General features: G+C 41.3%; 2 protein-coding genes across 2 annotated transcripts in view; one reads left to right on the top strand and one right to left on the bottom strand.

Moving 5' to 3' along the window:
* Positions 1 to 47206, top strand: part of DENND11 (DENN domain containing 11) — a 54059-nt gene extending 6853 nt beyond the window's left edge. The window contains exons 2-9 of the mRNA XM_068550129.1: positions 13945 to 14044; positions 14987 to 15145; positions 38740 to 38893; positions 43295 to 43433; positions 44338 to 44469; positions 44608 to 44758; positions 45279 to 45347; positions 47011 to 47206. Of these exons, the coding sequence (XP_068406230.1) occupies positions 13945 to 14044; positions 14987 to 15145; positions 38740 to 38893; positions 43295 to 43433; positions 44338 to 44469; positions 44608 to 44758; positions 45279 to 45347; positions 47011 to 47206 (1100 nt within the window). The remainder of the gene's footprint in view (positions 1 to 13944; positions 14045 to 14986; positions 15146 to 38739; positions 38894 to 43294; positions 43434 to 44337; positions 44470 to 44607; positions 44759 to 45278; positions 45348 to 47010) is intronic.
* Positions 47207 to 58022: 10816 nt separating this feature from the next.
* AGK (acylglycerol kinase) lies at positions 58023 to 143640 on the bottom strand. The gene is made up of 16 exons (XM_068549582.1): positions 143553 to 143640; positions 137859 to 137976; positions 112106 to 112145; positions 109403 to 109482; positions 103821 to 103896; positions 97730 to 97822; positions 96026 to 96058; positions 94598 to 94692; positions 89760 to 89829; positions 77798 to 77877; positions 74818 to 74875; positions 70260 to 70407; positions 69713 to 69807; positions 63161 to 63231; positions 61094 to 61178; positions 58023 to 59330 (listed from the first exon to the last, which is right to left on the bottom strand). The coding sequence occupies exons 2-16, from the start codon at positions 137957 to 137959 to the stop codon at positions 59193 to 59195; spliced, it is 1263 nt and encodes a 420-aa protein (XP_068405683.1). The 5' UTR covers positions 137960 to 137976; positions 143553 to 143640; the 3' UTR covers positions 58023 to 59192.
* Positions 143641 to 144179: the final 539 nt, after the last annotated feature.

Raw genomic sequence — 144179 nt, 5'->3', positions numbered from 1 at the left:
TTTGTAGGTAAGTTCATTTGTGTCATATTTTAGATTCTACATATAAGTGATATCATATGTTATGTGTCTTTCCCTTTTTGACTTAATTCACTTAGTATGATAATCTCTAGGTCCATCCATGTTGCTGCAAATGGCATTATTTCATTCTTTTTTATGACTGAGTAATATTCCACTGCATATATTGATATGTACCACATCTTTATCCATTCATCTGTCAGTGGACATTTAGGTTGCTTCCACGTCTTGGCTATTGTAAATAGTGCTGCAGTGAACATTGAGGTGCATGTATCTTTTTGAATTATGGTTTCCTCCAGATATATGCCCAGGATTGGGATTACTGGGTCATATGGTAGTTTTTTAAGGAACCTCCAGACAGTTCTCCATAGTGGTTGTACCAATTTACCTTCCCACCAACAGTTTAGGAGGGTTGCCTTTTCTCCACACCCTCTCCAGCATTTATTGTTTGTAGACTTTTTGATGTTGGCCATTCTGACCGGTGTGAGATGATACCTCATTGCAGATTTGATTTGCATTTCTCTAATGATTACGATGTTGAGCATCTTTTCATGTGCGTATTGCCATCTGTATGTCTTCTTTGGAGAAATGCCTATTAAGATCTTCTGCCCACTTTTTGATTGGGCTGTTTGCTTTTTTGATATTGAACTGCATGAGCTGTTTGTACATTTTGGAGATTAATCCCTTGTCAGTCACTTTGTTTGCAAATATTTTTTCCCATTCTGTGGGTTGTCTTTTCATTTGGTTTATGGTTTCCTTTGCTGTGAAAAAGCTTTTAAGTTTCATTAGGTCCCATTTGTTTATTTTTGTTTTTATTTTCATTAGGAGGTGGATCCAAAAAAGATATTGCTGCAGTTTATGTCAAAGAGTATTCTGCCTATGTTTTCCTCTAGTATCTGGTCTTACATTTAGGTATTTAATTCATTTTGAGTTTATTTTTGTGTATGATGTTAGAGAATGTTCCAATATCATTCTTTTACATATAGCTGTCCAGTTTTCCCAGCACCACTTATTGAAGAGACTGTCTTTTCTCCACTGTATATTCTTGCCTTCTTTGTCCTAAATTAATTGACCATAGGTGTGTGGGTTTATTTCTGGGCTTTCTATCCTGTTCCATTGATCTGTATTTCTGTTTTGTGCCAGTACCATACTGTTTTGATTGGTGTAGCTTTGTAGTATAGTTTGAAGTTAGGGTGCCTGATTCCTTCAGCTCTGTTTTTCTTTCTCAAGGTTGCTTTGGCTATTTGGGGTCTTTTATATTTCCATACAAATTGAAAATTTTTTTGTTCTAGTTCTGTGAAAAATGCCATTGGTAATTTGATCGGGATTGCATTGAATCTGTAGATTGCCTTGGTTAGTATAGGCATTTTGACAATATTGGGTCTTCCAATCCAAGAACATGGTATATTTTGCATCTGTTTGTGTCATCTTTGCTTTCCTTCATCAGCATCTCATAGTTTTCAGAGTACAGGTCCTTTGCCTCCTTAGATAGGTTTATTCCTAGGTATTTTATTTTTTTGATGCGATGGTAAGTGGGATTGTTTCCTTAATTTCTCTTTCTGATTTTTCGTTGTTAGTGTATAGAAATGCAAGAGATTTCTGTGTATTAATTTTGTATCCTGCAACCTTACCAAATTCATTGATGAGCTCTAGTAGTTTTCTGGTAGCATCTTTAGGATTTTCTATGTATAGTATCATATCATCTGCAAACAGTGGCAGTTTTACTTCTTTTCCATTTTGGATTCCTTTTATTTCTTCTTCTTCTCTGTTTGCCGTGGCTAGGATTTCCAAAACTATGTTGAATAAAAGTGGTGAGAGTGGACATCCTTATCTTGTTCCTGATCTTAGAGGAAATGCTTTCAGCTTTTCACTGTTGAGTATGATGTTAGCTGTGGGTTCGTCATATATGGCCTTTATTATGTTGAGGTAGGTTCCCTCTGTGCCTACTTTCTGCAGAGTTTTTATCATAAATGGGTGTTGAATTTTGTCAAAAGCTTTTCCTGCATCTATTGAGATGATCATATAGTTTTTATTCTTCAATTTGTTATCAGGGTGTATCCACTGATTGATTTGCAGATACTGAAAAATCCTTGCACCCCTGGGAATAATCCCACTTGATCATGGTGTATGATCCTTTTAATGTATTGTTGGATTCGGTTTGCTAGTATTTTGTTGAGGATTTTTGCGTCTATGTTCATCAGTGATGTTGGCCTGTAATTTTCTTTTTTTGTGATATCGTTATCTTCTTCTGGTACCAGGGTGATGGTGGCCCCATAGAATGATTTTAGGAGTGTTCCTTCCTCTGCAGTTTTTTTCAAGAGTTTCAGAAGGATAGGTGTTAACTCTTCTCTAAATGTTTGATAGAAGAATTCACCTGTGAAGCCATCTGGTCTTGGACTTTTGTTTGTTGGAATTTTTTTGATCACAGTTTCAATTTCAGTACTTGGTGATTGGTCTGTTCATATTTTCTATTTCTTCCTGGTTTGGTCTTGGAAGACTGTACCTTTCTAAGAATTTGTCCATTTCTTCTAGATTGTCCATTTTATTGGCATATAGTTGCTTGTAGTAGTCTCTTATGACTCTGTTTCTGTGGTGTCAGTTGTAACTTCTTTTTCATTTCTAATTTTATTGATTTGAGCCCCTACCCTTTTTTTCTTGATAAATCTGGCTAAAGGTTTATCAATTTTCTTTATCTTTTCAAAGAACCAGCTCTTAGGTTCATTGATCTTTTCTATTGTTTTCTTTGTCTCTGTTTCATTTATTTCTGCTCTGATCTTTATGATTTCTTTCCTTCTACTAACTTTGGGTTTTGCTTGTTCTTCTTTCTCTAGTTGCTTTAGGTGCAAGTTTAGGTTGTTTATTTGAAATTTTTCTTGTTTCCTGAGGTAAGATTGCATTGCTGTAAACTTCCCTCTTAGGACTGCTTTTGCTGCCTCCCATAGGTTTTCGATCTTTATGCTTTCGTTTTCATTCGTTTCTAGGTATTTTTTTAATTTCCTCTTTGATTTCTTCATTGATCCATTGGTTTGTTGTAGCACATTGTTCAGCCTCCACGTGTTTGTGTTTTTGCAATTTTTTCTTGTAGTTGATTTCTAATCTTATAGCATTGTGGTTGGAAAAGATGCTTGGTATGATTTCAGTTTTCTTTAATTTACTGAGGTTTGCTTTGTGGCCCAGCATCTGATCTGTCCTGGAGAATGTTTCGTGTGCGCTTGAGAAGAATGTGTATTCTGCTGCTTTTGGATGGAATGTCCTATACATATAAATTAAGTCCATCTGGTCTAATGTCTCATTTAAGGCCTGTGTCTCCTTATTGATTTTCTGTCTGGGTGATCTGTCCATTGATGTAAGTGGAGTGTTAAAGTCCCCCACTATTATTGTTTTACTGTCAGTTTCTCCTTGTATGGCTGTTAGCATTCGCCTTAATTTATAAGGAGCTCCTATGTTGAGTGCATATATATTTGTGATTGTTATATCTTCTTGGATTGATCCCTTGGTCATTATGTAGTGTCCTTCTTTGTTTCTTGTAACAATCTTTATTTTAAAGTCTACTTTGTCTGATAAAAGTATTGCTACTCCAGCTTTCTTTTGATTTCCATTTGCATGGAATACCTTTTTCCATCCCCTCACTTTCAGTCTGTATGTGTCCCTAGATCTGAAGTGGGTCTCTTTTAGACAGCATATATACAGGTCTTGTTTTTGTATCCACTCAGCCAATCAGTGTCTTTTGGTTGGAGCATTTAATCTATTTACATTTAAGATAATTATCAATATGTATGTTCTTATTGCTATTTTGTTAATTGTTTATTTGGCTGTGTTGGGTCTTAGTTGTGGCACGTGGGATCTTCGTTGTGGCATGTGGGATCTTCGTTGCAGCACGCGGGCTTCTCTCTAGTTGTGTGTGGGCTCAGTAGTTGCAGCGCGCAGGCTCTCTAGTTGTGGCATGCAGGGTCCAGAGTGTGCGGGTCAGTAGTTGTGGCATGTGGGCTCCAGAGTGCATGGGCTCAGTAGTCACAACACATGGGCTCTCTAGTTGTGGCGCACAGGCTCTAGAGCGCATGGGCTTAGTTGCCCCGTGGCATGTGGGATCTTAGTTCCCCGACCAGGGATTGAACCCACATCCCCTGCATTGGAAGGTGGATTCTTAACCACTGGACCACCAGGGAAGTCCTGCCATTTTGTTAATTGTTTAGGATTTGTTTTTGTAGGTCTTTTTTTTTGCTCTTCCTCTTTTGATATCTTCCCTTGTGATTTGATGACTGTCATTAGAGTTGTGTTTGGATTGATTTTTCTTTTTTGTGTGTGTATATATTGTAGATTTTTGGTTTGTGGTTACCATGAGGTTTTGATATAGCAGTCTATATATATATATATATATATATATATATATATATATATATATATATATATATATATATATATATATGTCCAAGATTGTTTTAAGTCTCTGGTCTCTTAATTTCAAATGCATTTCCAATATCCTGCATTTGTACTCACCTCTTTGCACAATTGCTGGTTTTGATACCATATTTGTGTGTGGATAATTTCTTACCTTTACTGTATGTTTGCCTTTACCCATGAGCTTTCCCATTTGTAATTTTCTTATTTCTAGTTGTGGCCTTTTCTTTGCTGCCTAGAGAAGTTCGTTGAGCATTTTTTGTAAAGCTGGTTTGGTGGTGCTGAATTCTCTAAGCTTCTGCTTGTCTGTAAAGTTTTTGATTTCTCAGTCGAATCTGAACAAGAGCCTTGCTGGGTAGAGTATACTTCGTTGTAGGTTTTTCCTTTTCACACTTTAAATATATCAGGCCACTCCTTTACGGCCTGCAGTTTCTGCTGAAAAATCAGCTGATAATCGTATGGGGGTTCCCTTTCTCTTTGTCTTTAATTTTTGTCAATTTGATTAATATGTGTCTTGGCATGTTCCTCCTTGGGCTTATCCTGTATGGGACTCTCTGCACTTCCTGGACTTGAGTGTTTCCTTTCCTATGTTAGGGAAGTTTTCAGCTATTATCTCTTCAAATATTTTCTCAGACCCTTTCTTTCTTCTTCTGGGACCCCTATAATGCAAATGTTGGTGTGATGAACGTCGTCCTAGAGGTCTCTTAGATTGTCCGCATTTCTTTTCATTCTTTTTTCTTTATTCTGTTCCATGGCAGTGATTTCCACCATTCTTTCTTCCAGCTCACTTATTCATTCTTCTGCCTCATTTATTTTGCTTTTGATTCTGTCTAGTGTATTTCTCATTTCAGTTATTGTATTGTTCATCTCTGTTTGTTTGTTCTTTAAATCTTCTAGCTCTTTGTTAAACATTTCTTGTATCTTGTTGGTCTGTGCCTCCATTCTTTTTCCAAGATCTTGGATCATCTTTACTATCATTACTCTGAATTCTTTTTCAGGCAGATTGCCTATCTCCACTTCACTTAGTTGTTCTTCTGGGGTTTTATCTTGTTCCTTCATCTGGAACATATTCCTCTGCCATCTCATTTTGTCTAACTTTCTGTGTTTCTGGTCTCCGTTTCTCAGGCTGCAGGTTTGTAGTTCCTCTTGCTTCTGGTGTCTACTCCCATTAGGTGAGGTTGGTTCAGGGGCTTGTGCAGGCCTCCAGGTGGAAGGCACTGGTGCCTGCCCACTGGTGGATGGAGCTGGGTCTTGTCTCTCTGGTGGGCAGGGCCATGTCAAGGGGTGTGTTTAGAAGTGGCTGTGCACTCAGGATGACTTCAGGCAACCTGTCTGCTGTTGGGTGGGGCCAGGTCTTGGTACCAAAATGGCGACTTCTGGGAGAGCTCATGCCAATGAATATTCCCTGGGGCCTCTTCCACCAGTGTCCTTGCTCCCACAGTGAGCCACAGCTGACCCCTGCATCCCCAGGAGATCCTCCACGACCCTCAGGTAGGTCTTGCCCAGGCTCCTGTGGAGTCACTGCTTTGCTCTGGGTCCCAGTGCACATGAAACCTTGTGTGCACACTCCAAGAGTGGAGTCTCTGTTTCCTCTAGTCCTCTGTAGCTCCTGCACTCAAGCCCTGCTGGCCTTCAAAGCCAAATGCTCTGGGAGCTCCTCCTCCCAATGCCAGACCCCCAGGCTGGGGAGCCTGACATGGGGCTCAGAAGTCTCACTTCTGTGGGAGAACCTCTGCGATACAATTATTTTCCAATTTGTGGGTCACCCACCTGGCGGGTATGGGTTTTGATTATATCATGAAAACACCCGTCCTACTGTCTCGTTGTGGCTTCTTCTTTGTCTTTGGATGTAGAATACTTTTTTGGTAGTTTCCAGTCTTCTTTGTTGATGGTTGTTCCGCAGTTAGTTTTGATCTTGGTGTTTTCATGAGAGGAGGTAAGCTCAAGTCCTTTTATTCTGCCATCTTGTCTCCCTCTCATATGTTGAAATTTTTTAAACCTCAGAAAAGTTGAAAGAATAGTACAGTGAAAATCTATATATCCCTGACTTAGATATATGTGTCACTCCCCATTTGTTGACATTTTGCCATATTTGCTTTATCTAAAGTCAGTTCCACAGTAATGTGAAATACGCATTCCTAAAAACCACTGTGCTAAGCAAATCATGCAGTAAAAATCACAGGGCTTATGGGGAAGATGGGGTGAGGGGCACAACACTCAAAAACTTTGTCAGTGACACATTAAAGAAAGATAGGAACATAATAAAAGTGGTAGGATGGTTGTACGTATGTTAAATAATTAAGAAATACATCAATACTCAAAATACGGCACTCTACCTTAAGAAAGACCTGCAGTTTGCATACGAAGGTGAGTGTTGGAAGGGTTGAGCTTGTGAATTATAATGAAGCAGAGGAAGAGGGCTTTGTGAAATTGGATGGAAAGTTGTAACACTAGAGGAGATAAGTGTGGCTCAGAACACACATGGTGAACCAAGGTAGCAGGCAGGTGTTTGAGTGTTGTGTGGAGATGCGTTTTGTGTAGTGCTACAGCTGGGTGCAGTTTTCTGTGTTCACATTGTGAACCTTGAGATCAAAATCACATATCAGCAAACATGAAATTCCCTATGATTGAATTGTTAACATAGCGACTGCTTTGGAACAAATACGGCCAGCATTATAGCAGAGCTGAGGATATATAAATATACTTTTTTTTTCTGAACTATTTGAAAGTAACTTTCAGACATCATGACATTGCATTTCTAAATACTTAAGTTTAAATCTCCTAAGAATAAGGCCGTTTTCCTACATAACCACAATATCATTACTACCCCTAGGATAATTAACCTAGGTTAATTAATTTATTACCTTTCTTAATTAATAAATTTTATTTTATTTTTAACAATTTTAGGTTTACAGGAAAACTGAGCAGAAAGTACAGAGTTTCCATATACCCTCTTCCCCTACCTGCCCGCCCGGCCCCCCTGTTACCTCTATCATTGACATCTTGCGTTAGCGTGGTATATTTATTGCAACTGATGAACCAATATTTATACATTATTGTTATCTGAAGTTCATTGTTTACATAAGGGCTCACTCTTCGTGTTGTACATTCTCTGGGTTTTGAAAAATGCACAATGTTAGGTATCCACCATAACAGTATCATACAGAATAGTTTTACTGCCCTAAAAATCCTCTGTGCTCTGCTTATTCATCTCTGCTTACCCCCTGATCTTTTTTTACTATCTATAGTTTTTCCTTTCCAAAATGTCACATAGTTGGGATTTTGCAGAATATAGCTTTTTTAGACTGGCTTCTTTCACTTAGCAATATGCATTTAAGTTTCCTCCAAGTCTTTTCGTGGCTTGGTGGCTTATTTCTTTTTATTGCTGAATAGTATTTTGTTATATGGATATCCCACAGTTTTGTTTATCCATTCACCTTTTTGAAGGACATCTTGGTTGCTTCCAGTTTTTGGCAATTATATTAACAAAGCTGCTATAAACATTAACGTGCAGGCTTTTGTGTGGACCTAAGTTTTCAACTCATTGGATAAATATACAAAGGAGCATGATTGCTGGATCATGTGGTAAGAATATGTTTAGTTTTGTGAGCAACTGCCAAACTGTCTTCCAAAGTGGCTGTACCATTTTGCACTCCCACCAGCAGTGGATGAGCTTTCCTGTTGCTCCACATCCTCGTCAGCATTTGGTGTTTTCAGCGTTTTGGATTTTGACCATTCTGATAGGTGTATAGTAGGATCTCGTTGTTTTAATTGGCAATTCCTTGATGATATGTGATATTGAGCATGTTTTCATATGCACGTTTACCATCTGTATGTCTTCTTTGGTGAGCTATCTGTTCAGATCTTTTGTCCATTTTTTAAATTGAGTTGTTTTCTTAATGTTGAGTTTTAAGTGTTCTTATTTTGGATATAAGCCTTTATCGGATATGGTTTTGCAAATATTTTGCCCCATCATTAGCTTGTCTTTTTATTCTCTTAATGGTGTCTTTCACAGATCAGAAGTTTTTAATTTTAATGAAGTATAACTTACTAGTTTTTTCTTCATGGATGATTCTTTTGGTGTTGTATCTAAAAACTCATTGCTAAACTCAAAGTCACCTAGATTTTCTCCTATGTTATCTCCTAGAAGTTTTACAATTTTTCATTTTACATTTAGGTATACTATTCATATTGAGTTAATTTTTGTGCAAAGTGTAAGGTCTGTGTCTAGATTCATTTTTTTCCGTATGGATATCCAGTTGTTGTAACACCACTTGTTGAAAAGACTATCTTTTTTCCCATTGTATTACCTTAGCTCCTTTGGCAAAGATCAGTTGACTATATTTGCGTGGGTCTATTTCTGTGCTCTCTAGTCTGTTCCATTGATCTATTTGTCTAATCTTGTGCCAGTACCATACTGTCTTGATTACTATAGCTTTATAGTGAGTCTTAGAATCAGGCAGTATTAGTTCTCTTCAGTATTGTATTGGCTGATTTCAGCCTTTTGCCTTTCCATGTAAACTTTAGAATTAACTTGTCAATATCCATAAATAGCTTATTGGGATTTTCATTGAGATTGCATTGAATCCATAGCTTAGCAAATGTGAAATTCCCTATGTGCACATTGTTCTTAATATATCAATTGCGTTGGCACAAATTCAGCAAGCATTGTACTAGAATTGACTAAATACAGATAAAAACTTTTTTCCTTAGCCACTTGAAAGTAAATGCAGGGCTTCCCTGGTGGTGCAGTGGTTAAGGACCCGCCTGCCAATGCAGGGGACACGGGTTCAAGCGCTGGTCCAGGAAGATCCCACATGCCAAGAAGCAACTAAGCCCATGCACCACAACTACTGAGCCTGCGCTCTAGAGCCCGCGTGCCACAACTACTGAAGCCTGTGCTCCTAGAGCCCGTGCTCTGCAACAAGAGAAGCCACCATAATGAGAAGCCCGTGCACCACAACAAAGAGTAGCCCCCGCTCACCGCAACTAGAGAAAGCCCGTGTGCAGCAACGAAGACCCAATGCAACCCAAAATAAAAAATAGTAAATAAAATAAACTAATTAAAAAAAAAAAAAGAAAGTAAATGCAGATGTGACTTCACTCCTAAATACTTGAGTATAAACCTCCTAAGAAAAAGGACATTTTTCTACATAACCACAATGTCATTACTACTAGCTTTTTAAAAACATGCATATCCTCTATAAAGCTGGGTTTTTGCTTTGTTTTTGTTTTTAGTGTCCATCCTGTCTTGTGGTAAGCACTGTGCTGTGTTGGGATGTAAAGATAAACAAGCAGAGTTCCTGCCTTTAAGAAGTCCAGTCTCCTGGGGAGACAGACATCTAAGACAATGATTGTATTAGGCTGGGATGAGGGCCATAGTAGCTTTATCTACTTTCCTTTCATTCAAGGAGTGTGTCAGCAGAAATGTTCTTCCTGTGGGATAAAGAACTGTTCCCAGAGTGGTGTTCTGGAGTCCATACTCCATTCTGTGATTCACCGGCCTGACCCTGATGGACCCTTTCTCCCCGACCTAGAGGGGCTTGCATCCATCTAGAAGAGAAGGATGTAACTAACAGGGTGTCATTCACTTCGTCTGATTCTTTCAGTTCCTCTACAATAAGGATTGGCCAGGCACAGAGGAATAAGAAAGAAGCGTTGAGAACCAGGCTGAGGAATTGGGGGCTTTATTCTTCAGATCACCTGTATTAAGTAAGAAGACGTATGTTTGGCTATGAATACCAGAGACCCAAATTAACAGTGACTTAATCAAGATAAGCGTTTAGTTTTCACTTAACAGTCAGGAGATAGCCGGTCCAGGGCTGGAATGCCAGTTCAGATCCATGGGGTCATCCAAGGACCTAGACTCAAGTTGGCTCTCGCTCCATCATCCCCTCCTTGATATGTGGGCTGATGCCCTCACCTGTATGATTCAAGACGGCTTGTCACCACATCCATATGCCAGGCAGCAGGACGGAAGAAGGGACTACATACTCCTTCCCTTTAAGGCACGTTTTGGAAAGACACACCTCACTTCTGCCTGCATGCCACTGGCCAGAATTTACTTGTGTAGCCATACCTATTTGCAAGAAGGTCCAGAGAAACATAGTCACCATTTGGAAGGCCATATGCCAGGCTAAGAACAGGAGGTCCTATTCCCTATAAGAAAGGAGGAGTGGTATGTACTAAGGGTCAACTTGCAGCCCCTAATATACTGGTATTTCTTTAAAAAAAAAAAAAAAAAAGCCTTCTATAAAATTTGGCCCTTAAGATGCTCCTTAAAAATAGGTTTATTGGCCAAATAATTTTGGAAACATTTAGCATGGTATTGATCTCGTAGAGATTCGTAATGTAGAGAAACATTAAAAGCTCTTGAGAATTTCTGCAGTAAAGGAACATGTCTGTCTTTGTTTAACCTAAACAAAGATTGTTTGGCTAAAATCCCTTTTTACAAATTTTGTTTTTTGCAGAAGCCCTAGTCACCTAAGCTTTGGGAAACACTGCTTTGGGAATTATTAAAGTTTCCTTAGTTTGCAGTGATGCAAACATTTTTACAGCTGTTCCAATCCTAGGGACGTAGTCAACAGAAATGTGTGCATATTGTGTCAGTCAAAGTCAAGGTTTAATCAAAGAAACAGAACCACTGGGAGATAAATAAAGGGATTTATTGCAGGGATTTGATCTTGTGCAATTGTGGGAGCTGGTTAGAAAGTCTGTGTAAAGTTGTTGCCTTGTGTCTGATGGTGGAGCTTGAAGTCTCTTGAGCGGACAGTTAGGAAGAAGAGAGTAAAGTTGAGAAGAAGGAGAACAAGCTGGAACTCATGAGGGTGGGTGGGAACCCAGGTCAGTGTGTCGCTGCCTCCTGTTGTAATGATGTGGTGCCCTGACCTGATGAAGCTGGTGCCCTTCATTATGGAACTAAGCACACGCCTGGGGTGGGAGTCAGAGAAGCTGACAGAGGACCCAGGGAAGGTGGATCCATCGGCAGCAGGCCTGCCAGCCACCCCCCAGGTGCGATGAGCCTGCAAGGTAAGCAGCAACGCCCACGAGTTACCTGATGCCCTCACACTGGCCTTCCGACATAAACACAATATGGCTACTGCTTCACTTCGCCTCCCCAGTCTCAAACGGAAATGGCAATGCTGAGAAATGTGAATCAGCCCAGCCGGGTCACGCATTACAAAGCTACCGCCCGTGTAGTCACCAGATGACAAGTATGGAATTGTTCACAGCAGTGCTGTTTGTGATAGCTTCAAATAAGAAGTAAGCTAAATGTGCATCAACAGTTAAACAGATAAGTAAGCTGTGTTACGTGCATAGGATGGAAATAGTAAATGAAGAAATTATTGCTACATGCATTAACATGGATGAATCTTGCAAAAAAATATTGAGCCAAAGAAGACAGACACAAAAGAATACAAACTATGATTGCATTTATATAAATTTCAAAAACAGCAAAGCTGATTTATGATGTTAGAAGTCAGGATAATAGTTAGCCTCGAGAGAGGGATAATGATTCGGACGGGGCAGAAGAGAGGCTTCTCTTTTGCTGCTCATGTCCTGCTTCTTGATCTGGGTTCTGCTCACACAGGTATGTTCATGCTGGGAAAACTCATTGTGCTGCATAGCTATGTTCTGTGCACTTTCCTAAACTTATCCTTCAGCACAAAGTTTAGGTACATTAAAGTTTTTAACAAGTCCTTGAGTAGTCATGGACGGGCTGGGTTAAGGAAAGGAACTAAGAGCAAGTTGAACCCTGCGTGGAGTGGCATGGGGGCGGGGAACAAGGCAGCAGGTACCAGAAAAGCAGGTGAGAGGACAGAGTCTGCCAGAGGGACGTCGCAGGCTGTCCCTCTCCTAGGCTGGCCATCTGTTGCCATCATGAAGGGTTAGGACCGCGTGCACAGGAGGCTCGTCAACAGAAGCACCCACGTGGCACAGATGATGATCGTGTAGATTTGGGGTGAGGGTCAGCACCTTTGTGAGCTTCCTGGGTGTCCTGATGCACAACACAGGGTGAAAGCCACTGGACCGAGGAGACCGTAGACGGGGATGCTAGCGGAAAGACAGGAATGTGGGGGAAGTCGGTGTGCGAAACCTTACCTTTCTCCCCACGTTCGCCCCTCATTCAGCGTGCAGTGTGCTTTTTCTTGTCTTTAACCCTGACAGATACAACATTGTTCTAGCCTTTCTGTTGTGTGAAATCTTAATTCCTTTTTTCATGCTTTCTGTTTTAGCCCACTGATTAGTTGTTTGAGTTTATGAGTCCTCTTTTGAAAATAAACTACTTGAAAGTGCCTTAGGCTGCTGAATATAGGATAGGCTGATCCCGTGATGTCCACCCCATTCGGAGACTGGGTTGTGTCCAGGTAGACTTGGTATGCGGTACCTCTGATGCCCCGAACATCTGAAAAGCATTGTTGTCTGGGATTAGTAATGGTATTTCTAATGCCTGGGAAATTAGGGTTTGAGGTGTTGATGAGAAGTTTGTTCTAAAGTGAAATCTTACAAGTATCTTAGTATTTTTATTTGGAAAATTTTTGAATATGCAAGAAAACAGTAGGGCATATTCTGTAGCATTCTGTCAAGCCTCTAGGAAACACTGCTCTTGTGAAATTCTCTGATGCCCTCAATCTGATGGCTGCTTGTCATTGCTACGTTCTAAAATCCCATGTTATCTTCTGTCATAGAATTTACCACACACCACCACCCCCGGCCCCCAGAACTGTAATCACTGGTCTCCTTGTTTATCTCCGTATCTGTCCCTGGAATCTAGTCTGTTTGAGGTCAGGGACTGTGTCTTATTTGACTTTGGAGCTCCAGCATCTAGCTCAGTAGAAACTCAGTAATTAGGGATAAGTGAATGAGCCCTTAAATTCTGCAGGCAAAGAACTGGTGTCTGGACCTTGGAGAAGAGCCTCATTTTGAGGAGAGAGGAGAATGAGTTAGGGAAGGAAGCAGAGCTACATTTGATCAGAGAAGGAGGAAAAGAACCAAAATAGTATTCTGTCACGAGAGTCAAGGGAAAAAGGGGAGACATTTTTGAGGAATTATCAAATGCCACAAAGACATCAATGAAAATGCGAATTAAAAAGAGTTTGGGGGTTTGTCAGAGTCATTAGTGGCCATAAAAAGGCAAGATGGAAGCAGGATCTCGAGGGGTTAAGGACAGAGTACGAGATGAGGAAATGGGGGTAGAGGGTCAAAACATGCACTTAGAAGTGAGGCTGCAAAAGGAAGGAGATTTGGAGGTGGCCAAGCAGAATGGGAGAACCAAAGCCGGCAGCCTTGCTAGGAAGAACTGTGTTCATTTGAAGGCAGAGATCGGAGGTGCCTTCAGCGCCCATCTCCTGGCCCTCGGGATGGCTCAGGGACTCTGCTGGCATGTGGGCGATGGAGGGATGAGCCACCTGAGCATCCTGGTGGTCAAGTCAGTAGTACATTTACTCCGAAGCCATGTGCACTTAGCCCTGCACTAGGCCCTTTGAATGATTTTGTCTCTTTTAAACTTGTATCCTCCCTTCCCCACAGGAAACATGGTGGAATGGTGCTTACCTCAAGATATTGACCTTGAAGGCGTTGAGTTCAAGTCTATGGCCAGTGGGTCCCATAAAATTCAGTCTGATTTCATGTAAGTACTGCTGATTGCAAGTCTTCTCTGTACCATTTCCTCTGCCTCTGTGCTTTCCCCCAGAGAATAAGGGCTCTCATCGGGGCACTTTCAGGAAGTGTGTGTAAATGCCCTGAAAATATATACTGGTTTGTGTTTTTATATCAGTTTTCTAGCAAGAAGTTCCCAAGCTTTCATTAGGTTCTCGATGAGTTTCATGATCCAAAAATGTGAAGAACTCCTGCCATAGAGGTTCTCTCCTTTCCTAAGACGTGATTGGGCCTTGCTTGAGGTTTGGCTTTAATAAAGGAATAGAGTTTCGGTTGCATTTGGGTTAACTTAAGACATGTATGTGCTAAAACTTGAAATTCGAGCTTTAAATAAGGCCAGTTTGTAGTCCTGTGTAATCAAGATTCTTGTGAGGAGCAAATTGAAAGAATGTAAGGGTGATGGAGTAGCTTTCATCTTCTCATTGGGCTGAAACCATGACAGACATAAGTGTGAGAAAGGGGAAGGAAACAAAGTGACAGCTCTGGTCAAATGTTCTATTTAAAATATCAGAGACTCAGGAAGCGAGGAGAGAATCAACACAGTTTATGCTAATAAAACAGAGGTCCCCCCATCAGGTCAGTTGTTATGCAGGAGGAGAAGGGCTGTACCATGGTCGTGGGCAACTGAGCGGCAGGCTTTGCAGAGATCAAGTCCTGGCTCCAGCGGGATGACCCTTGGCGAGTTCCACGATTTCTTTGAGCCTTGGTTGTCCCATCTGTGAGGTTGAGGGGCTTGGGCTGATAGTCCCCCTGAGATTCTAAAAAAGGTTTTTCTCAGGCTGAGTTTTCTCATGTAGAGCCCTGGACACAGTTATGTCTTTTGCTCGCGACTGCATCTCAAAGGCAAAACACGAAGTAAAATGAAATTTCTCTCTCTGATTTCGAGCCATGCTACACATTGGGTCTATTTTAGCTATTTCCGAAAGGGGCCCTTCTTTGGCCTGGCCTGCTTCGCCAACATGCCTGTGGAAAGCGAGCTGGAGCGTGGCGCCCGGATGAAATCCGTGGGCATCCTCTCTCCATCCTACACCCTGCTGTACCGGTACATGCACTTCCTGGAGAACCAAGTTCGGTATGTGGCTTACATACGGGGTGGGGTGCAGGGAGGGCAGAGGCAGCAGGGCTCTGCCAGTTGGTGTGCTGTGATGAGCCCTCAGGGGTAAAGGCTGTACATCAGAACGGCAGATGCCTCACCAAGAGCGTCCATGGCTGAGTCTCACACCTCGGGTGGTGGTCTTTGTGTTTCAGCCAGCGTCCTGCGTAAATGATTCTTCATCCTTGAATGACAGCTGGGGTAGATTTTGCTTTCAGCTTATATTAATATTGTCATCAATTTTGTTGAATTAATTTGTTGACATTGACGTGATCTTTGCTTACCTTAAACCACAGTAATTATCTCCTTGCCCCAGGCAAATAGACTCTCAACTTTTTTTTAAGCCTAATCATTTATTATTGGAGGTAATTATTATCATTGAGGGTAATAGGAAGGGAATTTTTAACAGAAGCTGCAAAACTATTAATTCATTTTTTTTTCATCATGTGAGTAACCTAATTTTATTTCAGATTTTGAAGGGAAAATCTACCCCTAAGCCCTGAAGCACTGTTAAAATTTTGGCACATTTGCCTCTCTTCTGGTATGCATGTGTGTGTACTTTATTTATTTGTTTTAAAATATTTATTTATTTATACGGTTGTGGCTTGCGGGCTCCTTAGTTGGGGCATGTGAACTCTTAGTTGCAGCACGCATGTGGGATCTAGTTCCCTGGCCTGGGGTCGAACCCGGGCCCCCTGCATTGGGAGTGTGGAGTCTTAACCACTGCGCCACCAGGGAAGTCCCATGTGTGTGTACTTTAAAATAATATATACATACTTGGCACCATATAGGACATACATACTTTTATATCATATGCGTTTAAAAGTTATTGTTATTTTAATTTTTGATATAATAGTCTATCTGGATCATCATCTTTGAAAGAATGTGAAATTGTGGGAAAAAAATGTTTATTATTGAAAAATTTATGTGAACGTACAAATGAATTTTAACAATTCTTCCAAATCTTAACACCCAGTGAGATATCCATTGTCAGTATTCAGCTAATGCCATTCTAAAATAGACATAATTTTACAAAAATAGGATTAATATTTTATGAAGATTTAATTTTATCAAATAGGCTAGTTTGAAATATATTTAATTTATTTGTATATATCAGAGAAAAAGAGTAAGTGAAACTGAAGGAATTGTCAAACTTTAATACTTTTTTCACAGTAAGATATGTTATTTCTTGGAATGTTCCTCCAGAGTTAAGAAAAAAGACTGCAAAACATGAAGATACAGTGTCATTCTTATTGAGAAATAACATATATATTACAGAGTGCACACATCTTTGTATAGGTGTCATTGGTGTTTTTAGGTTGTGTTTTAGTTGTAGACAGTCAGGTATCTTATACTTCTTCCCAGAACCCCTCCCTGACTTTACTTCTCAACTTTCATATATATGTGAGATTTTTATATATGTGAGATTTATTACATTTAGTTCTGTGATCACAATTCCCATGATTCTTAAGTCTCAGTTATATGTTTACGACCACATCTAGGGCTTAACTGTGGCTTGCTACATTCCAGAGCCCGTGATTTATTTCTTGGTTGGTTAGATTTTGCCATCAAGCATCTTTTGTTTCTTTTTTTTTCATGAAAGGATCATGGGTGCTGCCTTCTCTCAAATCTTGCATGCTTGATAGTATTGGTCTTTTACCTTTACTCTTGGCTGGGTGTAAGATCCTTAAATCTTTTCTTTCTTCCTCTCAGGATGCTATAAATATTGTGCAGCAATATTCTGATATTGGTTGTTTCAGAGAAGTCTCTTTTGTCTAGATCCCTATAGATTCTTTATCTGCGATGTTTCTGAACAGTTTTTTTCTGGGATAGTTTGTCCCTTTTTATCTATAGATATGACATTTATTTTTAATTTCAGGAACCTTTTCTTCTACAATAAAGGACTCAACTTTTCCTCTGCGTTTTCCCTTCTTCTTCAGGAACACCAGTTATGTATATGTTTTCTCCACATTGTCCTCCATATTTTTCATTTTGATGATTATTTTAATAGCTCTGTAGTGCTAGAGCTGTCCCATTAGTTTACTCGATTATTCCCTATGGTTAAGCGGTTAGCATGCTTCTAATTGTTTTAACTGCTCCTCTACATTTTGGAGCTGTGATGCATATTTTTCTGTATTTGAAATATTTCCTCAGTTTTGTGTCTCAGAAGTAACATTGAATTTTAAAAAAAAAAAACATTTTTATTGGGATCTTGACACTTGAAAAAAATTATTACTGCTTTTGAAAAATTAATTTCCCAAGGAGGCAATACATTCTCGTGGTTCAAAAGCCAAAAATTCTAAGGAGGTATTATATTAGAGTCCTGGCTAAATGGTGATAACAGAGGCCCCAGAATACACTGGCTCAAACAAGACAGAAGATTCTTCCCCATGTAATGTTCTAGAAGTAGGAGGGTGGTCAGGGTGAGCAGCCTGCCGTCCCCGCAATTCGGGGCCCACGCTGCTTCTCTTATTATTCTACCATATCCTGAGAGTGATTTTGTGTTCTAAGATGTTCTTCTCACCTGCTTGAAGCTGCTCACCACTACTATGTCTGCATTCCAGCCCATAGGGAGGAATGAAGGACCCGGAAGTTGCATACATCACTTCTCATATCCCATTGTCAAGTCCTCAATCACAAAGACACACCTGACAGCAAAGGACACTGGGAAAGGTAGTCTCTAGTTGGGTGACCTTGTGACCAGTTAAAATTCGGGGGCTCCTGTTGCAAACAGGAAGAAGAGAAGAATGGATCTGGAGGAAATTTTAGCAGCCTCTGCTTCAGTTTGTCCCCCGGCGACCTCAGTATCCGTGTGTACTCTTCTTCCCAGACACAGAGGACATTCCTCCCACCCCGAGACATCATAGAGTCTCATCTGGTTCATGTTTCTAGTCTGAAATCCAGGGTTTCTGTGTGATTTGAGGCAATCAGGACATGGTTCTCTTATCCTGGAAAGCTGTGAAAGAACCGTCACGTCCTCCATTCCCACCTCCCAAATGCAGAATAGAAGTAGAAAAGGAACCACAATACAAGCTCCCATTTGAAAAAGAAGAATGAGAAATAATATGAGCGGTCGTTAGTCCATAATAACAATGAAATTCTGCTGAGCAGGGATGGCAAAGGCCCCTTGTCCTCACAGAGTGCCGTGCTCCTGGCTACACCTGGGCCCTGCTCACTAGAATCCCCTTGTTCATTTTCCTCCACGGCTCCTGGCTTTGCCTTCTGGGGGTTCTTTATCCATTTTGTGCCATAACCACTTTTGAAGCAGGCTTTGGTGAACATTGGGGAAAGCTGCATGGCTTTGGAACATGTTTCCTGCTGGTGTGGATTTGGGACTCTAGTGATTTCTTTAAGGGTTGAGAAGTCACCGGCTTATATAGGCCAAGAATGTGACAATTCAGATGAGATCCGGCGATTTCAGGGTGCTATGGCCGTAGACAAGAATGTGACAGTACAGATCCCTCAAAAACTGAATAGGCTTCTTGGTCTGTTTGCTTCCAGTCAATCCCACGTAAAAATATCCACTGCCCAAGATCTCCTCTGGGTCTTAGTTTTTAAGTCAGTAGATGGTGGCCTAGTTACTGGTCACTGTTCTTGGCGTATCTATCTTGCCCTGGTTTTAATGGCAACTACCTTGAGACTGTAGCCTAAATCTGGGCTTTATAAATGGGCAGACTCCCGTGTCTGGGAGAGTTTCATAGAGGCTTTGAGAGAAATTCTTATCTCCTGCTTTTTTTTTCTTTTAAACATCTTTATTGGAGTATAATCGCTTCACAATGTTGTGTTAGTTTCTGCTGTATAACAAAGTGAATCAGCTATACGTATACATATATCCCCATATCTCCTCCCTCTTGCGTCTCCCTCCCACCCTCCCTATCCCACCCCTCTAGGTGGTCGCAAAGCACCGAGCTGATCTCCCTGTGCTATGCGGCTGCTTCCCACTAGCTATCTATTTTACATTTGGTAGTGTATATATGTCTATGCCACTCTCTCACTTCGTCCCAGCTTACCCTTCCCCCTCCCCGTGTCCTCAAGTCCATCCTCTACGTCTGTGTCTTTATTCCTGTCCTGCCCCTACATTCTTCAGACCTTTTTTTTTTTTTAGATTCCATATATATGTGTTAGCATACGGTATTTGTTTTTCTCTTTCTGACTTACTTCACTCTGTATGACAGACTCTAGGTCCATCCACCTCACTACAAATAACTCAATTTCGTTTCTTTTTATGGCTGAGTAATGATCCATTGTATATACGTGCCACATCTTCTTTATCCATTCATCTGTCCATGGACACTTAGGTGGCTTCCATGTGCTGGCTGTTGTAAATAGTGCTGCAATGAACATTGTGGTACATGACTCTTCTTGAATTATGGTTTTCTCAGGGTATATGCCCAGTAGTGGGATTGCTTGGTCTTTTAAGGAACCTGCATACTGTTCTCCATAGTGGCTGTATCAATTTACGTTCCCACCAACAGTGCAAGAGGGTTCCCTTTTCTCCACACCCTCTCCAGCATTTATTGTTTGTATATTTTTTTGATGATGGCCCTTCTGACTGGTGTGAGGTGATACCTCATTGTGGATTTGATTTGCATTTCTCTAATAATTAGTGACGTTGAGCATCTTTTCATGTGTTTGTTGGTAATCTGTACATCTTCTTTGGAGAAATGTCTGTTTAGGTCTTCTGACCATTTTTGGATTGGGGTGTTCTTTTTTTTTTGATATTGAGCTACATGAGCTGCTTGTATATTTTGGAGATTAATCCTTTGTCAGTTGCTTCATTTGCAAATATTTTATCCAATTCTGAGGGTTGTCTTTTTGTCTTGTTTATAGTTTCCTTTGGTGTGCAAAAGCTTTTAAGTTTCATTAGGTCCCATTTGTTTATTTTTATTTCCATTTCTCTAGGTTATCTCCTGCTTTTTGGGTACAGAGGAATTGGTTTTTTCAGTCCCGTGGGGTCCCAGATATTTCAAGTCTCAATTAATTTATATTGCAGAACTCAGAATGTACACCCTTACACTGTATATCCCACCATTTCTGCTTGCAAACTGACCATGTCTTGCTTATTTTCATCTTGCTCTTGTAGTAGTAAGATGAAAACTACTAAAAACTAAAAACATCAAGGAGCTATCAGTGCTCTGTTTCTCACTGCTTCCCTTAAAGTTACAAGTTCAGATGATACAAGGCCTGTCTTCCAAGTTATTGAAGTTCTAGAAAAGTTTTTTCTTGTTTGTTTTTTTTTTTTTTAATCATCTTCCCTTTCTAGCTACTAAGCCAATGCTACAGTGTGGTTTTTGATACTATGGTAAATCATTCCTAAATATCATTTTCTGCTTTAGCTCAAATCCAGGCTAAGTTGCTATAACAAAGAAACCCAAAATACAGTGACTCAAACAAGGTAGAAGTACAGCTTTTCTAGCATGACAATCCCAGAGGAAGGGAAGTAGTCCAGTGTGGTAGATGGCTTTGTTCCACTGGGTCATTTCTGGGACCCAAGTCTTTCTGTTTTGTATCCTGCCATCTGCTAGAGTATTGTCCTCACCCACATGGTAGAAGTTGATTCACCATTGCTAGGTCTTGCAGGAAGGGGAGACACACAGGAATCCCAGAAATTGAACACATCGCTTCTGCCCACATTTCATTGACCTGTTCTTAGTTCCTAGCCACACGTAGCAGCAAGACAGTCTAGGAAATGGGGTCCTTAACTGGGTGGCTACGTGACCAGCTAAATTTTGGAAGGTTCTGTTACTAAGGGAAGAAGAGAGTGGCAGTCTCAACCACTGGCATAAAATGAAGTCTTCACCCAGTTCCCGTATCCATCCAATCATCCCAGTAATCACTGCTGATTTCCCACGTATCTTTCCAAAGCTTGTGTATGTGTATATACAAATACAAATGTATATTCTTATTTTCCCTCTTTTCATACAAAAGGTAGCATGTTATACATGTTGTTTGCACCTTGCCTTTTTCATTCAACAATATATCTGGGAGATCTTCTCATATTAGTACATGGAGAGCTTCTTCATTGTTTCTCGCAGTTGTATTACGTGCCCTGTATAAAAGAACCATGCCTGCTTTATCAAGTCGCTTACTGATAGACATTTGGTTGTTTCCAGTCTTTTGCTGTTATGATGCTGCACTGAATACCTATGAGCAAGTATAATTTCACACATGAGTAGTATATGTGTACATTAAATTTCTAGAAATGAAATTGGTGATTCAAAGAGCATATGTATTTGTAATTTTAATAGATATTGTCAAATTGATTTACATAGAGATTGTACCATTTTACATGCCCAGCAGTAATGCAAGAGAATGCTGTTTCCTCACAGCATTGCCCACACAAAAATACAACTTGTGGATTTTTGGCATTCTGATTGCTAAAACACGGTACATGAGTATAATTTTAATTCGCATTTTTCTTAGGAGTGAGGACGAGCACCTTCATACATGTTTGAGTCATTTATATTTCCTCTTCTGTGAACTGTTCCGAGCCTTTGCTACATTATTATTATTATTTTTTAATTAATTAATTTATTTATTTTTGGCTGCATTGGGTCTTCATTGCTGCACGTGGGCTTTAGTTGCGTCAAGCGAGGGATACCCTTCGTTGCGGTGCGTGACCTTCTCATTGCGGTGGCTTCTCTTGCTGTGGAGCACGGGCTCTAGGCACGCGGACCTCAGTAGCTGTGGCACGTGGGCTCCAGAGTACAGGCTCAGTATTTGTGGCGCACAGGCTTAGCCGCTCCGCGGCATGTGGGATCCTCCCAGACCAGGGCTCGAACCCATGTCCCCTGCATTGGTAGGCAGATTCTTAACCACTGCGCCACCAGGGAAGCCCTGCTACATTATTTTTTGATCGTTGGCTTTTTCTTATTAATTTCTAGGAGTTCTTTGTGTAATATGGAGATTCGTTCTTTGTGATATTTTTTCCACCTTTCCGTTTGTCTTTTAACATTACTTTTTGTCATGCAGATGTTTTTCTTCCTTGAGTTCGATAATATTCCTATGGCTTCTAGATTTTGAGTCATAGCTAGAATGGTTTTGCAGTTTGGTGATTAAAGAGGGCTCAGGGTAACATGAGAGAAGGACTTGCATGAGAAGGTATGAGGAAAAGAAAGAAGCGTAGTGATGTAAGCCCAGGTCTAGGCAGGGGTGATACTTGACTGCAGCAATGACTTTTATATAAATTAACTAGACTTGATTTTTTTTTTTTTTTTAAAGACAATCAGATGTTTTTATTTATTTATTTATTTATGGCTGTGTTGGGTCTTCGTTTCTGTGCAAGGGCTTTCTCTAGTTGTGGCAAGCGGGGGCCACTCTTCATCGCGGTGCGTGGGCCTCTCACCATCGCGGCCTCTCCCGCTGCGGAGCACAGGCTCCAGACGTGCAGGCTCAGTAATTGTGGCTCACGGGCCCAGTTGCTTCACGGCATGTGGGATCTTCCCAGACCAGGGCTCGAACCCATGTCCCCTGCATTGGCAGGCAGATTCTCAACCACTGTGCCACCAGGGAAGCCCTAGACTTGATTTTTGAAAACACTGAATCCATGTTTTATTTTTATTTTTACTTATGATATCCTAACGTTATTTGTTAATATTTCACCTATAACTCTTGGCTTCGATATCTCCCTAGTTAGAGAGTCTTTTCTATGACTATTTCTTATTAATCTGAAGATATTGGAGAACTGCTATATAATTTTAAAGGATTAATTTTAAACCACATTTTTTACCTTGCTTAGATCATGATTCAAACAACCTACTGTAAAATAACATTTCGGGGACAGTTGGTATAATTTGAAAGTGGACTGGATATTAGTTTGGATTAAGGCACATTATTTTGTTAGGCAAGATAATGCTGTGGTGGTTATGTTATTTATTTTTTTTAAATCAATCATCAGTTTTATACACATCACTTTATACGTGTCAATCCCAATCGCCCAATTCAGCACACCACCATCCCCACCCCACCGCAGTTTTCCCCCCTTGGTGTCCATACGTTTGTTCTCTACATCTGTGTCTCAACTTCTGCCCTGCAACCCGGTTCATCAGTACCATTTTTCTAGGTTCCACATATATGCGTTAATATACGATATTTGTTTTTCTCTTTCTGACTTACTTCACTCTTTATGACAGTCTCTAGATCCATCCACGTCTCAACAAATGACTCGATTTCATTCCTTTTTATGGCTGAGTAATATTCCATTGTATATATGTACCACAACTTCTTTATCCATTCGTCTGTTGATGGGCATTTAGGTTGCTTCCATGACCTGGCTATTGTAAATAGTGCTGCAATGAACATTCGGGTGCATGTGTCTTTTTTTTTTTTCTTTTTTTTTTTAAACATCTTTATTGAAGTATAATTGCTTTACAATGGTGTGTTAGTTTCTGCTTTATAACAAAGTGAATCAGTTATACATATACATATGTTCCCATATCTCTTCCCTCTTGCATCTCCCTCCCTCCCACCCTCCCTATACCACCCCTCTAGGTGGTCACAAAGCACCGAGCTGATCTCCCTGTGCTATGCGGCTGCTTCCCACTAGCTATCTATTTTACATTTGGTAGTGTATATATGTCCATGACACTCTCTCACCCTGTCAGATCTCATCCCTCCCCCTCCCCATATCCTCAAGTCCATTCTCTACTAGGTCTGTGTCTTTATTCCCATCTTGCCACTAGGTTCTTCATGACCTTTTTTTTTTCCCTTAGATTCCATATATATGTGTTAGCATACTGTATTTGTTTTTCTCTTTCTGACTTACTTCACTCTGTATGACAGACTCTGACTCCATCCACCTCATTACAAATACCTCCATTTCATTTCTTTTTATGACTGAGTAATATTCCATTGTATATATGTGCCACATCTTCTTTATCCATTCATCCGATGATGGACACTTAGGTTGCTTCCATGTCCTGGCTATTGTAAATAGAGCTGCAATGAACATTTTGGTACATGACTCTTTTTGAATTATGGTTTTCTCAGGGTATATGCCCAGTAGTGGGATTGCTGGGTCGTATGGTAGTTCTATTTTTAGTTTTTTAAGGAACCTCCATACTGTTCTCCATAGTGGCTATATCCATTTACATTCCCACCAACAGTGCAAGAGTGTTCCCTTTTCTCCACACCCTCTCCAGCATTTATTGTTTCTAGATTTTTTGATGATGGCCATTCTGACCGGTGTGAGATGATACCTCATTGTAGTTTTGATTTGCATTTCTCTAATGATTAATGATGTTGAGCATTCTTTCATGTGTCTGTTGGCAATCTGTATATCTTCTTTGGAGAAATGTCTATTTAGGTCTTATGCCCATTTTTGGATTGGGTTGTTTGTTTTTTTGTTATTGAGCTGCATGAGCTGCTTGTAAATCTTGGAGATTAATCCTTTGTCAGTTGCTTCATTTGCAAATATTTTCTCCCATTCTGAGGGTTGTCTTTTGGTCTTGTTTATGGTTTCCTTTGCTGTGCAAAAGCTTTTAAGTTTTATTAGGTCCCATTTGTTTATTTGTGTTTTTATTTTCATTTCTCTAGGAGCTGGGTCAAAAAGGATCTTGCTGTGATTTATGTCATAGAGTGTTCTGCCTATGTTTTCCTCTAAGAGTTTGATAGTGTCTGGCCTTACACTTAGGTCTTTAATCCATTGTGAGTTTATTTTTGTGTATGGTGTTAGGGAGTGTTCTAATTTCATACTTTTACGTGTACCTGTCCAATTTTCCCAGCACCACTTATTGAAGAGGCTGTCTTTTCTCCACTGTATATGCTTGCCTCCTTTATCAAAGATAAGGTGACCGTATGTGCGTGGGTTTATCTCTGGGCTTTCTATCCTGTTCCATTGATCTCTATTTCTGTTTTTGTGCCAGTACCAAACTGTCTTGATTACTGTAGCTTTGTAATATAGTCTGAAGTCAGGGAGCCTGATTCCTCCAGCTCCATTTTTCGTTCTCAAGATTGCTTTGGCTATTCGGGGTCTTTTGTGTTTCCATACAAATTGTGAAATTTTTTGTTCTAGTTCTGTGAAAAATGCCAGTGGTAGTTTGATAGGGATTGCATTGAATCTGTAGATTGCTTTGGGTAGTAGAGTCATTTTCTCAATGTTGATTCTTCCAATCCAGGAACATGGTATATCTCTCCATCTATTTGTATCATCTTTAATTTCTTTCATCAGTGTCCTATAATTTTCTGCATACAGGTCTTTTGTCTCCTTAGGTAGGTTTATTCATAGATATTTTATTCTTTTTGTTGCAATGGTAAACGGGAGTGTTTTCTTAATTTCACTTTCAGATTTTTCATCATTAGTATATAGGAATGCAAGAGAGTTCTGTGCATTAATTTTGTATCCTGCTACTTTACCAGATTCATTGATTAGCTCTAGTAGTTTTCTGGTAGCATCTTTAGGATTCTCTGTATATAGTATCATGTCATCTGCAAACGGTGACAGCTTTACTTCTTCTTTTCTGATTTGGATTCCTTTTATTTCTTTTTCTTCTCTGATTGCTGTGGCTAACACTTCCAAAACTATGTTGAATATTAGTGGTGAGAGTGGGCAACCGTGTCTTTTTCCTGATCTTAGTGGAAATGGTTTCAGTTTTTCACCATTGAGGACAATGTTGGCTGTGGGTTTGTCATATATGGCCTTTATTATGTTGAGGAAAGTTCCCTCTATGCCTGCTTTCTGCAGGGCTTTTATCATAAATGGGTGTTGAATTTTCTCGAAAGCTTTCTCTGCATCTGTTGAGATGATCATATGGTTTTTCTCCTTCAATTTGTTAATATGATGTATCACATTGACTGATTTGCATATATTGAAGAATCCTTGCATTCCTGGAATAAACCCTGCTTGATCATGGTGTATGATCCTTTTAATGTGCTGTTGGATTCTGTTTGCTAGTATTTTGTTGAGGATTTTTGCATCTATGTTCATCAGTGATATTGGCCTGTAGTTTTCTTTCTTTGTGACATCTTTGTCTGGTTTTGGTATCAGGGTGATGGTGGCCTCGTAGAATGAGTTGGGGAGTGTTCCTCCCTCTGCAATATTTTGGAAGAGTTTGAGAAGGATAGGTGTTAGCTCTTCTCTAAATGTTTGATAGAATTCACCTGTGAAGCCATCTGGTCCTGGGCTTTTGTTTGTTGGAAGATTTTTAATCACAGTTTCAATTTCAGTGCTTGTGATTGGTCTGTTCATATTTTCTATTTCTTCCTGGTTCAGTCTCGGCAGGTTGTGCATTTCTAAGAATCTGTCCATTTCTTCCAGGTTGTCCATTTTATTGGCATAGAGTTGCTTGTAGTAATCTCTCATGATCGTTTGTATTTCTGCAGTGTCAGTGGTTACTTCTTCTTTTTCATTTCTAATTCTGTTGATTTGAGTCTTCTCCCTTTTTCTCTTCATGAGACTGGCTAATGGTTTATCAATTTTGTTTATCTTCTCAAAGAACCAGCTTTTAGTTTCATTGATTTTTGCTATTGTTTCCTTCATTTCTTTTTCATTTATTTCTGATCTGATCTTTATGATTTCTTTCCTTCTGCTAGCTTTGGGGTTTTTTTGTTCTTCTTTCTCTAATTGCTTTAGGTGCAAGGTTAGGTTGTTTATTCGAGATGTTTCCTGTTTCTTGATGTAGGCTTGTATTGCTATAAACTTCCTTCTTAGAACTGCTTTTGCTGCATCCCATAGGTTTTGGGTCGTCGTGTCTCCATTGTCATTTGTTTCTAGGTATTTTTTGATTTCCCCTTTGATTTCTTCAGTGATCACTTCGTTATTAAGTAGTGTATTGTGTAGCCTCCATGTGTTTGTATTTTTTACAGATCTTTTCCTGTAATTGATATCTAGTCTCATAGCGTTGTGGTCGGAAAAGATACTTGATACGATTTCAATTTTCTTAAATTTACCAAGGCTTGATTTGTGACGCAAGATATGATCTATCCTGGAGAATGTTCCATGAGCACTTGAGAAAAATGTGTATTCTGTTGTTTTTGGGTGGAATGTCCTATAAATATCAATTAAGTCCATCTTGTTTAATGTATCATTTAAAGCTTGTGTTTCCTTATTTATTTTCATTTTGGATGATCTGTCCATTGGTGAAAGTGGGGTGTTAAAGTCCCCTACTATGATGGTGTTACTGTCGATTTCCCCTTTTATGGCTGTTAGTATTTGCCTTATGTATGAGGTGCTCCTGTGTTGGGTGCATAAATATTTACAATTCTTATATCTTCTTCTTGGATTGATCCCTTGATCATTATGTAACGTCCTTCTTTATCTCTTATAATAGTCTTTATTTTAAAGTCTATTTTGTCTGATATGAGAATTGCTACTCCAGCTTTCTTTGATTTCCATTTGCATGGAACATCTTTTTCCATCCCCTCACTTTCAGTCTGTATGTGTCCCTAGGTCTGAGGTGGGTCTCTTGTAGACAGCATATATATGGGTCTTGTTTTTGTATCCATTCAGCCAGTCTTTGTCTTTTGGTTGGAGCATTTAATCCATTTTCATTTAAGGTAATTATCGGTATGTATGTTCCTATTCCCATTTTCTTAATTGTTTTGGGTTTGTTATTGTAGGTGTTTTCCTTCTCTTGTGTTTCTTGCCTAGAGAAGTTCCTTTAGCATTTGTTGTAAAGCTGGTTTGGTGGTGCTGAACTCTCTCAGCTTTTGCTTGTCTGTAAAGGTTTTAATTTCTCCATGAAATCTGAATGAGATCCTTGCTGGGTAGAGTAACCTTGGTTGTAGGGTTTTCTCCTTCATCACTTTAAGTATATCCTGCCACTCCCTTCTGGCTTGCAGCGTTTCTGCTGAAAGATCAGCTGTTAACCTTATGGGGATTCCCTTGTGTGTTATTTTTCCCTTGCTGCTTTTAATATGTTTTCTTTATATTTAATTTTTGATAGTTTGATTAATATGTGTCGTGGCGTGTTTCTCCTTGGATTTATCCTGTATGGGACTCTCTGTGCTTCCAGGACTTGATTAAGTATTTCCTTTCCCATATTAGGGAAGTTTTCAACTATAATCTCTTCAAATATTTTCTCAGTCCCTTTCTTTTTCTCTTCTTCTTCTGGGACCCCTATAATTCGAATGTTGGTGCGTTTAATGTTGTCCCAGAGGTCTCTGAGACTGTCCTCAGTTCTTTTCATTCTTTTTTCTTTATCCTGCTCGGCAGTAGTTATTTCCACCATTTTATCTTCCAGGTCACTTATCCTTTCTTCTGCCTCAGTTATTCTGCTATTGATCCCATCTAGAGTATTTTTAATTTCATTTATTGTGTTTTTCATCCTTGCTTGGTTCCTCTTTAGTTCTTCTACGTCCTTGTTAAATGTTTCTTGCATTTTGTCTGTTCTATTTCCAAGATTTTGTATCATCTTTACTATCATTATTCTGAATTCTTTTTCAGGTAGACTGCCTATTTCCTCTTCATTTGTTAGGTCTGGTGTGTTTTGACCCTGCTCCTTCACCTGCTGTGTGTTTTTTTGTCTTCTCATTTTGCTTATCTTACTGTGCTTGGGGTCTCCTTTTCACAGGCTGCAGGTTCGTAGTTCCCGTTGTTTTTGGTATCTGTCCCCAGTGGCTAAGGTTGGTTCAGTGGGTTGTGTAGGCTTCCTGGTGGAGGGGACTAGTGCCTGTGTTCTGGTGGATGAGGTTGGATCTTGTCTTTCTGGTGGGCACGTCCACGTCTGGTGGTGTGTTTTGGGGTGTCTGTGGCCTTATTATGATTTTAGGCAGCCTCTCTGCTAATGGATGGGTCTGTGTTCCTGTCTTGCTAGTTGTTTGGCATAGGGTGTCCAGCACTGTAGCTTGCTGGTCGTTGAGTGAAGCTGGGTCTTGATGTTGAGATGGAGATCCCTGAGAGATTTTTGCCGTTTGGTATTACGTGGAGCTGGGAGGTCTCTTGTGGACCAGTGTCCTGAAGTTGGCTCTCCCACCTCAGAGGCACAGCCCTGATGCCTGGCTGGAGCACCAAGAGCCTTTCATCCACACGGCCAAGTACGTGGGGGTTTTCTTGCCTTTTGGGAGGTCTGACGTCTTCTGCCAGCGTTCAGTGGGTGTTCTGTAGGAGCAGTTCCACGTGTGGATGTATTACTACTGTATCTGTGGGAAGGAAGGTGATCTCCGCGTCTTACTCTTCCGCCATCTTGCCTAGACCCCCCATGTGTCTTTCTGAATTACGGTTTTCTCTGGGTATATGCCCAGTAGTGGGACTGCTGGGTCATATGGTAATTCTATTTTTAGTTTTTTAAGGAACCTCCATACTGTTCTCCATAGTGGCTGTATCAATTTACATTCCCACCAACAGTGCAAGAGGGTTCCCTTTTCTCCACACCCTCTCCAGCATTTGTTGTTTGTAGATTTTCTGATGCTGCCCATTCTAACTGGTGTGAGGTGATACCTCATTGTAGTTTTGATTTGCATTTCTCTAATAATTAGTGATGTTGAGCATCTTTTCATGTGCTTCGTGGCCATCTGTATGTCTTCTTTGGAGAGATGTCTCTTTAGGTCTTCTGCCCATTTTTGGATTGGGTTGTTTGTTTTTTTAATATTGAGCTGCATGAACTCTATATATTTTGGAGATTAATCCTTTGTCCGTTGATTCATTTGCAAATATTTTCTCCCATTCTGAGGGTTGTCTTTTCGTCTTGTTTATGGTTTCCTTTGTTGTGCAAAAGCTTTGAAGTTTCATTAGGTCCCATTTGTTTATTTTTGTTTTTATTTCCATGACTCTAGGAGGTGGATCAAAAAATATCTTGCTGTGATTTATGTCAAAGAGTGTTCTTCCTATGTTTTCCTCTAAGAGTTTTATAGTGTCCAGTCTTACATTTAGGTCTCTAATCCATTTTGAGTTTATTTTTGTGTATGGTGTTAGGGAGTATTCTAATTTCATTCTTTTACATGTAGCTGTCCAGTTTTCCCAGCACCACTTATTGAAGAGACTGTCTTTTCTCCATTGTATAGCTTTGCCTCCTTTGTCATAGATTAGTTGACCATAGGTGCATGGTTTTATCTCTGGGCTTACTATCCTGTTCCATTGATCTATATTTCTGTTTTTGTGCCAGTACCATATTGTCTTGATTACTGTAGCTTTGTAGTATAGTCTGAAGTCAGGGAGTCTGATTCCTCCAGCTCCGTTTTTTTCCCTCAAGACTGCTCTGGCTATTCGGAGTCTTTTGTGTCTCCATACAAATTTTAAGATCATTTGTTCTAGTTCCATAAAAAATGCCATTGGTAATTTGATAGGGATTGCATTGAATCTGTAGATTGCTTTGGGTAGTATAGTCATTTTTGTCAATGTTGATTCTTCCAATCCAAGAACATGGTATATCTCTCCATCTGTTGGTATCATCTTTAACTCCTTTCATCAGTGTCTTATAGTTTTCTGCATACAGGTCTTTTGTCTCCCTAGGTAGGTTTATTCCTAGGTATTTTATTCTTTTTGTTGCAATGGTAAACGGGAGTGTTTCCATAATTTCTCTTTCAGAGTTTTCATCATTAGTGTATAGGAATGCAAGAGATTTCTGTGCATTAATTTTGTATCCTGCAACTTTACCAAATTCATTAATTAGCTCTAGCAGTTTTCTGGTGGCAGTTTTAGGATTCTCTATGTATAGTATCATGTCATCTGCAAACAGTGACAGTTTAACTTCTTCTTTTCCAATTTGTATTCCTTTTATTTCTTTTTCTTCTCTGATTGCCATGGCTAGGACTTCCAGAACTATGTTGAATAATAGTGGTGAGAGTGGACGTCCTTGTCTCGTTCCTGATCTTAGTGGAAATGCTTTCAGTTTTTCACTGTTGAGAATGATGTTTGCTGTGGGTTTGTCATGTATGGCTTTTATTATGTTGAGGTAGGTTCCCTCTGTGCCCACTTTCTGGAGAGTTTTTATCATAAATGGGTGTTGAATTTTGTCAAAAGCTTTTTCTGCATCTATTAAGATGATCATATGGTTTTTATTCTTCAGTTTGTTAATATGGTGTATCACATTGCTTGATTTGCGTATATTGAAGAATCCTTGCATCCCTGGCATAAATCCCACTTGATCGTGGTGTATGATCCTTTTAATGTGTTGTTGGATTCTGTTTGCTAGTATTTTGTTGAGGATTTTTGCATCTATATTCATCAGTGATGTTGGTCTGTAATTTTCTTTTTTTGTAGTGTGTTTGTCTGGTTTTGGTATCAGGGTGATGGTGGCCTCATAGAATGAGTTTGGGAGTGTTCCTTCCTCTGCAAGTTTTTGGAAGAGTTTGAGAAGGATGGGTGTTAGCTCTTCTCTAAATGTTTGATAGAATTCACCTGTGAAGCCATCTGGTCCTGGACTTTTGTTTGTTGGAAGATTTTTAATCACAGTTTCAATTTCATTACTTGTGATTGGTCTGCTCATATTTTCTGTTTCTTCCTGGTTCAGGCTTGGAAGGTTATACCTTTCTAAGAATTTGTCCGTTTCTTCCAGGTTGTCCATTTTATTGGCATAGAGTTGCTTGTCGTCGTCTCTTAGGATGCTTTGTGTTTCTGTGGTGTCTGTTGTAACTTCTCCTTTTTCATTGCTGATTTTATTGATTTGAGTCCTCTCCCTCTTTTTCTTCATGAGTCTGGCTAATGGCTTATCAATTTTGTTTATCTTCTCAAAGAACCAGCTTTTAATTTTATTGGTCTTTGCTATTGTTTTCTTTGTTTCTGTTTCATTTATTTCTGCTCTGATATTTATGATTTCTTTCCTTCTGCTAACTTTGGGTTTTGTTTTTTCTTCTTTCTCTAGTTTCTTTAGGTGTAAGGTTAGATTGTTTACTTGAGATTTTTCTTGCTTCTTTAGGTAGGCTTGTATAGCTATAAACTTCCCTCTTAGAACTGCTTTTGCTGCATCCCATAGGTTTTGGGTCGTCGTGCTTTCATTGTCATTTGTCTCTAGGTATTTTTTGATTTCCTCTTTGATTTCTTCAGTGATCTCTTGGTTATTTAGTAACGTATTGTTTAGCCTCCATGTGTTTGTGTTTTTTATGTTTTCTTCCCTGTTATTCATTTCTAATCTCATAGCGTTGTGGTCAGAAAAGATGTTTGATATGATTTCAATTTTCTTAAATTTACTGAGGCTTGACTTGTGACCCAAGATGTGATCTCTCCTGGAGAATGTTCCGTGCGCACTTGAGAAGAACGTGTAATCTGCTGTTTTTGCATGGAATGTCCTATAAATATCAATTAGATCTATCTCGTCTGTTGTGTCATTTAAAGCTTCTGTTTCCTTATTTATTTTCATTTTGGATGGTCTGTCCATTGGTGTAAGTGAGGTGTTAAAGTCCCCCCCTATTATTGTGTTACTGTCGATTTCCTCTTTTATAGCTGTTAACAGTTGCCTTATGTATTGAGGTGCTCCTATGTTGGGTGCATATATATTTATAATTGTTATATCTTCTTCTTGGATTGATCCCTTGATCATTATGTAGTGTCCTTCCTTGTCTCTTGTAACATTCTTTATTTTAAAGTCTATTTTATCTGATATGAGTATAGCTACTCCAGCTTTCTTTTGATTTCCATTTGCATGGAATATCTTTTTCCATCCCCTCACTTTCAGTCTGTATGTGTCCCTAGGTCTAAAGTGGGTCTCTTGTGGACAGCATATATATGGGTCTTGTTTTTATATCCATTCAGCAAGCCTGTGTCTTTTGGTTGGAGCATTTAATCCATTCACGTTTAAGGTAGTTATCGATATGTATGTTCCTATGACCATTTTCTTAATTGTTTTGGGTTTGTTTTTGTAGGTCCTTTTCTTCTCTTGTGTTTCCCACTTAGAGAAGTTCCTTTAGCATTTGTTGTAGAGCTGGTTTGGTGGTGATGAATTCTCTTAGCTTTCGCTTGTCTGTAAAGCTTTTGATTTCTCCATCAAATCTAAATGAGATCCTTGCCGGGTAGAGTAATCTTGGTTGTAGGTTCTTCCCTTTCATCACTTTAAGTATATCATGCCACTCCCTTCTGGCTTGTAGAGTTTCTGCTGAGAAATCAGCTGTTAACCTTATGGGAGTTCCCTTGTATGTTGTTTGTCGTTTTTCCCTTGCTGCTTTCAATAATTTTTCTCTGTCTTTAATTTTTGCCACTTTAATTACTATGTGTCTCGGCGTGTTTCTCCTTGGGTTCATCCTGTATGGGACTCTCTGCGCTTCCTGGACTTGGGTGGCTATTTCCTTTCCCATGTTAGGGAAGTTTTCGACTATAATCTCTTCAAATATTTTCTCTGGTCCTTTCTCTCTCTCTTCTCCTTCTGGGACCCCTATAATGCGAATGTTGTTGCGTTTAATGTTGTCCCAGAGGTTCTTAGGCTGTCTTCATTTCTTTTCATTCTTTTTTCTTTAGTCTGTTCCGCAGCAGTGAATTCCACCATTCTGTCTTCCAGGTCACTTATCCGTTCTTCTGCCTCAGTTATTCTGCTATTGATTCCTTCTAGTGTAGTTTTCATTTCAGTTACTGTATTGTTCATCTCTGTTTGTTTGTTCTTTAATTCTTCTAGGTCTTTGTTAATCATTTCTTGCATCTTCTCAATCTTTGCCTCCATTCTTATTCCAAGGTCCTGGATCATCTTCACTATCATTATTCTGAATTCTTTTTCTGGAAGGTTGCCTATCTCCACTTCATTTAGTTGTGTTTCTGGGGTTTTTTCTTGTTCCTTCATCTGGTATATAGCCCTCTGCCTTTTCATCTTGTCTATCTTTCTGTAAATGTGTTTTTTGTTCCACAGGCTGCAGGATTGTAGTTTTTCTTGCTTCTGCCATCTGCCCTCTGGTGGTTGAGGCTATCTAAGAGGCTTGATGGGAGGCTCTGGTGGTGGGTAGAGCTAACTGTTGCTGTGGTGGTCTGAGCTCCGTAAAACTTTAATCCACTTGACTGTTGATTGGTGGGGCTGGGTTCCCTCCCTGTTGGTTGTTTGGCCTGAGGCAACCCAACACTGGAGCCTACCTGTGCTCTTTGGTGGGGTTAATGGCAGACTCTGGGAGGGCTCACGCCAAGGAGTACTTCCCAGAACCTCCACTGCCAGTGTCCTTGTCCCCTCGGTGAAACAGAGCCAGCCCCCACCTCTGCAGGAGACCCTCCAACACTAGCAGGTAGGTCTGGTTCAGTCTCCCCCAGGGTCAGTGCTCCTTCCCCCGGGTCCCGATGCGCACAGTATTCCATGTGCGCCCTCCAAGAGTGGGGTCTCTGTTTCCCCCAGTCCTGTTGAAGTCCTGCAGTCAATTCCCACTAGGCTTCAACGTCTGATTCTCTATGAATTCCTCCTCCCGTTGCCGGACCCCCAGGTTGGGAAGCCTGACGTGGGGCTCAGAACCTTCACTCCAGTGGGTGGACTTGTGTGGTATAAGTGTTCGCCAGTCTGTGAGTCACCCACCCAGCAGTTATGGGATTTGATTTTACTCTGATTGTGCCCCTCCTACCGTCTCACTGTGGCTTCTCCTCTGTCCTTGGACGTGGGGTATCCTCCTTGGTGAAGTCCAGTGTCTTCCTTTCGATGACTGTCCAGCAGCCAGTTGTGATTCTGGTGTTCTCGCAAGAGGGAGTGAGAGCACGTCCTTCTACTCCACCATCTTGGTTAATCTCCCCAATGGTTATGTTATTTTTTAAATAGACTTTAGTAGTTAGAGATGTATACTGACATATTTATAGGTAAAATGTTATAAGGGATTTGCTTTAAAACATTTCAGGAAAAAGAGTGGTGGGTGGGTGGGCGGATAGGGTATAGATGTAACCATATTGATAAAATACTGTTGAAACTAAGTGGTGGATAATGGAGTCTATTATTCTCTTCTTTCTACTTTTTGTTTATGTTTGAAATTTTCCATATTGAAAAGTTTAAAAAGACTAAATATAAAATTAACATAGAGTTATTGCAGAAAACTGAAAAATGGACAAAGGCTAACGGGAAGAAAAAGAACATAATCCCACGAGCCAGACATATCTGCTGTTAACATTTATATCCTTCTGGTCTTTTTACCTTGTATAAATGTGTACATACACATTAATTTTAAAAAAAAAGAATGTTGAGGTCATTCAGTATCTAAATTTTCTGACTGACAGGTATGTTAACCTTTCAGTGTATCATGAATAATCATAGTCCTCATCGTCATTTTGGTGGTTCCTTAGCATCTCAGTATACAGGCGAATTACAATTTATTCAGTTGTTTCACTGTTGCTGGGCTTTTAGGCAGTTTCTTATTTTTCACCACCGTGAACATGAGTATCCTTACGGGTAAATGATTGTTCATATCCATATACAGATCTTTAGCCCTCGTTCCTAGAAGTGGAATCATTGGGTTGCAGGGTACGTACAGGGTACAATTGGATACAAATTTCAAGTGACCCTTCAGAAAGGTGGTACCATGTTGTACCTGCACCAGCAGTAAGTGGGAATACCTGTTTTTCTGTACTTGCAAGGCCAGAAGACAGACCGGTGCAGAGCAGTAATGAGTACACAGGAGTGATGAAGTGTAATTGCTGTACAGAGGCATCTCTGATACTTACATTGGGTGCATTATTGCCCGGTGTGGTGGGGAAGGGAGAGTTAGTTGCAGTGGGCATCAGCATGGACACATAGCTTATGTTGTATCAGTGAAGGGGCTGTGGGCTTACGTAGCACCGCAGTGTCTCTGGTCCTTCAGGGGAATCCTTGGTCTGGCCCAGAGCCCGTGGCTTCAGGTCAGTAGCGCATATTGTGCCGGTTACTCTCTCATTTCTACATTGTCATGTCTCTTGGGCAGTTTCCATAGATACTTGGGCTGTGTTCCTTAATCTATGTGTCTGTGTAGATAAGATCACCAGGAAGGCCTCCTCATGAATCATCTTTGAAGCCCAGCTTATCTTCCAACACTCTCAGCCTTGTTTCAGTACCTTTGGGTTTATCTCGGTGTTAACACTTTGATAATCAATCTTGTTTATTGCAAAATCTATATAGTGTTTAAAATTTGAGGCTTTCATAAAACGGTTGTTTAACATTTATCTGGGAACTACCAATTTATATTTATGTCAGTGTTCGTGTTCTGTATTCCATATGATTGCCTTGTTCTGTCCCATCAGCCAGTGGTATAGGCTGTCAGAGAACAGGATCCTGAAACTAGCTTTTTGTGTAAGAGACCCTAACTTAATAGTGAGCTTTTCTTTAGAATCTTGGTTCAAGTATAGAGTTTAGTGTAGTCAAACAGGTAAGACAGTTAATTCAGAGGCAAATCAACAAGGAACCTAGAAAATAGTAGCCAAAATATAGTATTAAAAATACAATAAAATGCTTCCCACGGTTCTTTTTAAGGAAATTAGGTCCTAATGAACACAGCTTTGAACTTAATTGTCTGTGTGTTATTTTGTAGTAATCAAGCTTTTATCCCTTTGACACATCCCTGAAGGGTGTCTGAAGTCGGCCATCAGAATCGTCAGACACAGCTTAGCCCCCATGGGTTTCCCATCTAGCGTGTGAACGTTTGTAAGAGTGAAAGAAATGATTATAAGCACACATACCCCCAGGGTCATTTGTTATTACATCACACGACTGCCTCCTTTTGCAAAGCTTAAAACAAAATGTATAGGAGCCCCCAGATTAGAGAGCTATCACCCAGAGAAGAGTTTATTTTTGTCATCTTTTTTTGGGTGTACTTGATGATTTTTTTTTCTTTTTAAAAATGTAAATTTGGGACCTCCCTGGTGGCGCAGTGATTAAGAATCCGCCTGCCAATGCAGGGGACACGGGTTCGAGCCCTGGTCTGGGAGGATCCCACGTGCCGCGGAGCAACTAAGCCCATGTGCCAGAACTACTGAGCCTGTGCTCTAGAGCCTGTGCTCCGCAACAAGAGAAGCCACCGCAATGAGAAGCCCGCGCACCGCAACGAAGAGTAGCCCCCGCTCAACGCAACTAGAGAAAGCTCATGCGCAGCAACGAAGACCCAATGCAGCCAAAAATAAATTAATTAATTTTTTTTAAAAATGTAAATTTGCCTGAAGTTCTCTTCCAGGGCTTGCCCTGAATCTTCCCCATTTACCCACTGTTTCCGAGCCCTCGCTGTGCACCTGGCTAGACTCTGCCCCATGTGCTAGGGAGGAAGGAACCTACTGTGAGGGGCTGAGATGTATGAGGCCCATTTTCTGCTTAACTCCATTTACACCTCAGAATGATATCGCGGTGTTACTAGTATCTGCGTTTTTAAGGAGGGGGAAAAAAGCAGATTTTGAAAAGTTCAGTAGCTTGACCGAGATCTCACAGGGAAGAAGTGGCAGCCGTAGCCTTGACGTCAGGAGCTGTACATCCCTCTGGAGCAGAGATGTCTGGGGAGCAGCAGCTGGGTACCGGTTGGATTGTGCGAATGTTGAATCTGAGTTTGTGTCAGTGTTTGGAGGAAGCCGGCAATGACAGGTTGCCTTTCAGTCATCGTTGCACCAGGGCCAGCCGTAATCAGCGACGCCTCCCCTTGCTCAGTAAAGCTGTATTTTGATTCTTTTTCAGTGTAAGAGAATGGAAATTATAGGGTTCTAAAGAAATTTAAATGGACTAAAAAGGTTTTAGTGCCTTTTATTTCTCCCTATATTAGTTTCCTAACGCTGCTCTAACAAAGTACCAAAAACTAGGTGACTGAGAACAACAGAAATGTATTATCTTACAGTTCTGGAGGCTAGAAGTCTAAAATCAAGGTGTCAGCAGGCTTGGTTTCTCCCCAGGGCTCTGAGAGAGAATCTGTTCATTGCCTCTCTCCTATCTTCTGCAGTCTTTGCTCTTCCTTGGCTTGTAGATGCATCACTCTGATCTCTGCCTTCATTTTCACATGGTGTTCTCATGTGTGTGTGTGCGTCTGTGTCCAAATTTCCCCTTTTTATAAAGACACCAGTGATACTGGATTATGGCCTCATTTAAAATTCAACCCATTGTGCTGTCAGTAATCATAGTGCCAATATGGTACCCACGGTCCTCCTGTGCTTGACCTGAAGACAGGATTGGATTCTCCATTGTCCAGATGCTCCAGGGCCTCGATGTTGCTTTCTTGATTTTGGGGTCATTTGACAGAACTACCCACAGCCAAGTCTCTGCCACCCGAGCAGGCTAGGGTGGGGAAAAAAAAGAGATTCTGAGCTTTTTATTACTTTATTACTTGGTGCAAAAATTATAAGCCCTTCGTGACATCCAGTAATTGTTTTCCATTATTTGAGACATTGAGGGGTACTCTCCGTCTTATTCTTTTGTATCAGCAAAGCAAGAACACGAGCATGCGTTCTAAACAAAGAGCAGCTTTCAAGCAGGGAATTTGTGGTCTTCCAAGTTACCCCTTCTCTGGGAAGCATCCTTTGCTGGAGAACAATAGACATTAGTCACAGTCTGTTAATTCCCCCTCTTTCCCAGGAGGAGGAGATTGCATCCACAGCACTGTTGGGGAGTTTCAGAGCCTATGTTAGAGTTTTCCATAAGGAGCTTCTGTAACACCAAAGGAGGCGTTCTAGGTGACCTCAAGAATGGGGTCTCTTAGTTTATCCAGGCCTTCGCCCTCCCCACCCCCACCAAAGTATTACTTCCCTTGGGGCCAGGGAGTGAGTGGCAGGTCTGTGGGAAGAGCCATTCTCACTGTGCGTGTGTGTCGTGCAGACACCAGCTGGAGACACCGGGACATTACTCTCATCTGGCAGCATTCTACGAGGACAAGAAGGGGGTGCTCCACGCCGGTCCGGGGAGAGGTGGCAGCCTGCCCCCTGTCTACTGGCTGCCTTCCATCCACCGATACATGTACCCCGAGATGAAGGTAGGTCAGCCAAACTCTCTCACAGCCCTGGACTTAGGTCTGGGGACAGCAGTTGTTGATTATTGTTTTAATGAATAAGGAAATTGTGTCTTGGGCTGATGCCCAAAGTCTGCTTTTGATAGAATAGGATTGTAACCTAAGCATTTGATTCTTTTAAAACATAAGGCAAGTTATCTTAAACTAATATGCTTTCTAATACTTCTATAATCATGGTGCAAAGCTGTATTGATAGGCCAGTTGTGGTGGACTCCAGGGGGGATGAGGTGGACCTGATTCTAGTGATTGCTTCAGGTAGTTTAAAGGCAGACATTTGAACTAAAGATGAAGAGTTTGAGCAGTTAAGATATTTCTTAGTTACAGTAGTTTTGGTTTTCCTTTATTGTGTATTTTTTTCTGAAGTACTTTGTAAATACTAGAATATGTTTATTTACCATTAACAAAACACCCAGCCAAGTGTTAGGCGTTGGGAAGGTACAAAGATCACTCCTCCTCCTCCTCCTTTTTCCCCCGTCCCCCCTCCTCCATCTTCCTCTTCCTCCTTCCCATCTCCCGTCCCCTACAGGTGGTCGCAAGATACTTCAGTGGAAATTTCAGGCTCCCTGGTAGAGAAATTATGCCATGAGTTCTAGAGAACTCTGGGAAGGCACCTTGGAAGAGGAGTTGGTCCTTGAAGTATTTGGCTGGGGGAAAGTGAGGGAAGCTAGTTCCAGACTGAGGGAAGGCATGAGCAACAGTGGGGACCATGGTCCATCACTTTGTCAGCACCTTCTGTGAGTTAGACATTCTGCTGGCTATTTATCAGTACCTGTTGCAGCACTCTTTAAAGTGGATTTTATTTTTTTTTACAGATAAACCAGTTGAGGTTTATAAAGGTTCAGTGACTTGGTTAAGGCCTTATAGCTAGTAGGAGATAGAGCCAGGATGTAAACACAGGCCTGATGCCAAGGTCAGTGCTCACTCCTTACCCCACTTCACTGCCTTTGTGAGGTCGTGGGCGTGAGAAAGCACAGGGCAAGTTCATGGGATGTGAGCAGAATAGTTTGACTGGGATTGAATTTCAACGTCAGCTGGCCAGGAGAGAAAGGATTGGAACAATAGGTTGGAATCAGATTGTAGAGACTCTTAGATACTAGACCATGGAATTTGAACCTGAATAAGTACCAGTTAGGGTCTTGTTAGGAAAACACAAACTATGTCAGATATGTCAATACAGGGAATTGGTAATACAGGAATTGGAAAACCAAAGGCTCAGAAAGGTAACAAGATAACCTAAACACTAGAAATACAGACAGTGGCTACCACCCTATATTAGTTTTATCTGTTGCTGCATCACAAATTGCCCCCAAATTAATGGTTTAAAACAGTACATATTTGTCTCTGTGAGTCAGGGATCCAGGCATGGCTTAGCTGGGTCCTCTGCTTCATGGTCTCTCATGAGATTGCAGTCAAGGTTGGGGTCTTATCTGAAGGCTTGACTGGGGAAGTATCCACTTCTGAGCTCACGTGGTGGTTGGAAGGATTGAGTTCCTTGAGGGCTGTTGGACTGAGCGCCTTGCGGACTATTTGTTGCCCCCAGTGGGTCTCTCCAACATGATGGCTTGCTTCAACAAAGCCAACAAGTGAAAAAGACTGTTAGCGAGATGCAAGTCATAATCCTTTGTACCTAACCGTGGAAGTCACAGCCCTGCAATGTTGCCGTATTCTGGTGGTTAAAAGCAAGTTACTCAAGAGGAAGAGGCGGTTGCATAAGGCCATAAACACCAATAGGTGGGGGGTGTCCCTGGGGGTTTGGAGGCTGCCTGCCACGTGCTCCCGGGGCTGGAGTAACAAAGAGGGGAAAGTGACATTATCAAAACCGCAGGAGCTGGGGGAGGGGCCCTGCACAGCTGGCGCTCAGACCGCTGGCACTGTGCACCTGCATCGTGTTAAGAAATTTTAAGTATATAGTTCGGTGGATTTTTTACAAAGTGAACACATACATAAAGAAAAATTTCAAATAAGCTTATAAAGTAGAGGTCAGATTTAAGACTGTTACAGAGGAAAAAAAAAAAAAAAAAAACCTGGGAAGTGAGAGGAAGGCAGGATTGCAGTCTCTCTGAGAGGCCCAACAGTGGCTGGTAGATGTTCCCCCAGGGAAATGGGAAAGTGGGAGAGAGACAGAAATGGGGGGACTGAGCCCCAGGAGCAGGTGAATTTCCTAGGGGGATACAGGTGAAAGGTGAGGGACGAAGCGTGAACCCCGAGGGGCCTGCCAGCAATGGTGACGGAACAGGAAGAGGAGAGCGTACCTGGCATGAAAGGGCAGAGGGAAAACAGAGGTGGGAACTGTGCAAGTCAAGGGAAGAAGCTACAAGGCCGCGAGAAGGGAAGTGGCTTGGAGCGAAAGCAGGAGAAATGTCGGTGGTGCTGTGCAGCTGGACAGGAGAAGGGTCGAGGCGCAGCCTGCGGGGCCGCCTCTCTCCAAAGGGAGGAGGGCCCCTCGCCGGGCCCAGGAGGGGCTGCTTCTCGTACCTGCAGGCCTCCGCACGCCCTCCTGCAGTCCCCCACCCCCCACCCCCCCATCACGACTCATATCAGCCTGGCCTTTACGGGCTTGTGCACCTGCCTCTGCCGCCAGCCTGTAAACTGTGCCAGGGCAGGGCCTGGCCTTCTGTTCATTGTGGGAACCAGACTGCTTAGCTCAGGGCACAAAGCGAGCACGTGGGAAATGCTTCTTGCCAGAAGGCACACGTGTCCATGAATGAATGAATAAATAAGTACAGGCAGAATTGAGGACTGATGGTTTACTCTAGGATTCCAGGGCCCAGGACACATTTGGACAAAACCCTGCCAGGCCTTCGTGCAGGAGAAGCACACGTTTAGGGTGTGAAGATAAGCAGAGTGGGCGCTGAGAAGAACCTGAGGGGCTTTGGCTCTGTTCTGTCTGGTTGGCGGGTGGAGGCCGGCGGGGGCTGAGGTGGAACAGTCAGGAGGAGGGAGGGAAGCAGAGGATGCGAGGCTTTCACGAGAGAGTGTGATTGGAGGCAGTGAGCAGCTGTGGTCTCGCGCTGCCCCTTCTCCCGGAGAGTTGGGACGTGGTGGCAAAGGAGTGGCAGAGGGCAGGCGGGGCCCCTCGGGGACAGCCCTTCCGCAGGCATGGGGTGGGGGTTGGCTGTGGTGCGGGGCGATGCCTTGGGTAGGGAAGCCCTCTCGCCGGTGGTCCAGAGGAGGCAGGCTGGTGGACCGCTGCGGCCACCCCGGGGCTCGGGTGGCGGTGCCCCAGAGGGCTGCCAGGTGTCACACCCAGCGCGCGGCCTTGGTGCCGGTGGCACCTGCCTCCAGAAGTGCTCTCACCTGCATCCCGAACGGCTAAAGAGCAGTATCACTTCTGACGCTTTAGCGTGCAAGTGACCTTCCAGAAGGCTCACAAAGCACCTGCCTTGAAGCCTCATGTCTCGTCGGCGACAGTTGTGGCTGCTGCATGTGGCTTTTCCCACGTGCCAAGGGTTCCACACGGTTTTTCTCAAATGGTCCTTCTAGCCATATGAAGGATGCGACAGCGGTCTCCCTATTTTACAGATGAGGAAAGAGAGCCCGAAATGCTGGCTGGCTTTCCCGAGGCTTCCCTGTGAGTAGAGGGCAGAGCAGGACTGGCCCCCAGCTTTCCCTGGGTCAGAGCTCGAGCTCTTGACCCCGGGATGCGCCTTGGCGGCAGGGTCCCGGGAGGCGACCCTCAGGGTTGAGGGCTCCTCGCACTGAGAGGAGGCGGGGGTGGGGTTAGGTGCAGGGGCTTGTGTCAGGGAGCCCCGTGGGGTAGCCCGTCATCTGTGCCCACACGTCACCTCGCACGGGAGCCGGGTCCCTGTACTTTTGGGGTCTCACCCGGGACTTGCCCGCACGTCACCTCGCACGGGAGCCGGGTCCCTGTACATTTGGGGTCTCACCCGGGACTTGCCCGCACGTCACCTCGCACGGGAGCCGGGTGCCTGTACATTTGGGGTCTCACCCGGGACTGTCAGCGCATCCTTTTCTTCCTTCCAGTGCTCAGTCGTGTTGGGAGCTGAACTTTCTCACTGATGTGTCCGTCACCTCGGAGAGACTCTCCGAAGTTACGTCCAGCTTTGCTTCTTCTGCACCGCTTTCCCCGGGGAAAGTAGTTTAATGATCCCTAAACTCACACTTCAGTGTATCAGGGGAGCTGTTGAATGATGGACCTCTAGTTTAAAGATAAGACTTTCAAAGTGAAAAATACCATTTTACGTGGAAGTAACCGTCCCTTATTGTATCTGTTTGGTGGTACCTTGGTTTTTTTTGTTGTCGTTGTTGGCCGGGGAAGGGGTGGTTAGCGCACACCTGTACTGAATATTTTTTGCAATATTTCTAACAGGCGATTCCCCTCCCACCCCCTTTTAATTTTTTCAGATCACACACCCAGCTGGCTGCATGTCTCAGTTTATTAAGTTCTTTGGGGAGCAGATCCTCATCCTTTGGAAATTTGCCTTACTTCGAAAGCGCATTTTGATATTTTCTCCCCCTCCAGTGGGCGTCGTATGCTATAGAGGTAACTAGAAGCCAAAGTCAGGGACTCTTCCCAAGTTCTCTGCAACAGAAACTGCCCCAGTCTTTCCAGTGTTGACCAAGGCCAGAAGGGATTGAGCCAGATCAGGGCCTCGGGGGTTTTAGGCCCGGGAGTGACACGGTTGGATTAGTATTGTAGAATGTGGACTCTGGCGGTGCGGAAGACGATCGGGTAACACGTCAGTAGTCTGGTGAGGGAGAAGGGTCTGGATTAAAGCAGAGAGGATGGATGCTTGATATGTTTAAGAGAGAAACCTGACAAAGTCTGGCGTCTGGGTGTAAGGTGCTGACGTATGTGAGGTAACGGAGGAAGAATCTAGGATGCCGAGGACGGTGAGGCCACCAGGCGGGGGACTGAGGAGGAGCAGGTGGGGGGCAGCGTGACAGAGTTACCTTGGACGTGACGAGTTGCTGCTCTGAGGCCTTCTCGAGCGGTACTCTAGGCACTGCTACAGTTGGGTCAGGACCTTGGGGGACACGCTGGGCCAGAGAGACAGACCTGGGGGTGGCACAGAGGCCGAGCTGATAGCCGGGGGTGGGGGTGCCGTCATTTGGGGAGAATGTGAGTGAGGAGGGACGTGCCAGCATGTAAGATGCGGGCCCGCGAGGTGAGCCAGTGAAGAAGGCGGAAGGCAGAGGGGGTGTAGGTGTGCAGTCAGAAGAGGGGAGGGGACCAGGAGACGCGGGGCTCGCGGTGGGTAAGAGTTCTGAGAAGGGAGAGGGTCAGCAGCGCCAAATGCTAAGCAGGACCTCGAGAGACGAAGACTGAAACGTGTCCGTTGGGTTTGAGCGCCTTGGTGGAGCTGACAGCTCTGAGAAGCCGGCCGGCAGGCTGGGAGGGAGGGGCCGCAGGGGCCCGGGCGGCCTCACCCCCGCTGTCCCCGCAGTGTACTGCTGCTGCTGCCTGGCCAACGTCTCCCTGCCGGGCATCGGGGGCACCGTTCCCGAGTCCAAGCCTTTCTTCTACGTGAACGTGGCCGACATCCAGAGCCTGGAGGTGGAGGTGTCCTACGTGGCCTGTGAGTACGGGGCCCGCCCCATCCTGCCCGCACGTCCCTGGCGGGGTCGCCCGGGGCCCCGATTTCCCGGCAGGGTCGGGCTGGTTCCCTGTAGGGCCGTCCTCCGGGGTCCTGCCGCCTGAACCCCAGCTCCCGCAGGCACCACCGAGAAGATTTTTGAGGAGAAGCGGGAGCTGTACGACGTCTACGTGGACAACCAGAATGTGAAGACGCACCACGACCACCTGCAGCCGCTGCTGAAGATCAACAGTGCTGACCGGGAGAAGTACCGGCGGCTCAACGAGCAGAGGTAGATGAGAGCCCGGGGCTGGGGTGCCGCCCTTGTCGGGACAGCCGGGGGGCTCGCGTCAAGCCCGCCTGCCGCCCCTTCCCTCTGGGCACATTTCTGCCCCTCTGCCGGGAGCCGGGGTTGAGGAAGCGCCCAGCATATAGTGATGGGCAGCAGGCATGTGTGGGGTGACTCCTTTCTGGCGGCCTCTGGAATCTGTGAAGCCCGAGGAAGCGTGTGGGTATCAGTGGCGAAATAAATGGCCTCATCACGTCATCCCTATTTTATGACAGTTAGGAAAGGTGGTCACTTGAGTGGGATTACACGGGGCAGAACCAGCCCTGAACTCCAAGCCCTGTTGATCTTTGCTGCTGCCGCTCTCCCTGCCTTTGGACGGGGGCCAGGGTGCGTGTGTCGCTCTGGATCAGCCTCCTTCCTGGGAGGCGGTGGCCCGTGCAGATGCCTGGCCGGTGACCTAGCCCGTTGCTGGGGTCCTTGTAGCTGCGCCAGAGGCTGACGGTCATCTCCCGCCCCCTGGCAGGCAGATGCTGTTGTATTCCCAGGAGGTAGAAGAAGATTATAACCCTTGTGAAGAGGACCTCTTCGTGCTGTAAGTCGGCCCAGGCGGTGGTCGTGGGCCTCCCCGTGGGTCCCTTAGCACTAACGGCTTTAGCCTGGGTCCCTCCCGTGTTACCTGCTGCAGCCCAAGGATGCCCTTTATTGCCACCAAGGGCACTTCGAGCTGGGCTCCACACAGAGTCAACCTGAGCCCCAAAATGCTGTTAGGGGGACCCAGAAAAGTTAAAGCAGCAGGGGAAGGTTATTAAGAGAAAATGGGAGTCCCCGCAGTTGTCTTCCTGTTGGGCATTTACACCCAGATGTCTGCTGCATAGGAGCTCTGTGTGTCCCTCAGGATGCAGGGACTTCTCATTCCATTGCTTCCTTTGAATAGAGCAGTTCCTTGTACTGAGTATTATGGGATAATCAGAAACTTAACTCTTGAATTGAAAGACATTTCTTTCCTTCAGAGCTGTTGGTGGTCAGGGTGGGAGCCATGGCCTTTATACCTCGTTGCATTGATCTCATTCATAAGCAGCTGTGTGAAATAGTGCTCAGTGATAAGAACAGAATTGTAATTGAACCAGAAACAATTTTCCCAGCTTCCGGCTTGGTCTTCCCTACCCCGCCTCCTGGGATGGGGGTGGGGAATAGCACTTGCAGTTAGAACTGTTTCTGGCCTTGATATTGGCTTTGATAATTCAACAAAGGTGCAGTACTTTGATTCCAATAAAGTGTACTTTCTAATGCATACATGCTGTTTAGCTGTAAAAGTATCTGGGAACTGAGCAGAGAACCAGCAGTCTCATCAAGGCTTGACAGTCTATTGAATCTGAAATTCCAGAGCGCCCAGAGCTGCTTTGGGCACTAGGCACCTTGCTCTATGCAACACAGCTGAAAAGTCTAGACAGTTAATGCCTTTTCTGACTGCAGTTCATATATTCATACAGTACTGTAAGTTTGTGACATTCAAATCATGCTCTGTGCATAATTAAAACAAAAAAAGCAATCGAAAGAACCCAGCTGCGTACAGATGGTGATGAGCTATGGCGATATCGGTGCCTCCAGGCTGACTCCCCTTCCTCCTTCACTGCCCGCTCCAGCACGGCTGGCTTCAGGTTGCCCCGTGCCCGCCCTGGTGCCTCTGAGCTCCACCTTTTCTGTGTGGGTACCTCAGGGGCTGGAGAGCCAATTCAGAGCCCTTCTCTGCCTCTAGGAAGGCTCACCTCCTGCTGCCGGCTCTAATTACCCATCCAGGGCTTTGAAGGTGAATTTCACTTTCTCACATAAAGTCTTGACCTCAGAACTGCATTATCAGTTTTTTTGGTTTTGTTTTCTGTCCTTCTCTTCCCTTTATGACTAAGCAGAAAGAGAGGAACAAAGTTTATGGGGGCCTCTCCCTACAGATGTGTTTAAACCCCTAGTGACCTCCCTCTCAACAGGAAAATAAGTTTTTGGCAGTCAGGCCGTCAGTTGCTTAGAGATTTTGCTCATACCATGGTTAACGCCAGTTCTTTGCTGACCTTAGCGGCACTTGAATAACCGTTTAACTTTTATCCTGTTTTCTTCTTTTAAAAGATATGTCTGAGTTTTGAAACCATTTAAAAGTATATCAAGCAAAGCAGTGTAGTTTTGGTTCCCCATGTGCGGCTTACTTGGTGAGCTTTCGTGTCTTTTCTGCCCTCCCTTTCCCACGTCTTGTCTTGTGAATGCAGGTTTTTCCTAGAGCAAAACAATCGGATATTTCAGACTTTGCTGGAGGTGTCCGCCAGTCAAGACAAAACTCTGACAGCTGAGCATGCCCGGGGCATGGGTCTAGACCCCCAAGGAGACCGGAGCTTTCTTATGGACCTGCTGGAGGCCTACGGCATCGATGTCATGTTGGTCATTGACAACCCCTGTTGCCCATAGGAAGGATGAGTTCACCCAGGCCCCAGATGGCCTGATTTTTAATTAAGTTGACACAAAGGAACACTGTTTATACTTCCAACAAATGTAACTTTTGCATCTCCTTCCCTCCCTCCCAAGAGGTAAGACGAGAGCACCTTGGTTTTGTAGGTCGTTGGAAGCTACCACCTTCAGAGCTGCCGCCGGTGTGGTCTTAGGAGTTATCAAAGCAGATGCTCTCATTGCCTTGTTGAGGGACTTGAGGAGATGGGGCGAAGACCGCATATCACCAGGAGCGGGCCGAGCTCTGGAAACGTGGGGCTGGGCTGCTGAGAACGTCTGTCCGGTCTTTGTCGCTTGACATATCAAGAATAAGAGAACTCTCCAGTGTGGCGTTGGATGTCCACCTGCCCGAAGCAGAAGCTAGACCAGGTGGCTTTTCAAGGTTATTTTAATCAGTTCTGGAAGTCTAGTCTTGGGATCAAATCCCTTTTCCTGTTTATTAGAGTAAATCTGTGTTTCCTCTGTTCACGTAGGTAAGAGGCTTCAAAGAGGGACAAAGGATATTTGTGTCACCAAGTATGAGCTTCTCTAAGGACAGATGACAGGGAGAGATTGCTTCTCAGTCACCTGAGAACTAAAATTGTAGAATGAAGCTTGAAACCTTTCTCTGAGTGAGTTAATGGTGGCCACTCCACGTAATAGTCCTTTTTCTCTGAATCCCCTCCTCTTGGGACGGGCTGGCAGATTCCTTCAGGCCGATGTTAACAAGAGTGTGTACCAGTTTGGAGCCCTCGTAAACAAACTTCTCTTTAGCAGAGACGACATTTGTCGAGCTAAGTAATTGGGACCAGAGGTGTACAGGTTTGTTAGCGAGCAAACGTGGCAGTCCCTCCACCCAGGAAAGTAGTTGGGAACCCTGAGTGTGAGCAATGAGCTCCTCTGCTTTGCTCTGGAACGTTCTGACCTGGGACAGCTCCTGCCAGCCCTGCCTGTTCTCTTTGGCTGGGGCGTTCAGTGGATGCCAGCTTAGGTGAGACGGCCACAGTTTGTTAGCCAGAGAAGCTAGCTCCTGGAGTAGCGTTTAGGTCTTTTGGGTCTGTTTAGGATTTTGACTTGGGATCCTGGGTTGTTGGTGACAAATAACTTCTTGCCCTTCACCATTTCTGCCTGGCTCTGTTATTGGAATAACCATCAGTATATCCATGTCTGGGACCAAGTTCCAGCCAGGCAAATGTACACAGCAGAGAGAAAAAACTTCCAAATAGATGGATCACATGTCTTATCTCAAGACTAGCTTTATAGGGCTTATTGCTTTATTTAAAAATATTTTCACTGTAGCTCCTTGACATGGAATTCAAGACTAAAGAAATTCACATGTGGAAATGCAAACAGACATTGATTAATCAAGGTAGCATCTTTTATGTAAGTATATAAATAAGTTTGGGCATTGAATTGTAAACTGTACATTTTTCTCCTCTGTGGGTTTAGCCTTCATTTCAGTAATACATATGTTTACAAAAGAAAAAAAGAATCTGTGTTTAGAAGCTGAAGCTTCACTGCCTTTTTCCTGGAAGAGTGACTGCCTCCTCTTGCCCCTGGAGAAGAAGCGGCCTTTCTAACTTGGGTCAAGTTATCGTTACTTTTATACTTTTAGTGGTATCCGAAGGTTCAAGGCTTTCTAAGTTGGGGGTGAGGTGGTCAGAAGTAGGGGTGGGCGTAAAAGGGAAGGTCAGATTCTCGTGGAGGACATAGGCAGACCCTCTTTCTGTGCAACTGGGGAATTTGTTGGGAGAATACTCTTTTTAAGCACTTCTGCCCCAGAGGCCTTCTGCGTGTGAACGCTTTTGTTTTTGTGGTATTGTAACTCCAAGCTCAGACGTGCTGACGTAAAGGTAGTAGGATGAAGATGAGATTCCTGTATTTCCCTTTGAATGGTGGGCCCAGGCTTCTGTGCTCCTTTTAGCTCCCTGCCGTCCTAGGCAGCTGTCCATCTGGCATCTCTGTGTGTCCTCCCGATGCTCACGCAGAGGTCTGGGCTGGGGGTGGTCCTGGGAGGGGTGCACCCATGAGGCAGTGCCACTCTGAGGTCATACGCACCCTGGGCTCGGCTGACCTTGAAGAGGAAACCCAAGAATCGGTTCTTCCCTGCATTGCCAGCTTCCTGGGCGGGTGGCGGGGTGGGGTGGGGGGGCAGGAGTCTGGTGCAGTGCCCTCTGCTGGGCTGGCCAGCGCGCTGTTGCCCTGTAATTACCTTCATCACTGCCTGTGGTCCCCCAAGGATGCAGGTGTGGAGCCTCTTGCTTCTGAGGTCAGAGGTCACCGTTTGAAGGCTCCCGCCTTCTCCCTGATCTCTCAGGTGAGCAGTACCCACAGCGTCACTTGCTGCCAGGTCTCGGAAAGGGGACTTCGTTGGTGAGGTACCAGGCAAGACTCCCTGCACAGGGACAGCAGAAGCTAGAAGCCACACAGACCTGCTTTTGTGTCACTGTGGAAGTATTTTCTGAGAAACCATCTGCTTTTGTTTGGAAGCTTTGGAGAATGTCCCTCTTCCCTGTCCTCCGTAGGGACAGGGCTTACTGTTATTACTGTGACCTTCTGGAGCAGTTTGGGAACCTCGGGTACGTTGACTGATGGTGGCCTTCTGTCCCTCTAGACTCTTGGACCACCTCCCTCTCTCCCCACCGCCCACCACGCCAGCTGGCTTGGTCCTGCTGGGGAACTTCAAGCCTGATCTAACGCCAAGCTGTGAGCCACGTCCTAACTTGGAAACACTGCTGACCTGAGACACGGGGGCTGCCAGGGCATCCCTGAGTCAAGTTAGAAGAAATTCTCGGTGGCGAGAGTCCTTGTGGGACCTAGAATCCAGGCTCGGGGTTTGTTGATGTCTGTAAGATACGACAGAGTTCTGGTAAAATGGATTTTTCACTTGTGCAGGCTGGGCAGATGGTACCATTCAGACTGTGGGACAATGTCCAGTTGTCCTCTGGATTAGGACTCTTCAGGAGTCAGAAATGGTAGGACTTATCTTTCACCAGACCAAAAAGTATGGGCCAAATAATAGTTTAGAATTAGCTTTGGCTTTTGCTAAGCATGAAGCACTCCTTAGGCCTGGTGTAGATCCCTTCTAATGTAAGTGCCTGTACAGTCCTCAGTGAGTTATGATTGCTGTGCATCAGCAGGCATTTGTCTCCCGTAGCCATCATTCATCCTGGCATCATGTCTTCCATTTGGCTGGAGACGGGAAGTTAAATTCATTGATATATTGATAGAAATAATTTAGCATAGGAATTTGCATTTATAACTTACCTTGTTTTGTCCCACGTGAAAATCAAGATGGGAAATTTAAGTATAGCACAGGGTGCAGATAATTCTCAATACCACGTGTGAAGATTCATTTATCAGTGTAACTACCTATGATATTTTAGCTAGAAGATAAAGATAAATGAAATCATAGCCGAATCACTGTTTTTCATTCTGGTGGTTATGAGGATGAACTTGCTATTTGTCTTGATACACTGAAAGCCCTTCAAACGCAATAAAAAGATAAGATTATTCACCTTTAAACCGAGGCCTTTGGGGAACCTTTTGTAAAGGGCAGTGATGAGTTAACCTTTTAACGGCAGTACAGCAACCCTCCAGGAAGAGGCGGGGACCTCAGGGACTGTTTGTTTTGTTTTGTTTTGTTTTAAATGAAACTGCAGAGCCCAGGGAATGAATTGAGGTGCTTTCTCCACTCCCAGGACGGATCATACTTGCAGAGGTAGAGGAGGGGGAGGGCGCTGCTGAATAAAATAAGACAGTGAACTTGCTTTGGTGTGATGACAGTTCTCAAACAGGCAAGGTTAGTACGGGGACCAGCGTGTCTCACATGGGCTTTCATCTCCCCGTTAGGTTCCTGGCTGGTGGGCTCAGACTCTGTGAAAGGGCCAGTCCTCGGGTCTTTTCCCTGCATTCCTGCGGTACTTAGTGCCCTGCCGTGAGGATCCTGCACCTGGGGCTCACTTCAGCAGGCCAGTCCGTCCCCTCTCGTTTCGGGAAAGCCCTTTTGTGATTCAGGTAGGGGAAGAGGAGTTCAGGGCTCCTTTTACTCCCAAGTCGTGGATTTTTAATATTCCATTTGTATACCAATATACCTCTGTTCCCCGGAGCTACTGGGGTGCAGAGTGCTGTGGAAAAAGGCTAACTGTGAATTTAGTTCATGTTTTTCTTATAAGAAATGGAAGTTTATTTTTATATCGATATTACTATGTGATGAATTGAGTATGCAGATGTTGGAAGGAAATTTCAAAACTATAATCCTAGAAGAAACGGGCAGTATTGCAATTTGGAAGCAGCTGAGACCCCATAAGAGTTTTGTTATTTAAATGTTTTGGTGAGTGAATGAGGACTGTCCTGTGAAATCTAACAAACAGCCTCTTGAGATGAAGTTGACAGTCCGATGGAGGAGGACACACAGTCACCAGCCTTAAGTGAGACTCTTGTATGAACCGGGGTGAATGTGATCACGCTGATTACCAGGCTCCTTAGCTGGAGGGAGCTGGGGGGCAGGGGTAGTTTTACAACTGGCACTTTGACTCATTTGTGGCGCTGGAACACAGGAGCCATTTGGTGAAACTGCACATTTAGAAAGGAAGTAAGAATTTTCCAGAGCTAGATAGAGAAATGATGATGGAGAAGTAAAGCCCTGCTTTCATCTCTTTAGCATTTATTCTAGAAGCTCAGCGTAGTGGGCTTTTAGAGGTAATAGGATCTAAATTCAGAAAATGTATTTAACTACCATAGAAGGATAGGTATGAATTACCTCTGCTGTGGAATGCCTCTTTAGACTAATGGTACATCTACTTTGCTTTCTAAGGACAGTTGGGGGGATGCAGGGGTGGGGTGTAGGGTATTATGAACTAGCCGGAGATGACCCACAAAACGAAAAATCCACACACAGGTCACTGAGCTCACTGGTTGTTAACATATACCATGGACATTGGAGTGAAAACTCCTTCCTTTGGCCAAATCAAGCAAAGATAAAAGTCTCAAAAAATTTTGAAGGCAGCATCAGGAAATGCATTTCGGTCTAGCCCTCCAAGACCAGTGAGGAGAGCTGTAGATTCTGTGCTTTTGAACAGACTAGGTAGGAGAATTCAGGGGTACGGAGTAGAGGAAAAACAGAACTAACCTCCTTTGTTTATCCCAAGCTTGTTGGCTAAATTTTATTATAGGTCTGAGAGAGAAACCTTTTCTGATAAAGAAATGGTTGTAAGCCTTGGGGAGAGTTCTGTTTTTTCCAAGTTAGGATCAGCATAGTTTCCCTGTCGCCTTAAATGTCAAACCCCTATTTTGATTAATACCCCAGTGTAAGAGTTACAGCAATAAGAGAAACGGAATCTGTTTTTGTTTCAAGTATTTACCTCATAGTATGAAATTAGTAAGACAGTTCATAGATCTCACCCTGAATATACTGCATCTGGGTATGTTGTTCTGTCTCTTCAATGGTGATCATTTTAAAGGCCTAAAGGAAGCTGGGGTTCATCCCGAAGAGTAAATGTTTCTTGAATTGATTTTGTTCTGTGGTGCAGATAACATCTGTGTATATCATATGTGTATATATCTGAACCAAGTTGTATGCAGAGAGGTTGATATATTTACAGAAAACAGTTTTTACAATTAAAATTCACATTTTAACATGAACATGTGTGCTGCAGTCCTTCACTTGGTCCAAGAAACGTGGTTTGTGGTAGGAAGGAGCAACAGCCCCGGGCACGAGCAGAATCCATGGCGCTCAACACCGACCTCACTTACGGTGATGACGGAAGAAACCAGAGCTGGTGCCTGTCCTCCTTGAGGCCATGGTCTGGATACACATTCTCCAGGTAATGAAACCAAAGTTGGAAATAACCATCCCCATTCCATCAGAAAAGCCAGGGCTTGTGCACCCTCCATCATACCAGACAACTTCTGGAGAAGGACCCCCACGGAGACCAAAGCTTTTTTGTTTCACATCTTCCTCCTACTAAAGTTTACTTTAAAGCATTATATACTGAGACACACACACACACATTTTATTTTTAACCTTCTGGGGAGTTTTACTTATTTTAAGGCAGTATAGACTCAATTCCTAACATTGTTAGCTCTGTGTTCCAAGCCAGGCTCCTACCTTCCAAGTGACGTGACCATATATTACCTATTTCCTAGGGTTGTGAGAACACAGCTAATCAGTCGCATGTGTAAAGCACTGGCACATAGTAATTACAACCATGCATACAAATCGGCCATGGGGTTAAGCAAAAGGCTTTATACTAAACTATATTTAATATAAAATATCTGCTCTGTTTTTAATAGAAATACTCTTGGTTTTTGAGTGAAATTAGTCTGACAAAAGGTTTGTACTAAACAAGAAGGGGGGACTCGGGTTCTCCTCGGACCCCTCAGCATTCCAGGTCTAGCTGGCGAGGGTCTCTCATAGCTGCGGAAACATCCTTTACGTGGACCTCATACGGAAGGACAACAGAAAGGCAGCAGTAGATGACAGGGCAACCATGTTCTCAGTAAATAGTCTGAATCAAGAAAACAAAATTTGAACTAGGACCTGTTTACATTTAAAAATGAATAAAAAATACTAATCTGAATTAAATATCCTTCCCCAATCATATGTTCCATTATTTCTATGGAAAAATTAGACTCACTAAAACACATACATGCTGGTAGCCAAGATTCTGTGCGGGTCTTTTGCACTCTATTATAGAAGCAATATATGCCAGATTCTCTTGGCTTATGCAGACTGTATTTTCTTACACCACAGCTCTCCCTCTCCCCTCCAGGGGCAGCATGGAGTGGCTGCTCCTTAGACTGCATGTTTGGACCTGCTGCTTTTTGTTTTGTTGCTTTCGCAAAAGCACAGCTTTTAACACCACTCTGAAGAACACAGAGGTAAACAGGTAAGCATTATCTTATGGGCTTTTCCGTCATGGTCTTTTCATAGCTGCTTTATAATCCTTTAAGCATTGGTCTTCACTCTCCAGGGGGCTCGTGGGTGCAGGCATGTGCGCTGTCCTAAAACTTATCTACCCGAGGGTGACCCAGCCAGTTCTTCTTCCCCTCTTCCCCCTTGTGCAATTTTCCTTCCTCTTTACAAAAAGAAAACCTTACGTCTCATCCAGCTTACTGTGGTGCACTGCTCTCTGGAATATAAAAACCTCAGGGGCACCAAAGTGATTATCATGCCTAGCTAACGAATCCTTAGCAAGGTAGGTAGTTTCTGGTTCTCTGTCTTCAACAAACTAAAGGAGGATCTCATCAAGCTGTTAAGTTGATAGGTCACTGTGATTTTTGATATGCAACTCAAAAGAACTGCATGACATTGTTATAACAGAATTTTTTCTGTCCCATCTGCTTATTTATGTATTTACATCTGTAAGGTTAAGGCTTGTCTCATCTTAGCTGTAAATAACATGTGCTTTTGGGAGGAGACAAAATGGTGGAATAGAATGACATGAGCTCACCTCTTCTTACGGAAACAGAATCACAACTAACTGTTGAACAACCGTCGACCAAAAAAAAACGCTGGAACCTACCAGAGAAGATACCCTATATCCAAAGACAAAGAAGAAGCCACAATGAGATGGTAGGAGGGGTGCAATCGTGATAAAATCAAACCCCATACTTGCCAGGTGGGCAACCCGCAAACTGGAAAATAATTATACCACAGAAGTTCTCCCACAGGAGTGAAAGTTCTGAGCCCCACGTCAGGCTCCCCAGCCTGGGGGTCTGGCAACAGGAGGAGGAGCTCCCAGAGACGCTGGCTTTGAAGGCCAGCAGGGTTTGATTGCAGGAATTCCACAGGACTGGAGGAAACAGAAACTCCACTCTTGGAAGGGCACACACACGGTCTCATGTGCACCAGGATCCAGGGAAAAAGCAGAGACCTCATAACAGACTGGGCCAGACCTACCTGCTAGTGTTGGAGGGTCTGCTGCAGAGGCGGGAGGCGGCTGTGGCTCACTGTGGGGACAAGGACACTGGCGAGTATTCACTGGCATGAGCCCTCTTGGAGGCCACCATTTTCTCACCAAGACCTCGCCCCCACCCAACAGCCAGTGCTAGGACGCCTCAGGCCAAACAACCAACAGGGTGGGAATGCAGCCCCACCCATCAACAGGTAGGCTGCTTAAAGTCCTGCTGAGAATACAGCTGCCCGGTAAACACACCCCCTGACACGGTAAACACACCCCCTGACACGGCCTTGCCCACCAGAGGGACAAGACCCAGCTCCACCCACGAGTGGCCAGGCACCAGCCCCTCCCACCAGGAAGCCTGCACAAGCCTCTTAGACAGCCTCAGCCACCAGGGGCCAGACCGCACAAGCAGGAAGAACTACAACTCTGCAGCCTGCAGAATGGAAACCGCAATCACAGAAAGTTAGGCAAAATGAGATGGCAGAGGAATATGTCCCAGATGAAGGAACAAGATAAAACCCCAGAAGAACAACTAAGAGATAGGCAATCCACCGGAAGAATTCAGAGTAATGATAGTAAAGATGACCCAAGATCTCAGAAAAGAATGGAGGCACAGATCAAGAAGGTACAAGAAATGTTTAACAAAGAGCTAAAAGATTAAAAGAACAAATAGAGATAGATAAACAATACAATAACTGAAATGAAAAATACACTAGAAGGAATAAATGGGGCAGAAGAACCAATAAGTGAACTGGAAGACAGAATGGTGGAAATCACTGCCATGGAACAGAACAAAGAGGAAAGAATGAAAAGAAATGATGAAAGTCCAGGAGACCTCTGGGACAACATTAAACACACCAACATTCACATTATAGGGATCCCAGAAGGAGCAGAGAGAGAGAGAACCTGAGGAAATATTTGAAGAAGTAATAGCTGAAAACTTCCCTTGTATGGGAAAGGAAACAGTCACCCAAGTCCAGGAAGCAAAGAGTCCCAGTCAGGATAAACCCAAGGAGGAACATGCTGAGACACATAGCAATGAAACTGACAAAAATTGAAGACAAAGAAAAAATATCAAAAGCAACAAGGGAAAAGCAACAAATAACATACAAGGGAATTCCCATAAGGTTATCAGCTGATTTCTCAGCAGAAACTCTGCAGGCCAGAAGGGAGTGGCACAATATATTTAAAGTGATGAAAGGCAAGAACCTACAACCAAGAATACTCTACCCTGCAAGGCTCTCATTCAGATTTGATGGAGAAATCAAAAGCTTTACTGACAAGCAAAAGCTAAGAGAATTCAGCACCACCAAATCAGCTTTGCAACAAATGCTGAAGGAACTTCTCTAGGCGGAAAAGAAAAGGCCACAACTAGAAACAAGAAAATTATGAATGGAAAAGCTCACCAGTAAAGGCCAACATACAGAAAAAGGAGGAAATCATCTGCACACAGATATATCAAAACCAGCAACTGTGAGAAGACAGCACAAATGCAGGATATTGGAAATGCATTTGAAATTAAAAGACCAGCAACTTATAGCAGTCTATATATAAACAACATTGTTTTATCAAAACCTCATGGTAACTGCAAACCCAAAATCTACAACAGATAACACAGAAAGGAAAAGAATCCAAACACAACACTAAAAGTTAGTCATGAAATCACAAGAGAAGAGAACAAAAGAGGAAGGAAAGCCATAAACAAAATGAAAAGACAACCCACAGAATGGGAGAAAATATCTGCAAACGATGTGACTGATAAGGGATTAATCTCCAAACAAACAGCTCATGCGACTCAATATCAAAAAAAACAACCCAATCAAAAAATGGGCAGAAGACCTAAATAGACATTTCTCCAAAGAAGACACATGAAAAGCTGCTCAACATCACTAATTATTAGAGAAATGCAAATCAAAACTACAATGAGGTATCACTTCACACCAGTCAGAATGGCCATCATCAAAAAATCTACAAACAATAAATGCTGGAGAGGGTGTGGAGAAAAGGGAACCCTCTTGCACTGTTGGTGGGAATGTAAATTGGTACAGCCACTATGGAGAACAGTATGGAGGTTCTTTAAGAAACTAAAAATAGAACTACCATACGACCCAGCAATCCCACTACTGGGCATATACCCAGAGAAAACCGTAATTCAAAAAGACACATGCACCCCAATGTTCACTGCAGTGCTGTTTACAATAGCCAAGACATGGAAGCAACCTAAATGTCCATCAACAGAGGAATGGATAAAGAAGATGTGGTACATATGTACAATGGAATGAATGAAATAATGCCATTCGCAGAAACATGGGTGGACCTGGAGATTATCATACTAAGTGATATATGTCAGACAGAGAAAGACAAATATCATATGATATCATCACTTATGCAGAATCTAAAAAAAAATGATACAAATGAACTTACTTATTTACAAAACAGAGACAGACTTGGAGAAGGAACTTATGGTTACTAGGGGGAAAGGCAGGGGGAAAGATTGGGAGTTTGGGATTGACGTGTACACACTGCTATATTTAAAATAGATAACCAACAAGGACCTGCTTGTATAGCACAGGGAGCTCTGCTCAATACTCTGTAATGACCTAATGGGAAAAGAATCTGAAAAAGAATAGATACATGTATATGTATAACTGAATCACTTCGCTATACACCTGAAACTAACACACAATTGTTAATCAACTATACTCCAATACAAAATAAAAATTAAAAACTTGAATAAACACAGAAAAACTGCTTTTTGATAAATGAACTCTAGGATAAAGAGCATTCTAATAAAATGTTGATTTTTAATTATCAAAAATTTATAATATTCATCAATTGTATTTTAATAATTTATAACATTTATTCTGTAGTGAGTTAACGCTTGAAGAACTAAAAAAAAGTTACTTCCACTTACATTTTTTGTTGGCAAGAAGATAGATAGGTCCAATGGAAAGAAAATGTCAAGCATAAAAAACATTACATTATGATAGCATTCTTTGCTGAAAGTGGTTTGGAGATACACATACAAGGATAATCGACATTTTCAATGACAGAAAACTTACTCATTTTTGTAAATGGAGGATGAGTGTTAAATTGTTATATATTTCAATTACACTGAATATGTTTAAGACAGTGATGTAACAGTTTTATTTTAAAATATCAATATTTACATGACACCAGAAAGTATATACTTTGGCAACTAACTTCCCGTGAAAAATTTTAGCTGTCAACTTAAAACTGAGGGGATACATGATTTTTCAAAACACTTTTAGGAAGTTCATAAGCAGAATAGTGTGTGGACCACTGCTTTACAAGACTGTGTCCTGTTCAGTTTGGGGGACACCTCTTGTAGTAGAACCACCTGGGGAAGGTGGACACCTTTTTAAAAATGCAGATTCCTGGGCTCCAGCCCCAGACTGAGTTACTAGATTTGGGTTGGGCCCCAAGTAAGTCAGTTTTCAGCATGCACCCCAGGTGGTTCTCATGCAAACCAACATTTAAGAAGCACTACTTCAGGGGAAAAAACTAGTATTTTACAGTATTTCAGCCATGGCTGAAGAGGGAAACACCTCAGGTATGTTTTTGATTAAGGAGAGAACTGAAAGACGCTAAGAATTGGAGCTCACAAAGTAGCAGCACCCATGGAGGAGCCCGGGGAACGGGACGGGGCGGCAGAAGGCAGGCGCTTCCCTAGACTTCCCAGGGCAGCCATAGAGCCCAACAGGAGAGGAAGAGCCACTCAGCCCAGGATCCTGCTTCCCACTCAGGGGAGCTAACAAGGTCTAGCCCTTCTCCATCCATTGGGGGGGGGGGGATTTCCTGGAACTAGCCTGAGGAAAAGCAGTATTTAGAACGGACGGACTGTCACAGCAGAGTGAAAGCATGCGCTGCTGGGAAGCTGGCTGCAAAGCTGGGAAGCACTAGCGAGGAGGGTCGGGGGTACTTGCCATGAACAGGCCCTTGGGGTCCTCTGACAGCGCTGCAGGGACGGGGAGGCCTTGGTTCCCTTTTGGTCCCAGGGTAGCCTAAAGTGCAGTGTCGGGCGCCCACCTGCAGCCCGCTCACTGGGCCGTGCTTTGCAGCAGCTGCTCCCTCTTCCGAGGGTCGCAGAAGAACCGTAGTTTCCCGGGGAGCAGTTTCACCTCCACGGGCATCGCCTCGTACTCCTCGCTGTCAATGCTGAAGGAGCCCCCTGCTCCCTGTGGAGGAGAGAATATTCGCAACAGCTCACGCCCACACTGGCTGCAGCTCGTCACCACTAGGGCACCAGAGCAGGTGGTTAGGGCAAAGATCCTCCTCTCTGAGGATCTGGTCTGACGTGCTTCTTTTTTTTTTTAATTTATTTTATTTATTCACTTTTGGCTGCGTTGGGTCTTCATTGCGGTGCGCGGGCTTCTCATTGCGGCGGCTTCTCCTGTTGCGTGGAGAGCACAGGCTCTAGGTGCGCAGCCCCCAGCAGCTGTGGCACATGGGCTCAGCAGTTGTGGTTCGCAGGCTCCAGAGCACAGGCTCAGCAGTTGTGGTGCACGGGCTTAGCCGCTCCGGCGTGTGGGATCTTCCCGGACCAGGGATCGAACCCGTGTTCCCTGCACTGGCAGGCGGACCCTCAACCACTGCGCCACCAGGGAAGCCCCTGGTCTGATGTTCTTTGAAAAGAGTATTTCAGTGCCTGTGTCAGACACGGGGCTGGTTCCGGAAATAGCCCTATTCTACCACCATGACAAAGGTTTCAGTGGCCTCTGTCTCCTCCCAGAGTATTTTGGGATTTGTGAGACAAGGTTATCATTTTCAAATGCTTACTGTAAGACAGGGTCCTGTCACATCTTTAAGGAATTCATAGAACATACGTGTATGTCCTTCTCAGCCCTAATCTTTCTCAAATGAAAAGCAAGAAACACAGCCAATTCTCTAACGAAAGCCGTTACAGCCACTTGATGATTTTCATGGTTCTTTAGGACCCGCTTAGCTTTACACCTAAGGTATAGCAACATTAATATTAGATTCTGTAAAACCCTTCTGTAACTCATGCATTTAATTCAACATTTGCTGCGTTGAAACTATGGTGCCAGCCACTGTGGGGACACCTACCTTTTTGAACACCTTAGTTTAATAGCCACAAGTCTTCAGAGGCCACCTGTAGTAGGTTTTTTTCCACTTATAGGTTATTCTACTAAGCTTGGCATTTCCCAGTACAGAAAAATTTACTGCCATCCTGAAAACTGCTTCCAGATCCTTTTTAAAAAATGTGAAGCTAGGACTTCCCTGGTGGGGCAGTGGTTAAGAATCCACCTGCCAATGCAGGGGACACGGGTTCGAGCCGTGGTCCGGGAAGATCCCACATGCCGCGGAGCAACTATGACCGTGTGCCACAGCTACTGAGCCTGCGCTCTAGAACCCACGAGCCACAACTACTGAGCCCACGTGCCACAACTACTGAAGCCCCTGCGCCTAGAGCCCATGCTCCGCAACAAGAGAAGCCACTGCAGTGAGAAGCCCGCAACAAAGAGTAGCCCCCGCTCGCCACAACTAGAGAAAGCCCACACGCAGCAACGAAGACCCAACACAGCCAAAAATAAATAAATTAATTAAATTATAAAAAAAAAAAGTGAAGCTACAATCCACTATTAACATTTGCTAACTGGAGAATTCTGTGGGTATAGTAGCTATCTGCATAATTTACATTCAGAAAAATAAAAGCTCAGGAGACCTAAGGATCACTTTACAGAACCTTGGCTTGACAACACCGGAAGTCTTCAGGAGCCCAACTCTAAACCCGTGACTCATAAGGGGCTTCTGTCATCTTTTCAGGTCTCCCTTAATGTAACCCAGAGCCTGGCACAGTGCTCAGCACGTACAAGGTACCTAAAAAAGGGTCTGTTAATAGGAAGGAGGGGGAAGAAAACAGAAAGGAAGACAGACCAGGAAAGAACCACAAGCTCTGGGACAGCTCACCCCCGCTCACCTCAGGAAGAAGCAAAGTGCAGCGGCTGGCCTGAAGACACTCGGTGCCGTCAGCGCGCACCTTGGGGTCTCTCACCTTTTTACTTCTGTTGGTACAGGAAAAAGCAAGCTTGGAAACCAGTGCTGGCAACTGCATTCGACTGCAAGAACACAGCAAGTTCTGCCTGTCTTTTGATGAGATGAAATAGATGGACTCATAATCTCTTGCACCGCGGGGTTCTGTGAATAATTATTCCCCCAGTGATTCTTGCTTAGTGTTGAGATACGTTCTAGATTGAGGTTTATTTATTGCAGAGAACTGTGCTTGAAGTTAAGACTGATTTTTCTCTGAATTGTTTTTTATTTTTAAATAGTTAGATGTATACCTAATTCTTGGGCTATTTAAAAATCTCAAATTTAAAAATTGGAATGAAATGAAATTCTTTAGAAAAAAGTACTAAACTTTTGATATTTGGTACTTCTTGTGAGTCTATTACTTGAAGGAGAAAATTTTTTATTCTAATTTAAACTAGATATTTATGTGAACAACCAATCTTAGTAGTTCTTGAATGATTCTCTACTTAGCATAGTGCATCTTTACTTGGACTACATGGCTTTAGAGTAAAACTATCAGCCTGTCCACACACGTGCACGTGCGCGTGCGAGCACACACACACACACACACACACTGTCCCCCTCCCCCTCGTGTATATACCCTTCGGCCAGTCAGGGTCAGTGGAAAAGGGGTAAAAGCTAATCTCAGAAAATTAGTCCATTCTTTATCATTAATTAACAAGAGTAATTCCTTCATCTATGAAACTTCATCCATTTTCTAAAGCAACTTTACAGTGTTCTTATCAGATACCCAGAGGAAACAGACATTACTTGATTTCCCTTCCTGTAGAGACCAAAAGGAAACCATGTTATTGCTGTTGCTGAAGATGGTGACAGCAACAATGGAGAAACATAATGACTTCGTCTAATTTAAGCAATATCACCGGGTTTTCTTCCTGTTTTGGGATGTCAGTATTATGAAGGAGATTCAAATATAGCTGGTCCCACTGGCCAGACTTTCAATTAAGACACTGTGTGGCTTCTGGACCCTTCCTAGGAGAAGAAAGACTTTTCCCTTCTTCCTTTTACTACAGTTAAGTAAGTCAAAGGCTGCAGAAGCAGCTATTCAGCAACTGAAGAATTGGTACCAAAGGCAAGAATAACACAAACTGATGAAAGACACTGTACTGCCGGTGCTGGTGCAGAGAATGAAGTAGCCATGGAGACCGGGCCGCTGCAGCAGAAATGTCTAATCCTTAGATGGGCACCAGAGGGAGCTCTGAGACAGAGCTCATAAAATCTGAGCAGATTCCCAGTTGGCATGGTAACACACAGGCTCCTCAGATGCTTTGAAGGCTGGCAGAGGGTTGAGAGCATTCTTAACCAATAAAATTCTGGCAGAGGTAGGGCTTAACAAATCAGACAGGACTTGGAAGGGTATTTTGTAGTGGAAAAGGGAAAAAAAGCCTGGAAAATGTCCAAGGTACTCAATACCTTTTCATCAGTGCCCTGGGAAGAGGGCAAGGTGGGCTGACATGAATGGTAACTGATGCTGTGAAGTGCTTCACACTGAAAAAGACTTTTCCCACACAGTCCTTTGAGGCTCAAAAACAATCCTGAGATAGAGGTGATTATATCACACCATTCTGTACACAGGGAAAAGGATTCAGAGAAGGTAAAGGATTTGTCCAAGTCATAAGGCCAGTAAGTGGCAAAATCAAGATTTGTACCTAGTAGTTCTGACCCTGAAGCCAAAATTCTGGGTATGATACCACGCTACACTGAATCCTGTCATTTCAGTCGAAAGACAAAGACGGCTCCCATACTCTGATCTTCCCGAAATGAATGGGGAAGGCCACAGTAGGAGAGGTACACTACACATGCCAACTCAAATGAAAAAAGGATGCTGTGGTTCCCAAACCAGACAAGTCCTCGGTTGGATCTCTGTCTTGGAGTGCATGGGCACTCAGATTGGTAAAGTCTGAGAATACAAACTACTTAAAGCCTCACTGCCTACAAACCCCAGTCCACTTACCCTATACTTATGAAGTCTCCTTTGCTGACCGTGTTGGGTTCCATGCAGATGTTCATAAAGTCTTCTTTGCTCTAAAAAGGTGAGGAAAACTAAAATTAATGCTCTAAATTTTGGCTAATGCAGCCTGTTGCCCTCCTTTAGCCTTAGAGGGTCGCGGTTGGAGCTGTGTATTACGGAGGGGACTTTACTTTCAATGACTTTATCCTGAATATATCCTCAGTCCTTTTTTTTCTTTTTACATTAAGACCTTTATTGAAGTGGTATTTACATACCATAAAATTCATCTCTATTGCTTGCTTGTTGTTTTACTACATACGTAAGCTAGGTAAAAACTCGGGTTTGGAGGGTTGTCAAGTTCTGTCGCTCGCTAATAATCGTAGCTGTTATAGTCTCTAGGGTCCCCTCCCTGGCAGGCCAAGCTTCCAGCCCCTCTCTCCCAGCAAGTCTCCACCCTCGCTGTACGTCATCATCACGCCACACTGGCTGGATCAGCTTCTTGGTGTGGAGAGCCCCCAGGTATCTGTGTTTTTTTTAAATGCTCTACATGCAAACTTGGTATGTGACCAGAGTCGAAGAGCAGCAATCCTTTTATGCCATGGCAATGTTTTTAAAACTTTACATTCCCAACCACAGAATATTCTGGAAGAATTGAGCTACAAGGAAGTGGCTATAAAAACAGACTTGGTTCCTGTGCCACTCCCCACCCTCCCCCCGCCTCCCCACAATTTACCACCAGTTGGTGGCTAGCAGTACAAACCTGGCCCTCTGTAAGTCAATCCCAACGCTTCTGGGTCTGCTTCAAATAGAGGTTTGTTTATTTTTGGACAGGTTCAAAATCTGTAGCCCCAGGATCACCCCCAGGCCTCTGAGAGCTGACAGCCTGTGCCTAAGGTTAAAGGGCACTACCAAAGCACAACTTCACATCTCAACGAGGAATTACAAAACATAGAGGGATACCTCCGCTCCAGGGTCACCTTTCGTTAAATGACTTACTGTCACCTATGTACCATGAACTCCTCTAAGTGCTAGGGTTGTGTCAACGAATGAAAAAAACAAAAACTTCTGCCTACAAAGAACTTACATTCTACCAGCGAGAGTGGAAGGGATAAACAAAACACAACCACAATAAAATAATAAACTTCATGTATATTAGAAGCATGTTAGGGCTTCCCTGGTGGCGCAGTGGTTGAGAATCCGCCTGCCAATGCAGGGGACACGGGTTCGAGCCCTGGTCTGGGAAGATCCCACATGCCGCGGAGCGGCTGGGCCCGTGAGCCACAATTGCTGAGCCTGCGCGTCTGGAGCCTGTGCTCCGCAACAGGAGAGGCCACGATAGCGAGAGGCCTGCGCACCGCGATGAAGAGTGGCCCCCGCTTGCCACAACTGGAGAAAGCCCTCGCACAGAAACGAAGACCCAACACAGCCATAAATAAAATAAATTAAGATGGCTAGCAGGACATCAGAGCCGTTTAAAAAAAAAAAAAGAAAAAAAAAGAAGTATGTTAGAGTATATCCGTGTAAAAATAGTAAATTGTGGACTGTGTATGTATATTAGCATAAATGGCAAATTATAGAGTATATTAGAAGTATTATTAGAGTATATTATAAAAATGAGATAAAAGGTGGTATTGGTGGCATTTTCAGTATATGTGCTACTGAAGCAAGCACGATTGGTGGCGTTTTTAAAGAGGGGTCCAGGTAGGCCTCATTGACAAGGTAACGTCTAAGCAGACACCTGAAGGAGGTGAGGGCATTGTGGAAATCCAGGGCAAACTAGCAAACATCACCTGGAGGGCCTGTTAAAACACAGGTCAGAGCCTATGGTTCAGTAGATCTAGAGTGAGCCCCAAGAATCTTCATTTCTAACAAGGTCCCAAGCAATGCTACTGCTGCTGACCCAAGGCCCACGCTTTGAGAACCACTGGCCTAGGGAACTGCAGTCCACACAAAGGGCACTGCCAGGGCAGGCGCCTTAGGTGGAAGCAGGCCTGACGCGGCAAAGAACAGCAAGGAGGCCAGTATGGCTGGAGCAGAGTGAGAAAAGGGGACGAGAGGAGATGAAATCAGAGGGTTCAGGCGCTGGAGCAGTAGGGCCTTGTGCACCCCCATAAGGAAGTTGGCCGTCAGGCTGAGTGAAGTGAGGAGCCACTGGAAGGTTCTAAGCAGAGAAATATGATTTGGCTTTTGTAAAATTAGGATCTCTCTGGCTACTGTGTTTAAAGGAGAAGGAAAGGGAAAAGGGCAGGGAGACCACTTAGGAACATACTGTAATAATCGGGCGAAAAGACGACGCTGGCTTGGATCAGCTGGCAGTGGACACTGTGAGGCGTGCTGGCCATATTTAGAAGGTGAAGCCGCCAGGGCTTCCTCTGAGATTTGATGTGAGGAGAAAGAGGAGCCAAGACGTTTGGCCTGAACGATGAAAAGCATGGAATTACAATCAACTGCGCTGGAGGAATACTGAAGAAAAGGCAGTTTTCAAGGGGTGGAAGGGAAGACCAGGAGCTCAGTTTTGGACATGCCAAGACTGAAATGTATCTTAGACATGGAAGGGGATAAGTAGATATACATACAAGTCAAGGATTTGACTTTTGTTAAGAGTGCAATTGCGAAAATCAATGTGTTACAATACACTACAATGACAGATTCAGTGAGAAAGCCTTATCTCAATAGTGGCTGGAAAGGTACTTGATAAAATTAAAGATCCACTCATGATAAAAACTCTCAGCACACTAGGATAGGAGTGGAAGGGAACTTCCTTAATCTGATAAAGGGTATCTACAAAAAACCCCATCAAACTCAAGAATGAAGCAGTGAAGCCTTTCTCTCTCAATCAGGAATGAGACAGGGACGCCTGCCATCCCTGCTTCTGTTCAACACTGTACTGAGGTCCTAGCCTATGCGATAAGACAAAAGATTAGAAGAAGGTTAAGTATTTGAAAGGAAAAAATCATATCCACTGCACTATTTGCGGTTGATATGACTGAATCTATAGAAAATCTAAAGGAATCCATAAACTTAACATAACAAGAATTGTTAGGTTGCTGACGCAGCATCAATATAAAAAATCATTACATGTCCATCAGCTAAATCAGTTAAAAAAAATAACAATTTAAGAGATACTATTTACAACAGTATCAAAAATTAAGATAACTAGGAATCTACCCAGCAAGACAAAATGTTATAGAGAAAACTATAAAACTTCATTGAAGGACATTAAAAACTTAAATAAATGAAGATATGCCATGTGCATACGATAGAAGAGTCAATATTGTAGACATGTCATTTCTCCTCAAATTGATCTACTGGTTCAATGTAATGCTGATCAATATTATAACAGATTTTTATGTGGAACTTAATAAACATTCTAAAGGATTTGTAGAGGTCGAAGAGCCAAGAGACTCTTTAAGAATAAAAACATAGAGGGACTTACTATAAAACTATAATAATTAAGAGAAACATAGTATTAGTACAAATATAGAAAAATAGAGCAAAAGAATAGACTAGAAACATCTCCATGTATACAGATACTTGAGGTATGACAGAGGTTTACTGCAGATCAGTGGGGTGTGGGGGGAAGGACATTTCAATAAATGGTGCTTGGACAACTGGCTTTCTATATGGAAAGAATATAAAACTGGAGCCTTACCTCCATCATTCACAAAACTCAATTATAGGTGGGAGTACTTCATTTTTAAATAAATATGGAATCATTTGCTGCAAATCATGTTAACCTGGTTTTTCATTTAACAATATACGATGAACATCTTTCCATGTCAATAAATATAGAGAGAACATTTTAAATACATGTACCAAAATGTATTTCTCATCAGTGGCCTGATTAGCTTGTTTCACATATTTTGCTATTATAAATACAGTGAACATAGCTCTACAAGAGATCCTAATTTTCAAGCATTCCACACCCCTCAGGCCTCTTTCAGACTCTGAATGGACTTTTTTTTTTTAATGATAAATGAACATTTTGAGCTATTACATGGCAGCTTCATTGTCTTTGAATATTTTATTGCATTTGCTTTTATTTTTACAAAGAGGATAGAAAAAAAAAATGAATGTGCTGCTGCTAGCGATAAGCAGCACAGGATCATATACTTTTACAATTGGCACAAAGATAAAAAGCTCTCGGCACTCTGAATGAGGCTAATCTCGAGCCACAATCACATACATACTCACTGAACTCAATCCATTCATTGGTATTCAGTCATCAGAGCAAAGAACAAGGTTAAAGAACATGAACAAAACACTGGAAGTACATATCATCAGAGATTGAGTATAAAGGAAATGTATAATTAGAAATCTTATCTTTCTTTTTAAAATTCCTCTTTTTAACAGAGTATTTTTTTTAACCTTAATACGTTCACTTTCACCAACATTTTCAGACTCTCTACATTATGTATCATCTGATTATTTCTGAAGGATAAATTTCTAGAAATATGCTTAATAGGGCCAAGGGTATGCTTACATTTCAGATGCTTAATATATACTGCCAAAATGCCTTGGAGAAAAAGTGTTCCGATTTCTCTTTCCCTCAAGAAAACCTGACAGCCCATTTCCCTATCCACACCAGCACTGAACACCAGCATGCTTTTTAATCTATGGCAATTCAATATTTACTATTTTAATTTGTACTTCTTTGATACTGAGCACTTTTTCTGTTTCTTTACCTATGAAATTCAGAGAGAAGTTATATCTACCTGATAGTGTAGTTATGAGGATTACATGAGCTGACACTGTAAAATTCTTAGGACAGTGCTTATCATGTAGTAAATATAAGCGATTTTTTTCAAGTTTATGTCCTTTGTGAATTTCTAATTATGCCCCCTGCCTGTTGTTTATATTAGTCCTTTGCCCGTTTCTTATTGATTATCCTAACAGTTAAGCATAAAGGAAAGCTATTAACTCCTGGTATATCACATCCTAATATTTTTCCCAATTTGTCATTAAAAAAATTTTTTTTAAAGATTGATAAATTATAAAGGAAATCTAAAAATGAGTGTCATTAAAATTTTTGTTTATAGTTTCTTTTTTATTAGAAGTAGACAAATGCATCAATATGATTTTTGGTTAGATGCCAGGCTTGGAAAGGCCTCGTCCTCCCAAGTTTATATTGATAATCACTTAAGATTTCACTCTAGTGTTTTTAAGTTTTATTTTCTTACATTTAACCTTTGCGAAAATCCGACCAGAATCAATTTAGAAGGTGAAAAGAGCTATGTGATCCAAATGTTATACAATGGACATGCATTACCTTTATAATTAAAAAGCAATCCAGTACTCTGAATATTAATATTGGAATCAAGCTTCTCACTACACTTGTCCCCCTCATTCATCTTACTACATTCATATGTTCAATTCCATGTGCCAGTTTTCAGACTGACCAGGTTAGTTGTGAACGTACTACTTTGATTCACATAAAAGCTGAACATAGGATTAGTCCACGGTTAAGGATAACTTTCCTACTGGCATGCTCATTAACATAAACTATTAAAGTTTTCTCTAGACCAGGGGTCAGTAAACCCTTACAGTGAATGGCCAGAGAGTAAATGTTTTAGGCTTTTGGGCCATTCAGTCTCTGTCACAACAACTCAGCTCTGCCACTGCCATATAAGAGTGGCCACAGACAACGTGGATATGGATGAATATGGCTAAGTTCCAATCAAACTTTACTTGTGGATGTTGAAACTTGAATTTCGTATACTTTTACCTATCACAAAATATAATTCTTCTTTTGACTTTATTCCAACCATTTAAAAACGTAAAATCAATTCTCAGCTTGCAGGCTGTAGTAAAACAGGTGGCAGATCAGTTTGCTAACCTCTGCTTTATTTCAAAAAATTTTTAGCCTTTTATCTATATCAGCACTATCCAGGAGAGCTTTTTGCACTATGGAAATATTTTATATTTGCGCTTTTCAATATGGTAGCTACTAGCCACATATGGTTATTGAGCACTTGACATGTGGCAGAAGTAATAAGTTTCAAATTTTATTTGTATTAATTTAAATTTAAGCAGCTACATGTGACTAGTGGCTACCATACTGGTCAGTGCATTTCAATAGATTGGACTCAATATGTAAAATAGAGATGTTTGTGTGTATACATATATACATCTATATAAATGTAGATGTATATATAGTTTTCTCTCCTGGAGACCTAAATCTACATATTTAATATAGTCACAAAAATAATGGATATTTACTCAAGTAAAAGTTCCACAAATTTTTATTCCTGTGACAAATGGGATTAGGCTAACTCCATTTCTAAAGGCCTTTTGCCCTCAGTTCTCTCAGGCAGAAGGCTTGGTGACAGACACTTGATCAGAGCCCCTTAAGCTTTTAGGCACTTCACTCGCTGTTTCTTCTCATTGCTATTATTCCTCAAAGGCACCCCACAGCCTCCTGTTCCTGATCCTTCCCTCTCTATCCCCACAGGGTAAAAATAAAAACACCAAGTTAGTGGAAGAGCATGTAGCCTTTGTCACTTTCTCCCAAATGCTTTTCTACTTAAAAAAACAAACAAACAAACACACACTTACTGCCAGGTCAAGCTGACTGTTCCGGGTCGTGATGGACAGTTCAAGGGTGGACAGCTGCACTTCTTTCCAGACCTCTGGGCTCACCTCTTGGGGGGCTGTGTGAATGCATTCGATACAGGTCAATGTCTCCCATGAACATCTCAGCACCACCACCACAGCCAGCTACCAGTGGCTCAGATGGCCTCCCAAGCCCATCTGCTGACCACCCCCCCCCCAACCCCACTTAGTTTTCTTTATCTCATACTTTTGATACACAGGTTAAAGGGCCAGGCTCAAAATGGAATCTCTATGCCTGAGACACCCCTATCAAAGCAGCCACAATAACATAAAGGTTGGTGACAGAAAGAGGGAGTCACTGGGAGTCACAGCTGACACAGGCTGCTCCCATGCATGGGACCCTGCTGCTGCTGTTTGGGGCCTGCACTGTGCACACAGAGGGCTGAGTTCAGTGACGCTGGAAAGGAGAGCCGAGCGCCGAGGCGGGGTCTGCTGCAGGCAGGCCTGAGCTGACCAAGGCTTTCCAGTCGTCAGTGCCCTCGCTGCTCACCGTCCTGCGGCTGGACCCAGTAGGATGCGAGCCTTCGTAATATCCTCCTGTACAAAGAGGGCCGTGGAAGGGTCTCTTCTGCTCCGCTGGGAGGTCGCTCTGTAGGTCCCGTGTATGAGAGAGAGGCTTGATGAGTCTGAGGCCACTCCTTTCAATGTGAAGAGACAAAAACCTTTATCATGCAACACGATTCCAAACTCTTGGAGTTTCTCTCTACAAAGGACAGTATTCCACCCATATCTGCTTGAAAGCTAACTAGTAATCTCCTCTCATGGGATGAAATTATCTCTAATTTGCAGTGTGGAATCCTCATGCTTTCTTTTCCTATTGAAGGCCTACAGGAACCCAGTGACTGCGGCCTCCACTGCTCTCCTAACACAGAGCAGAGAGGAGATCAAAGTGGACCAGCAACCAGCCACTGCTTATACTTGTGTAAGAAAACCTCAGTGTGAACAAGCATAGAGTCATCCGATACTGTGACTTAGAGATGGTGACACAAACATGAAATCCAGTTGTATCACATACCTTCTTCACTTCTGTTACCATATTCCACTCAGAGACCAGACTGCTTTAGTCCAGCCTCGAAATCCAGCCCAAGGCCTCTCATTCCTGCTTCAAAGGCCATCATTCTCAACTCTAGATTTGTCTTCTTCCTGGCACCCTGAGTCCAGTGCCATCCTGGGTCCCATCAGTGTCCCCAGGGATGATGAAAACAACACCCTAGCCTCTCAGCCCTTGACGTCACCTCTAACCCACCACAGCCACCGATTTCCATGGCCACGTCCCGGTCCTTATCGGTACCCGGAACTACTCCATCTTAGAAATCTAAAGCCCTGATATCCTACCAGCTAATCACTTCCCATATTCTTCTGGTTCTTTTGTGCCCAATGGCTCTTAGGGTGAACTACTCCCTTGTTCTCAAGTTTCCATGGGGTGAATTACAAAAGAGTAACAATTCCAACTTCTCTCACTCCATCTCTTACTCCTTCCCAAGTCCAGAAAGACCCAACCCCTTCTCTTCTCACTCTGGAAGTGGCCGTCCTGCGGACTCACGCATCCACTGCTTCCTCACGCAGTGAGGTTACTTAGCAGTCTCTGCCCCGAAGGAGATGTTTTAAGTGGATAAATTCAATTTGGAGTATTAGGAAATCAGATTGTGACCACGTATCCAAGCTGTGCCCTTCACTCCTGCTGACATTTATAAAGCTGGTATGCTGATTTCCATCTGCTTTGTTCCTGCATTTGGTTAGTCAGAGGAGGAAGAGAGGGGTGTGATTTGGGGGCCCGTGGAGACCCTAACCACACCAAGCTCTCAGTCGCACTGAGAATCCCAGCCCCTGACCACGCCATTTGTCCTCAGGCCAACCAGATGAACAGTGGGTTACTTTATATCACTCTCTTTCCCATTGCTTTTGGCCCTTGTGTCTCCTTTCTTCCATAATGTTTGCCCTGAAAAGCCCCTATTCTTGATCAGTCTGTCACTAGGTGTCTGTACTTCTACATCGTGGCTCAATATTATTAGAGGGGGAAATAAAACACTCCTGCTGAGTACTGACACAGGGAAAACAATCACCCAAATGAGCATATCCATGTCAACAAATTCTTGGTCTAAGGTTGTCCATGCCACTTGATAATCCTTTTAAACCCACCTATTTTCATCTTTCTTCAAAACTCCCCATACCACCACGACCATCACCACCATCACCATCACCACCACCATCACCACTATCACCACTGTCACCATCATCACCATCACTACCATCACCACCATCACCATCACCACCATCACCACCACCATCACCACCACCACCATCACCATTATCACCAACACCACCATCACCACCACCACCTCACTTTCAAAAGATCACTTGCTTCCTGAGCTTCAGTGAGAATATCAAGACATCAGTGAGAACCGCCTTACCTCTTTATAAATATGTTTTCATCTGGACCTCTTCTTTATTTCTCTCCTGTCTCAAGGAAAAAGGCGTCCCTCCCCCGTCCAAGGCTAGTCCAGGACTTTGGATCCCACTCCCTTCCACTTGCTCGTGGAACTAGCTGAGTCAGTCATGCTTTCTGTGTCCTTTCTCTCTTCTCCTCCCATTCTTTTTCTCTTCTGCTTCAGGAAATAAAGACATAGATATCTCTCCAATTAAAAAAAAAACAGAACACTCCAGTGGCCCCATATTTCTCACTAGCTTTTGTTTTTTTATGTCCTTCTCTTCAGAGTCGAGATCCTTGAGGGAGTGGCTCTACTGCCTCTACCTTTTGCTCCCATTTACCCCTGAACTTTCTTCAGTGCGGCTTCAGCTCTTCCACCCACAGGCTACCGAACCTTCAGAGGGCACTCACTTTCCTGCCTCTATTTAGACTCTGCCGTTGCTTCTTGAAATCTCACTCTCTTCTTGAAATTCTCTCTTCCATCGGCTTCTGTGTCGGTACTTCCTCCTGGAGTCTCTCTTAGCGGTTCCCAGGCATCGTCTCTGGCTCTTTAAATGAAGGGTATTCCTGGCCATCTATTCTCACTAGTAACTTCATTAAATCCATAGCTCAATGCCACTCATACACTTATGACATTTATATCTATTTTTTTAGCCCATATCTCTCTGAATTCCAGACCGAAGTCACGACTGTATTGCCACTTGTCTGCACCACCAGTGTGTTAAACTCAGTATGTGCCAAACTGAAAATTTCATCTTTCTTCACAAACTTGATTCTACTCTAATATTATCAGCATTAATGGAAAACTCTAGTTACCAAACTCTAGTCCCTCAAACCAGAAATCTGGGAATACTACACGCTCCTTCCAACTTTTGAGGGCTGTACCTCTTTAATCCATCCTCTGTGGTCAATATTCACTGTTACCACCTTATCACCTCTCAACTGGATTACGTTAACAATCTTCTACCTGATGCCTTTGCCTTTAACTACCCATGTCCAATCTCTTGTCCACACTGTTGCCAAACAATTTTTCTAAAGTGAAAATCTGCTCTTGCCACTCCCCTGCTTAAGACTCAATAACCCTCTAGTGCTTTAATGATAAATGTCAGATCCCACATCAAAACCTGTCATAAGCGGTCCTGACCTAACCCTCAAAGTCCCCTTCCCGCCATGCTACTGCATTGGCCATAATTAAAGACCGTGTTACACCACTGTGACTTCACACATCCTCACCGCTCCACTTGGAATGCCATTTATCTAGTCCTGTATGTATTTCAAAATCTGGCAAAAGTGTCACCTTCCCTGGGCTGACTTTACCAACCTTCAGTCAGAGGTAAATGCCCCTCCTCTCTGCTTCCATCTTATTCTCTCCATATTTCTCTCTTAGCACTTGCCAAACTGCTGATTTACTTGGACCTCACCCCCAGCACTTGAATATTTCTTGAGGGCAGGAAACCTGTCTTATTTGACTTTGCATTCCAAATATATAGCAGGGCTTGCCACACAACAGGTATGCAGTAATTGTTTGCTGAAGAAATGATGGAAACAGTTTACATGCTCCCAGATTCTACAACTTAAATACGTAGTTACTCTATTTCTTCCTGAATGCAATCCCGACTCCACCAACGTAATTATCCCCTCAAGCAACAGCAGTAATGCATTTTACTCACACAATTTGCCTTAGGTATAGAAAGTCCTTGGCGCCCCCCAAGTTCATTTTAATAATCATATAGATTGGTTACCCCTAGTACTTTAATGGTTTTGTTATCCATCTGGAATTTATTTAGAAGGTAAAGGGAGCTATGTTTTCCAAACGTATTGCAATGGACATATATTACTTTTGTAATTCGAAAAACACTCAATACTCTGAATGTTAACATTAAAACCAAACTTTTCACTACATTCAAACTTCATCTGCCAATTTTCAGATTGGTCGAATTGTAAATATACTACCTTGATTTGCGTGAAAGCTGAACACAGTATATAGTACACAGATAAGCATGACTTTTCTATTAGCATTTTCATTAATATACATTGTTGAGCTTTTCTCTATGCCAGTATTTCTCATTGTATAGTCTACAGCAGCACGGCCTGATAGAACTTTCTCTGATGATGACAACTGTCTCTAGACCTGTGCTGTCCAATACGGCAACCACCACCCACATCTGGCTAGTTTGAAAAAGCATAGTTTGAAGCACAAAGCATAGTTTGAAACCTCCTATATTATACACAAGCCTATATGATTAGATATATTCAGATACAAAACTTCAATTCATTTCCAGATGCTAATATAGACACACTTGCAAATAGTTAATGAGATACAGGTCATTGTGTTCAAGGTTTGTCTGGTAAGAGTGAGTGAATGAATAGACAAAGGGAAGTAAAATACTAGAATGAAATTAAATATGGGCTTGGTAATGGAGAAGGTAAGTTGGTAGATGAGAGGAATCACAACAGGAATGCTTTCTGCATTTGTATATAAGTAAATATGCCCCATTTTAGTGTTGGAGCACGCCATATACATCTGTAGCAAGAAATTTTTTAAAATTCCAAATACACACATCACAGAGGAACAACAAAATATCAGAGGTCAAACTTCTACATTGTAAACTGTATTTACCTTAAGAGTGCTGAAAAAGTGGGCTACTTTGGTTTTTAGAGGCCCAAGATACCAGTACCTGAGAAAGACCAAGATAAAAATGTAATTAGAATATTAAAAGAACTATCAATGTGCTAGATACCATTCATGACGGATAATACATTAGAATTACACCTTTACCATGAGTGTCTGCTCTGGAGGCTTGGAGACTGTGGTTTAGCATAAAAAAAAGTATTGCAGTAAGTTTTTAATCTGCATTTGAATACCATGTCAAACCGTACATAATTAGTTATACAGCAGCTAGATCCTTGCAATTTACAAGGGATATATAATCAGAGTCTCCTTGAATCTCTAAATTCACAGGTATCACTGTAATATATACTTTCCACCATGGAATACAGTTGAGTATACATTCTAAATGAGCGGAGAGTGATAAAGCCACAATGAGATGCAGTTGCTGGGTGCTGATGTATTACTCATGAGCTAAATGGCTGCATTCTGTACACCGTGTTCTCTCTCGCACACAAACATACAATTAAAATCTGTAAATCAGCATAACTTCACATTACTCATGTTATGCAGCTTGAAAATGGCAAATGTGAAATCTGGGAATGAAGAGGGTCTACTTCATATTGCTAAATACCTAAAAGCTACTGAAGAGAAAAAGATGCCTAGTTGGAATTAGAAAAGTGGCATAAAGTAGATTTCTCTCTTAAAACTTATCTCTGTCACCTACCAACCCATCTTAACTGCTCCCTATTTGTTTTGGATCAATATGTATTTATTTAGCACTTACTATGTATATGGAGGAAATGCAGCAATATAAAGAATATAAAATTCTTGCCTTTGAGGGCTCCTAATTTGAGAAAATAAGGCCCCCCCAAAGTAATAGAAAATAACAAATAAATAAACATATTTATATGACATGGTATAAACTGATCACTATTCATTGGTAAGGAGAGTCAAGAGGCACAAGAAATCATTAAGGGCCAAAAATTGAAGCAGCCACACTTGCATAATGAATGACACAAGAACAAAGTAAGGGCATGAGACCTAGAAACATGGGTTGGATTTAGATACATGAAAGAGGGAAGGAAATCATTCTAGGCAGAAGGAGTAGTAAAAGTACGGGAAACACTGAGAGTAATAGCCAGAGCAAAAGCTTTATTTAAAGCAAAGATACACAACTCTGTAATTAGGGGTGCTGACGGATTAAGTTGGGGCTTGAATGCCCAAATAAGGAGTTTAGCTATAGAATGAGCAATGTGGAACCACTCTAACTATTATCCAGGTAAGTACGGTGAGGCTATTAATGAGGGCTTTGACCATCTGATTTTTTTGTTTTTGTTATTTTGTTTCAAAGGTTACTCAATGATTTGCTTCTTTTCCCAGTTAGCCAGACAGAAACACATCCCATCCAAGGCAGTTTATTTCTAAACTGCCTACAGTTCCCTCCATCTGTATCAATAGCAAGTTCTGACACTGCACGTGCAATCTTCCTGAGGCCAGCTAGGAATTGGTTTCTCGCATCCCGATTATGTCTCTCATGACACACAGAGCGACTCAGTGCATGGTCCTAATCCAGGTGTAACCACCACCAGAATTTTAAAATTCACTGCTCGGAAATCAAACAGAATATGGGCCCACGTGTGATATTCCTAAAGGGCTGACCTATGCTTGTGCTCAGTACATTTAGAAAGCAATTTGCTCTCATCAGACCTTCTCAGGGGAAACTAAGCAATCCCTCTTGGTAAATTGCTGGCATTTGAGATTACAGATCAGACACAAAGATAACTTGTGGGATCAAGATAACCACGGCATACTTGCAAATAAAAGCTGTGAAATATTAAAGAACACAGTGTATGATATAACATAGTGATATCTCTCTTTGGACAGTCCACTGTCAGGAACTTCATTAGCAGGAATAACCAGTGGAACAAATGAGAGAAATTTCTGTAGGCACTTCCCTGGCAGTCCAGTGGTTAAAAGACTTCGCCTTCCAATGCAGGGGGTGCGGGTTCGATCCCTGGTAAGGGAGCTAAGATTCCACAGGCCACACGGCCAAAAAAACCAAAACATAAAACAGGAGCAATATTATAACAAAAATTCAATAAAGTTAAAAATGGTCACATCAAAAAAAAAAAACACAACAAAACAAAAAAAAATTTCTGTAAAGAAAATGAGCAGGAATGCCTACAATGTGAAAGCGGGGTTTCTTGATAAAAGCTGTGTGTGAGATCAATCATAATTCATTTAAACCATACTAAGATTGTAAGCCCGTTTTCAAGAAGAGGTAAAGAAAAACTAACACCCACCAGGCGAGGAGGGAACCTCACGCCGCGTCTGCTCAGCCCCACCTCAGGAAGCCCTGCCCAAGCGGCCTCTCCATGCAACAGAACAGGACACACCCTCTTTCCGAGCCAGGAGTCTATTCTACACGATGAATTCTCCAAAAATAAGCCTGTTCGCATGAAAAGCCAGCGGCGGCCCTCTAATCACCTCCTCCACAGGCCTGTTTCTTCCATCTCCCAACGCAGCCAGGCATCTGCCTTTCTTCCTCCTCTGAAAGAGGCGGCCTGGGGTCTGTGGATCTGCTAGGCTTTCAGAAAGAACACCTCTCGTGGGGGGTTGTGAAACCCGACGAGGGCTGTGAAAGCTCCACGAGGCTGTGGCCCCAGCAGTGCCTCTGACTTGGTACCCAGCTAATCAGGCCGCAGGAGGAGAGGCCAGCCAGTGCCCCTCCGGGCTAGCACGGCCTCACCCACGCTCACATACGACGTCTTGAAAGAGAGATGCCCGCTGCTCCTCTTGAGCTTCCGCCAGGCTAGCGTGGAGGAAACCGGAACTCTCCGCAGCCTCTCTGGCACGTAAGAACTTAAACCTCTACCTCTGTTATTCACACATAATTCAACCTAGATCACTACATATTGAAACCGCAAAGACAGGGACAGAATAAGAAGGTGTCTCAAAATCACCACACGTTAATACAGTGCCCCTTTACTTGCTAACTGAGACGCCAGCATCTCGGAAGGATCCCCATCGAAGGCCGGTCAGTGCAAACACTGGCTGTTCCTTTTCACCCTGGAAGTTAAACACATTTAATTTAAATTAATGACGACAATAACTTGGAACTCTCTACAGGTAAGTAACTGAGTGCTCAGTAAAAGTACTTAAATAAACTGTCCTGTAAAATGAAGCTAACTTTTTTGTATAGGCCTCATGAATCCGCTGGCAAGAAAATATAGTATCATACTTCAGACTGTAATCATTATGCTGATTCTTGGACCAATTAGTCGGGTCAGCCAGAATTTCTTCTCTCTCTTATACTTGTCCAAGGCAAAGATAATTTAAGCCTGCGTTCTCTTTGGAGGACCAAGAGCTATCAAGGAAGATCAGCAACCTGGTGTGTACTCCAGAATGTTTCACTTGGATATCTGAAAATACAGCCAGATATTTGTCATAACAAATCAGGATGAAAAGTGATTCAGATTCAGTCCAGTGCTTTATGTCCAAATACTGCATATAATAATCAGCAAGCTTCTAATAAATCAGTGAGTTGATTTAGCAATATATAGAAAACACACAATTGAGCCACTGCCTCCAAGTGTTTACACTTCATCATGGGCTTTCCTATATGAAAATATATACACCAGGATTCTGAAAGGGACTTTCCCGGTAGCTCAGAATTGCAGCTGAAGCCCAAGGGTACCCCACATTCTAAAGAGAGCTGCCAAATGCCAGACACAACTCCACAGAATTTGCTAAGCAGGCACAGAACCAGCTCGGTTTCCACCATACAATCATTAGAACCAGGGTAAGCAGAAGATTAGGAACTGGAGGAGAATCCTTGGCACTGTAAGTTGTTGGCCTAGAGAAAGCGTCTAAGTCTTCTTAGGAGAGGTAGTCCTTCCCCACTCAGTCCCACTTTCACTCCTGTTCCCGCTACACTGAAACAAGTGAGGGTTTTCTAGGCAGATCACACATGAATAGGGCCAGCCTACCAGTAAAAGACACTGGCCTCTCATTCCTTGGTTGTGTATCTGTTGAAGCAGATTTCCTTTTCTGCTCTCTGTACCTGCTTAAGCAAGAGAAGAAGGAGCTAGAGGGAAAGGAGCTACAGGGAAATGGCAGAGCAAAGAGGTGATGGTAAGGTAACCCACTACTGGCACAGCAAGGATGTATTAGTCTCCTGGGTGCCTAGTGCATACTGTGGAAGACAGCAGGGCTTGAGCCATCCTGACTATACTAAGCTAATCATTCATTCATTCTTTTTTCATGAATCAACATTAACGGATACATATTATATATTAGGAACTAGTGATAAAAAATGTCCTCAAAGAGCTCAAGGTATAACGGGGGGTAGAAAGACACAGACAATAACAACACAATGCAGTAGGTTCAAAGAACAGAGATGTGTATCAAGTATTATGAAAGTACAGAGCAGGTGCAACTGTATAGTGAGTGAGGGAGCCAAGGAGATGGATGGTCAGGGAAAACACAATATAAGTTTTAAGACAAACCATAAATTTTAAAGAATAAGGTAAAATCTGAACAGACTGATTACTAGTAAGGAGACTGAATCAATAGAAACCTCTCAACAAACAAAAGCCCAGGACCAGACAGTTTTACTGGTAAATTTTACCAAACATTCAAAGGAGAATTAATACCAATCCTTTTCATACTCTTCCAAAAAACAGAAGAGGAAGGAATTCTTCCAAACTGATTTTTTGAGGCCAGCATTACCCTGATACCAAAACCAGACAAGGACAATACAAGAAAACAAAATTAAAGGCCAATATTCCTGATGAACATAGATACAAAAACCCTCAACAAAATATTAGCAAACCAAACTCAAACATACATTAAAAGGATCACACACCATAAATCAAGATTTATTCCATGGATGCAAGGATGGTTCAACATCTTCAAATCAGTCAGTATGATATGCTACATCAACAAAATGAAGGATGAAAATCATATGATCATTTCACTAGATGCAGAAAAAGTATGTGATAAACTTCAACACTGATTTATGATAAAAACTCTCAACAAAGTGGGTATAGAGGGAACATACCTCAACATAATAAAAGGCCATATATGACAAGACCATAGCTAACATCCTACTCAACAGTAAAAAGTCTTTCCTCTAAGATTTTGAACAAGAAAGATGCCTACCCTTACCACTTTTATTCAACATAGTATTGGAAGTGTTAGAGCAATTAGGTAAGAAAAAGAAATAAAGCCATCCAAATTGGAAAGGAAGAAGTAAAACTATCATGATTTATGGATGACATGACAGAACTAATAAATTCAGTAAAGTTGCAGGATACAAAATCAATACACAAAAATCTGTGGCATTTCTATACACTAATAACAAACTATCAGAAAGAGAAATAAAGAAAAGAATCCCATTTACAACTGCATCAAAAGAATAAAATATCTAGGAGTAAATTTAAACAAGGAGGTGAAACTGAAAACTACAAGACATTAATGAAAGAAATTGAAAATGGGAAGATATTCTGTGCTCCTGGATTGGAAAAATTAATGATGTTCAAATGTCCATACTACCAAAAACAATCTGTAGATTCAATGCAATCCCTACCAAAATTCCAAAGACATTTTTCAAAGACATAGAACATATAATCCTAAAATTTGTATGGACCCACAAAGAAACCCCAAACAGGCAAAGCTATCCTGAGAAAGAAGAACAAAGCTGGAGGTATCACACTCCCTGATTTCAAACTATATTACAAAGCTATAGTGATTAAAACTGCATGGTATTGTCATATAAACAGACACATAAATCAACAAAGAGCCCAGAAATAAACCCACACATATATGGTAAATTAATTTATAACAAAGGAGCCAAGAATATACAATGGGGAAAGGACAGTCTCTTCAATAAATGATCCTAGGAAAACTGGACAGTCACATGCAAAAGAATGAAACTGGACCACTATCTTACACCACATAAAAAGATTAATTCAAAATGGATTAAAGACTTCAATATAAGACCTAAAACAATAAAGCTCCTAGAAGAAAACATAGGGGGTAAGCTTCCTGACATAAGTCTTGGCAATGATTTTTAAATTTGACACCAAAAGCAAAAGCAACTAAAGCAAAAACAAATAAGTGGGGCTACATCATACTAAAAACCTTCTGTTCAGCAAAGGAAACCATCAACAAAATAAAAAGGTAACCTACTGAATGGGAGAAAATGTTTGCAAATCGTATATCTGATAAGGGGTTAATATCCAAAAAATACAAAGAACTCATATAACTCAACAGAAAAAAAAAAAAAGCAAGCCACTTGAAAAATGGGCAAAGCATAGAAACAGACATACTGATGCCCAGCATCATTAATCATCAGAGAAAGGCAAATGAAAACCACAGTGAGATAACACCTCACACCTATTAGAATGGCTATCATCAAAAAGACAAGAAAAAACAAGTGTTGTTGAGAATGTGGAGAAAAGGGAAACTTTGTGCACGCTGGTGGGAATGTAAATTGGTGCAGCCACTATGGAAAACAGGATGGAAGTTCCTCAAAGAATTAAAAATAGACCTACCATGTGATCCAGCAATTCCACTTCTAGGTATTTATCCAATGAAAACACAAACGTTAACTCAAAAGATATATGCAACAGACACCGCAGAAATACAAAGCATCATAAGAGACTACTACAAGCAACTCTATGCCAATAAAATGGACAACCTGGAAGAAATGGACAAATTCTTAGAAAGGTAGAACCTTCCAAGACTGAACCAGGAAGAAACAGAAAATATGAACAGACCAATCACAAGTAATGAAATTGAAACGGTGATTAAAAATCTTCCAACAAACAAAAGTCCAGGACCAGATGGCTTCACAGGTGAATTCTATCAAACATTTAGAGAAGAGCTAACACCCATCCTTCTCAAACTCTTCCAAAAAAACTCCCAAACTCATGCTATGGGGCCACCATCACCCTGATACCAAAACCAGACAAAGATACTCCAAAAAAAGAAAATTACAGACCAATATCACTGATGAATATAGATACAAAAATCCTCAACAAAATACTAGCAAACAGAATCCAACAACACATTAAAAGGATCATACACCACGATCAAGTGGGATTTATCCCAGGGATGCAAGGATTCTTCAATATACCCAAATCAAGCAATGTGATACACCATATTAACAAATTGAAGAATAAAAACCATATGATCATCTCAATAAATGCAGAAAATGCTTTCGACAAAATTCAACACCCATTTATGATAAAAACTCTCCAGAAAGTGGGCATAGAGGGAACCTACCTCAACATAATAAAGGCCATATATGACAAACCCACAGCCAACATCATTCTCAATGGTGAAAAGCTGAAAGCATTTCCTCTAAGATCAGGAACAAGACAAGGATGCCCATTCTCGCCACTATTATTCATCATAGTTTTGGAAGTCCTAGCCACGGCAATCAGAGAAGTAAAAGAATAAAAGGAATACAAATTGGAAAAGAAGAAGTAAAACTGTCACTGTTTGCAGATGACATGATACTATACATCGAGAATCCTCAAGATGCCATCAGAAAACTACTAGAGCTAATCAATGAATTTGGTAAAGTTGCAGGATACAAAATTAATGCACAGAAATCTCTTGCATTCCTATACACTAACAACGACAGATCAGAAAGAGAAATTAAGGAAACAATCCCATTCACCATTGCAACAAAAAGAATAAAACACCTAGGAATAAACCTGCCTAAGGAGGTAAAAGACCTGTACTCAGAAAACTATAAGACACTGATGAAAGAAATCAAAGATGACACAAACGGAGAGATATACCATGTTCTTGGATTGGAAGAATCAATATTGTGAAAATGACTATACTACCCAAAGCAATCTACAGATTCAGTGCAATCCCTATCAAATTACCAGTGGCATTTTTTACAGAACTAGAACAAAAAATCTTAAAATTTGTATGGAGACACAAAAGCCCCCAAATAGCCAAAGCGGTCTTGAGGGAAAAAAACGGAACTGGAGGAATCAGACTCCCTAACTTCAGACTATACTACAAAGCTACAGTAATCAAGACAATATGGTACTCGCACAAAAACAGAAATATAGATCAATGGAACAGGATAGTAAGCCCAGAGATAAACCCACGCATCTACGTCAACTAATCTATGACAAAGGAGGCAAGGATATATAATGGAGAAAAGACAGTCTCTTCAATAAGTGGTGCTGGGAAAACTGGACAGCTACATGTAAAAGAATGAAATTAGAACACTCCCTAACACCATACACAAAAATAAACTCAAAATGGATTAGAGATCTAAATGTAAGACCGGACACTATAAAACTCTTAGAGGAAAACATAGGAAGAACACTCTTTGATATAAATCACAGCAAGATCTTTTTTGATACACCTCCTAGAGTAATGGAAATAAAAACAAAAATAAACAAATGGGACCTAATGAAACTTAAAAGCTTTTGCACAGCTGCACAGAACCTACAAACAAGACAAAAAGACAACCCTCAGAATGGGAGAAAATATTTGCGAACGAATCAACGGACAAAGGATTAATCTCCAAAATATATAAACAGCTCATGCAGCTCAATATTAAAAAAACAAACAACCCAATCCAAAGATGGGCAGAAGACCTAAATAGACATTTCTCCAAAGAAGACATACAGATGGCCAAGAAGCACATGAAAAGCTGCTCAACATCACTAATTATTAGAGAAATGCAAATCAAAACTACAATGAGGTATCACCTCACACCAGTTAGAATGGGCATCATCAGAAAATCTACAAACAACAAATGCTGGAGAGGGTGTGGAGAAGAGGGAATCCTCTTGCACTGTTGGTGGGAATGTAAATTGATACAGCCACTATGGAGAACAGTATGGAGGTTCCTTAAAAAACTAAAAATAGAATTACCATATGACCCAGCAATCCCACTACTGGGCATATACTCTGAGAAAACCATAATTCAAAAAGACACATGCACCCCAATGTTCACTGCAGCACTATTTACAATAGCCAGGTCATGGAAGCAACCTAAATGTCCATCGACAGACGAATGGATAAAGATGTGGTACATATATACAATGGAATATTATTCAGCCACAAAAAGGAATGAAATTGGGTCATTTGTAGAGACATGGATGGACCTAGAGATTGTCATACAGAGTGAAGTAAGTCAGAAAGAGAAAAACAAATATCGTATATTAACGCATATATGTGGAACCTAGAAAAATGGTACATGTGAACCGGTTTGCAGGGCAGAAATAGAGACCCAGATGTAGAGAACAACCTATGGACACCAAGGGGGGAAAGTGGTGGTGGTGGGGTGGCGGTGGGATGAATTGGGAGATTGGGATTGACATATATACACTCATATGTATAAAATGGATAACTAATAAGAACCTGCTGTATAAAAAATTTTAAAAATAAAAAAAGTTACATGCACCCCCATGTTCATTGCAGAATTAATTACAATAGCCAAGATATGGAAACAACTTAAGTGTCCATCGACAGATGAATGGATAAAGAAACTGTGGCATGCACACACACACGCGCGCACGCACACACACACAGATTCAGGAATATTATTTAGCCATAAAATAGAATGAAAACTTGCCATTTGGGACAACATGGGTGGACCTTGAGGGCACTGTGCTAAGTGAAGTAAGTCAGAGGAAGACAAATACTGTATGATCTCTCTTATATGTGAAATCTAAAAAAACAAAAAATAACAACAAAGAAAACAAGCTTATAGATGATACAGAAAACAGACTGGTGGTTGACAGAGGCAAGGAATGGGGGTGGGAGGAATTTTTTAATGCAATCTAACTATGTTTTTTGATCCAGCATTTATATGTATGTGTATCTGTATCTATATCTATATCTGTATAATTCCTGGATTCATTCTTTTATCTATTCATTATAATTTTTGCAGATCTACCTAGGAGGGTCCCAAGAGTGAGTTAAGCACTATATAGTATTGAAAGAGAAGGAACGAGGCTGAATCATACAGTACTGGACTAGGGAAGATGCATGCTAATTAAAAAAAAGAGAGCGAAATCAGGTCCCTTGAGGAAGGACACTATATTACAGTAATAAGTGCATACTATAGTGATTTCCGCAGTCCTTCCCCAAAAAGGAAAAATAAATAAAGCACCTGGATTGGGGAGGGTGGGAAGAAAGTAGAGAGAAAGAAAAGAAACGAGGAGAAAGGGCGCTCTAGCCTAAGGGAGAGAATTAACACTATGTGAATAGTTTGCTGTGTCAATGGGAACATTTCCCAAATGTTTCTTAAGATGTTAAGTGTTACAGCTGATGATGATGATGATAGAAGATTCCATGTTGAAATAAGTTGGGAAATATCAAACTTATTTGGTTTGAAAGAAGTTATGTTTACTGCAATTCTTCTTAGAGTCTTTAATATGTTAATGTACATTATAAATTTCCAAAAGAAGAAATACAATATACAGCTTTCCTGGTTGTTAACTGTTCAGCCCTTCTCTGGGAAGACATCTTGCATAAGTAATATTCCTTAGGGAAATGCTGTTCTAAAGCATGCAGTGGAAGCAAGAAGTGCTGAGCTAAGTACTCAAGATTTCCTGACTGGTGCTCTAAAACCATTTTCCCTTCCTTCATGTAGGGGGAAGAATTTTGGGACTCTTCTGTTAAGATTAACCGAAAAGCCTTGCAGCCTTAAGGTTCCACGGAATTGAGTTGCTATGTTCCAGCAAGGGGGTAGGAAAGGAGTGTGAAGAATGTGAAGAGTCTAGAAAAGCAGACGGGCACGGAGCCCTCAGGATTCAGCAGAGGCCTGAGGGTCAGTAGTGGAGACCCTGGTCCCAGTTGGAGGACACACGAGCACAGGAAAAATAAGCAAGGTCAGCTGGACAGAGTGGAAGCCAACAGACAAAGCACCACTGTATCTTAGGCCAGTGAAGTTCTGGGCGATAGTCAGATTATGAGATGGAGAGATCAGAAAACAAGAACAGATACTGTACAGAAAGACAGGCACACAGCCAGATCTTAGCAGCAAAGGAGATAAGCTGCTCCAAGTCAGAGGCTCCCCTGGACAGAGTAAATCGCTGCAGGGAAATGGCCTCATGCTCTGCAGAGGAAAACAACTGGGAGAGCTGGTTGGAACAGAATTTAAGGAACAGTGACAGGAAAACGATCCTGGTCAACTAGACAACTGCCCGACCTATGGATTTTAGGGATTCTAGATGAAGAAAAAGAATCAAGGCAGAAGGAGCTCAGCAGCAGCTCTAAGCATCGTCGTATGAGAATGATCAGAGCTGGGGCTTTAACAGAAGGAAGCCAGGAATGAAAGACAGGGGAAAGGGGAAGAGTCTCACTCTCACCACCTCCCGTACCTTCCTCATTTGGTTCTGGGTTGGCAGGGTCTGAGTCCAACTGAGAGACCAAAAAGAAAGAACTAGGAAGAATTCCATAAATCTTTACAGTAGTTACTTTAAAGTCAAGTTCCAGGCATTGTAGATGTCCACATGGGAAAACTGCCCTTTAAAAATCATGTGACAGGCCAAGAGTGATCCCACCTAGACAAAGCAGTGAAGGAAAAAGCAATGGGCTGTAAGACAGAAAATCCTTATTCTACTTCTGTCTACAGCACAACTAGTCATACGATCAGATAACCCTTTTTTAAAAATCTGTCCAGTGAAGATACTAATACACATCTTGCCTCCCTCACTGAGTTAGAAGTCCTAAGGAGATGCGAACTCACACTATACAATGAAAACATAAAGCACTATTATAGCTTCCAAGGACTATTTCTTTTATTTTTGGAGAATCTTCCATTATATGTTTAATTGTGTTTCAGTTTGTTTTTTAAAAGAAGAGGAATCTGGTATCAGGCTTCATCTGCAATGCTTTTCACCACATTCTGAAAGCAATTTCCAGAAATAAAGAAAAAAGAGAAGACAAATTCAGCCTAGCTGGGTGCCTCAGAAACAACAGTAGAGGCTACTATACTATGTTTTCTAGGAATTGATTTTAAAAGTTTTCTGCTTCCTGGGGTGTGTTACCAATATACAGAGCCTGTGGTAAATTTGATACTGGTTTCATCAATTCACAGAATCAGTATGTTTGAAAGAAAAAGAAAAAAGAAGACAAGAGACATTTAAATGCAAGCACAGTCAAGAATGTTCAGTTAAATCCTAATTACTCTGGAATGTATTACTTCTCACACATAAATAAGAAGCAGTAAATCACTCAGTTACTAAGAGATCTACCCTGATTCACTCCTTTGACAGCAACAATACTTTAAAATAATGGATGCTGATCTGTAGTCTCTTTTCCAGGCTAACATTCCTTTCAGCACATTTTGTGAAAACGATTAAGCTTTATTAGATGCTAAAGAATCAATTGCAACTTAAATCACTTTTATCCTGACCAACAAGGTCATGGTGGAGAGTCCAGATATCACTGCATAAAGCACAAAGGAAAATAAAAGGGAAATGGGTTGCAAGCTCACGGGTTCATCAACTGTAAACGTGCATATAGCAAATGCCATATAACTAGGAACGACATTTTAGGATTGAAGTTTGGAATCATGACACAGTACAGAGCCTTCTTCCACAGATACTAGGACACTTGCATGAATATAAAATGTGCATAGCCTTTGAAGGAAAACCTGAATGTAGCTGGTACATTCTAAGGCTAAACCTGAGTAAAGTATGCAGGATTCACTGTTTATAGGATTATTTGGCTTTATGGCTCAGCCTTCTTAGGAACCTGCCTTTTCCAGGGGGAAAAAGAAGAAATTTAGATGAAGAAGGAATAGATACTTAACTACCATCAAGCGAGAATATCTTTTCCCTAGGAATTAAACCCTTTTTAGAGAGAAGATTCTGATCAGGAATCAGGAATGGCTATTGGGTCTTCTTCCCTCCAAAATTTTAATTTTGGTAAGATGTCAAACCAAAAAACCTTTTATACGTGCAATGAACACCATATTTACCTCTCACCCAGCTTCACCAGGCCAACATTTCCCCACATTAGCTTTATCTCTGTGTGTATAGTTTGTAGTATTGTTAAATCATTTGCAAATAAATTGCAGGCTTCATGGCCTTTCACTCCTAAATATTTCAGCATGTATCTCCCAAGAACAAGGACATACACAGACATAACCATAACACCACTGTCACTCTCAAGAAATCTCACACTGGCATATAACATCTAATATATCATCCATATTAAAATATCTCTGATATCTTTTACGGCTGACACTGTTTTTCATTTTTCCAGTCCAGGATCTCATACTGGACTTCATTATGATATTTCTTTAGTTTCCCTTAATCTTGAACAGCCTATCTTCTTTTAGATTTCATGACATTGACATTTTTGAAGAAGCCAAATCAATGGTTGTTTTTAGGATGTCCTACAATTTGGATTTGATTGTTTTCTCACTATTAGATTCAGTTAGGTTAAGACTAATGTTTTGGGCAGAAAACTACATAGGTGATGTTGTATCCTTCTCGATATATCACATCAGGAGGCAGATAATGTCCATCTGTCCCATTACTGGTGATGCTGTTTGATCACTTGGCTAAGGCAGTGTGTGCTAGATCTCTCTACTATAAAGGTACTTTTTCCCTTTGTAATTATTAAGTAACTTGCGATAATTTGAGACTGTGTGGATATTTGTTTCTCAACGACCTTTTATCCAATGTGTGTAGCATCCATTGATGATCCCTGTTTGAATTAATGATTTCACTAGTGATTGCCAAATGGTAATTCTCTAACTCTGTCGTATCTTATACATTTACAATTTGGCAATTCTTCTGTAACATAACTATAGATTCACAGATTCATCATTTTTATTTAATGTATTATAATCCACTAGCATTATTCTTTTTGATGTTCAAACTATCCCAAAATTGGCCAATAGGGTACCATCAGGCTGGCTCCTATTTTGTGTTGTCTTCATTCGTTTTTGAGTAGTTCTTTGCCTTATTCTTGCCCTGCCTCTGAAAGACATCTTTTCACAGAATCCTCGTAAGTTTTATTAGGGAATGGTATTTAGAGACCAAAATCTGGATGCCAGATATGCTAACTGTTGTTGGGTGTCACTGCCTTTAGGCCCCTTCAGTGGGCAAAGCGAGCAAATATCTTTCTAGAATAATTCATGAGTTTATCTACAAATCGGTAAGAAAATGTTAGACAACCCAATAGAAAAATGGGAAGTTCTGTTCCTCTCTAGGATGTAGGAAGCAACAAAGAACATTGTTCCCACCCTACAAATGAGAAAAAGCCTGATAATCTACAGAATCATAATTATTCTTAAGCCCATCAGAGAGCTGACAATGCAAGACAACCAAGTAACCTGAATTCCAAAGAGAAGGCCCTCCAAAAGACAGATGGGTCACGAGAAAGGTTTCGCCTTTGGCAGAGCATGAGATAGAGAGGTGGCCACCATACAAACAGGTGAGACGAAATCGGGTGCTGTCCTAAGTGCGTTATATTTATTAGCTCTTTTAATACTCAAAACAACCATATAAAACAGAAAAATTACTTGTGGGCCAAAGGTAATCAACAGAGGAACTAAAAATCATGATACAACTATACTGAGAGGTGATACAGAGGACTTCTGATAAGAGGCCAAGAGATAAGGTCTAAAACTGATAAACCAAAAAGTAGTATTATATACTTAAACTGAATTATACACCTAAAAATCGTTCTGATGGTAAATTTCATGTTTTGTGGGGTTTTTTTTTTTTTTTAACCACAATTTTAAAAAGTAGCATCACGAGCATACTGATTAGTGATAACTAGAATAAACAGGTAAAATTATCTTCTCTGGGGGGTTATACTTCAGATAGGAAAGGGTAAGAAGAGGGACAGTTGTTTTCCTTATAATCTTACTTGAACTACTACATTTTTTTTTAAAGTATGTATTACTTTGTTAATTTTTTCAAACTCTGATGAAAAGATCTTACCTTGATCTGCAAGACATCAAGTGGAACTGTCTCTCCTTTCACAATGGCAAGTGTAGCATCTGTAATATGTCTAAAAGATAACAAGAAGGAAATGATCATGTTGTGAAAAATAAGCAACACCTCCCCCAACACACACACACACACACACAGAACCACACTCCTACCCAGAGTACTAATAGCTGGGTCAAGAAAAAGACAAATTCCTTCAAAATACTCCAAGAAATCAGAACAAAGGTGTATAAAAGAATTACTGATACAAATCTAGTGGAAGGCTCTGATACAGACTCAAAGAGAAGGCTTTGGCAAAGAGAAGTTTATACAAGGCACCAATCATTTATTTACTTCACATTTATTGAGTCTCTACATTGTGTCTGACTTTTATCACTGGAAAATATGATAAATAAATAATAATATAACATCTTTCATTCATTGTAAGAGAATGAAAGTCAAGCACTTCAAAAACCATATTCCTTTTTACTCTAATAATCTGAAGGATAGCTAAAGGACAGGATTTGCTGGAGTTATCTTAGCAAAATATAATAAATTCCCAAAATATACACATTAATTCCAATGCTTGGATTACATTCTGGGTTCCCTAGGAAGCAAACTGAAACTTAAGAAACAGCCTACTTTACTTTCTCATATTTCTCTATCAACATATCTTTATCCCATTTTCCCTCCAATACAGTTGCTATCTGGGAAGTAGGTAGCAGTTTAGAAAATGAGATTCAATTTAGGAGAAAGCAAGACACATGATCACCAGTTTAGATTAATTTGATATGAATACATTAATTTCAAAGGAAGTTATTAGAAAGACTCCTAAAGCTTTGTGCTTGCTCTGAGTAATACCTAGCGCATTAAGAGGTTTAAGAAGTGCTTTTGAGAGGCTGACCTTTAAAAAATGTTCCAACTGAAAAATGCCTTTTTCTATTAATTTTTTTTTTCAAACTTCCTTGGCAGAAGATGGTTAAAATGCAACCTTAAATTTATCATTCTCCAGCAATAATTGAAAGTTCTAAATAAAGCAGCACTGTAGCACGAAACAGCTATTTTTTAGGATTATTTATCTGCAACATTCCAAATTCAAAATTCCTTTTTCTTCTGTAGTAATTATGGTACAACAAATCTTGACAGCAATGCAAAAAGCAAAGCCTTGTTCTTTTAAGTAGCCTCAGGCATCTGCCATGTTAAGAGGTCTACAAAATTATGAACCCAGGGCAGACTGACTTAATTATTAAGAGCCCTGGGGCATGCTTATAAATTAAGTTTTATAAATCTTTAAATTATAAATAGAAGCAGCAACAACATTAGTTTAACTACAGGGAAAATCAGCTCCTAAAAAACTGAAGGCTATCTAAGACCCTGAGAGCAGCCACACCGCACAGACACTGACTTTTGGATAGGTGAGGCGTTCTCTAAGGGACATGTCCTACTTCGGCATCACTGGCATATCTGGTAATGCTGGCAAGCAGTTCTAATAGTCTATACTGACAGGCGGAAAGAGTAGCTAGCTAAAGTAACCAAGACCCAAACCAGATAGGATTTGTCTCAGATAAGAAAAAATGTTTAATTCATTGTTTGTCATATTTATAGCCCCTCAGAAATTCTAAACTGGGAAAAAAAATATGGCAAACTGAAATGCCACATTAGGCTGCAGGATGATTGGTAAAGAGCTGAACACTCCCCATCAGACTAAGGCTTGAAGCATGAGACACGTTTTAATAAAGGCCTGATATGTGTCAACCCTTATGCCTGGTGTTTGATATATGGCGCAAGGTTTTTATCTAAAAAAAAAAAAAAAAAAAAAGTTAAAAGATAAAAGATGACTCCTAAAACGACAACAGCAAAAATAAATCCACAAAACCTGCCTATTCAAAATCCCAAAGCAGAACTGGACAGCAACATGCAAAAGAATGAAACTAGACCACTAGCTTACACCATACACAAAGATTAGCTCAAAATGGATTAAAGAATTGAATGTAATAAGACCTGAAACCATAAAACTTCTAGAAGAAAACATAGAGGGTAAGCTTCTTGACATAAGACTTGGCAATGATTTTTGAATCTAACACCAAAAGCAAAAGCAATAAAAGTAAAAATAAGTAAGTGGGGCTACATGATACTAAAAACCTTCCGTGCAGCAAAGAAAACCATCAACAAAATGAAAAGGCAACCTACTGAATGGGAGAAAATATCTGCAAATCATATATCTGGTAAGTGGTTAATATACAAAATATATAAAGATCTCATACAACTCAACAGAAAAAAAAATCCACTTGAAAAATGGGTAGATAACTGGAATCGACATTTTTCCAGAGAAGACATACAGATGTCCAACAGGTACATGAAAAGATGCCCAGCATCATTAACCATCAGGGAAATGCAAATCAAAACACAATGAGACATCACCTCACACCTGTTAGAATGGCTATTACCAAAAAGATAAGAAGGGCTTCCCTGGTGGCGCAGTGGTTGAGAATCTGCCTGCCAATGCAGGGGACACGGGTTCATGCCCTGGTCTGGGAAGATCCCACGTGCCGCGGAGCAGCTGGGCCCGTGAGCCACAATTACTGAGTCTGTGCGTCTGGAGCCTGTGCTCTGCAACAAGAGAGGCCGCGATAGTGAGAGGCCCGTGCACCACGATGAAGAGTGTCCCCCGCTTGCCGCAACTGGAGAAAGCCCTCACACAGAAACGAAGACCCAACACAGCCATAAATAAATAAATAAATACTTAAAAAAAAAAAAGATAAGAAATAACAAGTATTGTAGAGGATGTGGAGAAAAGGGAACCCTCCTGCACTGTTGCTGGGAATGTAAATTGGTGCAGCCAGTATGGAAAACAGTATGGAGGTTCCTCAAAGAATTAAAAATGGAACTACCATATGATCCAGCAATTCCACTTCTGGGTATTTATCCGAAGAAAGCGAAAACACTAACTCAAAAGATATATTCACCCGTGTTTGCTGTTCAGCATTAGCTAAGATACAATACAATAGCTAAGATATGGAAACAAGCTAAGTGTCCGTTGACAGATGAATGAATAAAGAAGATGTGATATATATGTGAGATACATATATATAAACATTTGTGTGCACACACACACATACACTGGAATACTATTCAGCAACAAAAAAGAATGAAATTTTGCCATCTGCAACAACACTGATGGACTTGGAGGGTATTATACTAAGTGAAGTAAGTCAGACAGAGAAAGACAAATACTGTATGATATCTTATATGTGGGTGGCATCTTTAAAAAAAAAAAACAAGGGACTTCCCTTGTGGCGCAGTGGTTAAGAATCCACCTGCCAATGCAGGGGACACGGGTTCGAGCCCTGGTCCAAGAAGATCCCATATGCCACGGAGCGACTAAGCCCGTGCGCCACAACTACTAAGCCTGCGCTCTAGAGCCTGCAAGCCACAACTACTGAAGCCTGCGTGCTAGAGCCCGTGCTCCACAACAAAAAGAAGCCACTGTAACAAGAAGCCCATGCACCGCGAGGAAGAGTAGCTCCCGCTCGCAGCAACTAGAGAAAGCCTGCGTGCAGCAACGAAGACCCAATGCAGCCAAAAAATAAATAAAATTAAATTAAAATTAAAAAAACAAGTTCATAGATGATACAGAGAACAAATTGATGGTTGTCAGAGGTGGGGTGTGGGAGGTTGGTAAAAAGGGTGAAGGGAGTCAAGTTATAAAATAAGTCAGTCATGGGGATGGAACGTATAGCATGGCAACTAACAATAAGACTGTATTACATGTTTGAAAGTTTTTAAGAGAGTATATCTTAGAAGTTCTCATCACAAGGAAAAACAATTCTGTAACTATTGAATGGTGACAGATGTTAACTATAATTATTGTGGTGGCATACAAATATCAAATCATCGTGTTATACACCTGAAACTAATATAATGTTTTATGTCAACTATACCTCAATCTAAAATAAAAATCCTAAAGCAGAAAAAAAAATCCAAAACAGAAAATCACCTGAGTATTATTATTGTTATTGATTCTAGAAGGTTATAACAAGAAATGTCTTGAGAAGATTTCAATTCATTCATTCAACAAATATTTTTTATTGACCTCCCCCAATGTATCACAAAGCTTACGTTAAAGATCAGGCAACTGACAATGAGAACCTGCCTGAAAATGATTTGTCCAAGATTATATTTTTAATCACTGTCAAAGCCACGACTCAAATTCAAGATTCCCATCTTCTTGAAAGACTAAATCTTTGTTTACATAATGCTTTCGAAAAAAAACTTGCCTGACTCCTGAGGACACTGTTAGACTCACAACAATTTAATTTAATGTCAGGGCTGCACTACTTTCTCTGTCTACTTTATCCACACTGCCTTCTACTTTTGGCATTCCCTAAAGGATGTAACTATATTTGGTTGTTTTAGCTACTTATATTATCAAGGTAATGGAGCCAAGGCTGCTGCTGGCCCAGTCTCCACAGGGAACTTGCTATTTGTCATCATGCATACTTAAAGCAAACAAATGATCACTGCAAATATGTCTTCACCAGAGAATCTTACAACACAAAAGCACACAAACAGTATGCTTGGATCAGTGAAGCTATCTTCTTAAGTGGCAGAAGGACATCAGTATTCATCTCCATACCTGACCTGAGGACTTAACATTAGACCACCAGGGTCCCACAACCCAACAGAGAAACTTCCCAATCAACCCAACGCTTGAACTCTGATCTCTTCCTCTTAATGATCTGAAGTTTCAGGCTATCAAAACTCAAAAAGAAAATTATATCACACGTGTGAATTTTCCATTCCCAGGCTCGCTCACCCACAAATGCTACCATCCCACATTGACAACCTACTGGACTTTGTTTCCACTTTCGGCAAACAGTGTCTGACTCAAACTACTGGTCTGGCCCAGTGGGATAAATCCAATGGGAATCTTACTGAAGGTAGCCTGGCGGGGAAGAAAACAAGAGCAAAGTTTTATTGTCATGGTCAGAAAATGAGGTTGAATAGAGAGGCACAGGTGTGTCCACTATGACAAAGTAACTGACCCTGGGCCTGCCTCCCAGCCTTCCTTCCCACACCCCTAGACCAGCAACCAGGTAATACTGACGAAGCAGGTTCTAGAACAAGGCAGTTCATGAAAACAACATACCTTCAAATTTGGAAGGAATATTTGGGTGCTCACTAATGGCAACAGGTTGAAAGAAATTTGGTTAAGAAAATGAGGGTCTTAGATATTAGATAAGTGCATGATTGTGACAGACTGTATTATATTGCCACACTATTTGACAAAGTTGCAGATAGAATTCAACTAAAAATGTCTAACATTTGTACACTGACTGAGGACAGGTGAAAGTGCCTTATAAACTACCTCAAGTATAAACAAGGCTAAGAGAATAAGCAAGGTCAAGTAGCAGAAGAATGGCATAGTAGAGGACTTAATTAAAGGCCACAAATAGACAGATACCATAAGGTTCCTAAAGATTATTTTGAGCTCAGTCTACTATTACCAAAGGGACTGGGAAGGATCTTCTTTCTTGTTGTTACTTATAAAATATTTTATCACACTTTTCTACAATAATTTAAAGTAATCTTACAAATACCCATGTACCCAAGACCCAGATTTAACAAATATTACATTTTGCCATATTTGCTTCAGAGTTTTAAGAAATAAAGTGATGCAGATACAATTCAAGTCCCTTCTCCTCCTACTCCCCTTTCCCTTCCCAGAGGAAGCCTTTATCGTGAGGTTGGTGTGATTCCTTTCCATCCACATTGTTATCCTTTTACTACATAGTTTAGGCATCTATTAAGAGTATCTTTGTTTTCTGAATTTTAAAACTTTGTAGAAATGCATAACATACTTTGGCAACCTGCCTTTTTTTATTGAATATTTTTTAGATTTACCACGTAGATATTTATAAACCTAGTTCATTCATTTTAACTGTTGTATGCCTTCCAATATATGAATATACCACAATTTATTAATGAAGGAATCCTTTGAAGAAAAGATTCTATAGAGAAATTTTATATTTTAAACAACTCTTGGTAAAAGCCATTGGATACCCTGGATTCCCAAAGCAGAAAAGTCCACCATGAGTTAATAAAAGTGTTCTATGACATAGGCAGAAGTACTTTATTTTCTAAAATCCGAGGAAGCACAACTTGTGCCCATCTTAAAATATAAAAAGGGGAGAAAGGGTAAAAGAAAGAAATAAAGAGAGATAAAAAGAACAGGAAAGTAAAAGTCAAAATGCAATTATTCTTATTTTAAAGCTCACCTCATCTGCTCTTCGAAGAACTCCAGTTATAACCTACAAATGTTTTAAAAAAATTATTATGAACAACTTGTATTTCCTTTATCATAAAAGAATTGGATTCAATTTTCATGGACCACAAACTTGTTCCTGTTTTCTTCCTAGAAACTATGTCAAAAGATGTATTGGCTCTTAAAACACAAACTATTCTCCAATAAGATCAGAGCTAGATTAGACTTTATTCTCCACCTAGGATCAATAGTACTATAAAGGCTAAGATAAAATAATTATAAAACTTCTACATTATATTAGTAAAATTACGTTTTAAGTTCTATAAGATGGGTATAAATGTGATGTACACATCAATTATACTAAAGATCCTAGTTTCCTACTATGAAGTACACATATCGGAAAAAAAAAACAGCACTTTGCTACACTCAGAGAGAAGCCTGCTCTCAATAAATGTTTCTTACGGATGAATATGAAGACAAGGGAGATTTTATTCCCTCTATAAAAAGACATTTTTAATTTGAATTTTTACTTAATTTATTTTTTATTTTTAAACTATAATACCCATGTCTTGTAAAAACTGTGAAAAATACCTGAAGAAAAAATACTTTCTCATAAACCCACCAGGCATCATTAGTCAGTTGTTTATATTTTGCTATATTTCCCTCCAATTCTTTTATTTAACCAGGGCATATTTTGATGACTAGATTATACCAGATACACAATTTGGTTTCTTTCTTAAAAACATTTTGTAAAGTCAAGGCAAAGGCCAATCTTCTCCCGCATCTCCTGCCTCACTGAGTTTCGGGATTAAATGGGGCTGTCATGAGGTCCACTTCATTACTTTGTTGGCATGCTATCCGTATTCTTCACACTTCATTAAAAAGCCATAAACACAATTACAAGATCATTAGCACAGCCTTTTTAAAAGAAGCTTACTAAGGCTCACATGATTGCTAAGTCAAACACAGGACAGTGCCCTGTCTGCTGTTAGCTACTGGTCCCTGACCACCAATGAAACCACAAAAATAGAGGCAAAAGACAATGAGAACCGAGGTACGGATGTGACTTATGGTACACAGGATGGGGTGACTGAGTGGGAGGGGCACCTGCACCTCTTCTTCTGAAAAGAAGAGCATTTCCAGGGCAATATACTTACTGTCCTTATTGGACCAAAGCAGGCATTAAGGAAATGGAATTGTAGAACAAAAGCAACGCATACATCGGAACATGTAGACCTCTGCCTCTAAATGTACCATTAGGAGATAACATTACATGGGATGGAAATGATGTGAGAATGGACAGATGCATTTTTTTAAAAGGCAATTGTTATTTAAGTTTATTTTATAAGAAACCTTCCCATAATTGAAACAGTGATTCCCTAACAAACAGGGCTACTTCATAAGAGTCTTCAAAGTATAAAAAGCGTTTCACACCCAGCACCATTTTGTACCCTGTTTTATTCCATTTTATCCAACTTAAATTTGATAAAAGAAAAACCCTTCTATGTGCTGGGTATAGAATTTATATGAAGCAATGAAATAAAAGTGCATGAGAAAAATGTAATGCTATACTTGTTTCAGAGAGAAACAATCCTAAAAAGAATGGATTACAAAGAAATAATTTCCTTAAATTATAACCACTTTATGCCACTGCTCCAAGACCTAATTTCTATTTTCCTCCCTTTCAAAATGGTTTCAAACAGAAAAGCGGCCACACCTCCTGCAAAGTCCCATCTCCTCCAGCAACAACGATCACATCTGTGTTTTCCAGCAGTTCCAGGAGCTTCTTGGCTTGGCCCTCATAATCTGTCTGCAATACAAAGGAAGCCTTTGGTAAATTTATCATCCTAGAGCCACAAGCCCAAAGGTCTAAAAATATGGGATATTTTCTTTAAAGTTTTACACTGAATCTTAAATTCTACATAACTGATATACATGAAAAACTAAACAGCTATCAAAGCAACTATGTATGGTTTTTATAGTTTTATATTTTTAGAGCTGGAAGGGACCTCAGAAACCATCTAGCCGGCTCCTTACTTTAAAAATAAAACTCAAACCTAGTGATTTGTCTCGGTTATACAGTCAGCTAGTCAGAAGAATCATTTCTAGTCCAGTGCAGGTTCTATTACATCATTTACCCAGTGACTTTCATCTGCAAGCAGAAAGTCAAGTGTATATGCAAATAAGGAGAAACAGATGTAATGAAAAGAGCACAGATTTGAGAGCCCAGGAGACCCAGATTAAATCCCAACTCTGCTACTTTTTAGCTGAGTGGCCTTAAACTCTCAGGATCTTAATTTCCTTATCAATGAAATCATGTGTACTGGAGGAAGGGAAAAGTGCTTCCTCCTAATACTGTTGGAAAGCAGTATGAAAAGCGACTAGCAAGGTAATTGTTCTTAACTGGCACTGTACTACATAAACGGTTACTGTGGTTTTGCTATGATTGTACATAAAGAAATATAGGTAGGACTCAAAGCAGTCACAAAATGGTGACTAAATGGTATGTAAGCCTCACCATTTGTATTGAGAATACCTCATTTCAGATACATATGTAGACTTAAATGAATGATCTAAGCCACCACCTCTAAAACCAAACACTGAATTTTAACAAATGTAATGTAACTAATACTGAAATAAGGAAACACTCTCTCCTGTTGACACTTTACTGGACACACTAATAGGCAAAAATTAAAGATTTGGATGTCAGATGGGCTAAAGCACCTAGGCCACTAAGTCACAGTCAACACACGAAAAACGAAGTCCTTACACTAACACCATCTAATCTTATGATGAATGGTTCTACTTTTATCCTGAAAAATGAAATGACTGGCTTTGCAGTTATACATTTGTAAATATTTCTCTTTTTTTTTTCCCACAGTTATCAGTTTATTAGAAAGGATTCAGATGAACAGACAAATGAAGAGGTACATGGGGCAAGGTGTGTGGGGAGGGGTGTGGGGTCTCCAGGCCCTCTCTGGGTGCACCACCTCTCCCCAGATCTCCACAGGTTTACCAGCCCAGAAGCTCTCCAAACCCTGTCCTTTTGGGTTTTTGTGTCGGTTTCATTACATACCCATGGTTGATTAAATCATTGCCCTCTGGTGATTGAGCTCAATCAATCCAAATATTTCACTTTTAAAAAAAAGAATATAGGGACTTCCCTGGTGGCACAGTGGTTAGGAATCTGCCTGCCAATGCAGGGGACACGGGTTCGAGCCTCGGTCCAGGAAGATCCCACAGGCCGCGGAGCAACTAAGCCTGCACGCCTAGAGTCCGTGCTCCGCAGCAAAAGAAGCCCGCGCACCGCAACGAAGAGTAGCCCCCGCTCGCCTCAACTAGAGAAAGCCCGCGCACAGCAAAGAAGACCCAACGCAGCCAAAAATAAATATTAAAAAAAAAAGAGAGAGAATATATGTTGATCCTGATTAAAAGGATGCTTTGTGAACACCCCGAAATAGGTGATCACTGGGAATCTGCACGGGTTCGCCAAGAACGAGGCATTTCAGAGTATCCTCATCTTTGACAGATTACTAGATCAGAAGATCAGGAAATCCAGACAGACATTCTATTGGGTCTTCAGCAAGGCACCTGGCAAGTTATTTGATAATATCCTTGGGGACAAGGTGGAGATAGGTGGGAACAATATGCTAGAATACAATTGGGTGAATTGATTACCAATTGAATGTCTACGTTCAAAGTAAGATGCTCAGTGGAGGGACATCAAATTGTAGGTAGATTCCTGGTGACATTTATTTAGGGCTCTCCATTCAGCCTCTTCCTACACAACACTTTATCAACAACAGAGAGGAAAGGTAATTGACTGAATGCGTAAATGATACAAACCTGACAATCTTGCCCCTCCTGACTTCTTCAACCTCATCCTATCTCCTGTCTCCCCTTGCTCATTCTCCTCCAACTACATCTGCCTCCTCACTCTTCCTCAAGCCCCAAGTACACTCCTCCGTAGAGCCTCTGAATGTGCAGTACGCTCGGCCTGGATGCTTTCCCCAACCTACCAGCATGACTCACTCATTTCCCCCACGTCTCTTCCACAGGTCATCTTACCAGACTGGCCTTCCTTGGCCTCCTGAACTAAACTAACACTGCCATTACTCTTGTTCTCCTTACCCTGCTTGATTTTTCTTGTTGGCTCTCATCACCATCTGACAAATCATATGTTTATTTGTATATGTTTCTTATCTGCATCCCTCCTTTTCACACTTTGAATGGAAGCTCTTTGAGGACAGAGAGGGAAAACTTGTTTTGTTCAGACTGTATCCTCAACTTGTAGAACAGAGCTTACTTTCTAGTAGGTACTCAAATATTTGCAAGAAAAATTGATAAATATGAATAAGTACACGAATGAAAGAACCAAAATTCAAAAAGATATTGAAAGATTTAACAGACCATAATTTAAAAGATTACATTAATAGGGATGACACATTTGAGGCTCTGATCTTAAGAGGAAAATTCCAAATGCAACAAAGAGAAAGGATAAAGAGTGGCCTAATGATGCAGAAAACTTGAACCTTATAGCTTTCACAAAAATTACCTCAAAATGGATCATAGACCTAAATGTCAAATAAAAAACTATAAAGCTTCTAGAAAATAACACAGTAGAGGATCTAGGTGATCCTGGGTTTGGTGATGAGTTTTTAGATAAATCACCAAAAGCAAGATCCACAAAAGAAAAAAATTGATAAGTTGGACTTCTTTACAGTTGAAAACTTCTGCTCTGTGAAAATACTGTTAAGAGAAAGAAAACACAGCTTTAAAAGACAGTATAAGAGAAAACATTTTCGAAACACATATCTGATAAAGAACTTGTATTCAAAGAACTCTAAAACTCAACAATAAGAGAACAAACAAGAAACAACTCAATTAAAATAGCAAAGATTTGAACAGACACCTCACTGAAGAAGATATACAGATGGAAAATAAACAAATGAAAAAATGCTCAATGTTATATGTAATTAGGGAACTGCAAATTTAAACAATGAGAAACTACTATATACCTATCAGAACAGCTAAAACCCCAAACACTGAGAACACCAAATACTGATGAGGATGTGGAGCAACAGAAAATCTCCTTCATTGCTAGTGGGAATGCAAAATGGTACCGCCACTTGTGGAAAGCAGTCTGCCAGTTTCTTACAAAGCTAAGCATACCATGTAATACAGCCACTGCACTCCTAGGTATTTACCCAAATGAGCTGAAAAATTATGTCCACACAAAAACGTGCACACAAATGTTTATGGCAGCTTTATTCATAACTGCAAAACTGGAAGCAATCAAGATGTCCTTCAATAGGTAAATGGATAAACAAACTGTTGTACATCTACATGATGGAATATTATTCAGTGAGAAAAGGAAATAAATAAGCTATCAAGTCATGAAAAGACAAGCCACTGAGGAGCCCAGGTGAGACCAACACAAGAACAGCTCTGAACACGGATTGTTGACCAACAGAATTGTAAGCAGAAAAACTGTTGTCAAGGCAGTTTGTTATGTAGCAATAGATAACTGGTATAGAAATAAATCTAAATACATTAACAATTACAATAAATGTTAACGGATTATATGGTCCAGTCAAAAGGCACACACACAAAAAGCACTGGATCTTTAAAATATCCTGTTTTCATGCCTTTACCAATGATGCATTAAAATATAAGGATACAAAATGGCTTAAGTAAAGATAAGTAAAAATTATACCAGGTAAAAACTAATCAAAGCAAGCTAGTATGGTTACTAACAATACTAAATAAAATAGACCACAGTAAAAGACAGCATTAGTGCTAAAGAGAGTAACTCTATGACACTGTCAACATGCAAGAAAAATGAAGTAATTTGAAATGTGAATGCATCTACTGACATAGTCTCAAAATATAAAAAAGCAAAAGTGGATAAAACTACATAGAGAAACAGACAAATCTATCTAGTGGGATATTTCTAACACCTCTTTCTGAATAATCTATAGTTAAAACAGAAGAAAAAAATCAGTAAGGACATGTAAGATTTGAGCCACACAACTAATAGACTTGACTTAATGGACATATATAGAACACGGTACCCAATAACTGATATATATTCTTTTTAGGCCTACATAAAACATTTATGAAAACAAACCACATGCTAGGCCATAAAACAAATCTCAATAAACTTAAAATACTGGAATTATATAGACTACATTCTCTGACCATAACACAATTAAATCAGAAACCATTAACAAAAAGATGTGGGAAAACTTTAGATTTGAAATTTTTAAAACATGCTAAATAACTCATAGGTCAAACAAAAATCATGATGAAAATTAGAAAACATTTAGAAATGAATGATAATGAAAATATTATATATGAAAACTCCTAGGATGCAGCTGAAGCAGTAAAGTTTATAGCTTTCTAAGAAAACACCAGGAGAGAAGGGTGGAAATTAATGAAATAAACAGCCAAGTTAAAATGTCAAAAAGAACAGCAGAAAAAAAGCCAAAGAAAGTAGAATGAAGAAAACAATAAAGACAGACCAAAAATTAATGAAAAAAACGTAAATGAAAGGATCAACAAGCCAAAAAATGGTTCTTGGCAAGGATTAATTAAATTGACGCACCTCTCACATGACAGGCAGGCAAAAAAAAAAAAAAAAAAGCACAAATAAACAATAAAACAATATTGAGCAAGAAAATGATGTATTTCAGATGTTACAGAAATTTGAAAGTTAAAAAGAAGATATTATGAACAACTTGATGCCTATTAATTTGAAAACTTAGATGAAATTCACAAATTCCTTTAAAAAATTTACCTTACTAAAATTAATTCAAGAAGAAATAGAACTTCCTGATGTACTTCTACAGCCATTAAAGAAATTTAATATACAAAAAAATTTCCCTTCAAAGAAAGCTCCAGGCCCAGATGGTTCTCCTTGTGAGTTCAACCAAACACTCCAGGAACAAACAATATCAGTCTTAAATAACCATTCTCAGATCTCTCATACGTAGAGTCTGCAAAATGCATTACAGGTCCTGAAATAAATGACAGTTTTCTTCCCCACTCTCCCATCCCCGGAGGCAGACAACTAGAAGACCACACCTCGGACAAGCTGGAGAAGAGAGTTCAACATCAACATTGCATGGTCAATTGGACTAAATGACCGTTCAATCTCTATGATTTAATGAAAGTGTGTAATATTAAAAATTGGTATACCATAGATTTCCAAACATGGTAACAGTGATTTTCACCAAATACACACACCTATGTACATACCACACACATAGCACTTAAAGTCAAGAAAGTGGAGTCTTGAGGCATCTTCTAGAATAGCACAATTCCCTCTCATTTATTTTTGTCCCCATTTCTTCTTACCCAAATCTTGAAAATTATAAAGCTTTACCACTTAAAATCCCTCACCTGAAATAATTCCTCACCAGAAAGAAAATGTTTACCTGTCTGTGGAACTACCAAGAAATTAAATTATTTACTCAAACTTGAAGTTTCTTTTTAATAGTCAGAAAAAGAATTCTTACAGCTGTAACAACTTTCATCTTCCAAGAGACAATAGTTCCATGTCCTATCTGTCAGATGAAAGGAGCCAAGTTCATGGCTCCATTTAATCCTGTTCTGAAAGTGAAAAGCTGACCGTGGTTGGAAAAAACAATATTATCTTATTAATTATCAGAAGAAGAACACAACATTGACTTCTCTGTTCTTATCTTCTTAAGTGATAAGCAATTTCTGCTAAGAAGTCAAGAGAAGAGGATATGTTATAAGGAGGGGTAGCTTGGATAAAATCAACGCTCTAGAGCAGTTCTCACCTTAACGATAGTCACATCCATGCCAGATAAGTGTAAAATCGGGGCAGCATTTTTTTCAAATAGAGTCCTGGCTTTGCTGTAGACAAAGGAAAAAAACACAAATATTTTAACACGAGTTCTCAAGAGGAAATATAAAAAGCCCAACCATCTTCTCTGGAAGAGAACAAGAAATAGTGTAGAGAACACGTTTCCTCTATTTGTTCAAGGACAGGAAGGCTAGTGAAGAGTAATGAGTTTCTCGGGATATAAACATGGCCTCTTTCACTCTGGGGCCTCAAGGATTTTGCCCCTTGTGTCTATACAATAGCTCTTACCCATGTGGGATGCTTACAGTGCACAATCCAGTTCCTCTAGAGGAAGTGTGTACACTAGATATGGCTCCACTCAGGCGACAATGTCTAATTCACTCAACAAGCATTTACTGAGCCTCTACTGTGTGCTAGACACATCTAGGAACTGGGCAAACAACAGGACAAGGCAGACAAAAATACGTGTCACTGAGGTATAATGTAATAAGCCCTCATGGAACTTACTTATATTCCAGTGGTTGACTGAGAATGTACTAGAAATCAAGGGATACAGAAGCTGCAAAAAGTCCCCAATTGCAGAGTCTCAAAGATGAATAAATGTTAAAACATACCAATCAGCTGACTTGTCTTTTACCCAAATATTTTCAACTATCACATCACAAAACAAAAACAAAAACTAGTACTTTCAAAACAATCAACACCAAACATCTAACTTTTACATCCACATTTACTCAGTCCTCTTTCAAAAAGATTATTTTTTTTATCAGTGATGCATGCTTCAACTCTCTTAAGAATATTTTATACTAGAAACAGACACAAAAGTAGTGAATGAGGAACATGTAGAGTGATGCACAGACCAACTTCAACATTCTTTAAACTAAAAGAAATAGCTATCAAATGGAACACAGAACATAAAACATTTCTGATTATGAATTAAAATAGAAACTGAGAAGCTTGAGCAAATTTTCACAAGAACCAAAAGAATACCTTGAACCAAGGGCCTACATGAGCACGTAATAAGCAAATTAAACAAACATATCCTCCCTCTTCTACAGCTCTGAATGCTTATTAGAATGAACATGAAAGGCTAAATGGAAATTTCTCCTTTCCAGATCACCATTTCTGGGGCTTAACCCAACAATAAAAGGCTGAGCTAGTGATACTGTAAACATTTCTCCTTGCAGGGTTGCTTTCATTACTAGGTTGATAAGAAAGGGTCAGGTGGAAGTGGATTAGATCTATCTCTGAGAAGCAAAACGCTGGAGAAGTCTCAATCCGCTGTATTAATCACTTACAACACATCTGTAAGCTCCTCTGAGTTAGTTTAAGGAATAAGATTTGGGCTTCCCTGGTGGTGCAGTGGTTAAGAATCCGCCTGCCAATGTCAGGGACACGGGTTCGAGCCCTGGTCTGGGAAGATCCCACATGCCGTGGAGCAACTAAGCCCGTGCGCCACAACTACTGAGCCTGCGCTCTAAAGCCCACGAGCTACAACTACTGAAGCCCGCACGCCTAGAACCTGTGCTCCACAACAAGAGAAGCCACCGCAATGAGAAGCCCGTGCACCGCAATGAAGAGTAGCCCCCGCTCGCCACACCTAGAGAAATCCCGCACGCAGCAACGAAGACCCAACTCAGCCATAAATAATAAATTAATTAATTAATTTTAAAAAAATACGATTTGCAGAAGTAAAATGAGGTATCACCTCACACCACTCAGAATGGCCATCCTCAAAAAGTCTACAAAGAATAAATGTTGGTGCAGCCACTATGGAGAACAGTATGGAGGTTCCTTAAAAAACTAAAAATAGAAGTACCATATGATCCAGCAATCCCACTCCTGGGCACATATCCAGAAAAGATGAAAACTCTAATTTGAAAAGATACATGCACCCCAATGTTCATAGCAGCACTATTTACAATAGCCAAGACATGGAAGCAACCTAAGTGTCCATCAACAGATGAATGGATAAAGATGTGTATGTGTGTGTGTGTGTGTGTGTGTGTGTGTGTGTGTGTGTGTGTGTAGAATATATTATATACATTATATATAAAGGAATATTACTCAGCCATAAAAAAGAATGAAATATTGTCATTTGCAGCAACATGGATGGACTTAGAGATTATCATACTAAGTGAAGACAGAAAGAGAAAGACAAATATTATATGATATTACTTACATGTGGAATCTAAAAAATAATACAAATGAATTTATTTAAAAAATAGAAACAGACTCACAGACATAGAAAACAAAGTTATGGCTACCAAAGGGGGAAGGGATAAATTAGGAGTATGGGATTAACAGATACACACTACTATATATAAAATAAACAATAAGAATTTACTGTATAGCATAGGGAACTATATTCAATAACTTATAATAACCTACCATGGAAAAGGATCTGAAAAAAATATATGTATGTATATGTAACTGAATCATTTTGCTGTACACCTGAACCTAACACAAGACTATAAATCAACTATACTTCAATTAAAAAAAGAAAGAAAGAAAAAAGATTTGAACATTTGGGCCTTTATTCACATCTTTATGTAATGCCACAGGTACAGAAAATCTCTGAAGTGGAAGTGAAGGCATTATTTTTCCTTCTAATATTCCATATAAAAGATTGAAAAACAAGTGTTACCAGTAATAAATGTATTATTTATTATATAATTAAGGGTGAGATAGCACCAGAGTTAAATAAAGCTTTCTATACCTATAGCAATTTGCAGGTTCACACGCACACACAAAATAATTACTCGCTAATGTATTATTTATTAATGCAAAACACAGTTATTTCCTAAAGCCGTAATGTAGTTTTAAACTAGTACTATATAAGGAAATAGCTACATGATAAATTATAAATTATATGTCAGGTCAGAGCCAAGACGACAAAAATAGTACAGTTAAATAGTGAAAGCTTTAAAAAAGATGCTGGAGAGTTTCAAAGTGGCTGCTTCCTAGAAGCAGGCAGGGACTCACCTTGTTAAAGGGGACCATGACTTTAGAAAAGAAACACTTTCCTTACCCTAGCCTGCAGATAAAGGTATTACACTTTTCAACAAGAACCTACCTTTAAAAATGCAAATACACTTACGTGTAAAAGTGTAAACGGAACCTAAAACTTCTCTAAAAAAAAAGTTTATTCATTTTTTAAAAATGCAAATATCTCGGGCTTCCCTGGTGGCGCAGTGGTTGAGAATCTGCCTGCCAATGCAGGGGACACGGGTTCGAGCCCTGGTCTGGGAAGATCCCACATGCCACAGAGCAGCTGGGCCCGTGAGCCACAATTACTGAGCCTGCGCGTCTGGAGCCTGTGCTCCGCAACAAGAGAGGCCGCGATAATGAGAGGCCCGCGCACCGCGATGAAGAGTGGCCCCCACTTGCCGCAACTAGAGAAAGCCCTCGCACAGAAAGGAAGATCCAACACAGCAAGAAAGAAAGAAAGGAAGGAAGGAAGGAAGGAAGGAAGGAAGGAAGGAAGGAAGGAAGGAAGGAAGGAAGGAAGGAAGGAAGGAGGGAAGGAAGGAAGAAAGAAAGAAAGAAAGAATGCTGGTCAAAAAAGGTGATGATTTAAAAAAAAAAAAAATGCAAATATCTCAAGTAGGAACTCAAAATGACTGATTATAGCTTAAACAAACTGCCATATATTTCAAGAGAATTAGCAAGTTACTAACTTACTAGATCTCTAAAGGAATAGGACCTGGAACAGTTACAACAACGGAGGCAAAAGGAGAGATCCAAGGGTGGGAGAGCCAAGTAGTGAACCTTTTGACCCAGCCTACAGGTCAGTAATACCAAGAACAGCAGCTTATATTTCTTTTATCAAGTGCTAACTATGAAATGGAAAGAATGCTAAATACCTTATAGGCATTACCTCCTTTAATCCTAAAGAATTACATGGTAATTTTTATAAGGCATGCGCTATTACTTTTCACACTTTACAGATGAGTAAATTGAGGGTTTAAGAAGTTAAGCAACACCGGCAGTATCACAGAGCAGAAGAGGATACAGAGTATACGCCCAGTTCCCCGCTAGCTTCTCCCACAGGCCGCCAGTGACTACTTAGTTATCTTGCGTATTTGGATTGTGTTGTGTTAGAACCTCTGTTGATATTTTTGTTCAGTGTTGGTTTTAAACAAGAATGAACAAGAGGCCTTATGACTGGTATGTTTAGGGGGGCGGGAAGTGGCTCCAACGAAGGTGGGCAAATATGATTCAATTAGGTAGAGTCATGGAGCCGATTTAGACAATCTGTAGGTAAATATCTTAAACTGATGAATTAAAAAGAAATAAGGCGTGACTAGCCCTCACATCTGTGAAGCCACACACACTACCTCCCAAGAAATGACTAGAGAAACTTATTTCAGAGCCCCTGCGTTTCTCTCCAATGTTAACCTTACCACTTAGAAGCTACTCCCAACTATGCTTTTTGTTGTTGTTCTTATTATCTTAATGTCATTTGACTTCGAACTTAGAGAATCCAATCTAATACATACTTATTAATTTTTCCTCTGTCAGGACAAAAAGAATTGTTCTGGCCGTTAGATAGAATAAAAGGTATCACTTTTTTCTCCCCTTCAACCCTTTCATTCTTACTATTTTTAAAAAATAATTTTAAATTTTAATGATTTCTTCTAAAAGCCACCAGAAGTCTTTTTATTTACCTTTCCAACTGAATGAGAGTTGTACCTAACTAGCAATGTAAAAAAAAAAAAAGTTTTTATTTTGCTTACGGTACTTTTAAAAATTAATAGACTATTTTTTAGAGCAGTTGTTAGGTTCACAGTAAAAATGAGTGGACAATACAGAGAGTTCTCACATACCCCCTGCTCCCCTACACACATGCATGCACACACACACACACACAAAACCTCCCTCACTTTCAATATCCTGCACCAGTGTGGTACATTTGTTCCAATAAATGAACATGGACACATGACTGTCAACCAAGGTCCCAACTATTCTTCACATCTTAATTCTCACAGTTGCCTCACATGACCCCTCGAGGCCAACCAGACCAGTTTACAGACTTTCCTGTGACACAGCAAAGGACATTAGTCGGCACTCCCGTCTCTAGGCTCCCGCCCCATGGGCCATTTCGTCAGTCGGGAAGACTGAGTGTTCTCCCTCGACTGACCTCCAAGACCTAACTCTACATTCACCACTTTGGGAAAGAATGTTTCTGACCTCACAAGGCCACAGTGCTTTTGGCCATCTCTGAACATCTTGTAACAGAGATGGACTCATAATTTACATCACAGCAGCAGAAGTTGTTCCCAAGGGGGCTACCACCAAGCAGATAAGACTGATTTGAGAGTGTTAATTCTGGAATAATTATTAAACTTCAATTAGACCAGTTAGCTAGGCATCAGTTAGCTTTACAGTTATATCTGATTAACCGTGATTTCTACATTACAATTGAATCTTATTGCTACAAGGGTACTGAACCTAGTAGCTCCAATTCCACACAATCCAACCAGCTGCCTAGTATTCTGTGCCTCTTTTCCCCTTAGAAAAACCAAATCTATAACAAATCACAAACTGAACTACCCTTTGCAAGCGGCAGGGTTGAGAAAGACGGTTGCCTTCTTCACTTGTGCATTGGGAGGAATAAGTTGATTGCCAAACACCTAAAAAGGAACAAAGAAAAGTTTTCAGTAAATGTCCTTCTATTCAGTTAGTGAGCACATATATTCTTTCATTCCAAAAGAATTTACTTCTGGCAGATACGGTGTCTACCCTGGGGAAACAAATGTTCTTTCCGGATTTCATGTTGACAACCGCACCATAAACAACAACAATAAAAGTGCACCTTTATTTAATGAAAATAAGCTGAATTTTATACTGTAATAAAACGCCCTGCTTCATTCACCTACTAAAGGTAAGTAACTTTTCTTTTCTCTGTAAGGTATGACTAGGTTTATTACAACCAGTAAGTCCATAGTCTGTCACAAGGGAAGTTTAATTTGTCTTTAGTTTTCAGAATATAACCTTTTTCTCTTTTAACTTATTACTAAAGCTTATTCATGAAGAATCTTCATGTTACCAGTTAATCTTCATATCTTTATACACATAAAAAATAAATCTAATACTCTATTTGCCTCCTTTCTTTGCAACCTTGATAAGTACCATCAACTGGTACAGGAAAAGAAATGTAATTAATATTTACTAAGCACCTAGTATTTGCCACTTCCACACATATTAATTCTTAGTTCTTAGAAACCAAGGAGGTATTAAATATTCCCATGTTTATAGATGAGAAAGCCAAGATTCAGAAAGATTAAGTCAGTCAAAGTATTAATAAATTACAAGCCTAGAATTTATATCAAACCCCAAACTTCTACTCTATCAGCTCTAAAGAGCTAATAAGTGATAAGGCAGAGTTAAGACACCCAGAGGACTAGATGTGAGGAGTGAAAATGGGAACTAACGGGAGGAGGAGGTGGTCCTCCTATAAAAGGAATGAGAATAGGAAAACCCCACAGAGGGCAAAATTGCGAGTCTTAGATGGTGGGAAGTAGGTCTGGGCCAAGAAGGTAGAATTAAGTACAGAAGCACAAAGTAAAGATAGGAGAAAAATGAAAGTTATACCAAGATTTTTATTAAGTAACTGACCCCAACTCTACCACCTCCCTGACAGCCCACTGGAGATCCTTTGTCACCACTGTCTATCTCTTGCTTTTAAAAAAATAAACTTCTATTTCTAAATACTTCAGAAAGACATACTATTTCTTTGTAAAAAGTTTTCTGTGTACGTTATATATAATTACTACTCTGTTTTCACTCTTACTGAGTTAGATCTTAACATTTTGCTGCCAAATCTCTAAATATTGTAATTTGCTCTCTTTCTATCCATACTATTTCTGGAATTTGGCCAGAAATGATTTAATTAACCTGCCAGATTCCAGATCTACAGTTCTAGATTATTCCTCCTGGTCCTGGGTTTTTAGCCTCTAGAAGTCTTATCTACCTGCAACTCATGTCTCAGGTTTACATGAGACTACAATGAGGTGAGTTTATGTGAGATTAAAAAAAAAAAAATCATATTCTTTCAAGAATTTAGACTGAAAAGGGAAGGACATAGGAAAAGTAACTAGAGGGAGGAGCCTATAAGGATGAATTCGCTTCCTTTTTCCAGATGGAAGGAGCTAAATGGGTGTTGGGAAGTGGAGAATTAGAACAGTGGGAAAAGTAAGAGGAGATGGAGTTCAGAACAGAGGTGGAGGTATTTACTTTGCACAAGAAAGGGAGTACCCCATGACCACTCTTCCTTCAAGGGGGAAAGGCCTCCCCTCCCAAGAGAATTTTCCAGTTGCTAATGGAAAATTAGCTTGGGGTAAAGGTCACCTCAAATTTAATATTAAAGTTTATTTGAATTGATTTCCAAAACAACTTAGAGCCATAAGAGATAAAACAACAAAGCAATCAAATTCTTAAAACACGGATTTAGAACAGTTAGGGAATCACTAAAGAGAGGAATTTATTAATAGTATCTATTGTCATTGTCATCCATGGAAACATTTCAAAAACAAACATGAGGTCTGCCACCCACCTCTCCTACTAAATGCCTCATGCCTTTTGTCATTTTTTAGTTTCATGTTTCTTTTTTGGTATTTCTGACATCGTATGCCTGAATGACATAACAAAAAGGCAACTCAGTCATGCAAATTAATCTGCAATGTATAACGTACACATTTGGAGGGGAGGGAAGAACAAAAATGTGGCCTTAAACTTGAAAGGATTAACAATTCAGCTATAACTAGATAGATGAATATTTAAGTGCAATATCATGGGACAGGGTCTGAATCAGTTGTGCTAAAGAGACAGGCTTTAAAAATATGAATCAACAGTTTTAAGAAGATTTGACTTTGAGAGGTAACACCTGTTCTGAACTGATATCCTTGGGGGTTATTCGGATTAGCGATGGCTCGGGCTGCAGTCAGATCTTCAAGGACACCTGCAGACATGAACAAATTCCCAGAGCCCAACCAGTCCAGTTCTGTGTTCTTTGGACTAATCCAGAAGTAAACAAGTCTAAAGGGGTGGGCCTTAGAACTGCTCTTCACCAGATTGTTAACTTCCTCCAGTTCTATTCAGAGTTGGCTGGCAGCCTGATTCATCCCCTGATAGTGGGGAAAAAATAGCCAAGCTGCACTGATGCAAGGCGCTGTGCAAGTCCCCCTGGAACAGCCTGAGATTTCTGCACAGTGGAGATAAGGCGGGTTTTAATTGTTTCATATGAAATGGCATTACCTGAGCTTCTTGACAGGCTGCTCTCCTTAGTAGGTTATCACTATCAAAGTAAACAAAACAGAATGAATGTTAGCTTTAATAAGTAGGTTCAGATCCAAGCAAATCATCATCATTTTTTAAAATATGTATAACTCTTCCCTATAAAATACCCAAGTCAAAGTTTCTTAAGACCTGTAACAAATCATGGGCACATTTGAAAAATACTTTCTCTGAATGAAACCCGGTGTTAGGTTTCCATACTATGGTAGGCATGATAATCCCTCCTGCCTCTAAGATGTCCACATCTGGGAATTCCCTGGCAGTCCAGTGGCTAGGACTCAGCACTTACACTGCCGTGGGCCTGAGTTCAATCCCTGGCCGGGGAACTAAGATCCCGCAAGCGGCGTGGCTCGGCCAAAGAAAAAAAAAAAGATGTCCACATCCCAGAACCTGAAAATGTTATCTTATGTGGCAAAAGGGGTTTTGCAGACGTGACTAAGTTAGGATCTGGAGATAAGGAGAGAATCCTGGATTATGCAGGTGGGCCCAATCAAACCACAAGGGTCCTTAAAAGCAGAGAAACTTCAGCAGCAAATATGACTATGGAAGGATGGTCAGAAAGATGCAACCTCACTGGCTTTGAAGATGGAAGGCGGCCATAAGTCAAGGAGCGTGTGTACCCTCCAGAAGCTGTGACGGCAAGGAAATGGGTTCACCCCAGAGCCTCCAGAAGGAACGCTGTCCTTGCCAACACCGTCATTTTAGCCCAGTGAGACTTGTGTTGGACCTCTAATCCACAAAACCATAACATAATAAATTTGTGTTGTGTTAGATCACTAAGTTTGTGGTAATTTGTTAGGGCAGCAATAGAAAATGAATGCACACACCCTGCCTTTTTCTTATCCAGTAGAAATTATTCAGGTCATTTGCCAGAAATAAATTTAATATGTAGTTGCTTCTGCTAGTGTTGTATCTAAATCAGGGGTCCCCAACCCCCAGGCCACAGACCGGTACCAGTCTGTGGCCTGTTAGGAACCAGGCCACACAGCAGGAGGTGAGCAGTGGGTGAGCGAGCAAAGCTTCATCTGTATTTACAGACGCTCCCCATCGCTCGCATTACCACCTAAGCTCCGCCTCCTGTCAGATCAGCAGCAGCCTTGGATTCTCATAGGAGCTCAAACCCTACTGTGAACTGCACATGTGAGGGATCTAGGTTGCACACTCCCTATGAGAATCTAATGCCTGATGATCTGAGGTGGAGCTGAGGTGGTGATGCTGGGCTGGGGAGTGGCTGCAGATACAGATTATCATTAGCAGAGAGGTTTGACTGCACAGAGACCCATAATAAGTCAATTGCCTGCAGACTCATATCAAAACCCTATCAGTGAGTGGCAAGTGACAATTAAGCTGCATCTTACCGGAGTAGACTGGACATAAGCAACACACTTCGGGTGTCACTGTGTCCCATCACCCCCAGATGAGACCATCTAGTTGCAGGAAAACAAGCTCAGGGCTCCCACTGATTCTGCATTATGGTGAGCTGTATAATTATTTCATTATATATTACAATGTAATAATAATAGAAATAAAGTGCACAATAAATGTAATGCGCTTGAATCACCCCAAAACCATCCCCCCCACACACACCCGGTCCCTGGAAAAACTGTCTTCCACTAAACCAGTCCCTGGTGCCAAAAAGGTTGGGGACCGCTGATCTAAATCTCTTATTTTTTATATCACAGTCAGATACTCAATTATATCATAAACAGAAAATTTGGGCATGAGGCAAAATTTTGCCTTGCAAAAATGAAAACACTCTATCAGAATATGTTCATCTATTTAGCATAAAGCTTTCTAAAATGTGTTTGTGCCACTTATACCTTAAGAGCACTTTAAATGGCTGACTGCCTACTGGGTTCCAGAATCTTCTCCTTGTAAGAGTCAATTCTAATGCATGTTGCTGGCACTGCTAAGATAATAACTTCAACCTGGTTAACAACAGTTAAGAAAACTAATACCCAGAAAACATGACCAATAAACAATTTATAGGAAAGAATTAAAAGGAGAAAAGTGTTATTTCACTTAAATTTTCTGTCTAGACCTTTTTCATAACATCAAAGACCTTGAATTTTGCATTTTTATAGTAATTCAAATCTAATTTTGACATTTCAGTTTGAACTAAAAAAATTAAACAACATTTTGCTGTTTGCCATGGTTGCAGTCAAAGGCTACGGATTTTTCTTCCATAGCCAGGCTGGAGGAGGACCCCTAGATTTCACAGAGCAGTCAGCTTCTATGAGAAAGTGGAAGTATCTCTTCCCTAAGGGGAAGTATCTCTGCTGCCCACCTGAAACCTAAGGGCAATGACAATGTCCATCACACTCCCTACTACCCTGCGGCAAAGGGAGTCCTACAACTCCTCTCCCCTCCCCCACCCAAGAGTCACAAATATTCATGTTCTGCTCTTCTCTTCGCATGCCCCTCCATCAACTGCTCTTGGTGAATTATTCTAACATCAACAAAATATACACACATGCAAGATGAGGTTAATTCAGGGTACAAACTAGTAAAATATTTAAAAATAATTAACATGTCAGTAACCCTTTATAGTTGACTTCATCCCTCACATTCATGACCTTCTGTACAATGACGAGGTAAAATACTGAGCCCTCAGTAACTGCCAGATCATAAAATAAAACTAGGTTCCTTGTAGTCACCTGAGCATTGTCACCAGATTCCCCCGGGCTCGGCTAACCCTCAGTCTAGCTTCCATACTGCCTGGGGTACGACTTCCAGCCTCACAGGACTGTCTTCCTGCAACCACTTGCCTCAACGTGTTTTTCCTAGTAGACAGAATGACCTGTGCCTCCACTGTCTTATCCTACAAAGACATCCTGTGGATTATTCTGTACAAGTATATGCTTCTATAAAAGCTGAGTGCCTATTTCTACACCCCTGTCCATTTCCCCCAGCCAGCTCCTCCTCCTCCTACGAGGGACAGGCCTCTGAGGGCACCAGGCTCCTCTGGGTCATTAGTAGATACCATCTTCCTTACTGCATCAGCCACACTGATGCCTGTGGACCCAGATGAAAACAGAAGACCCCCAAACATACACAAGAATATGGGTAGCACCTTGGATCATTTTTTTCCTCGATTCTTTTTTGCTAGAAGTAAAATTTTGATGGTTAAACCTGTGATGAAGTATATTATTAAAGATCTCAGCTCTCTCGAGCTTACTAATACTGCTTGATGTATCAGCCTGCTATTCAATAGCAATAGATTTTTTGATAGTTAATTCCCTGGATTTTCACGTGCCTAATGGAACGTGCATGCTGCCAATGCCACCTGTGAGAAAGCCAGAATATGTACCAATTTAGACACGACGAAAGGAATCCTCATTATAATCACACTTAATTTTCTAAATATCAAAAGTGGTATTAACTATGTTGATCACGCTCTCTGAACCAAACTGTATCTAAAAATCAAACGTATCCTCAAAGGAAAAAGTATTTCTCCTATTGACATATTCTGATGGTCTACAGAAAGCTCTAAAAACTATTTCAAAAAAGACATTTCAAAAACATTTTCTGTAATGGCTGCATTGCTGGAATAGAAAATAACTTAAAATTCACAGAACAACTACTGTGTGCCAGACACTATGGCAGTTGTTTTCATAAACCTTTAATCTCTGCAACAACCTTGCCAAGGCAGGCATTATATTCTCATCTTACTGATGAGGAAGTCCAGGCTCAGAGAAGCAGGAGAGCTGGGTTTCAAACCCATGCCAACCTAACCCTACAGTAAGTGCCTTAATGCTCTTTCTTCTTAATTTCAGACAATACTGAATAGGCAATACTCCTTTGGATGTATACATTATAGCACATTTATTAAAGTTATCACATTACTCCCTAGTTTCGTCTAATATAACTCTTAAGATTTATATTCATATAATTTTTTTTTAATAAGTTCAGGTGGAATAAAGCTCCCAAAAGTAATTGGTGAAACAAACTTATTTAACACAAAGTGCCAGGTACAGCACCATGAACAAGATTTGGTCCTGACCTGAAGAAGCTTAGGATCGATCCAATGGCAAAGAATAGCTCTTGGTAAATATCAGTGATATAGTAAAAGACATGTTTCTTGATAGATAATATGCCAGGCACTGTGCTAGATGTCTGGGATATACCAGTGAATAAGCCCAACATTCCCCATCCTCATGAAGTTTACACTTTAGAAGGGAAGAAAGACAATTCGTTTGGCAATCATCAAATGATGTGACTTTTACGCGCACCGTGAAAGGGGCATATATTAGGGGTATCTAACCCAGTCTTGAAGGAATTAGAGAAGACTTTTTACAGGGACAGTGAAGTTGAGATCTGGGAGATAAATAAAAAGTAGCCAGGCAAAAATAGGGAGGAGAATGCGGGCAGAGGAAAGAGCATGTGAGAAGCCTGCAAGCGCTAGATCACGACCCAGGCAGGAAACTGAAAGCAGTTGGGGACGGCTGCAGGCAGCAAGCCAGGGAGGAGCCAGGTACAGGCCAGACCACCGAGAGCCTTTTTAACCTGTTTAAGGAACGGGGATTTTATCCTAAGGGCCGTAAGAAGCCATTAAAGGGTTTTAAGAAGAGAACTGATATGATCAGGTTTCCATTGTAGAAGGATCTTTCTGGCTGCAGTGTCAAGAGGGCAAGGGTCAAAGGTAAGATTGAATCCAGGGAGCCCAGGGAGGATTCTTCAGGAAGGCAGGTCAGCGATGAGGTCTAGAACCAGCATGGAGGTAGAGGGGATGGAGAGAGGACAGACTTAGCAGACATTTGGGAGGTAAACTTAAGGGCTGGCTCGTGGGAACCAATGAGAAGGGAGGGGTCAAAGATGGTGCCCAGGCTTCTGCCTTGACCTTCCAGTGGAAGGCAGCGGAAGGTGGTACCAGTCACAGAGATGGAAGGCAGGAGGAGGGGCAGGTGGAGGGGGGAGGAAGGTGAGCTTAGTTTTGGATTGGTCGATCTGAGACAGTGATGAGACAGCAGGTGGAAGGTTCCAGGGGACAGCTGGAAATACACATCTGGAATTCCAGACAGAGCTTCTGACTAAAGATACACACGGTAATAAGAGGGGTGAGAGGGGATAAGATCATCTCCATGAGTAGGTGAAAGCAGAAGCAGGAAGAGATACCCTGCACGTTGGGACCCTCCATAGAGAACACCAAATGACTCTCAAGTAAATGGAGACTGCACCTCATCTCAAAGCCAAAGGAAAGATGTGGTGGACAAGCAAGGGAAAAGCCTAAGCATCCTTTCCCTTATCTCCCGTCATGCTCTTGATGTTGCCTCAACTCTTGGCAAACTGCATGCCTTGCTGTTCCTAAAAGACAGAGCGAACCTTACTTTTCCCCTCCAAGGATGTGGTCATTTTATCCCCTCTCCCTTTAAAAAAAATCGAAGGCCAAACAATACCACCCACACCCTTACCTCACCACACACAAAGCTGCTTGTCTTATCTTTCCTCCTTGATTATAACTGTCTTGAAGTCATGGATAATTCACCCTTTTCTCTTCCACAGCACAGAGCACAGACTCTTGTAGGTCATCTAAGATACTCAGTAAATGACTGTTTAATAAATAAGTGGCAAATGTTTGAACACGAGAGACTGACTCACTGTGCCCAGACAGGCAGACTCTGTTCTGGAGGATAAACTGAAGGTTATTCTTTGTAGGAGTATCTGGCATTCTGGAACCAAGAGATCAGCTGGGATGGTTCTTCAGTGTCATGACCACCAAAGGGCAAGAGGAGGGCTCATTGTGGGGCAGGGCAGGAGAGGAGGGGAAACTTCAAACAGTCATAGGAACTTTACTAGATCAAGAAGACCCAGGGAGGTGTGTGTGTGTGCGCGTGCCCACGTGTGTATGTTTGCCAGAGAGGGTAATGGAACTAAAACCCTCTAGAAAGGCTAAGTCAAGAACTCCTTTTGGTACACCAGGAAGCACCATAAGAACTGTCCCAGTGGCTGAGTTTGGTGTCAGAAATTCCAGATTGCTAATGAGTCAAGAATCTGATTGTGAAACGAAGACCCTGTGACCAGGAAAAAAAAAAAAGTACTGTATATAAATTCCAAGCCCATGCTCTTTCCACTACAGCATGCTGCCTCCTGAGAGAATTGAAGCTTAACACAATTTAAAAGAGGTGCTACAAAATGTAGTCATATCAAAAAGAGTCCCTGAAGGTCTGCTCAGTACTAAAATGCGGGTTCTTTGACAGAAAGAAATTACAAGCTTCTGGATTAGAAAATGAACAAATCTGCTGATGTCACCCTGCCTGAGGCTTTAAAAGAATATGAACGTGCCTGCTACCACAGGAAGTGGGATGCTCTCAATTTATTCTGAGCCATAAATGTTTTATTTATTACTTTAGTACCGCAAAATAAGATAAGTTGTTATTTCAATAACAACTCTACACGGAGAGAAAAATCACATGGATCCATCCTATTTCCCAAAAAAGACTTCCCACTATAGTCTAGAGGCAAACTGTACAGCAATTTCCACCACCAGCTTTTCCCTTCATGCATGCAAACACAGCTTTTGCTTTACACAAAACAGATTTCAAGTTTAGATGTTTGTAACAACTACTTCTACTTATCAAAGTGTACTAGAATAATTAATCATTATATTGCAGTGGTGGTACCCACTGGTTGTCAGCAGGGATAGAGTGGAAACGGAAGCAAAGATGAAAATGAACCTTTGAGAAGCAACTGTCTTGTGTGCAAGACGGGAAAGCTCTTTCAAACTACAGATTCCTCCTCAAGCCCATGCCACCTCCAATTCCCCACCCAAGCAGGTAAGGGCTGCTGCAGTGAGCCTCTGTCATTCATGGGAAAATGCTGACTGTCTCTGCCTAAGAGAAAGGCATGTGACAAAGCCGGAAGAAATGCAGCCCCTTAAACAAGAATGCTTGATCTTTGAGGCCTGAAGACTGTTCACTTGGATAGAAGAAAATGGATAGTATGCTGATTAGAAACTCCAAGAGAACAATGAAAACAGTAATCATTTTTTTAAGGTTTTTTTAATTTTTGAATGATTCTTTAAATTCTACAGTGCTTTACAATTTTCAAAAGTTTCACACACATGATTTCATATAATCCCATAACCCTTTTTCCCCCATCCCTATATTGCCCCTCCTCCCTTCCCTCTCTCCAGTGGTAACCACTAGTTCGTTCTCTGTATCTGTGAGTCTACTTCTTTTTTGTTTTACTCACTAGTTTGTTGTATTTTTTAGATTTCACATATAAGTGATAACATACGGTATCTGTCTTTCTCTATCTGACTTATTTCACTTAGCATAATGCCCTCCAAGTCCATCCATGTGGCTACAAATGGCAAAATTTCATTCTTTGTTATGGCTGAGCAGTGTTCCACTGTATGTATGTATGTACATATACACACACACATACCACATCTTCTTTATCCATTCCTCTGTTGATGGACACTTAGGTTGCTTCCATACCTCGGCAGTTGTAAATAATACTGCTATGAACACTGGGGTGCATTGTACCTTTTCAAATTAGTGTTTTTGTTTTTTTGGATGTATACCCAGGAGTGGAATATCCTTCCAGATAGATTTCTTTACTTAGGTATATTTAACAACGCAAAGATAAACATTTTTAATAATAATATAAAGCAAGTCAAGAGCATTTCCCCAAGACTGTTATTTGCCAAAACAGGAAAGAAGGGAAGGAGGGAGGGAGGGAGGGAAGGAGGGAGTCAGTCAAGTCCATGGTTAGCAAGAATGAATAAGTCAGCATTGAAATTAAAAATCTAGAGAAAGTAGCTTCTCTGATGAATGAGCTGATACCGCAACCCCTTTCGTATCTTGTCTCAATAAAGTCAGCCCTCCCAGCAGGCCTTTGTCAAAATTTGTTTCACCCCATTTAATACATAAGATGTGTGATTTACCCCAGAGATATCAATTTACCCACTATTTGACCATGGCTTTCTGAACATTTACACTAATTTTCAGGTCTACAATCCCTGTTTTTACTATCTTTATTTATTTCTTTGTCAAAGTGTTAAAGCTCTACAGCTTTAAAGGTATTTTATTTAAAGCTAAATAAAATGCCTTTATCAAAGCCATCCAAGCCCAAGTTCCATTTCCTGACAATGAACATTTTTAAGGTTGGGCAAGTCCTCAGAAATTATCTAGTCCAATGCTTTTCAACCTCCCCCAACACAGCCTGATCCCCATCAATCAAATGACACGACATTCCATTAGCAAGAGATACACACATAGCATACCACACCACACCACACACACACACACACCCCTTATATAGTGCCAATCCCTAAACCCCACGTGATTCGGGTATGTTCACTTAATGAGGGAATCCTCCAACAGTGCCACCTCCTTTGAGCTCCTAAAAAATACCCAGTTGATCTAGTCTGAGAAACTTCTGGCCTGGGGATTTGCCCATCGTTAGACAGAAGTTACTCAGAGACTGAGCAGTAGAACTTAAGCCTTCTCATTCTCAACAATGGCCTTTTTTCTCGCAACACTCTGCTTCTACTCTGTTCTCTACGGGCATCCCCGAATGACACAAAAAGCAGTCAATAAATCTCCATCCACTCTTTAATCACACACGCAGGCATATGCCTCTGCGATGGTCACCTCAATTCACGATTGATAACTATAATGATTACTTTATCTCCTGCAAGTAGGCTTAGGAAAAAGCCCAACTAAATCTGACCCCACTCTTTATGCATTAATTCAAGAACACTTACTAGCCAGACAAAGATTCAATCTCTGTCCTCAGTGGGAAGGCCCCATCTATAATAATGGCTAGCAGCTGCACAAAGCTCTAGTTGAACTAGTACTTATTCTTTCTCACTCTCTGAAATATAGAAATCCAAAAGCTACCTTCCTCCAATCTTACCTGTTTCCAGCCATTTTAGTCTATACATGTGTGCTTAAGTGGAACACGCCACTACTTCTAAATATTTCAAGTACCTTCTAATTCCTCGGGTTTTCTCCACAAAACTTCTCCTCTCCAATTCAGGATAGGAAATGACTTAATGAAAAATGGCATCCCCCGAGGGCTCCTCTCACATAATAAACAAATCATTTGGGTCTGTTCTGTAGAACTTTCCATCAGCCAGAGAGATGGAAATGGGTTCTGCCGGTTATTCCCTCATTCCATTGACCAAGAGAAATGGACATGTAGGAAGCCTAAATTGTCTCTCTTTCTTCTCTTAGAACATGAAATTATTCAATTTTCACCCTCTTATTCGAGCCTCAGCTTTCCCTAAAATACCAATTTCTGTTCCGACTCCACCGCCGTACTAATATTCGCAGGAGCTAAGGTCTGAGGACCGTCTCCGGCTAGCTGCTAGGTTATGCTCAAGTGCGGCCTTTGGCTGCCTTTAAAGGGCATCATTCTTTGAGATGCTACCACTAGCCACTTTTTCAATGACTCCTACCCCTACCTAATTCTCACAAGTATTCTGACATTCTCTTATGGTTCATTTACTTCTTCCACTTTCTGCTCTTTTTTCCATCCATTCATTTTTACCCTACATGCCAACTTAAACATTCTATGCCACATACTTTTCTTCACATACTGTATAACATTAACTTTACTAGGCAACCCCAATACTAGTCCTTTCTGTTCTGTCAACCATTATACATTTGCATATACAATTACAAACAAATACACATTGAGTAACAATTATATACAAGGTCCTTGCACCTATTTGCATAGAAAAAGAAAAGACAGAAAACAAATAACACAGAGATTATGACAGGTATTCAGGAAGAAAGCACAGGAAGAGAGAGTCCCTTCCGATCTTCCTCCCACCCAACAATGTGTTCTGTATAAATCGCATGCAGAGGGAGGTTATTTACTTTGAGCTCCAAGATTCAGGACAGATCTGGATAACTTCTGACCCATAAACACATAAACTAGTAGCTACTATTGTCAGTATTTCTGCAGTTCCAGGACATGCAATATTTGAGATGTCAGTTACTACCTGGAGAAGGGTTAATTTTAGCATCAGCTATGATTATTCTCTCTGCAGTGCTTGGAGCAGCTAAAACCACGGATATAAATATCCCTAAAAATTATGTAAAATCTACAAAACAAAATATAACTTAAATATACCTCTGCCATTCCATCTCAGTCCAACCCCATCCCACTCTACCTCCCACTAGTAAACATATGGAAAACACACAGAAAGGAAGCAAAATAAACAACACAGTTTTTTTAAAAGAAGAAATCTGTTTTCTAAAGAATATGACAAGAGTTAAAAGGAAAGGGAAAATAAACTTCACTGCACTTAAAAAAAAAAAGCTTCCCCCATTCCCTATCAAATCTGGGCTGACAGGCATGTTATTTAATTGCCCATAAATGAACTTCTTTAAATAGCACCTATTAATACTCCAAATTTCAGCATCAGCTTGTGCTCAGAAAGAGAGAGAGAGAGAGAGAGACAGAAAAGAAACTTGAAACGGCTAAAACGCAAAACAAACTGCTTTCTTCAAATTGCAACAAAATCTGGAATGAGGAAAAGCCATGAGAGGGAAGAGCCTTGCTACCTTCTGCTGCTGAACGAGCCGGGTCCTGGACCACTGACTGCAAAGTCAGAGGCTAATGTGAATGGATGCCCAAGTAAAGATAAAACATCTGCCTGGTCAGAAACCGCAGAGATACTGAGAAATAAAGCACAAGGCATTACTGGAACCATAATCTGTACCAAAAGAAATAGCACAGGTCTAGTCAAGTGTGGCTCCTGCATAATTTCCCCCTGAAATCTGACACATTTACCCCTGGACATCCTGTCAGGGTCTCAAACTCAACATATCTAAAAGGGAATGTAATACCGCCTCCTTAAACCAATTCTCCCTGGCAACCTTCCTCTTTCTGTATCACCAATTATCCTAGACTTGAAGCTAAAAAATGATTTCTCCTACCCTCCTCTCCTTCAGCCAGACACCCAATCATCTAGTAGTAATTACGGCCAGCATTTATCTAGTGGCAACTCTAAGCCGGGCACGTGACATGCACCATCTCACTGAATCCTTACAGGTAACCTGCTAAACAGACCTCACTGTCCCCATTCACCAATAAGGAAAACGAGGCTCGGAGGTTAAGGGAATTAAGTAACTTGACGTGGCCAGTAAGTAGCGAAACCCAGACCAAACAGAAGTCTGTCTGCCCACAGCGCCCACGCTCAGGCATTGCTCACACTGCCACAGCTTCATAACCGCCCTTTTATTTTCCCCCCCAATGCCACCACTGTGGCTCTGGCCTTTCCTACCTTCTACGTGAACCACTGAAATGCCCTCCCAGTCTCCGTGCTTTTCTCCCTCCCATGTCTCTTGCGCAGGGAGATGGATTCAACGTCCTAAACTCCACTTCACATCATTCTCCTCTCCTTGAGCATCTTCACTGAGTCTTCACTGCTCACAAATACTACAAACTTCCTAGAGTCAAAGCCTTCCCCAATCTGGCTTTCCCCCCACTCTACTGAAAAAATCAACTCTAGTGAAGTCAAATTCTTCGCCAATCTCCAAAAATACACTGTGCACTTCTGAATGTCACCTAGAAGTGACATTCAAGTCATGAATGTCACCTAGAACACTGTCCCACCCAGTCTGCAAGGCCCCACTCAAGACATTTTTGTTATGATGCTTTCTCTAATGAGGAAGGAAAAGTGGAAAGGTCGCGCTATCTCTGACGGAGAGCTTGCTGTGTGTCAGGTCCGGTTCTAAGAAAATCTGCATGACAGCCCAATGAGATGCATCCACCACGATGCCCAGTTTACAGAGAGAGAACTGAAGCACCTTGTCCAGGGTCGCAGACTGGTAAGTGTAAGTCGACATTCAAATCCATCTAGCTGCCCTCCTCACCACCACGTTGCCCCAAGGAGCTCTCAGAATCGACTTCTCAACTTTCTAACAGGTGGGTCAGGCTGATCACATCTGAACCCACTGATCAAGCTTAACATCCCCAAAAGCAAGACAACCAGACACCACGTACTTCCTGATGTGATACAGTAAGAAATCCACAACAGGCCTGTGAAGCTTTCTTGCCAAAAAAACTAAACCTGATTGGAATCACACCTCCAGAGCAGTGCTCCTCAAACTTTACTGTGCACGCAGATCCCCTGGGGATCCAGTTAAAATGCAGATTCTGACTCAGCAGGTCTGGGTTGGGGTCTAGGATTCTGCATTTGTAATAAGCTCCCAGGAGTGAGCTGTGCTGCTGGCCCACGGCTCACGCTTTGAATAGCAAAGCTCCAGAAGCCAGACATAATCACCAGTGGACAAGACACAGGCGAGACAGGGAAACAAGTTAACTCATGGCCGAGACTAGAATGAAGGGACTGAGGAACCACTTGCCTAAGGTGCAAAATTTAAGGGAGAACCGGAAGACAAAGGAATGGAGATAAACATTTTAATACAGTATTTTAAAAAATCAAAATGAACGTAAAAGACCCATGATGAACACAATATCAGTTTTAAATAAAGGCAGACTCAGTATTACTGATTTTTCTTTTTGCTTAGATTCCGATATGGCTCTGCCCAGCACTGAACTGTATAAGTTAACCGCCAAATCTGGAGGATGAAAAATTCTAAAGGGCAAATGTAGACATGGCTGGTTGCTAAAACAAATAAATACTATGAAAGGAGGAGGGGGTTAGAGTTTACGAGGCTTAAGAATAGACATCAAATGCAATGTGTGAAACTTGTGTTGATATTGACTTGAACAAAACCATAAAACAGAATTTTGGGTAGACAGGCAAAATATAAACATAGAATGAATATTAGATGACGTAAAGGATTTTTAATTTTGTTAGCTCATGTTAATGGTATTGTGATTTTTAAAAATTCCTTAATTATTAAAGATAAGATACTAAAGTATTTATGGGTAAAATGACATGAGCTATATCTGGGATTTGCTTTAAAATATTCCAGAAAAAAAAAAAGTAGAGACAGATGGGATGAGATTAGCAAAATGCTGGTATCTGCTGAAGCTGGGGGACAATACAGGGGGATTTGTTACACTACTCGAACTTTTATGTTTTATATTTCCATAATAAAACAACGTTTAAGTAGCCCTTTTTGCCTTAGGCACCGTAACACTGACTTTGTGCCACTCAAACAGGACACAGCACAGAGTGCCTTCATCCATAATAAAAGGAGCTGCTCTTTCTAATGTGTGCCAGGAACTGGGGTGATCTCATTTAAATGTCACAATAATGTTGTGAGATACTGTGTGGATGAAGAAGAGTGAAGTTCAGCAAGCTTGGAGAACGTGCCCGAAGTCACACATCAGCAAGTGACAAAGGCAAGGCTTGAACCCAGACCCAACTGACTCAGAAGGAAGCCCGATCAGAAGCACTCAGAAGCACGACATTCTATCATCCGTCTTACGCCCTGGGGGGCTGAAGGCCTATGACCACCTCAGTTTATAGTTCATCTCTCTCATGCTACCTAAGACACAGGAGCCATTCTGAGAGGTGACGAGGAGGCCCCGGTTTTGAAGCGGGGCCCTGACACTGACCAGCCGTGCGACCCTGGGCAAATTACTCAACCTTGCTGTCCCTCAATTTCTTCATCTTTGTACGGCTATTAATCTCACACTAGTATGAGATTAACAACCACCTCACAAAGTTGTTAGGAAGATAAAATGAGCTAATAAATGTAAAGTGCTTAGAGCTGTCTGACACATGGCAAGCACTGATTAAGTGTTAGCGATTATCATCATTATTGCCACTAAGTTCTCAATGAAATTGAATGACACCGAACACACCCCTCAGGCCAACTCATAACCATTTAGTTTTCCTTCTAAGCAACCGTCTGACCACAGAACTTGAAAGGTGGGCTCCCACCGATGCTTACAGTATAGTAATCAAGATTAATGTTCCTCTGTTCAGAGGGAAAGAAAACTCCAGTATTAATAAAAACCTAGAGACACATGGCCCAAGACTGTTGCTATACAGTAAGTCCCGTACATACGAACGAGTTCCGTTCCGAGAGCACGTTCCTAAGTCCAATTTGTTCGTAAGTCCAACAAAGTTAGCCTAGGTACCCAACTAACACAATCCGCTCTATACCACTGCTTTTACACTTCCTTCCAGACATCCTGGGCTTGAAATAAAGATACTATACTACTGTACTCTATACAGGACTGTACAGTAAAGTACACAAAAACACAGCCACTTGTAGAGGATGCACGCATGTGACAATGTACGCCAGACTCGTGAACTCACTTACATGATTCGACATGCGAATGCTTGTTCGCATCTTTGAGAGTTCGCAACTTGAAGGTTCATATGTAGGGGGCTTACTATAGTATCACAATTGCTTTGCGAGTTTCACGTTAACGGAGGTATAGTGTTTGTGGGATTTATAATTCTCCGAGAAGGAACCAGGAATTCTGGCTGAGAGGCTAGACGCTCCACAGAAATAAACAGGAGGGAGTCCTGGGTCACAGGCCAAGGTGGGTGGCAGAAGTGGTGCCAGAGCACTGAGCCAAAGGATGAGGCTGAAAACCAGGAGCCGGAACTAAGCAGGAGCAGAGCTGTGGTCAACTGCTGAGCCACGAGGATTAGTTGAGAAGCTGTGGAAGGGCTCACCAGCCAAAATCACAAGGAGAGAGGCCAGAGCCAGGATGGGCAAGGACAAGGCCCCCAGTGATGAAAGGAACAATCTGAGCTCACATGAGACAGACAAGGGTTCTGACACGGCTTGCGGCTTTTAACTACTAAGCCCCTGCCTCTTTTGTGGTTATGTTCTGTCACGCTTGAAATTACACTTTTCCAAGCTGTCTTGTTACCCATGGAAGATGAAATAAATAAAAGGCTGAGATCTCATTACACCACCTGGCAGATCCTCGTCTTCCTTCCCCACTGGCTGTCTCTTGAATCACTCATTGCCCAGTTACCAGCAGTAATTCGTTTTAACTCCTAAAGTAACTGAGTATATATTATATCAAATTAATGCACAATTACTAGCATGTATTGAACCCTGATATCAATCAAGCACTATGCTAAGAGCTCTCCAGTTATCTTAATCCTTCAATGGTCCAATTAGGAACTGTTATTATCCCCACTTTACAGATGAACCTGAGGCTTACAGCGCCCAAGGTCATACTGTTAGAAGTGCCTCCTTTCTTATGTTACTCTCTACTAGCAGGCTCCTTGCTACTGAAAGGGCTCCAAATGAGAGAAAGACCATTGCAGGTAACTGCTGACATGATGAACTGAACAATCTGGAACTCGATCTCCCCCAGGGAACCCCGAAAGCTTGGGAAGAGCAGTTGAAGAGGAATGAGCAATACTTAAATTCTCTTTACTTTCAGCAAAGAGGGTCATTTCCTCCTCTTCAACTGCTCTGACCAGAGTCCTGAGAGCAGCCTCTGCTGCTCCTGTCAACTACTGCTACCTGCTGTAGGGGAAACGATGCAGAAAAAAATATCACAGGTTCTTTTCCTTGAAACTGAGGGGAAGGGAGAAAAAAAAGGAGAGGAATTCCCATAGGAGAAGAAAACTTATAAATAGAGCAACATGAAATGATGCCTGCAAATAAATAACACCTGTGCCAAAAGACAAGTTAAAGACAGCAGCCAAAAATGGGACAGATAAAAATAAATAACATATGCAATTTCCTCCAAAGCTGCTGCAGAAAAAGCCTTGTTTCCTTAAAAGCAAACTAAAATTTACTCTATCAAACCATGGTCGTTATTAAAATCAACATTGAAATACAGCCAATTATTATTACTGGCATGTGACTCCTGTATCAGGAGACACTATTTTCCTTTCAAAGGAAAGAAAAAGTCAAATACACATAATACAATAATTTGATTGCTTTTTAAAATTAGAAATATAAAATATTATGTTCACTATTACGTTCTTGTTAGAAATCAATAAAAAGGAACTTAAAATTCTATAAGTGTAAAATAATAATTATTTTATGCTTATCTTCTAGAATACTACCCAGCAAAAAAAAAAAAAAGGAATGAACTACAGATAAATAAAACAGTATGGACGAATCTCAAAGCCATTATGCTAAGAGAAAGAAGGCTTACAAAAAACAATACAGGTTACATGATATGATTCCACTTATATAAAGTTCTAGAAGTGAAAAAAAAAAAAAAAAAAAGAATCTATGGTGGGGAAAAAACCAGAACAATGGTTGCCTCAGGGTGTAGGGGGACAGGGACTGACTGTGAAGGGACATGAGGAAAACGTCTGGAGGGGTGGCAGCGCTCTCTATCTTGCTAGGAGTCTGGGTTACACAGGTGTATGCAACTGACAAAACTCAGTGAAAGCAGGCTTAAGATTTGCATGTTTCATTGCATGTAAATTTCATAGTAAGGGAAAAAACACTATAAGCAAATATTGAACTCTAATTACTGATACGCATGGTCAAGTATTCAGGTGGAAGTACACTGATGTCGACAAATTATTAATACTTGGAAATGCATCAAAAAGTAAGATTGAGAGGAGGATGGACAGATGGATGATAAGTGATGAAGCAAATACAGTAAAATCTAGAATCCAAGTAGTAGGTAGGCAGGTGTTTACTGTAAAATTCTTTCGAGTTTGCTGTATGTTTGAAGATTTTCGTAGAATAGAGGAAAAATAAATGTACACATCTATAAATTACAAACAGGTAAGGAAGCTAAGAAAAGGGTGGTGCGGGGGGGGGTAGAAAAGTGAAAGGCAGAGTGAAAGGGAAAGAACAGTGAGTAAAAGGGAGAAAAGGAGAAGGGGAGTCAGACCAGTATATGAAAGGCCTACAGAGAACAACTGAGAGCACGAAAGAACAACCAAGAGCACCCAGGAGGTTCTGAAATGAGGGCTCTGGTCCCTGGGCAGATGTGTCCAGTTTTCACCTTGCCTCTACTAAATGCTAATAAATGTGTTCTATTTAATAAAGGAGCTTTATTCCATCCAGTGAAAAATGAAATGAGAACATAATAGAACATTTCTAATAAAGTTATATGAAAGGCGTTTAAAAGTTAATGCCATTTAATAATTGCAGCAGGATTTATATATTAAAGTGAGCTTTATTTTTCAAAGTTGTCAGCAGCAAAGAAAGTACATGGGATTTAGAACATGATTAACCTGGGTCCAAATCCCAGTTTCACCAGTAAGCAGAAATATGACTTTAGACAAGTTACTGATTTCTCTGAGCCTCAGTTTCCTCATTTATATATGGGAATAACATTACCTCTCTCACAGGGCTATTTTGAGGATTAAATGAGACCATGTATGTACACGGAAACAACTAGCCCAGCACCAGGTACGGCGTAATTATTTAACACAGGTTGTTTTCCTTTCCTCTTATTCTAATAATGCCACCATTACTTAACACAGCTTTGTGACACATTTTTTGAGCTGTTGGCCAGGTGAAGAAGAGCAAAAGTGTTCCAGGTCAGGGGAAGAACACAAGCAAAGGGAGAGAGAGGGACAACAGGAAACAGGTCTTTTTCTAAAGACTTCTGGAACATAGAGGTTGAGTGTAAGGGTGATGGAGGGAGGATGAAAAAGAATCAGAAAAAAGCTGAGAGGAAGACAAGGCAGGATCATGAAGGGCCTTTTATGCCATGCTAAGCAGTTGGGTCTTTTTCTTCCAGGCAATGGAGAGTCATTTACAGGTTGTCAGTAGAACAGTGACATGATCAGAGTTCTCTTTTAGAAAGAATATTCCGCTGGCTGACTGCATGGTACAACTCCAGGGACACAACTCACATAGGATGTCAAGAGAAGCAAGACATGGACTAAAAAGTATTATGACTCTGAAATCTTAAGTACCACACCTGAAAACCCTAGTGTAGTTATGGTCACCTAAGAAGTCTACAGAACGAGGATAGGACCTGGCACGCCAACCTTTAAGGGCCAAGCAGAACAAAGAGACACCCTAAAGGTAACTGAAGAGGATATGGTCAAAGAGAATCAAATGTGGCAGATATGGACTGAAAGTATCCACTTCATTTAACAACTAAGAGGCTATTAATGACCTCGTCAAGAACAGGGTCAATCAAATGATGGGAACAAAACCAGATTTTACTAAGCTTACTCTAAAGTGGAGGTAGAGGCTGCAAGTGCGAGGTAAGCTCCCAAGAATGGTATAAATGGAAGAGAGAGACCAGTAAATAAATGGGGACACACAGCTGAGATGACACGTTTAAGCTAGGAAGAGTTTGACAAATAGGGGGAAAGAAGTAGGAAGGATGAGATTCAAGATACAAGTGAGGAAAAGGATAACTAATGAAGGAGGAAGAACGGGATGCAGATCAGGGTTGGAGGGGTTGGCCTTGGGCAGGAGGATGGCAACCTCATCCAATGAGACAAAAAGAACAGAAATGTGCGTGCAGGGGTAACTGCCCAGTGTTCTTTATTTTCTCTTTGAAGTAGGAGTTAAGGTTGTCCAAGAATGAATATGGAGAAGGTGAAGCAGGAAACTGAGGAAATTCATGAATATTTCAAAGTAAATTTGTGAAAATGGAAGAGTCACCTGACTATGGGTTTAGTGTATCATTTTCTTCAGGAGGATTCAACAGCCTGGGTTTGTGAATTCACAAGTGGCCAGTCAACAGGGTTGAGATTTTGCCCTCTGAGACTTTCATTCTCTTGTTTGTTCCTTCCTCCATAAATACAATATGTCTCAACTACCTTCTATGTGCTGGGTCTTGGGGACAACACTAAGAAAGACAAACAGGGCCCCTGCCTTTAGAGTCTTATAATATAAGAGAAAAAACAAACAGAACAAAAAACTATAATAGTAATAAGTATTATGTAGATGTTCACAATACCATGGAGAAAATGTAGGAAGTCTGCCTAACCAAGACTGGAGGGGACAGGGAAGAAGTAACATTTGAGACCTGGAGAAATGGTAGTTGGCTGGGGAAGAAGAGAAGGGAAGAGTGTTTCAGGAGGGAACATGTATGAAGGCCCCCTAAGGAACCCTGAAACAGAAAGGACACGCCACTTCGGAAGACCTGAAAGTTCTATATGCCAAAGTGTAGAGTGTGGCAGGGCTAGAGCTGTCTACGGATGGGGCCAAGTCATGTAGAGTTGGTAAGAATTTTGGATTTGAGTCTAAAAGCAATAGCAATTTGCATTTTTAAAAGACTGCTCTGGCAGTGCTGTGCCAAATAGATTAGAAACAGGCAAGAGTAGATACAAGGAAAACAGTCAGAAAGCACTTAGTAAGAATCCAGGCCAGAGATGATGGTAGTGAGCACAAAGGCGGCAACAGTGAGGAAGGACAACAGAAATGGAACAAAGTAAGTGATATAAAAGAAGTAAAATCACTTAGAATGTATAACCTGAACGTGGGAAATAAGGATGAAGGACAAATGGAGGATGACGTTCAAATTTTTAGTTTGGGAAGTTGGATGGTGAGTGGCACTGATCACTGAGAAAAAACAGGTTTGACAGCAAAGCTTTTGACTTTATTTTTAGTCTGTTGAGTTTGAGGCACCTAGGAAGCAACCAAGGAGACAAGTTCAGTAAGCAGCTGAATGCACACATAGGTCTGGAGCTCAGAAGAGGTCTCTATGGAAATACAAACCTGCGGTCTGTCTACCTAAGGCTGACAATAAAGCCACTGCGAGCAGATGAGATCATACAGGGAGAGGGTATAAAGTGAGCAGAGGGCCTAGGGCAGGGTCCTAGAGAACTACTTCTGCAACCCCTGAGTAGAAGGGGTAAAAGGTGAGAAGGAATGGCCGGAGGAGTAGGAGGGAAAACAGATACCTGGCAGTCAGAAGTCAAGAAAAAAAAAAGTGTTTCAAGGAGAGTCAACTGTGTCTAAAGCTGAGCAGTCAAAAAGGATGAGTAATAAAACTGGTGTGACTAATTCAAATGAAGACCACACAGGATGTAGAATGGGTAGGAGGTAGGGAAGCAGAGAGAACCTATTCAAAAAGTTTAACTTAAAATAGGAGGAGGAAATGAGAGAGTGAAAAGGCCAGGGAGGACATATGAAAAACTGTGTTGAATTGTGTGATGTGTTGAATCAAGGAAACTAGGACAGGAAGAAAGTGAAGAAGGCAGGGATGAGTGATAGACTAGGAAGAAACTGGAGGGCCCAAGGGACAAGAAGTCTTGATAACACTGAAAAACAGGAGTAAAGGAAGAAAACTGGAATAATAGAAGGCTGAAATGAGAGATTCAGATGCTTAAGTTCCATTTTCAAAAGTGGAACAAGGACAAGTGATGACAAGGTTTAGCATTCAACCAGTGAGAATGGGGAGAGTTGAAAGAGGGCAAAGTATTAAAGTCCCAGGAATAGATTAAGTCTGGGAAAGGAAAGACAAGGTGTTGCTAGGTGGGTTGTTCACATAAACACTCAGGGCATTCAGAAAGATAACAAGATAACACTGTCCTTTTCTCTTAAAGAGAAAAGGACATTGATAAGCCAGGCACCAAAGCCTAAGTCTAATGTAGATGAGATCCCAGAAAGCTGGGTGGTTTATGGTTTTATAATATAGCCAGATATTATGAGCCTCAAAGGAGAAGAGATTTTTATAAGATGAAAGAGTAATGGTTTGGAATAGGTACTGAGGAGCTAGGAGAATGCCAACCCCACCTCACAACCCATTTGAAGAGGAGGGCAGCTTCTGTTCAAGAGAGCTGCAGGGTAAGATTTTTGCAGGGAAAAAACTAAGTTAGTATTATAAAAAATAATGTGAGGGCTGTTATGTGAAAAGTTTGGGATTTTTTTTTTTTAAAGGACAATAGAAGGAAACTACCTCAACATAATAAAGGACATATATGAAAAGCCCACAGCTGACATCATATTCAACAGAGAAGACTGAAAGCTTTTCCTTAAAGATCAGGAACAAGGGAAGGATGCCCACTCTTGCCACTTCTATTGAACATAGTACTGGGAATCTTAGCCAGAGCAATTAGGCAAGAAAAAGAAATAAAACACACCCAAATAGGAAAGGAAGAAGTAAAATTGTTTGCAGATGACATGATCTTATATGTAGAAAACACTAAAGAGTCCACACAAATAAACTATTAGAATAAACAAATTCAGCAAAGTTGCAAAAGTTTGCAAAGTTTACAAAATCAAAACACAAAAATCAGTTGTGTTTTTATACACTAACAATGAACAATTCAAAAAGGAAGTTAAAAAAAAAAATCCCATTTACGGAACAGGATAGAAAGCCCAGAGATAAACCCACGCACCTATGGTCAACTAATGTATGACAAAGGAGGCAAGGATATACAATGGAGAAAAGACAGTCTCTTCAATAAGTGGTGCTGGGAAAATTTGGCAGCTACATGTAAAAGAATGAAATTAGAACACTCCCTAACACCATACACAAAAATAAACTCAAAGTGGATTAAAGACCTAAATGTAAGACCGGACACTATAAAACTCTTAGAGGAAAACATAGGAAGAACACTCTTTGACATAAATCACAGCAAGATCTTTATTGACCCACCTCCTAGAGTAATGGAAATAAAAACAAAAATAAACAAATGGGACCTAATGAAACTTAAAAGTTTTGTACAGCAAAGGAAACTATAAACAAGATGAAAAGACAACACTCAGAATGGGAGAAAATATTTGCAAACGAATCAATGGACAAAGGATTAATCTCCAATATATACAAATAGTTCATGCAGCTCTATGTCAAGAAAAAACAACCCAATCAAAAAATGGGCAGAAGATCTAAACAGACATTTCTCCAAAGAAGACAGACAGATGGCCAAGAAGCACATGAAAAGCTGCTCAACATCACTAATTATTAGAGAAATGCAAATCAAAACTACAATGAGGTATCACCTCACACCGGTTAGAATGTGCATCATCAGAAAATCTACAAACAACAAATGCTGGAGAGGGTGTGGAGAAAAGAGAACCCTCTTGCACTGTTGGTGGGAATGTAAATTGATACAGCCACTATGGAGAACAGTATGGAGGTTCCTTAAAAAACTAAAAGTAGAATTGCCATATGACCCAGCAATCCCACTACTGGGCATATACCCAGAGAAAACCAAAATTCAAAAAGACACATGCACCCCAATGTTCATTGCAGCACTATTTACAATAGCCACGTCCTGGAAGCAACCTAAATGCCCATTGACAGACGAATGGATAAAGAAGATGTGGTACATATATACAATGGAATATTACTCAGCCATAAAAAGGAACGAAATTGGGTCATTTGTAGAGATGTGGATGGACCTAGAGACTGTCATACAAAGTGAAGTAAGTCAGAAAGAGAAAAACAAATATCGTATATTAATGCATATATGTGGAATCTAGAAAAACGGTACAGATGAACTGGTTTGCAAGGCAGAAATAGAGAGACAGATGTAGAGAACAAACATATGGACACCAAGGGGGGAAAGCGGGGGCAGGGGTGGTGGTCATGGGATGAACTGAGAGATTGGGATTGACATGTATACACTGATGTGTATAAAATAGATAAATAATAAGAACCTGCTGTATAAAAAATAAAATAAAATGCAAGAAAAAGGGGAAAAAATTTTTTTAAATCCCATTTACAATAGCACTGAAAAGAATAAAATATTTAGGAATAAATATTTTAACCAAGAAGGTGAAAGACTTGTATACTAAAAATGATAAAACATTGCTGAAAGAAATTAAAGAAGACACAAATGAATGGAAAGACATCCCATGCTCATGGATTGGAAGGCTTAATATTGTTAAAATGTCCATACTACCCAAAATGAGCTACAGATTCAATGTAATCCCTATCAAAATTCTAGTGGCATTTTTGAAAAAATAGAAAAAACCATCCTAAAATGCATATGGAATCTCAAGGGGCCCTGAATAGCCAAAAGAATCCTGAAAAAGAACAAAGTTAGAGGCCTATCACTAATTTCAAAACATATTACAAAGCTACAGTAATTAAAACAGTATGATACTGGCATAAAGACAAACATATAGATCAGTGGAACAGAACAGAGAGCCCAGAAATAAATTCTCACATGTATGATCAAATGATGTTTGACAAGGGCACCTAGACGACACACTGGGGAAAGAACTCGAAATAGATTAAAGACCTAAACCTAAGACCTAAAACTATAAAACTCCTAGGAAAAAAACATAGGGGGGAAGCTTTATGACATTGGATTTGGCAATGATTTCTTAGATGTGACACCAAAAGCAAAAATAGACAAATGGAATTACATCAAGCTTCAAAACTTCTGTGCATCAAAGGACAATCAACAGAGAGAAAAAGGCAATCTATGGAATAGAAGAAAATATTTGCAAATCATGTATCTCATAAAAGGTTAAAGAACTCCTACAACTCAACAAATAACCTGATTTTTTTTAATAGGCAAAAAACTTGAACAGACATTTCTCCAAATATGATAAACAAACGGCCAGCAAACATACGAAAAAATGCTCAGTATCACTAATCATTACGAGAAACGTGAACGAAAACCACAAAATGCCATATCACACCCATTAGGATGGCCAATATCAAAAAAAAACCAAAAAAACAGAAAAACAACTGTTGATAAGCATGTGGAGAAATTGGGATTGTAAAATGGTGCAGCCACTATGGAAAACAGTATGGAGTTTCCTCAAAAATTTAAAAATAGAAATACCATCTGATCCAGCAATCCCTTCTGGGTTTATACCCAAAAGAATTAAAAACAGGATGTTACAGCCATATCTGCACACCCAAGTTTAATGTAGCATTATTCCCAATATCCAAGAGGTGGAAGCAACCCAAATGTCCATCAACATATAAACAGATAAAGAAATGTGGTATATACATACAATGGAATATTATTCAACCTTAAAAAAAGAAGGAAATCCTGCCATATGCTACAACATCAATGAACCATAAGGACATTATGCTAAGTGAAATAAGCCAGTCACAGAAGACAAATACTACATGATTCCACTCATATGAAGTATCTAAAGCAGTCAAACTTACAGAAACAGAAAATAGAATGGTGGTTGCCAGGAGCTGGAAGGAGGAGGAAATGGGGAGTTGTATTCAGTGGGGATAAAGTTTCCATTTTGCAAGATGAAAAAGTTCTAGAGATCTGCTGTACAGCAATATGAATATATTTAACACTACTGAGTGTACACTTAAAAATGGTCAAGGTGGTAAATTTTCTGTTAGTGTTTTTTTACCACAATTTTTTAAAAGGGGGAGGGAGGGGTGCTAAATAGCACCAGAGCATGTGGAGAGAAGTCTGAGAAAAGGAAGCTATGCAGGACAATGGGGGGTTGCATTCTGAGCAGTAACCTTGAATGTCAAGGGTAGAGACAGAGCAAAATGATGCCTCCAGCCTCCTGCTACGCCTCTAGTTCAAGCTGTATCAGATCCAACTGAGAATGAGGCCTCCGACGTGCCACAGACTTAATGGGCCTTTTTTAAAGTCTCAAGACTACGCTGCGAAAAATTATTACGGTACCTTAAAGACATCCTGAACAGGGGACACGGTTATTTCCTCACATCTTCACCCAGTAGTAGCAATGGCAATAATCCTCAGCAGGTGGGAGGTTCTCCCGCCTTGAGCCAGCTGTGGCCTGGACTGGGTGCTCCTGAATAGGAAATCCTAGTTCCTACCTTGGCAGGAGGTATAAGGAGCCTTTCCTCGAGGGCTCAAATGTTACGGCTCAAATTTGCTGTAAAATGTTACGGAAAGCCCGGAACGAACTTTTTGGCCAGCCCAATAGTTTGAAAAGGGAGGAAAAGCCAAACATCATATGCTCCATACACAATTTGTTAAAACATTTCCTCTGCCCTTCTCTTTTTTGTATATTAAAATTGTAAGATTCTTAGGTCTGTTCTTTATACGCTAGCTAATGGAATTCAAGTGCTTAGCCTTGAGAATACTTAGAAAGAAAAGGGGGGAATGTTCCATCTTCTCCACACCTGCAAAAAAGTACACACCATGTGCATCATAAATTATCTCTGATAGTGGTGAATTGAGAACGTTCACAGAAGTACCAGTGTGACTCTCCTTTCCAACGTGGAGACTTCCATTATAAAGTCTGTTCAGTTTTCTGTTTAACAAAGCAGTTATTTAGGACACTTGGATGTCAGAGAATGTTGCTATATATTTAAGACGTAGCCCTGAATCCCCAAAAGACTGCAATTTGATCGGCTCTCTTAGTAATTTGTATAATTTTTATATAAAAACGGTTTATTTAAATCTTATTACCATGTTAATCCAGAAGAGGAGCTCTGGCGCTTTCTTCTCCCCACAGACCTGAAAGGCTAATAAAACCCATGACTCCCTGGAATTCCTTATTCAAACAAAAGGTTTGAAAGTCTAAGTCTCATTTAAATGAACTAATGGGTTCATTAGTTTTGTTGTTGCTAATGGGCTAGATGAGGAAAATCACAGGGGTTGCAGGTAGCAGACTCAGTGTCTAGCAATGGGCACTATTAGAGATCAAGAGACCATAGCGGGAAACAGAAGGACCAGCCAAGGACACGTGTGAGTTCCAACCCTCTACTATTACTAGGGAAGTCCCTTGTCTCTCTCTCGGCGGCCCTCAATTTCTCCCCGTTCTGATCTCGCTGCAGTAATCTGTGTCCACTGAAGGACGAGTGTTAATAGCTCTATACAGTTTCTATCTTTCAGAACTGGGTACAACAAGAAGCCTTTGTCTTTGAGGTTTTAACATTTGCTTTCCTTTTACACCACACTGTTTTAGAGAGACAAGCACAGCTAAACAAGATTTTAACCGTAGGCCCTTTTGGACTGTTTTGTTGTTGCATGTGAAGGCGGCGGGGATGGGGGCTGTCAGATACTTACCAGTGTTTTCCATAGAGCCAGTGGCCTCCCCATGTCAGCAGGCAGATCCCAGCTGTAGTTTTCTTCCAATGATTTCGAAGTGTTTTAAAGAACACAGTCATCTTCTCTCAGGGATTTGCTAGATTAGTAGAGGCAGAAAAGAAAAATATAATTGCCCAAGGGAATCGTGCAGAGTCCCTATGACTGTCTTCGGTTCTTTCATCCTCTCCGTATGTTTTCCTTCCTCCCTCCTTTTCCTTCCTAGTTACATCATCTTCATGTTCTCACCCACCCACCTACCCATTCTTTTCTTTCTTCTTTCTCCTTTCTTTCTTTCTTCCTTCCTTCCTTCCTTCCTTCCTTCCTTCCTTCCTTCTTTCTTTCTTTCTTTCTTTCTTTCTTTCTTCCTTCCTTCCTTCCTTCCTTCCCTTCCCTTTCCCTTCCTTCCTTCCTTTCTTTCTTTCTTCACTTCTTTCCACCTAAACTACACTTTTTTCTTCTCTCATCACTTTTGCTTAGAAGGAAGGGGGAGAGGAGCAGGAAGAGAAGAAGGGAATTCTAGGTGTCCTGTCTTTGCTTTCTTCTTACACTCATTATTCCGCTATTTAAGAGTATCTGCTTATCTGGGAATTCCCTGGCCGTCCAGTGGTTAGGACTCGGCACTCTCACTGCCAGGGCCTGGGTTGGATCCCTGGTCGGGGAACTAAGATCCCGCAAGCCGTGTGGCACGGCCAGAAAAGAAAAGGAAACATAAAAAAAAGAGTGTCTGCTTATCCATTATATATAAAGTGTATATCATCAAATTAGTAATCAAATTAGTAATGTAAAGGGATTATTCAAAATAGGAGAAAACACTAGGCCCTCAATAGAACATTCACAGAAAACTCAATGAAGAGGAAATGCACATTGCTCTGTAAAAATGCTCAACTTCCTGAGTAATCAAAGACATGCAAATTACAAAGAACTACCACTATTCACCTATAAAATTACCAAAATTTTTAAATGATTATACTCACTGATGACAAAATGAGATAGACACACACTCCTATACGGAAGGTAAACTAGCATAACTTTACTCAAAAACAAAGTGACCATATAAACCTATTCTGTTTCTTTTCGTCACAGCACTTATCCTGTGATGATTCTTATGTGCCAGTTTGTTTATTAACTTACCCCACTGGAATGTAAACTCCGCGAGAGTAAAGATTTTGACTGTTCTGGTCACTGCAGTATCCCTGTGTCTAAAATAAAACCTGGCACATAATAGCCATTCGGTAAATAACTGTTGAATGTGATGGGGTTCAAGACATGCTACCCCAAAATATGGCACCTTGGCAGAGTGGATATTTTAAGCGGAAGGAGTTTGGGAAAACGGCAGAAGCAGGAAGGTCACCCTGACCATCTCCCCACCTTGCCTTTCTTCCCTGAAACAGATCATAAAACCCTCCAGTGACAGGTGCCTGCCCTATACCCAGCAGGAAGGATCGATTTGTCTGCAAAGAAAAAGGGATACCAAGAAGAATCCTAACACGCAGGCCTTGCTAAGTTTCCCATTTGCTATAATTACCTCATACCCTTTACCCTATCACGCTCCTCCACGACTGTCTAAAATAAAATACTCGGACCTGTTTCCTTGGGTCTTCATTTCTTTATGAAGGCTCTCGTATCATGTAAAACTTATGCTGAGTAAATTTGTATGCTTTCCTCCTGTTGATCAGTCTTTGTCAGTTTAATTTCCAGACCTAGCCAGGGGCCCTATGAAGGTTAAGGAACACTTTTCCCCCACTACATGAAATTTTTTTTCACTAAGAATTTTTGTTGATGTGGAAAAAACTAAAAATATAATGTTAAGTAAAATTAGCAGGATAGAAAAGCCTTATGTAATTGGTATTTACCAATTATGTTCAAACATGAATATAAGTGAAAAAAAATACCAGTAGAAATAAACACACAGAAATTTTAAGTAATTCCCTCTTGGTTGTGAGAAAATGGGTGACATTTATTTTACATCTTAAATTGCAATGTATTTTCTAAATTTTCTAAAAATAAATACAAATTATTTTCTAAACAGATACAGAAAATTTTTATGACTTTGTGTGCATGAGGTAAACAGACCAAGAAAAAAACAATCTTCAGCTTTTGCTGAAGATTCTAGTTCTTTTATTACTCCCTTTAACCACAAAGACTCTCTTCTTGACCTAACTTTAATCAGGCTCCTCTGAGCTCTGCTGGACAAGGCCCTAGCTTGGGCTTCCCTCTCTGCCCTTGTAAAATCCAGTTTGAGCAAGAATCCTACTTAGTTTAGTGAAAATCCCCCACCTCCACCGTTGGTATCTGACCACCCTGGATATCTTATCACCCTGGCCTGCCTTCAGCAAGAACTCTACTGAGTCAGCCTAACAAGAATTCCCCTATAACCCTGATGTTCCCTCTTAGTAATTTTCCATCCACTGATGCCCACCCTGCCCCTTGGCTATAAACCCCCATTCGTCCTCGTTGGAGTCAGAGTTGAGTCCAACCTCCTTCCCCCACTCCAAGACCACCACCGCAGCAGTGGTCTCTACGTCCACCCAGATGCCTCTCCCTACCCTTGAGTAAAGTCTGCCTTACCATTCTTTAACAAGTGTCACTACATAATTTTTTTTAACACTACCAATGGTTAAAATTCCTCTCAAGGCCAGAAACATCCTTATCACCAGCAACAACGAAGCCAGTGCCAGGGAGCCCTCCTTCCTGTGAATCAGAGCCACAGTACAGGATGGTACGTAAAGGAACCCAAAGGCACATGTGATAATCAGATGCCTCTCCATCGCACCCTAAAGCACTTGTTCATTCAGCACGCTAGACTCTGTGCTGGGTGCTAGGCAGAGAAGCACAAGTCTCTATTCTCAAGTGCTGGCAACTGGTAAACCCACAAGTGCAGAACAATTACACAATTTATGATTGTAATACAGTGGGAAGGATGTTGAGGGGTAAGTCATGGCTCTGTCAGAAGCCACAAGAATGGCCCAATGTAGACTGGAGGTGACACGGTGGTCCGTGGTTGGGGGAAGTCTTCCCAAAAGGCGTAACATTTACCCGGGGTCTTGGAGAATGAGGAGTACCAAATGAGCAGCTAAAGAGACTGATGTGCATAAAGGCATAACTGATAGCCAGGTATGTTCAGGGAAACACAGGTGGGTAGTCAGGTATAAAGAGCAGGGTAAATATGGAAGGTGAGAACAAGGCCTCTCAAACTCTAGTGTAAAACTTGTTAAAATGCAGATTCTTGGGCATTGCCCCCTGAGATTCTGACTTGTTCTGGTTGGGTTGTTAGTAAAACCAAGCAGGACCCTGTGGGGCTCCTGGGCACGAAAGCCTTTCTGTGTCTCCCATTTCTAGACGATCCGAGTTCCAAAGGGCAGGTTCAAACAGTTGCTAATCAGGGAAGGGAAGGGACACAGAGACAAGGGAGGAGCAGTCAAAAAACATTAGTGCAGCCTTGGGGCAGCGTCCTGGGTCCACCTCAAGGGATACACAGAACAGTATCTTTGAGCTCTTGCACAGAACTAAAACCCCCAACAAATGGAAGATTTTAACTACTTGATGAAGCAGTCTTCATTTCAGACAGGTCACAGTTTGATAACCTCGAGAATCACAGAAGCTCATCAGAGGACCACCTGAGGCCAGATTAAAGGAAGCAGGCCCTGCACACACCCTGATCCTTATAAGCAACCCCACCCTTGAACCATTGCTATAAAACTCCTCACCAAATCCCCCTGGGTTGGGACACACAGTTTTTGAGGGCATGAGCCTGCTGTGTCCCCCTCTGCCTGGCAAAGCAATAAAGCTATTCTTTTCTACTTCACCCAAAATTCTGTCTCCAAGATTCGATTCGGCACCAGTGCACAGAGGCCGAGTTTTTGGCATCATCATCTTCATTATTAATGAGTACTCCCATGCTTCTAGCGGAGGTCAGCACCACACTCTGAGAAATAGTAGTCTGGAGATAAAGGACGGGGGAGGTTCAGAAAAGATCAGGAAGGACCTTGACTCCACACTAAAGACTTTGGATGTTACATTGAAAATGATGAAAAATCTTGAAGGGATTTAAGCAAGTGAGTGATAGGATCACATTTGGACTGTAGAAAGATCACTTTGTAGCAGAATGGAAAATGGGCTGGAAGAAGCTGAGCTAAAAGCTACAGAGAGCCAGTAGCAAGTTACTACCACAATCTCTAGGCACATAAACGAAGGAAGGAGCAAAGGAGACAGAGAGGACAGATGTGGCAGATCTTTAGAAAATAGAATCTAGCAGCCATTGGTGATCAACTGATTGTAGGAGGTGAGAGAAGAGGAACCAAGCCAGTTTTGTACTTGGGCAACTTACTGAATAGTGATTTCAATCATTAGAGTTGGATTGTAGGTTCATGAAGAAAAGTGTTGGAGATATTGAGTTTGAGATGCCTGTGGGGCATCCAAAGGAAATGATCAACGGATGTCTGGACTTAGCAGTTTGAAGCCAGGAGAAATTGTCTGGATGGAAGATATAGATTTGGGACTCATCAGTGTGAAGGAGATAAAGTTGGAGTACAGGTAAAATATCTAAGGCAGGGACAGAAGTTAGAGAACAATCTAACAGTCGTTAAGAGTCTGTTTTAAGGCCACCCATGACCCACTGGAACTCCCTTTGTGTCACAAATGAATGGGTCTGCGTATTACAAAACTACTGTGGAAACATGCAGGCAACCTAGTGTAGTGGAAAGAGCACTGGTCCAAGGGTCTTGAGGCCTAGATTCTAGTCCTACTTCTGTTACTTACTGGCAGTGAGAGCCTGGGTAAATCATTTAACCTGTCTCTATGTTCTCATTAGTAAAATGAGGACACACCTGCTCTGATTAACTCATTTGGCTGCGAAGATCACATCTGATGGGGCTGTGAATGCACTTTCCTCCTTAGTAAAATGAGGCTACACCTGCTCTGCTTCACTCATTTGGCTGTAAAGTTCACATCTGTGAGGGGTATGGATGAACCTTGTAAATTTTTCCGGATTTAAGTCATCATCAAATATGTAATATATTAGCTAGCAGTGTATATGCCTTCTAAGTACCCAACAGAACTCTTATTCCCCAATCTCAGTAAAAACTTAAATTTTTACTGAACAAATAAAATTTGGCACATAATAGCCATTCGATAAATAACTGTTGCATGTCTCGTCCGAAATGCATGGTTTTTTTTTTGTTTTTTCCAAGAACTCCCCAATTCTGATTGTATTCGACCCTCCTCACCATGAGGCGGGGCTTTTCTCACTAGACTTGGGACCCCACAATGGGCAGGTTCTCTCTGTGCATCTCTAGCAAACAGAACCTAGTAAAGCACCTGGAATGAACGAACCAATCAACCAATCCAACAGGCGATCAGAAACCATTCGCCCCATTTTGCAAATGAGTTAGCTGAATCGCTCCCCCCCCCGCCCCAAGAGAAGTGGGTAAGGGTCACGCAAGTTCAAGGCAGCTCTGGGACTAGACCCCAGGCCACCAGCCTCCCGCAGCGGCAACAGGAACCCCGCCATCCGCACGGAGCCCTCTCCGCGCGGTTCCGTCCGGCCCTCGCTCCCACCCTCCGCCCGCACTCGGGTCGCGACGCCCACCCCACGCCCCGGGGCCCTCCCCGCCCGCCCGGGCCGGGTCCCCGAGCCCCGCTCCCGGCTCCCCGCCCCGGCACTGCCGCACTCACCAAGGCGGGTCCCGCGCGCAAGCTGCCTTTCCTGTGTGCTCGCTCAAGATTCCCCTGCTCTTTGAAGGGAAACCGCTGCCGCCGCCCTTGGGTTCCGCGGCGGGTTCCTGGCGCGCAAGGAGGGTGCGGTCTGCAGGGGCCGCCCGAGGCGCGCCGTGGGGGGGGGTGGGGGAGGTGCCTTCAGTTTTCGATCGCTCATTTGTTCATCCATTCAGCCTTATCATCCATCCCTCGGTCGCTCAGCAATATTTTATGGAAAGCCTACCGAGACAAACACTGTTTTAGGACCTGGCACTAAATCGGAGAATAACTAAATGAACAGGGCCATTTCAGGTAGTGCTATGTACCACGAAGAAAACGAAAACAGGTGATAGAAAAGGAGTGGGGTGGGGGGAGAACTATTTTAAGTTAGGCCGTCTAAGTTAGGCCTCTCCGAGTAAGGGGCAATTAATCTGAGACATGAAGGCGAGAAGGAGCAGGTCAAGCAAAGATCCAGAGGAAAAGAGAACCTGAAGGAGGGCACGGCCAGTGCAAAATCTGTAAAGCCTGAGGCAGTTCACCAAGTCGGAGGCCAGTGCGAGTGAAGCAGAGACAACTAAGCAATAAGAAGTAGCGATGAAGCCGGAG

The sequence above is a fragment of the Eschrichtius robustus genome, chromosome 8 (genome assembly GCF_028021215.1).
Source record: "Eschrichtius robustus isolate mEscRob2 chromosome 8, mEscRob2.pri, whole genome shotgun sequence".
Lineage (NCBI taxonomy): Eukaryota > Metazoa > Chordata > Mammalia > Artiodactyla > Eschrichtiidae > Eschrichtius > Eschrichtius robustus.
This window is presented reverse-complemented; position numbering and strand designations above follow the sequence as displayed.

What these genes read in the sequence shown, in the direction of transcription:
- AGK (XM_068549582.1), bottom strand. Translation starts at nt 137,959, where the DNA reads ATGACTGTGTTCTTTAAAACACTTCGAAATCATTGGAAGAAAACTACA. An exon ending in CAGCCTGTCAAGAAGCTCAG is followed by an intron (nt 109,483 to 112,105) that starts GTAATGCCATTT and finishes GTTCCTTTTTAG; the next exon opens with GTGTTTGGCAATCAACTTAT. An exon ending in ACTTTTTCAGCACTCTTAAG is followed by an intron (nt 70,408 to 74,817) that starts GTAAATACAGTT and finishes TCACATTGAAAG; the next exon opens with GAGTGGCCTCAGACTCATCA.